Raw genomic sequence first — 125,200 nt, forward strand, 5'->3', positions numbered from 1 at the left:
GAGATTAACCCTTTCAGAGACGGGCAAAAGCTCGGAGAGTCGTTACTGAGAGAGAGGGAGGGAGAGGGAGAGGGAAGGAGTGAGGGAGGGAGAGGGAAAGAGAGAGGAAGGGAGAGGGAGGAAGAGGGAGTGAGAAAGAGGGAATGAGAGAGGGAGGAAGAGGGAGAGAGAGAGTGATTGGGAGAGAAAGAGATGCCTTTTTGTCTGGAAGCTGATCCTTATTTAATCTTAACAGGTGTGAGATTGGGCCAGATAAGGCCAGCCGCCACGTCCCATGTTGAGTTTGACGGCGGCCGATGGAAAACTACAGGGATAATGTGAGGTCACAAACGCGCTCGCTCCATCAGCTCACTGAGGGTCGGGAAGGCGTCGGCTGAATCCGCTGCTGTTCTGCAGATTGGGTTCCCTTTCGCTGAGCCTGGTGGCGTGGTATTAAGTGTAACATGGTGCAACCATGTATGGAAATGTCAGGGATTGTTATCCAAACGGTATCTTGTGCCTGATCTGTTTCCTTACCAGTGAAAGTGCATCAGTTGATGTGGAATTAATCATCTGTGCAGTTTGCTGTATGCATTGTTTAGCATCTACATCGCTCTTTATCTTTTTCTATAAATTGATAATTCATATTTTTTTTTATTTGATCACAGTGTGATAATTGAGTAACGTCGAAGCAATATGAATACAGCATGTTTATTTATATCAAATGTGCATGAAATACCAGCCTGCCAGCATTTCTTTTTCATGTTGTGTCTGAAGATTCAATAAATTCACACTTCATTGTTTAATAATGCTCATGTTTGCAAAGTGAGAGATTTTCTGGTTGGCGACATGTAAGGCAGTAATTTGAATTGCAGCAGCCGTTTTGTGCTGTCTGTACAAAGCGGTGCGCGCTGATGAATGCTTGTAAAGGTTAATCTCATAAGGTAAACCACTGGACTTTACAGGCCAGTAATGAAGAGCAAAACGAGAAGTGAAATTAAAATGGTGTTGAAGTGCAGAGAAGTCTCAGTGTTTCCAGAAGGACGTGCTTGACACTGCAACCTCTGCGAGCAGGCAGTCAGTGGCGAGGGCGTGAGCTTTGTGCTGTCCTGTGTGTGTGCCGGGGGATCTGACCTTGTTGAACTGTTCTAAGGCCGTGTGGGGAGGGAGAGAGGGATAGAGGGAGAGAGAGGGACAGAGAGCAGTAAGTAGAATGAAAAGTCTGAATTGTGTGCAGGTTTCTTTTATTGCCAGAAGTTTTTTTTTTTTGAGGACTAAATCAGAGAAGTAAACTGTAAGGTGTTTATTTGTGGAAGGGTGACCTTAATTAACCCTGTTTCCAGGCGGGGGCCCCTGGGGGGGGAGGGGGGCGGGGGTGGCAGGTTACCCCCCACAGGGGCACACGGCTGCAGCAGCTCTGCGTCCCATCAGGCAGGGGCAGGAAGAGGGGCGTGACAGCGAGCTGAAGCCCTGTTTGGGCTCTGCCCCTCTCCCCGGCCCAGCAGGGGTGGATGGGAAGTGTTGAGTCAGCGTGAGGGGTAGTGTGTGTGGTGCCCCACGTGTGATCTTAAGTGCATTATCAGATACGGACGAGGCCCCTCTCCAGGGTTCACACTGCCAAAAGCAGGGCCATACTGTAAATCAGCCCTGGGAGTTTATTCTCTTTATTAATGACGTATATAATGCGTTTATGAATGCTTTATTGAGCATTGATAACAACAGAGCATTTAAAATTGTGTGAGGATGTGAGTGTGTTAATGGGTGAGGATGTGAGTGGGTGTGAGGATGTGAGTGTGGGTGCTACACATTGGATGTGATTGAGGTGAGCTGCATTTCCCTTGAGTGTAAAGCATTCTGAGATTGAGAAAGGTGTTGTGTGAGTGTAGTCCTTTATCATAATGGTTATAGATGTGAGGGAGTGCAGGAGTCTTATCTGAATGGCTGTAAATGCTCTCCACTTCCCTGTGTTGCAGTGTGAAGCAGGCGAACTGCATTCTGCCCCCTCCCCCAGTGCAGGAACACGAGCATAATGCCCCCTTATCCTGCCCCGCACCTTTGACACAGGGCAGGACAGTGAGAGGCCGGCTCTTTGAAGTGATGACGCGAACCTGGCCGGGATTTGGCAGGGGTCAGGGTGGGGGGCGGGGCCAGGCGAGGGGGGGAGGGGCTTTGCGGGCAGACGCACCTGTCAGGACGCATTTGGCGGCCATCTGATCTGTGCTCCCTTTGTGCTCGGCAGGTCCAAGGTCACATGCCTCCGCTCATGATCCCCATCTTTCCACACGACCAGCGCACTCTGGCAGCTGCCGCTGCTGCGCAGCAGGGCTTCCTCTTCCCCCCGGGAATCACGTACAAGCCAGGTACGCTCTCTCTCTCGCTCTATCACTATCTCTATGTCACTCTATCACTCTCTATGTATCACTCTATCACTCTCTATGTATCTCTCTCTCTCTCTCTATCACTCTCTCTATGTATCACTCTCTATATCACTCTATCTCTCTCTATGTATCACTCTCTGTGTATCTCTCTATCACTCTCTCTCTCTATGTTTCTCTCTCTCTCTCTCTCTCTCTCTATGTATCACGCTCTATATCACTATCACTCTATGTATCTCTCTCTCTCTATCACTCTCTATGTATATCTCTCTCCATCACTCTCTCACTCTATGTATCACTCTCTATCACTCTATAACACTCTCTCTCTATGTATCACTCTCTCTATCACTCTGTCAATCTATCAATCACCTCTCTCTCACTCTGCCACTCTCTATCTATCACTTTCTATCTTCTATCACTCTCACTCTATAAATCACTCTATCACTCTTTCACTCTCTCTTACTCTCTCACTCTATTGTTCTCCCCTCTTTCTCACTCTGTCTCTGTCACTGTCACACTCTGTCACTCTTTCTGTCTCACTCTTTCCCTCTGTCTTTATCACTGTCTCTCTCACTGTATTGTTTGCTCTCACTCTCTCTGTATCACTTTTGCTGTCTGTCTCTTTCTCCATCTTTTTCTCGCTCTCGTCCTCTCTGCATCACTCTTGTATTCTCATTCATTCTCTGTCTCTCCCTTCCTTTCCCTTACCCTCTCTCTCTCCTCTCTGTCTCTCTATCTCTTTCCCTCCCTCCCTCTATCCCTCCCCATCCTTGCTCTTCCTCCCTTTTGCTTTCTCACTCTGACTTTTCATCTTTCCCCCTTCTTCTCTATTGCTCTCTTCCCTTTCATCTTTCACCCTCTCTCCTCCGTTTCCTCTCTGTAAATTTCTTCCTCTCTGCTTCTGAATACACAAGTATGTTTAATATTGCCAAAGCAGCTGTTTACATAAAATGTTATCCAACCATATTAACAATGACTACAAGAGACGCTATCTGTAAAATTATTGTTCATTCATTTGTCCATTTAAAAAAGTAAGCTCATGATAATGATAATTATTTGATTCTGTGAGTGGCTGCTGTTCGCTGTCCCTCAGGCTATGTCATACTCTCACTGGGCAAGGGGGGCTGTGTTTCCCCAAAATGACTGACATTTTCTCCCTTTCCCCTGATTCTGGAATGCTAGAGTTACAGCTTTAAAAGCAGACAAAGTAAATAGTCTGATTTCAGAAAATGAATCATAGTTCAGAAGAAGTCTCAGTCTTCCTCACACACACGCGCACACACACGACACTTTTGCGTCATCATTTGTCATTTGCTTTGATTCAGACTAGACTAGACTCCAGGCACTGCACTCTTGTCTGTACTGTAGAAATGACCAGATTCATTTTGAATGGACAGAACGTTCCGTGTTCTCCGTCTGCGTCCGCACACTGCGCGCCAGCACTGAGGCTCCTCCGCTCGGCCGCGTGCTTGTCGCTAACGTCCGCTTGGCCAGAGCCGCTAGCGCCTCGCGCGAGCGCTAGCGCTAGCTTTCCTCGCTATTGGCGAGCGCCGAGCGCTCCATTTGTTTACGAAACAGCCGAAAAATATTTGACATCCCCGATGCCACAAGTGCGTGTGGGCTTTTTTTTTTATTCCTCCCCCCCTCTTTCTTTTTCCGTTTCATCCCTCGTTTTTCTGAGCGAGGACCTGTGAATACATTAAGCGTTTGTCGCAGACGTCTGGCCCCCGGGCCGCCTGCCCCCGTGCAGTAAAAGTGTCTGTTATTGAGAGCGCGCCGGGGAGGGGGGCCGGGGGGGGGGCGAGGTGGGGGGGGGGGGGCTGAGCCGCGGCTAATAGCAGCGGGTCCCCCGGCAGCCTCGCGGCTCGCACAATAACGTCCTGATGGACTGACAAGATGTGAATGGATACGGCACGCCTAATTTATACATCAGCAAACAGCAGCGCTCCCAACAGCCACTCAAACAAAACTCCGCAATTACAGATGTTGGCGGGGGTTGTGTAAGTGTGCAGGAGGAGGAGGAACGAGGAGGAGGAGGAGGAGGTGCGCCGCGCTCGGGCGGCAGGGATGAAGAGCGGAGTTTCACCCCCCGGGCGTCGGTCCCCGTACCTGTCCCGGCACGCCACACCCCCCCCCCCCGCCCCACACACCCCACACCCCACCCCCGGCCTCCTTTTGTGTAGCTGGGAAGGTGAACCGCTCCTCACGCAAGCATTCCTCACCACCTCCCTCCAAAAAAACAAACCTGGGAAGAAGAAAAAAAATTGCTACAGCTTGTCCACTGACTCCCTGCCAGGCCAGTCACCCTGGGCCCAGGTCTCCGCCCCTTATTGTTGAGAGACTTAGAAGGGGGGGGGGGGTTGCTTTTTTCAGCTTCTGTAATTAAAAAAATTGAAGTAAATTCCTTCCCTGGGGGAGCCCAGAGCAGAGGAAAATACTGCCTGCTCTCCCTGTTTTTCTCTCTCTTTGACACATTGACTTTCAGCATCTGTAAAACTACAAAAAAAAGTGCCCACACAGAGGTCTTCCCTCCTATCAGAAACATCAATAAGACCTCTGGGAAATGACAGGAGACAGATCGGTGGAAAAGGAGAATGGCCAAAGAAGACATCTGTCCATGAGAGAGAGAGAGAGAGAGAGAGAGAGTGAGAGTGAGAGAGAAGGAGCGAGGGAGAGATAGAGAGAGGGAGAGGGAGAGTGATAGATGGGGATTGGGAGAGAATAAGTGAGAATGAGAGTGTGTGAGAGAGAGAGGGAGAAAGAGAGAGAGCGGGGTTCATGGCAGACAAGTATTTAGAAAAATGCCCTTTAATGTGCTCTCGGATTCAGTGGCAGTGGAATCACAGCGCTGGGGAAGGGATGAAAGTAGTCAGATGTGTCTGGGCGTGGTGCTGCTGCAGGTAAATGAACTGCACTCTGCACGGCCTGAGGCCTGACAGCCAGATGAGAGAGGCCAGGAGGCACCTCTTTCTGCTCTGAGTTTTTAATATGTTCGACATGGAAAGCGTTTTAGTACAAATAACAGGACTCAAGATGAACTCACGAGAGGTAGGGACTCCTGCGTAGGCCCTGTGTTATTCACAGTGCGTAAGGAAGAAAGAGCCATTGCGCAATCCCAACAAAGATTCTCAGTTTTCTTTCCTATCGCTAATCCCCCTGGGAAACTACATTTATTCTCATCAAGGTGTCTGAGGCAAGCCTGGTGGTGCCTCTGCTAACACACCTGCTAGCATGTCCATGGAAAGGCAAGTGAGGCGTTCAATAAGTAGCACCCCCCGGATGCCCAGTCCCGGTCAACCTGCTTACAGGATGCTTGACAGGCTGGCCGGACCTGAGAGCTGTAGCACAGGGTGAACTGTAACAGGGGGTGAACTGTAACAGGGGGTGAACTGTAGCACAGGGTGAACTGTAACACTGGGTGAACTGTAGCACAGGGTGAACTGTAACACAGGGTGAACTGTAGCACAGGGTGAACTGTAACACAGGGTGAACTGTAACAGGGTGAACTGTAGCACAGGGTAAACTGTAACACAGGGTGAACTGTAACGCAGGGTGAACTGTAACACAGGGTGAACTGTAACAGGGTGAACTGTAGCACAGGGTAAACTGTAACACAGGGTGAACTGTAACGCAGGGTGAACTGTAACGCAGGGTGAACTGTAACGCAGGGTGAACTGTAACGCAGGGTGAACTGTAACACAGGGTGAACTGTAACGCAGGGTGAACTGTAACAGAGGGTGAACTGTAACAGAGGGTGAACTGTAATACAGGGTGAACTGTAGCACAGGGTGAACTGTAGCGCAGGGTGAACTGTAACACAGGGTGAACTGTAGCATAGGGTGAACTGTAATGCAGGGTGAACTGTAACACAGGGTGAGCTGTAACGCAGGGCATCCTTTAGACACGCAGACGCGTAAGGAGAGAGGGGAGCTGTGCGTCGCTCCTTCTTTCACAGGCAGAGACACGGCGGTTAATGACATCACAGACGGCGAACGGCCCCGCCGCCTCGCCGACGGCCCTCCGGCCTTCTCTGCGCCTGTAGAAACAGGACCACAATGCACCACGGCCTTTCTGTAGGGCGCGCTGCGGGTCTACAGCTCTCCATTCACTCGAGCACCGGCCTTGAGACCCCCTCTCCCATCTGCCCCGGCACAACGGGCCGTCCGTCAGGGAGAGGCCGATCTGCAGCCGCGCGAGCGCAGGCGGCTTCTCTCCTCCGCACTCCAGCCATCCTCCGCCACTTCCATTCAGAGCCCAGAAGGGTTCGCCTGAAACAAAGTTTTTAAAAAGTTTAGCCCTTCAAATTAATTAACTTCTTTTCTTTTTCTCCTTCTCTGAATATTTCTTCCCAAGAAGTCTCGTCGAGTGAGGGAATATTATAAACCAAGGGGTTGCGGGGGGGTGGGGGGGTTGAGTGAGCGCATGGCCCTGAGTTCTTCGCGACACTCCTGCACCTTTTCATTAGGGTGTAGTGCGGGCTCTCCAGCGCTGGAGCGGCGTCCTGAGGCCGCGAACAGGAGGGCGCTCTCCGAGCCGCGCCACGGCTGCGCGCCTAATTGGCCGCGCTCGTTCGTGTTTTTTTTTTACAACGTGACATCTGGCTGAAAGGGAATGAGGGCTGAGGGCTGCTGCTATTATTACTGTAGGAAAAGCACTTTTAGCATTATTTAACAGGCCAGCGCTCCTCTGACGCGCTTAAGAAGGTGAGAGAGGCAGCGCTGGAATCGGGCAGCTGCTGTTGGGGGCAGTTTTTTTGGGGGGTTTTTGTTGCCCTGCAGACGAGAAGCTGAGAGGGGGTTTAATAACAATGCTGTGATGATAAACTCACGTCAGCAGCACATTATGAAGCCAAGGCTCCTTTAGAACTGAACTTCCAGGTTCTGTGATATTGGAAAGAATGCTGAAGACCCTGTACCACACACGCGCACTCTCTCAGTCACACACACACACACACACAGTGCTGACGTGTAAGTGGTTCTTTCTCTGTAACCCGATTCCCCTGCTTTGCCCTCCTGGGACATATAAGGGGGAGCCACTCACCCCTCAGGAGTGATACAGAGTGCTCGGAAATGCACCCCACCCATCCAGACTGCACTATTCCGTCACCAGACCCCCGCTCCCTCAAATAGGCCCAGTACACCGGACTCCCCGGCCCCGGCCCCAGCCCCCCAACGCCTGTCCCAGGCCAGTGTCCTCGTTTGGCTTCCACCCCACTCCGGGTTCACATAACCCCCCCCCCCCAGCCTTGTAATGATGGGGGAAATCACTTACTCCTCAAGCTGACATAGAGGGAGTGTGAGAGAGGTAGTAAAGCAGGAGCATGTCTGTCCAGGACAGGCGCCGCTGTGTTTGAGCCGCAATGGCTTCCAGTGGCGACCGCCACTCTACCCTTCCCCCGGCTCCTTTTGGAATCCTGCTCAGTCGCGCGATTTATTCCCCCGCCACATCGAATGGGGATGGGGTTTCCAGGCTCTGTCACCACGTGCTGCGCTGTACGCAATCGTGTAGCATGAGAGAGAGAGAGAGAGAGAGGGGAGGGAGGGAGGGAGGGAGGGAGGGAGGGAGGGAGGGAGGGAGGGAGGGGGTGAAAGATACATTGCCCCTGCCTTAATGACCCTGTGTGAAGCAGAGAAGAGGTGACGGGCAGAGGTGGGATCTGAACTGGGGTCAGCTCCTACCAAACGCAGGCCTGCGTTCAGGGCTAATGCCAGAGCCAGACCCACTGACCTCAGGTCAGCGCTCACGCAGTATGTGCGCTGAGTCACACGCTCACCGCTGTCTGCCTGGCCGCTCCGTGTCCTCGTAACTCTCATTTCACATTGAGCACACGGGGTGTGGCACAGCAGCAGTGTGTGGACACAGTAAGAAGCGTGTTTAACGGCCTCCAGTGTCTCTCTAAAGGGGCTTGCTGGGTCCATAAAGAGTGCTCACAGGCCATGGAATAGTACACAAGTTAAGGTTTTATGCCACAGGACGATATCAGCATGCATCTAGCTTTACAAATAGCCTTAGCAAAGTTATGTAGGACAAATCAAAAGGCTTAATATATAGGGTAATACCATATAGGGTAAAATCATATTTTGCGTAAATGGATTGAGCAACATATACAGGCCAAGCCTTTTTTTTTTTTTTGCTCACTGAATGACTGTCAATCTCAAGCTGTGTAAGAAACAAACAAAACCATATGCCTGTCTGAATTTGTCCCTCCGATTTGAGTTGAGTTGGGTTAGATGGAAGCCACACCTTTGTCTCTTTGTCTGTCCCTGTGTCAGTTCAGCTGCAGAAATGTTGCATAGGAAATGTAAAAAGTATGGGTAAAAATGTACATGTATATTCAAATAAAATACATAATAATATCCAAAGGAATCATATTATTATTTGTCTTTTTCAACAGTCACTGACTCTGAGCTGTTTTTAAAGTGGGCTCCTGCTCCTCCAGCTTCTCGCTCTGTTGCGACATCAGGTTGAATTTAAGCAGCGCGTAGCGGCGGCTAAACATACAGTGAAGCTCCTGGGAGATCGTGACCATTCCTTCCCAGGGACAACAAATAATCACAGCCACACAGCGCTAGAGAGAAGCCAGGTCTGCTGCTGGCCTGTTCTCCTCTCGCCATGGCCTTCACACAGAGGGGAAGAAAGAGAGAGAGAGAGAGAGATAAAAAGAAAGAAAGAAAGAAAGAGAGAGAGAAAGAGAGAGAGGGAGGAGGGATAGACAGAAGTACAGAGTGGGATGCGTTCCTGAGTGATTCTGTGAAGAGTCTGCCCAGCTGAGCCTTTTGTTGGTGCAGATGTGTGGGCCGTGAGCCCGTGCCGGTGGGGGTGGGGGTGTGTGTGGGGGGGGGGGCGGGTGTAAGGGGGGGGGTGTGTAGACCGTGCTGCCACTTGCCTGGCTGCCGTGGGGCCGCTCATTGTCTCAACCTGTGCGCATTGTTCTGTTCCCCCCCCCCCCCCCCTGACAGGTGATAACTACCCGGTGCAGTTCATTCCATCCACAATGGCAGCTGCCGCCGCGTCGGGGCTCAGCCCCCTCCAGCTCCAGGTATGTGCCGGAAACAAAGAGCGCCCGGGCCTCCCGCCAAGCCCTCGCCGCCAAATTGCTAACCAGCTGTATGCTAAATAAAGGGCTGCATGCTAAACGATCCTGGAGAGGTCCTCCCCCCCCCCCTGCTCGCTCAGCACCTTCACATTTCACGCTCTCCGTTCTTCCCCCACGCGGCTGCGGCGGACGGGAAGAGCCGCGGCGGTGATCGTACCTGCCGCCGGTAAAGAGTCACGCTGATTCCCCCGCTTCTCCCTCTGTTTAATCCCGCGTGCGGTGGGTCCTCCGCTGCGCTGGCCACCGCTCGCTTTCATCTTTACCTGCTGCCCCCGTCTCTGTTTTACACAGTATAGCAGTGTTACGCTCCGTACGTTCTTCAGGTTTTATGCAGTACTTATGTGCCTATACATATACATATACATATACATATACATATATATATATATACAGAGACAGAGAGGGAATAAAAGAGGAATAAATAATGAAATAGAAGAATAGATGCAGAAGTGTGTTTTGCTTTAGTCAGGCAGGGTTTTAAAGTGAAGTGCGCTGGGGCAGCGGGGGGGGGGGGGGGGGGGGTGGGGGGTGTGTGACTGTAAGTCGCTGCGGATCCTGAATTCTCCCGTGGCGTGAGGATGAGGAGCAGACTGTAGCCGAGCCCTCAGGTGCCCCGCTGGGGCATCGCTGTCATCCGGAGCGACTTCCAGGGCTGGCGTTTAATAAAGACCATCGTCTCTCTTCTCTTTCCGTCCCTGTGTGGTAAAAGCTCTCTGAGGGCCCTGCGCTCGGTCTCTGTTTCCAAATTAGGGAGGTGTGTTCCCCCGCCACCTTCGCCCAGGCGTATTTACATAACAAACACGCGGAGTTAGTTGTTACCCGCGCCATCGAAGCCGCCCCGCGGGCCGGTGAGGAGTGGCCCGGCGCGGCCGCGTTTGAAACCGTGTGATCATAAATCTTTCAGTCTTTCTCAAACGATTCTCAAATAAGAATCCCCCCAATGCAAGGAGCTTTTTACCGCCGTTCCTTTTGAAACAACAGAGGGAGAGATAGAGAGACAGAGAGAAAGAGTGAGAGAGAGAGACAGAGAGAGAGAGAGAGAAAGAGTGAGAGAGAGAAAGAGAGAGCCTGCCTCAAAAAGCTGCCGTTATCTTGTCAGCAGCGGCGATAAGCGACTGATAGCAGTCAGACGTTAAGCTTCGCAGTCGTCCGGACCGCTTTGAACAAAGACCGGATTCGGGGGGGGGGGGGGGGTGAGGGAGGGAGGAGGCGGGGCGGGGGGGGGGGGGGGGGGGGGGGGAGGGGGGCGGAGGGGCGCGAGGGAGGGCGGGGTTTGGGCGCGGCGCAACTTTTCCCCTCCCCTCCCGTAGGCGAGCTCAATTTGTCCTTCGGTGCTGATCGCTCTCAGCATTAATGAGCCTTGGCAAGTCCTGACAATGCCGGCAGCTGCGGCTGGATGGGCCTCCTCCGGCCGGGGGGGGGAGGGAGAGGAGGAGGGCCCGCGTCGCCCCGCCGCCCCCACCAGGTACGCCGTGGCGCGGGTGACCCCCTCCGCGGGACCCCTGACCCGTCCCGGGGCCGAAGCGGGTGACGGAGGGCGAGCGGGAGCTCAGGGAGAGGTGTGCTGGGCGGGGCGGGGGCAGGCGGGGGCGGGGCTATTTTTAGCGGTGCGCTAGGGCAGATGGGAGGCTGGGATGGTCGTATATCTGAGCGCTGATGGGGGGCTACAACCATTAATTCTGCTAATGCATTTAGCCCTGGGAACGGGCTGAACCTGAACCTACAGGCCCGTGCCTTGGCCGACCTTTAGAGAACACAGTAAACAAGAAAAGGTGCACCCCCCCTTCTTCCCCCCCCCCCCCCCCACCCCAAAAAAAAAGAACCTCAGCGCTGTATACGTGGTGGCGGTTATTTGCTCTGTGTGGATACTCCCACCGAACGGCAAACATGCCCTTTCCACCGCCGCCGACATCACCCAGTCACATGACCGCCCCCTCGCTCCGGCTGCAGAGCACTCAGCAGGCCAGGCGGGCCGGTTGAAGCGTACAGTAATTTTGGGGCAGGAACTGTGCTGGTTAAAGCCCCCGTTTCCACACAGCGCTTTATCCCGCTGCGCAGACCATCCAGCACAGGGAAGATGGGAAGGATATTATTTTTTATGCTTCGCACGCACACACACACACACACACACACCGCAGAGAAGGGGCTTCTGAGGACAAAAGAGGAAGAGATGAGAAGCTGGTCTGGACAAAAAACAAGAATGACGACAGAGGGACTGAACTGGGAGTCTGGTGTTTTGTGGCGAGGCGAGAGGAGGAGGAGGACCCTCTTCGTCTGCAAGTCAGCGAGCGTTTCGCCACACGAGTGTTACCGCCGTGGGTGTCTCCTCCTCGCCTGTCCGAGAGGCGAAGGGTGACGAGCCGGCCTCTCTGTCTCTCTCACGTGTCTCCGAGCGCTGACTTCCTCCCGTCCGTCCTGCGGCGGGCGCTCACTTCCTCCCGTCCGTCCTGCGGCGGGCGCTCACTTCCTCCCGTCCGTCCTGCGGCAGGAGCATCGCGGGGCGCGCCGGTGCTCCTCGGTCCGGTTTCCCCGCCGGGCGTGCTTCGCGGAGAGCGTCCGGCGGTTTAATTAAAGAGGAGCGCTTCGCGCGTGACCCCCGCTTAGCGGCCGCGTCGCTAACGGCCTGTCGGGGCGAGGCCGCCGTTCCTTTTAGCCTGCAGGGGGCGCTGTTTCCCGAGCCAGCATGGCTGACGACAGCCGCCCGCCCCCCCCCGTCTCCTGTAATTAAAATATGGCCGCCTGTCAGCATCCCTGGCCGGCTTATCATTTTAACCAATTTATTCTGTTTAGATTGTGAAATATATGAACCTTGAAAAAAAAAAAAAAAAACGGTCTTACCGGAGGAATTAATTCCCGCCGAGCCGCGGCGGTAATGTGTGCAGCCAGGCGGCCGGGAGCTGGCGGCTTACGCCAGTCTTAATGTCACACAGCCGCCTTTTAACAATTTCCAGTGTCATAACAGTCAGGCCTTGAATGCAGCCACCCCCCCTACTCCCTTTTTTAAATGTATTTTTATAAAGGAATGAGAAAAGGTTTTCCCCTGATCAGAGGAGGTGGGGGGGGGGGGGGGCGATGGGGCGGGGAGCGTTTGAGTGTTAGAAAGTGTAATTTGCTTGTCAATAAGGCGGCAGGCACCACACACACGCACACACACTCTCACACACACACACACGCACACACACACGCAGACACACACGCACACACACATGCACGCACACGCACACACACACGCACACGCGCACACACACACATGCACGTACACACACACACACACACGCGCGGATACATTTGCACGCGCACGGAGACACACACACACATACACACACACACACACACGCGGCCCGCGTGGCTGTCACTCTCCGCTCCTGTATCGGCGAGTAATTTCACTCGATGCTTCCCTGACAGATCGCTCCCAGTCCACAGACTCACAGGAGAAAACATGTTTAAGCCATTTTCAGCGTCTGACTGAGTGCCTCTCTTCATTAGCCCTCATTCTGGGCTTGAAGGAGACGGGGGTGGAGGTGAGGTGGGGGGGGGGGGGGGGGGGGTGGAGGTGAGGTGGGGGGGTGGGGGTCAGTGGACTGTCCCAGGACCAGCATCAAAACCGAAGCCTCTATATGAAAGGGGTGCTGAGGGCTTTATCCGGGCCTGTGTGTGTGCTCAATATGGGACAGCACACACAGCCAAAATTATACCAGTGTCACCTTCTCAAAACGTCAGGCTCTCGTCTGAATAAAATGCGCACCAAGGAGCGGTAAACAGCTGGACACATTTCAGTCATCAGGGCTGTTTAATATCATTTTACAAATCCGTTTATTTTTCTTTTAACTAGTTTTAGAGCCAGCACAGTTGGATAAAGGACCAGGTCCGTGGCCCTCCCCTGAGCACGGCGTGTTAATGCCGATGTTAACGCTTTGGGGCCCCCGTGGGCCGCCCACTCTCAGAGAAAATCCGTCTTTCTCTCTCTCTTTCCTTCCGTCTTTCCCCCTGTTTTTAATTGCGCGGGCTGGCCACATCCTTAAGCTCTAAAGCAGGGGATGTTAAATTGCTGGAGCGGTGACTTTACACTGCAATTACCATCCATCACTGCGAATGCGGCGTCAGTCAGAGCGACACCAGCACCGCACACCTCCCTCACCTCCACACCCACACCCACACCCACGGCCACGGAGGCGCTCTCTCAGCCGGCGGGGGCGAGGGGAACATCAAAATCAGCCCGCGCCCCTGTGAAGATGCAGCCCTGGAGTCCCCTCCAGCTGAAGCACCGGCTCTCTTGTTTTACATGCCAGTCTCCTTTCCGCTCTCCTCCTCTGGCTTTGGAGACGTGGAGTAGCCAGAGAAAAAGCCAGAGAAAAACCTGAGTTTAGAAAGACAGAGAAAAGATGAGCAATGTTTGGGCTTTGACTCGTTTTAGAAAGAGGAGCAGATGAACTGAGCTGTGCTTTGACTCTGGCTGTAGAGAGGGAAGCAGATGAACTGAGCTGTACATTGACTCTGGCTGTAGAGAGGGAAGCATAAGAACGGACTCTGTAGAAAGGCAGAGCGCGGATGAACAGATGTTTTCTGCGGCTGGAAGACGGAGGAGAAAAACAAGGTGCCTGAGAGCTCGGAGAGCAGAGGAGAGAAGAGAGCGCAGAGCTGGCACATTAAACCAGCGAACAGAGCTAATGAGAGAGACAGATGGACAGAAGGCAGGCAGGCAGCTGGATGGAGGGCTTGTTAGATGGATAGATGGATGGAGGGAGCAATAGAGGGACGGTGAGAGAGGGGCTGGATCTCAGAGCTGCTGTTTGAGGCAGGCAGTGTGAGCCATGTGCTGGGTCCAGGGCCCGGTGGACCTGCCTGGGTACTGGCCACGATCAGAGGTGTGTGTGTGTGTGTGTTTCTGTGTGTGCGTGTGTGTGCGCGCGTGTCTGTGTGTGTGCGTGTCTGTGTGCGTGTGTGTGTGTCTGTGAGTGTGTGTGTGTGTGTGCATGTCTGTGTGTGTGTGTGTGCGTGTCTGTGTGCGTGTGTGTGCGCGTGTCTGTGTGTGTGTGTGTATGTGTGCATGTGTATTTCTGTGTGTGTGTGTCTGTGTGTGTGTGTGTGTGTGCGCGTGTGTGCGCGTGTCTGTGTGTGTGTGTGTGTGTGTGTGCGCGCGTGTCTGTGTGTGCATGTGTGTGTGTTTCTGTGTGTGCGTGTATGTGTGTGTGTGTTTTTCTGTGTGTGCATGTGTGTGTTTCTGTGTGTGCGTGTGTGTGTGTGTTTCTGTGTGTGTGTGTTTCTGTGTGTGCGCGTGTGTGTGCGAGCAGCAGATTGAGCAGCAGCAGAGACAGATGCTGAGCCATACTGTAAAGCATCGGTGTGCTGCATCAGGACGCCGCCCCTCCTCCCGACATCTGGGCCGCCCAGGGTCAACCGGGTCGCCGTGGGCAACGAGTGGGAGACGGGGGCGGAGCCGGGCTGCCTTTCAAGTGGTGCGCGCAGCGATCCAGCGGTAACGCAGCGCTCCCCGCCCCGGCGCGCTGCCGCGGCAACGCTGCGGCGGGGACAGGAGACACCCCGCTGCCTAATACAGACCCCGTCCGGTTACCCTGGGAACAGGACGACACACCAATAAACAAGCGAAACAGAGAAGAGATGAATATGTCAGTTTGTCTCTCTCGCTCAGCTGTCAGGGAGCCGGTCCTGTGTGGGCTGTCCTACCCCGGGGCCTCCGCATCAGCAACTGTTGGGATGGGGGGGGGGTGGGGGGGGGGGGGTGTCTAACTCCCCAGCATGGCTGGAAGCACAGAAATGGCCCATACGCACCCCAAATCTGCTGCCACTGCCTCGCGCAACAACATCTGTCACAGACGGTTTTTTTTTTCTCCCTCTTCTCAAGAACAAACAGGATGCTGGAACGCATGACCCCCCCCCCCCCCCCCCCATATGCCCAGATTACCGTGGCGACTCGGCGATAACGTGCCAGTGTTTCCGCGGTCCGCCCCGGCATCGGCGCGCGTGTCAGACCCCCCCCCCCCCCGTCTCTGTCCTCCCTGGTTACACTCCGATGCCTGTCAGACCACATTAGAGAGGACTACAGCTCTTCAGGACACAATAGCTGGCCGGGAAAGAGAACATATTGGCTAAATGGTGACATATTTTAATTATGAGTAGAAGTTTCCAACACATTCTGAAAATACCGCTTCAATCAAATGCACGAGTTCCTTTAAAAATTCTCCTACTCACTGGATTTCACTTCTATATTTTTTTTTTTAAATACATTTTTTGATTATTTTGCTACAGATTTGCCGGTGTGTTGTATTTTTATTTGTTGAGGAGGTGCGAGCAGGGTTTTCAGGCTGTGACCTTGCTCTGGGAGCGCGCGGGGATGTGGGACATCATCGGCAGAGTGTGTAGTCCCGGTGTAATGTTGTCGCAGGCAGAAAAGTGAACCCTCTGGTTTAACCTCTGCCGCCCTCCGAGGGGTTGCTTTTAATTAGCAGAGGGTAACGGGCTGACCTCGGGCCAAACCGAAACACTCTGAGACCCGCTCCCAGAGACGCACCGCGCGCACATGGAGAGAGAGAGAGAGGGAGGGAGGGAGGGAGGGAGGGAGGGAGGGAGGGAGGGAGGGAAAGGGAGGAGGGCGGCTGGTGTCATGGTGTTAGTAAAGGAAGGGATGTGGATACAGTGCGTATGAATGAATTTGAAAAGCACCGTGACCCTAGTTCTCTCACTCTCTCCCTCCTTCTTTCTCTCTTTCTCTCCCTTACTAAGTGGTATTTCGGTATATCGCCTAATGCTAAATTGGAGGAAGGCATTATCCCGGTCTTTGGGAGATCATGGCCTTTTTGTGAATCTCCTGCGGAAGCCATACAAGGAGAGGAACTGTACCCCCCATTCACTTCCACACGCATGCAAGCTCACGCACATAAGTACTGCACTGCCACTGTGTGTGTGTGTGTGAGCGTGAGCGCGTGTGTGTGTGGAATGGGTGACGAGGTACCGGGGAGATACTGCTATTTTTGCCATATCACAGGAACATGAACAAAAGAGACAGAACAAAGAGCCAGCATAGACACTGAGTCTCTAAAGCTCTGAGAGCTGCCCTTTCTCCACACTCACACACAGCGCACACACACACACATACACTCAGACTCACACACACATACGCACACACTCACGCACACCCTCACACACACATGCACTCAGACTCACATACACACACACACACATACACTCAGACTCACACACAGCACACACACACACAGTCACACACTCACGCACACCCTCACACACACATGCACTCAGACTCACATACACACACACACACATACACTCAGACTCACACACAGCACACACACACACAGTCACACACTCACGCACACCCTCACACACACATGCACTCAGACTCACATACACACACACACACATACACTCAGACTCACACACAGCACACTCACACACAGCGCACACACACACACATACACTCAGACTCACACACACATACGCACACACTCACGCACACCCTCACACACACATGCACACACACACACTCACACACACATTGCAAGCTGCATGGTTTGAAAGCTATTGGTTAATAGTTTCCTTTATTCAGACATTTTCAGCATGATTTTTTAGCCCTGGTTTACAGAGTGCAGTGTCCTAATAAACTGTGTGTATGCAAGCATTGACAAAGCCATGGGTGCAGCATAGCACCATAGTGTTTGTTTAGTAAGTTTAAGGCTGCCGAACATGCCCCCCCCACCACACACACACACACAAAAGCACATAAACATACATACACATATACACACCTGAACACTCACACACATGCTCACACTCACACTCACACACGCGCACACACACACGCGCACATCTGCAGATGAGCACGGACATTAAAGCGGGGTTTGGAGATGGCACAGAAGTGCAGGCTGGGGGCACGGAGCCAGCACATCCCAGCTCCGGGTCCCTCTGCACCCATTGACTTTCAGCCTGACCCTCATTACCACCGGAACCTTCTGCCACAGCCGCCCGGCAAGATGGTGGAGGACGGGGGGCGGGCGCTTAGGGGAGGTTGGGGGGGGTGGAGCAGCCGAGGAGAGGCGGGCAGATGTCCCTCAGTCCGGGACCGAAACATGTGTCCAGCCCCGAGACTACCCAAGGCCATCCGGCTTCTGAACTCCTGTCTGGGGCCTTTTTTTTTTTACGAAAGCTGTCTGGTGGTGTGCCCGACTCTGGTGTGGGTTCTCGGTGTCCTTTGCTCTGTTTCCCCAGTAACTCTCAACTTCTGGCGCTCTGATTCTGGCGCGTCGCTGCACTTCCTGTGCTCTGATTCTGGCGCGTCGCTGCGCTTCCTGTGCTCTGATTCTGGCGCGGCGCTGCGCTTCCTGTGCTCTGATTCTGGCGCGGCGCTCCGCTTCCTGTGCTCTCGCAGGCGTTCGTTTTCCTTTCTCCTGTTTCCATGTGTGCGGCGGCGTGAGCCTGCTTTCCCCATCCCGAGCTGTGACCCCATTAATCAGGCCTCACAAACGGCAGCCTCACCACCACTGGTCCGGAGGAAAAACTCAGTTTCTGTCCGCCATAAAGCTGTCCTGAGCGGGTCAGGGTCTGTGCCCGTCTAGTGCCTGACCAAAAACCTGTCCAGTGAACAGCATCTGCACCCTGTAGTCCCTCAAGCCACCTGGAACCACACTGGTGTACTCCCATTCCTAACCCCTCTCCCTGCCATGAAATTCCTACAATACTCAGAAATACCATATATTTTAATATGAATTACATTCACTATAAGTAGTTTATTATGAATGAAAAAAATCAACAATCAAAATGATTTTCCCTGAGTGAAAAGAAGTAGATGTTGGCATTGTAGTTTGGGAAGGGGAACAGGAGGACTAAACCCATATCTAACCAATCACTGTGGGCCGTAATCAGGACCTGGTTTTCCCTCGCTGGCCTGTAGCTGTTTATCGCAGCTCTCCCCAGAATAATGAAGCCGTTTGTTCTCTGGTGCAGGAGAGGGGAGGTCGGGCGAGGTAGACAGTGCGTGTTTACGGACGGACGCATCACGAAACGCGTCGGCGTGCGAACCCGCCCCCCCCTCCCCCGTCTGCATCTGCATCACAGAGGCGTGGCCGCCCGTCTCTGCCCTGGCGGCGTTTCATCACCTCTTTAGTGAATGGAGCCCTTGTGTTTGAGACGTGTACTCGGGGGGGAGACAGAGGTTGAAAGGAGAGGAAGGGCTGCGCAAACGCATGTGAGAGGCTCGCAGAGCCACTGGGCGGGGCCACCGGGCGAGGCCACCGGGCGGGGCCACCGGGCGGGGCCACCGGGCGACGCTCACAGGGCGAAGCCACCGGGCGGGGCCACCGGGCGGGGCCACCGGGCGACGCTCACAGAAAGCATTCGGCCCAGCGGGGTGATTAACGGACACAGCCACCCCGGCCCCGCGGCAGATCCCACAGAGCAGTTATAACAGAGGGTAAAGGGTGAAAAGAGTACAGGGCCTGTCTGATACCATTGATAATATTTTGTAATACGTAACTGGTTGGCAGGGGACTCTGACCTGTCTGCTAGATTTAGCCAAATTTGCACAAAGGGCATCAAGCCCCTAGGGTGGCTGAATAGCTTTGGCATTTTTCTTTCTTCCTTTCTTTTTTTGGCCTGTTTGTCAATTTACCATTTAGAAGCTTTTAGTCCTGCTCCCAGGAGGGACCTGATAACAGTAGAGTTTTACCTTCCGTCTATTCTGCTTTGCATTTTCCCAGTGCTTACCGTATGTCTAACAGCCAATCACACCAAGTCTGTAAACTCAGCAAGTTTGGTTTTTTGTGCTTTTTTGCCCCACGTTGGCCTTGTAAAAACCTCACTGTGCCCGTTGTCACACTGCTGATATGTGTGTAATAGGTAACGGTTTGATGGAGTAAGTGTCTGTCGTAACACCACGCTCCCCTCTGTCTCTCAGCTTCTAGACTGTATCTGCGGCTCTACCTGGAGTCATCTGACTTAGCGTGTCTAGTGCCGCAGCTATAGACTAATGCCATGGCTTTTGTTGTGTGGGGAAATAATTGACTGGGGTTTTTTGTTCATTAGTCGTTTAATTCCATAATTGAATAAAATGTTCTCTTTTAAGGAGGGCGATGGTCAGAGATAATCCTTTGGCACGCTAACTGGGTTGTGGCGGTTGAAAGTGCAAGACGCGTTTCCAGGAGTCCAGGTGTTTGTGGTGCTTACTGCAGGGCAGAGGCAGCAGAATATAACAGCAGCCTGGCATTTTGTGTTCAGCTGAGCAGAAATTCCCAGATGCTCCGGAGAGAGAGAGAGAATGCAAAAATAAAACAAAAAAAGGGCCAGCCAGCTCTACTGTACCGAAGGCCCTGGCGTGCGGTTAGAGCACGGCTGTCTCCTAGCCTTTAATGCCCGGTTAAGATCTCTGAACCCACACTGGAAAAAGAGAGAAAGGAGGAGTGAGAGAGACAGGGGGATGGGGGGAAAGAGAGAAAGGAGAAGTGAGAGAGACAGGGGGATTGGGGGAAAGAGAGAGGAGAGGGAGAGAGACCACTTTTTTCCCAACTTTTTAAAGGCCTTATTTAATGTTGCATTAAACCAAAGGTATGGTGGAGGGGAAAAAAGGATATATATTATACTTTCAGTAAAACCAAAAAAATTACAAAAATGACCGAACAAGAACAAAAATGTAATTGTGAACAAAGGGAAAAATGAGAGACACAGAATGCTGGATGATGGGGGGGAGGTGTGAGGTGGTCTCTAATGCTGCATAGGTCTCTTCCCTGCAGCAGCTGTATGCGGCCCAGCTGGCCAACATGCAGCTCTCACCCGGAGCCAAGATGTCCTCCCTGCCCCAGCCCCTGAACTCCTCCGGCCCCGTCTCGCCCACCGGCCCCAAGGGGGAGAAGCGGCCCTCCAGCCCCCTCATCCAGGTCAAGGTACGTCCAGACGCCGCCACGCCCTCCCATTCGCTGGCTCGGCACTCTCGTCTCTGCTGATTGGCCCATTCTGCCCTGCTGTGCTAATGAGTCCATCCTCTCCCCCTGCTCTGATTGGCCCAGCCTGTATACCTGTGCTAGCGTAGGCAGCCAATGTACTCCTGCTCCTGCTGCTTGACACTCAGTGGTGCCCGGTGATTAATGCTTTATAGGTCATTGAATTATAGGTCTTTAAATGTGGTCCTCAACCCTGGTCCTGTAGAGCTGGTGTTTGTTTCCATGTTAAAATCAGCAACAAATTCAGACGCAAAAATGTAACCCTGTCTACTTCAATGAGACCCCTCCAGAGTGTGTTTTTTGCACGTTTGTTGACTAAATCACATCGCACAAACACACTCGTATACTTTTACGGACGTCTGCGACCTTCACTTTATCACTCTATCTGCGTACTTTCACTAATGAAGACCGGCGCAGTCAAGACATTGTCCTTTGAAGCACACAATAAAACCGCTACGCTTTACAGAGACAGTGGTCTACTTTTGTCTTTACAAGTTTCCAGGGCTGACCCCATTTTTAAGAGGAGTATAGCGGGCAGTTATGGAGCGGGGACGGGCCGGTGGTGAAATCCGGCCACCACGCCGGAGTGTTTGGCGTGCCAGCGTGATTAGAGTAAAATATCACCGGGACCTTTCTCCTTTCTTCTTCTTCAGTGGAAAAAAAAAGCAAGGGCCCGCACTCTCTCTCTCTCGCTCTCTCTCTCTCTCTCTCCCTCTCACTCTCTCTCTGCCTCTCTGCCCCCCTCTCTCTCTCTCTCTCTCTCTCTCTCTCTCTCTCTCTCTCTCTCTCTCTCTCCCTCTCCCTCTCCCTCTCCCTCTCCCTCTCCCTCTCCCTCTCCCTCTCCCTCTCCCTCTCTCTCTCTCTCTCTCTCTCTCTCTCTCCCTCTTTCTCCCTCCCTCTCCCTCCCTCTCTCTCTCCCTCCCTCTCTCTCGCTTGCTGCTGTGTGGCAGCAGTCCACCCCGCTTCGCTCCGGAGTGCTGAGCGTATGCATCATCCGGGCCGGGGCCGGTAATGGGAAACATGCGTCCATTTGGAAATGTTTAAAGGGATATCACAATGGAGGGGGGCCCAGAAATCATGTCATTAAACAGTAGTGCGCCCTGCTGGGAGCCCCCCCCCCTCAGCCACGCCTGCCGATGACAGGCAAAGTGCCTCTCCCTTCTGGGACGGCAGTCTGCTCTGTCTCTCCCTGATCACTAAATTGGTTCCATGTTGGTCACTGTAGCTAGAGGAGGGGTGTTGTCAGAATCAGATGTGAATGTCCTCTTGTGTCTATTTTAATACCGCTCCCTCCCTCGTTTCTGTGCTTGTTATTCTTTTAATTGACTTAGGGGGGAGGAACTGGCAAATGCTTGAATTTTTGTAGTTAGAATTTTGAGGAACAATGGCTATGTGCGTCCAGTTTCAGCTATGACAAACGTAGGGCTCAAAGGGCTAACAAATTTACAGTGTTTTTTTTAAATTTTCTTACCGAAAATGTCATCAGATCCACCATCCAGTAACACCCTGGCAGGTGAGCACAGATGAAGCCGTACAGAGAGGGAGCGTCGGTGTTAATTAGCTCAGACAAAGCAGTGCGGAGACTGGGGGAGTATACCTGGCGGCGCAGTGCCGCTGGATGAATGAGCAGCAGTGGTCTTGGAGGAGTTGGGTGATTAGCGAGCTCTGCGCCATCACCAGACAGCACGGTCTTATAGCAGGGACAGTGGCTCAGGTTGACTCCGCCCACTTTCTCCCCATTGGCTGCAGGACGAAGGGACGCAGCCCCTCAACCTCTCCGCTCGGCCCAAGACGGCCGAGCCGGTCAAGTCCCCCGTGTCCCCGACCCACAGCCTGTTCCCTGGCAGCAAGACCAGCCCCAACAGCCTGTCCAAGAGCAGCGTCCCCAGCCCCATCGGAACCCTGGGCCGCGGGTCCTCTCTGGGTAAGACGTGCACATACACACACACACACGCATACACACACACACACACACACGCATACACACACACAGACACACACACACACGCATACCCACATACACACACTTACATACACACACGCATGCACACACACACACGCACATATACCTACACACATACACATACAGTAACGCACGCACACACACACGTGCGCATGGACACAGCACGCTCACACACATGCTCGTTGCAAATGTATGCTTCACACAGACCTCTAGCTAATCACTGCACAGACACTCAAGTGAGATGAGAGCCCGCTGTAATCTTTAGCCTTTTATTTTATCCAGGTTACAAATCAAGGTTACCTGGCGAATCTACCAAACAAAAACTGAAAAAGTTCTTTAGATTTTCCTGACATTTTCATATATGGCTGAGCTTTCTTGCTGATGATGACGGTACTGTGGAACCAGCCTGCTTCCTGCTATTTCAGATTTAACTAACAGCGTGAAGCCAACAAAAGCTCGCTTATTACGCTGCCATTCTTAATATGTTTATTTTTCTCCAAACACGTTTGTTTATTTTCAAGGTTTAGTTCAACAAATACGGGAATTCGAAAAATCCTTGATTTGTCATTTTGCCGACACTTGGGCTTGAACCAGCGCTGTTCTCCCTCTGACTGGTGCTTGTTATCCGTCTGAGTGAGGCACAAATTGAAATATGTGTGTTCCTTAATGACTGGCTGTTGATACAAATGTCTCTGTTTAATCTTTGTCAGACCTCCCCTGTGTTTATGGCTCTGATAGCTGGGAAGTGCGCGAGTGGAAACACTGCTATTTATTTTTTAAGAGCTTCCGCGCACTATTGTCTCTCCATAAGCCGTTTTATTTAGCCGCCGTTATCCGTTAATTAAATGCAATCCCAAACCGCTAATTACACTAAAACAATTTAAATCTGCCTGCGCGCTCCTCTCTCTCTCTCCCCTCGCATCCCTCCACGCAGGGGCTTTGAACCCGGCCACCATGCTTGCATTTCCTTCCAATTTATTCCCAGGTTTTTTAGCTGCCGCACGGCCCCGCGTCTCCATCCCGCCGGCTAATTAGGAGAGGAGGAGCGAAACGGAGGCTGCAGCTCGTTTTCTAAAACACGCACAGGCTCCCGTCCCCACAAACGCGCTCACTGTGTGTATACACACTGGGGAAGGGTGTGGATGGAGCAGAATTAAGACCACGTCAAACCCCACCCCCCGTCGTTAAAGATTGTGGTTAGCCAATGGGGTGGCAAAGTGTCACATGATTTCCTTTTGTTCCCCGCCCACAGACATCCTGTCCAGCCTGAACTCCACGGCGCTGTTTGGTGACCAGGACGCGGTGATGAAGGCCATCCAGGAGGCGAGGAAGATGAGGGAGCAGATCCAGCGGGAGCAGCTGCAGCACCACCAGCAGGGCATGGAGGCCAAGTTCTCTGCCCTCAGCAGCATGGGCCTCAACAACTGCAGGGCTGACAAGGTGAGCGCCGCACGCCGGACGCCACACGCCACACACTATGAGCCACACGCCACACGCCACACACTATGAGCCACACGCCACACGGCACACACTATGAGCCACACGCCACACGCCACACACTATGAGCCACACGCCACACGCCACACACTATGAGCCACACGCCACACGCCACACACTATGAGCCACACGCCACACGCCACACACTATGAGCCACACGCTACGAGTCACGTACACGCCACACGCCACACACTATGAGCCACACGCTATGAGCCACACGCTACGTACACGCTGCACGCAAGCTCTGAGCAGCTGAATACATGCAGAGCCAGCAAGGTGAGCGCCACACCAGGAATCTCACGCTTTAAACCCTACACCTTTCTCCTTACACTTCCATCCCCACTCGAGTGGCACCTTCTAAAAGCCTTCACAAACTCTGGAAGGAATCTCTGCCTCGCTGTCTCTCAACACATCCAGGAGGCTCATGTATTACACACAGAGACACACGCACACTCAGAGATGTCAGGCCGAGATAGGCTGAATGGCCTGCTCTTGACATCATTCTTCTGTTCTCGTATTATTATGTTCTGACACTATGCTCACATGGCGTTCACGTGCCTTTCCGCAGTGACACACACACACATGTGCACACACGCACACACACACACACATTCTCCTCGTTCTCTGACGTGACAGTCTCACCACACCGCGTGCTGTCACAAAAGCATCAGGCACGTCAGCCTGTTACAGCCCTTTGGTCTCTGTTCTGGAGGATGTGTTATCTCTCCTGTTAGTATCAGAGAGAGAGAGAGCCGGTCTCCCTCTTCTGCTCTTTCTGTTTACGAGTATGTGAGAGGGAGAGTGTGTGCTGAGTGTGTGTGTGTGTGTGTGGGTTGGGGGGGGGGGGGGGGTGTATATGTGTGTGTGTGTGTGTGTGTATGCGCGTGTAGGTTGGGGGGGGGGGGGTGTGTATATGCATACGTGTGTGTGTGTGTGTGTTTGTGGGTTGGGGGGTGTGTGTACATACGGGTGTGTGTATACGGGTGTGTGTGTGGGCCCTCCACTGCCCTGCGCGAGCGAGCTGTGATGTCTCTGCCCAATTAAAGCCGCCCCGTGTCCCTCCGCGCCTCGCCCTGCGCCTCCCCTTGCCCCGGTGTGGGACAGGGCCCTGCTTTGTACCAAGAGCACTCGCACTCCCCGGGATGCCCTTTAAAAATATCTTCAATCGATGAGTCAATCAAGGAATGAAAAAAAAATCAAAAAATCACCCTTCTCCAAGTGATTGATGCCATATTGCCAGTTGGCTGAGAAGGAAAGGCAGGAACTTGGAGCAAAGATCCATTAATATTTCATCACCTGATACTTTCAACCCACAGCCGCAACTAGGTCAATGTACATATATATAAAAAAGTCTCTGAACATCTATTTTGATTTCCCTTTTTTGACTTAATATTAGCGCTATTGCTGATTTCTGAACGTGCCACTGGAATTCACTGAGGCCGTTCTGATTTATTCTGCATTGACTCTGGCTAAGATCAGTGTCGTGGTAAATTTGGTTTACTGCTCCAATGAAACACTGCTCTGGAAAAATGTAAAAAAAAAAAAAAATTTAATTTCCTGTAAAATGGTGCTTTTTATTCTTCTTGTTGGTTGATATTTCTACCTCGCACAATGTCCATCACATCTTTTTTCCTTGATTCCAGTTTTATCTTTCTATATTTTCTGCTGGGAGCATGTACAGTAATGTTGATAACGAAAGTAAGTCAGAGAGGGAAAAAGAGTAGAGTAGGCCTTCCCACTCAGTAGGTTGTACACCACGTTTTTGCATTTAACCACGCATGCATTTAGCCATTATCACAATGTACATTTTTGTTTAGTTTTTTTGAGCTCAGAGTATAGTCTGTGTGCTTGTATGTGTATATGCATGTGTGTGCGTGCAGCTAGGGCTCAGACTGAGAAGTGAAAAGGCCTTTAGGTCGGGCCTTGAGGGGGCTTTCTGGCATGGGGGGGGCGGGCGGGAGGACGGGGGTGTGAGACGATGCTGTTGACAGGGCCCTCGGAACAGACAACAAATAATAATTAGGGGCCCGTCAGCCTGGACGCGTGAGTGGCATGTTTGGGTTATCATGCTGCCACGGGACGCCCCGCCAAGGGCTCCTTTTACAGAGCCAGACAGACGCCGCGCCCACGCCCCTCTCCTCTGGCCCCTCTCCTCTGGCCCCCCTCCCCTGGCCCCCCTCCCCTGACCCCCCTCCTCTGGCCCCCCTCCCGGGTGAGTGGGCAGAGCGCGCTGCCCCAGCTGGAGGGCGTCCGGTGTGCGCTCGGCTTGGCTGCAGTACGCGTACGTGATCATTACCGAGGGAGAAGCACTGATCTGGGATCAGCGGGTTTGGGCGGTCCTGTGCGACCCTCTCTCAGAGGAGCCGCTGGAACACCCCAAAGACCCGCCCCACCCCCCCCACCCCCCAGTCCCACACCACTCCTGTACAGGAAAGCTGGTCTGACTCTGTGCAACTTGTGAGAATTAAAAAGAGTTTCAACTGCAACCGTAGCCTCAGCCTAGCCTCGGTATCGCCGGTGGAGAGTGCGGACAGGCTGTGAGTCGGTTATGCCTGTGCTCAGTACCCAGCCGAGTATAGGCGGTATAAATAGCCGATGGACCATGGGAAATAGGCTACAGCCGTTAGCGCAGATAAGCTGCGGAAGCGGCCTTTCGCATGCCGGAGGGCCGCGGAGGTCCCTGGCCATCGGTCACCAGCAGGCACAGCCACCGGCCCGGATCAATCCACGTTTACCCTTATCTTTGACTCAGAATTCTGAGCGAGCTGTTTGCCTTTTTCTTCGCAAACACGAGTTCAGTGACCACAGAAGTGAACGCGGCGCACTGTCCCTCGCCTGCGGGAGAGAGGCCCCGGCGCGGGGCATGATGGGATAGCGGATAGAGGAGCTCGGCCGGCGTGTAAACAGGCTCGCCTCCGTTGCCGGGTGCGCGGCGGTCTCCGACACGTTTGCGACCGCGGCCGACGTTTCCAACGCGGCGGATAAAAGCTTTCACTTCGGTCAGTTTCAGAATATTAATATTTCAGAGAAGCGCCTCACCTGACATAAATACTGCGCGTTCCCTAACAGCCCCCCCGCCCCCCCGCCCCCCATCCCTGTCGGCTGTTTGGAAGTTTATCACTGTGAAAGCTTACATGAAGATTCTGGAAAGGTAACATAAATGGGATTAAGGAGAGGTTAAAATCATCTACTGGGGCTGTTGGTGGGGATATTAAATATTGATTTATCCTGGCGTATGACCCCAGCCTGAGAGTGGGGCTAAGTGCTGCTTACAGATGGATCAATTCATCTTTTAATACAAAGTGTGGGCCGTGAAGCACAATGGGAGCGCCAGCATAGCGGCTTTACTCTTCTGCCTGAGCCTCTCTTTCTCCCTCTCTCTCTCTCTCTCTCTCCCTCTCTTTTCTTCTCTCTCTCTCTCCCTCTCTCACGCTCTCTTTTCCTCTCTCTCTCCCTCTCTCTCTCTCTCTCGCTCTCTCTTTTCCTCTCTCTCTCTCTCTCGCTCTCTCTCTGGGGCAGATGAGAGTTGCATTTAGCGTCCTTAAGGTGAAGGAGTAAAATATTCATGCTTTACAGCTATGACAGCATGTTTCCTTGTTTTCTATTTGTCCTCTTACACCCCCCCCCCCTTTCCCCCACAACCCCCCCCCCCCCCCTCAAACCCCTCTCCAAGTAAAAGAAACGCTTTTTCCGACCCATCACAATTCCGCCATTGTGAAATATTTATCTCGGAGGTATTATTGTCTGTCCGGAGGAATGGTTTTGCTCCGTTATTTATGGGCGAGGCGGGATGGCGGTGCGCGGGGCCGGCTTGCGGGGCTAGCAGCTGCGCGCGGCTCGCGCTCGCTAGTGCTCTTATCCGGCGGGGGCTAGCGCTGCTGCACACGACTGCTTCGGTCAAAGGGTCCGGCTCCAGGCTAAAATACAGACTGCTGTAATTTATTTTTTAAATCTGAGGGGCCCCCTTAAAATTGCCATCCTGTGGTCAGGATAATGGTTAATGGTTCGGTATAATGGCTAATGGTCACACCTTTATACAACTGCCACAAAAGGCGGCAATGCGGTGACTATTCAACACGCAAGCACATGAAAGCATGTCTAAATCGCGATGCTACTCCACTCAGTACAGTGACTCATGCGCCTGTTTGTTTCCATGGATATGTAAACCAAACAATGTCTAAAATACGGAATTGATGAAAAATGGTAGCATCAATAAAATGTTTTTTTAAACTGGAAAATGTGTTACTCCACTTTGCTGAAGACCCCCAGGGACCCCAGAATTGGGAGCTCCTGCTCATACAGAAATACACCACGCTGCTGCAAGGAGTCCTCTTTAAATTCCCCCACAGACGTGTCCAGAACGCCTGTTTCACAATAGGCCCGCTATAAAACCAGCGTGACAGAGCAGCACTGGGAGCAGAGCTAAGGCCATAACAGCACACGGTCTGAAAGGCATACATTTTTGTCATCGGATATTCCCCTCGCACATGGGCAAGCTCTTGTGTTTAAATGGTCGAGCTGGGCCCATTGAAGCCTGCGTGGAGTGAAGTATATTCCTCTGCTACCAAACTGGAATCAAAAAGTGGAGGCGGAGTCAGAGTGTTAGCCTATCGAACGCACTGCATCGACGCATCCAGTGTTACCTTACTGTTGCCACAGAGTTTAGGCCCTGAACATACTGTATGCCCTGAGCATTCTTTTCAGAATGTAACCTTATTTGAGCTGTGGCTTCATACATACATACACTGCATATACGTTTACATACATACGGCATACTGGCCTCACAAGTGCTGTTTCGTTATATCCAGTTGCCTGCATTTACCTGAACTCCAACTCCCATCATCCCATACCCTCCCAAGGATCTGTAGTGCTTTAGCTTTTGAATACACTCCAGCTGTGTGGTGATTGAGACAATGGTTGACAACCATAGAATCACATTGTGCAGTTATTTCCAATATGTTTGGATCTGCTTGCAACCAAAGAAAGTGGTTGTCAGCAGGCGATGTGTATTGACTCATCTTTTGCCTGGTATTATAGATTGATTTCATTTTTTCAGTCACTAGTGACTTTCTCTCTCAGAAGAATGGCTTTATAATAACTAGCCTTCGTAGCCATACGTCTCTTTTAATTAGTTTTATATAACTCATTGAAATAGCTAATAAGTTCTCAATGCAGAACAGCATTACATTGCTAGTGTCGTACATTGTCGTACACAACACAACCCAAGCATCTGTTTTCAAGAGGAACAGTGATCCTTCATGTTCAATGACAGTGAGGCCTGCTAACATTATTGCTTTCTCCAATTGTTATTGCCTGTCAAAGAGCCATAAATAGCTTTAACATTCTGCGTATACATGTGCAAATGTGTGTGTGTGTGTGTGTGTGTGTGAGAGAGAGAGAGGGAGTTAGAGAGAGGAAGAGAGGAGAGTGTCTGTGATATAAAGACAGTGGCCTGGGAGATGTAATGATGTCAGGCAGCATCCGTACTCTGTCGACCAGCTGGGCGTGCGCGTGATTCTTCCTTTGACACGGGCCTAAATCCCCAAAGCTCGACTGCAGCCAGTGAAGTTTCCCTCAGCCCCAGGCTGCGGGCCTCCTCAGTCAGACAAAGAGCGAGGGAACCAAGGGAAGAAAGGGGGCAGTCACAATGGCGCATTGATACGAGGCAGAAACAGGACAGAAACTTCCAGAAACGCCAAAGGAAGCCTTGTGTCTCTGTCGGGTCAGCTGTGCCTGATGGGCGATGTCGATTGGCTTCTGTCTTTGTGATTTATTGTTATGGCAAATCGCGGTGGGGATGGGCTGGGCTCTTCCTGGAGGACTTGGTGAAACGGTTCACAGTCACTTAGATCTGGAATCCTTTGGTTAAGCAGGAAATAATGATCTCCATACAACAGCCTGGGATAAAGACAAATATGACCCTGGTAAAATTGGAAACACAGCCGTACATCTTATAAAAGTTAAACGGATAGTTTACAAATGAGAGGAGAAGCGGTCCGCTTCTGTGGGAATTTAATTTTGTATGCTTCCTGCCGAATGAATTATACAGGGACGTGACTGGAGGCTGCATGTAACATGTTTTAGACCCGTTAATAAGTGACGATAAGGTCATTAGAAGCAAAAATCCAAATCGCTACTGTGCTGGCCGCGTGCCCAGACTGGGCCTGCGCTGCGTCTGCAGTTGGTTTTCAGCGCCTGATTGGAGTAAGATGCTGGAAACGCGCTGCGGTCTCAGCCAGGGAGCCCCAGGCTGGAGCCACGAGCCAGGTGTGTGAGCTAGGCAGCGTCCCCCGGTCTCTCCGTACGGCAAAGTCAGCCAGTGCAGGCTGGAGTTTCGCCCCACAAACAAAACTGTGCCCTGCTCGCTTCTCTCGCTTCTCTCACTGCCTTTGTGCGCGAACGGGGCCTGTTTTTCGAATAAGGAGCCTGAGACCGCATGAAAGGAACTTTGGGGCTTACCGCACAACTGGATGTGCTTAGGGGCTAAAACTCCCACCGCTGGGGAGATGGGGACTTATAAATAACGTGGCTGTCGGTTACAGCTGGGATTAGAAGCAGATGGGGGATGTGACACGTTGAGCTGAGAGGTGCTGTCACTATCTATATTCGGCGTGGTGCAGACCCCGCAGTAGGACCTCAGGTCTGCCAAATCTCCGCCCCCCCCCTTTGGGGGAGGGTCACATGACCTTAAGAGCCAGGGTGCTCTTAGCTCTGTGCTGTGCTTTTTGGCTCCGGTCTGCCAGTGTTGCCTAGCACCAGCAGTGGCTCTCCTTTCACCTGGTGTTAGGGGCTTCCAGTACGCACAGTAGCCTCAACACACACAGTGATGGCCAGCTCCAGGAGTAGCCACAACACACATAGTGATGGCCAGCTCCAGGAGTAGCCACAGCACACATAGTGATGGCCAGCTCCAGGAGTAGCCACAGCGCACATAGTGATGGCCAGCTCCAGGAGTAGCCACAGCGCACATAGTGATGGCCAGCTCCAGGAGTAGCCACAGCACACATAGTGATGGCCAGCTCCAGGAGTAGCCATAGCACACATAGTGATGGCCAGCTCCAGGAGTAGCCACAGCACACATAGTGATGGCCAGCTCCAGGAGTAGCCATAGCACACATAGTGATGGCCAGCTCCAGGAGTAGCCATAGCACACATAGTGATGGCCAGCTCCAGGAGTAGCCACAGCACACATAGTGATGGCCAGCTCCAGGAGTAGCCACAGCACACAGAGTGATGGCCAGCTCCAGGAGTAGCCACAGCACACAGAGTGATGGCCAGCTCTAGGAGTAGTCACAGCACACAGAGTGATGGCCAGCCCCAGGACAGACAGCCATGTTGTCTGCTGTTCAGCATCCTTTTGTACTTTTTTGAAAATGTGCTTGGAGCAGTGCTTTCCCTGAACCTGGCCTTCGCTGGCACGAATATCAGCCTTTCCTGGTCACTTCCATCCACCTCGCTCAATTTGTCTAGCATAGAAATAGCTTTTTTCCCCCCTTTGCTACTGAAAGCCGTTATCTAAGTAGCCCAACACAGGCGGGCAGGTCAGATGCTTCTTCCCTGAAAAAAAGATAGTACGTTTTGCGAGAGCACATTAATGCTACTTATCAGCGGCCGACAGTGGTCCAACTCAGATTCAGGCGCTATTTACCAAGGAGAGGGAAATTTTTGGGTTACCGCCGGTAACACAATACAAAGAGCAGCCCACCCCACCCCCTCTCTCCCCCCACTCCCCCCCACCCCACGCCACCACACTGCCCCAAAATATGTCCTGTGGGTTGAGCGGCAGTCCTGGGGCGCACGGTCTGTGGCCGCTCTGATTAAAGCCTTGGTTAAATCGCTGACGTCGGCGCTCTCTGGCTCCAGATGAGAAAAAAAGAAAAAAAAGTTAATAAATTCCAAAAGCGCTGCCATTGGCCTCCATGGCATTACTTCACCCGGCAACCATTCTGCGTCCAACAAAACGCGCCCGTAACCAAATCTGAGACGCGCACAAAAAAAAAAAAAAAATAGAAAAGAAAGAAAAGGAAAAAAAGAGGGAGAGTGGAGGAGAGTGGATGGGATTATTGCGGGCACCTTTTTCCGTTGGGGCGCAGCGCGCGCTGCTATAATTTTAGACTGGGGATGGAGTGCGGCATGCTGAACTCATTTGGGGAGCAGGCGCTGCCTAATCGGAGGCGGCGGGCGGGACGGGGGGGCCGCCCGGTGTAGTGTTACATCTTGTGTGTTGTCTTTCTCTTGCTTTTTCTCCCTCACCCCTCCACCCCCTCTCTCTCTCTCCCTATTTCCCTGTCTGTTTCTGTCAGACTTTCCTCCTCTCTTTCAATTTCACTTTCAATTTTAAATGCTTAACGGACATGAAATATTTCTTTAAATGGATCTTTTCAATGATTGTGTTTAGTTAATAGAATAGTGATGAACTGTTGAAAGTTCACAATTACATTTTTAAAAATAATTATTATTAGTAATAATAATAATAGTAGTAGTGGTAGTAGTATCTGTAAGATGTCTCTAAGTCCCAATAGTGTTGTCTATTCCCTTGTAAGACTCAAATGCACGTATAAAACATAAAGTCCTTTATATGAGCTGCTATTTACCAAAAAAGCAGGGGGTGAGCTGCCCCCACCCCTCCCCTTCAGGATGGCTAATGTCCCACTGGGCTTCTCGTCCTTCCCTGCTCTTCAGTGGCAGAGTGATCAGTAAAAATTTAATGACACCATAAAATAATAAAAATGCCATTAATTTATCACTGCACTCTGTGCGAGGGTTGCTGAAGTAACGTTTGTTCGCTGAACCTTTTTTAGGCCTTCCAAAAAAGCCTCGGATCTTACGCATATAAATCACTTCCGCAATTTCGAGCGTGATTCCGATGCTCAGACATAAATTTTACAGGTTGTAACCAATAAGTATATAAAACGCAGTATATAAAATTTAATGGAAATTCATTGTGCGGGGCTTTTAGGATGAGCTATGTTAGTTTAACGGTCATTAGCATGTCCCTTTATAAATTTACCGTTGCCAGACAAAACTTTGATAATTGAAGGACGCTCAAATGAAAGGATATTGTGCTGTTTCCTTTTCTCCCTCCACTTATTACACAAATCTGCGGGCATTGCAGATCACGCTCGCTAAAACTAATTTTAAAATGTGGATTGCCTGGAAAAATGGCATATTTTATCTATAGCTGCATGTTTTTATTGTTTTATCTACGTATTTATTTCTTATTCACTTCTGTCACGTTGGTTGAAGGCTGAGGACTGAGGGCTGTGTGGGGCACACTGGTTGAAGGCTGAGGTCTGTGTGGGGCACATTGGTTGAAGGCTGAGGACTGAGGGCTGTGTGGGGCACACTGGTTGAAGGCTGAGGACTGGGGTCTGTGTGGGGCACATTGGTTGAAGGCTGAGGTCTGTGTGGGGCACATTGGTTGAAGGCTGAGGACTGAGGGCTGTGTGGGGCACACTGGTTGAAGGCTGAGGTCTGTGTGGGGCACATTGGTTGAAGGCTGAGGACTGAGGGCTGTGTGGGGCACACTGGTTGAAGGCTGAGGTCTGTGTGGGGCACATTGGTTGAAGGCTGAGGACTGAGGGCTGTGTGGGGCACACTGGTTGAAGGCTGAGGACTGGGGTCTGTGTGGGGCACATTGGTTGAAGGCTGAGGACTGTGTGGGGCACACTGGTTGAAGGCTGAGGACTGGGGTCTGTGTGGGGCTTACTCCAGGACATTAGTTCACATTTTGCCCTTGTCATCAGCCACAGGCTCGCGCTCTGATTTGCGGTGAGTTTGTTCTCCCCACCCCAGCACTGTGCTTAACTATCATGACTTTATAAAGAGCGGCCTGATTGATTGGGGTTGGCCGCCACATCACATGGGGTGGAATTGGGGGGGGTCGGGGGGGGGGGTTAATTTATTACAAAGTTATCCTACACGCCGTGACTCCACGGCAGAGCATCCGAGGGAGGGGGTAGGGGAGGGGGGCTAAAATGAACCCCCCCCCCCCCCCCCTCCCCGATGCAGTCACGCATCCGTCTGCGTGTCACCGGGCCGCGCTGCTCTCTCATTAGCCGCCATGATCTCGCCGGCGTGATGAATACGGCGGCGTGTGACGGCTCGCGCTCGCGCGTGGCTCCCGCGGCGCCCCGGAGGACGCGGCCCACTCCATCTTACCCCCGCCCCGCGGGCCCGCCGCGTACATCATCATTACAAAGCGCTTAAGTACGCAGAGCGCGCTCCGATAGCTCAGCCCGCTACGACGCGCCGCGAGCAGGTACTGCTGAACTGTACATCAGAATCACTCACACGCCCATAAATTATTATTGTTCCTTCAAGCATGGTGGTAAATTGAAGTACTTGTCTCTGTGTGTGTGTGTGTGTGTGTGTGTGTTTCACTCTTTTTTGAGTAATGGTTATTGTATAAATAAAATAAGTAGGGGGAATCAGAGCACTGTGAAAGGTTTTAATGCGTTTTAACTGGGTTTCAACTTTTTTTTTCTTTTTGACAGCCCTTATTGTGGGGTGGGGCATACAGTAATGTTCTTAAAGTATATTTTTTAAATAATGACATAATAAAATGAATTAGCAGACTGGATCTGATGAGTTGCGATGTGTCCATTTACCGTCTCGTTAAGAAAAGCTTCTTGCATAAAATAAAAACTTGCTAAAGAATCATGATAAATAAATATCTGAATAATTCTAAATGCGCAACTGACTTACACAGTGGATGAACAAATCATTTAGTATCAGTAACTGTCTTGTGTGTGTGTGTGTGTGTGCATGCACGTTTGTGGACATATGTACGTGCGTGTGTGTGTGTGTGTGTGTGTGTGTGTGTGCGCATGCACGTTTGTGGACATATGTACGTGCGTGTGTGTGTGTGTGTATGTATGTGTGTGTGTGTGTGTGCCTGTACAACATCACCCTCGGGAGAAAGCAGGGTAAAACCCAACAAGCAAGCGCGCTCTGAGAGATGAATGTACACGTTGGTGTGTGTGTGTGTGTGTGTGTGTGTGTGTGTGTGTGTGTGTGTGGCAGGGGGGCCGTTAGCATTGTGTAAGGACCCCACCTGAGTGGCATCCTCTGAAAACAGTGAGGGGAAAAGGAGGAGGAGGAGGGGGGAGGGGGGGGGGGGGGGGGGGGGGGGGGGTTTGAGTGTGAGGGTAAAAGAAAGTGCACCTTTGGCAGAGATTGAATTCTCACCCGGGGAGTAAAACAAATGCTCTTCCCCTCTGAATCACAGCGACATGCCCACTCTGAGTGCCTCCCAGCCTGATGCAAGGAGAGAGAGAGAGAGAGAGAGAGAGAGAGAGAGAGAGAGAGAGGCAGAGAGGGAGAGAGAGAGAGAGAGAGACAGAGAGAGAGAGAGAGAGAGAGAGGCAGAGAGAGAGAGAGAGAGAGAGAGGCAGAGAGAGAGAGAGAGAGAGGAGAGAGGGAGAGAGAGAGAGAGGGAGAGAGAGATTATTTGTATCATACAGAGTCAAAGTGTCCATCCCCACTTCAGTCTTTAAAGGAAGGAGACAGCTCTCTGCTAATGCCCGCGTATTCACTACAAGAACTAGGTCATTTAACAATGGGGAGAGGAGCAGTCAGCTCTCTGCTTCTGCATAATACATTAAGTGTAATGTGCAGCGACTATTCAGAGGCCCCCCGAAAGCTGTTTATTGTATTCTGTAAATGCACACGGACATGACATTTAATATTGTCGCCCGGGCGCTGAATGACAGGGTTTCATTGTGCGTCAAGTGCAACACCATGCCAAGTTTAATCTGAGCAGAAAGCGGCGCGACAAAAGGAGGAGAAAACACGCGGAGGCTTCTCCCAAGCGTGGGCCCTGAATTAGTGATGAGGGCCGGGGCGGTGAGCTCCACGAGGCGGGGGGGCTAGGGGGGGGGGGGGGGGGGGGGGGGGGGGGGGGGGGTGCCGACGAGGTTACGGGGAAATCTGAGCGCGTGCAAGAGGTCACCGGTACCCCCAGCGCTGGACCCTCCTCGGGTCCTGTCCAAAAACCCCCCGCTTCTCTTAAGAACTGAGGCTTGTTCCCCTGCTGATTTAATGGATGATGCACCTCAAAGGGATCCAAATGGGTGGCTGGTAGAATCTGCCAGTTAGCAGAGTAATGCTGTAATGTTTAAGCGTGATTAAATCTAATTCTTATATAAAAGTTATTTACGGAATTCTTGGATGTAACTATTTAAAAATAAAAGAAAAATATGGAGGCCTGTCGTGTTGAGTGCATTCAGGAAATAGTTGCTAACTGGTGTTCTACCCCCGCCCCACAGGAGAGGGCGCACTTCGAGAGCCTGGGGACACCACTGGGGAAGCTGGGCGAGGACGGCAAGATGGGCCACCGGGTCATCGACCTCACCCGGCCCGAAGATATGGACGGTAAGACCAGCCATTTCACATTTCATTCCTCTGACTCCGCCTCTTTCTTCTTCTTCCTTGAACTTTTCATCCCAAAGAATACATTCTTCTGTATGATCCGCATTCCCAAATCACTCTGAAAGATCTGTTCTAATTTGGTACACGCATTCCAGCCCTTTCCTGGGATAACTTTGCAGAGACACGTCTTATGTTCATGTCTGGCTGATGTGCACGATAATGTCCGTGCGTATTATCCAGTAACTTGAGCATTACTTTGGCTTCATTTAAAAATTATATTTCGATTTTTTTAATGATATTGAAATTGAGTGCGGCAGTAAAGCTTCCGTAAGTTCATGAGTAACTAGCATTGTTCTGTGCCTGGTTTCAGCTGGATGAATTTTTTTTTTTTGCTTAGCGAAGCAAAGACCAAAAAGTGAATTGGACTGTCGCTACAGATTATACTGAATGGCTATATTGTTTCAGAGAATTTGAATCCTATACAAAAACTGTCCGATTCTTTATTTGTTTATTTTTTTATATTTGATTTCATTTAAACGTTTATTTTTACTGAGTATCTGGTGAAGCTTCTGTAGGTCCAGTTGAGGAGCTGCAGGGCCGTGCGGGCGTGCACTGTGTCAGTGTGAGGCGACGTTGTTGCCGTAGTTACGCCCCGGGTTCTCGCAGGTAGGTGCGGGGAGGTGAGGGGGTCAGAGGACAAAGCTGGATCTCTTCCAGGCCCCGCCCCTTTAGCGGCGCGGCTCGTTTGAGGTCCTCCGGCGGGGAGGTGTGAATTCTTCTCGCCCCCCCCCCCGGCAGAGCGCTAGCCCCCCCCGTGGCCCTAAAGCCTGTAGGACTGGGCACGCCCCCCGCCCCCCCCCCGCCCCACTGTTTGCCAGACATAAATATTTAGCGGCAGTTTCTATGGAACTCCAGGGGCTGGAGCGGAGAGCAGCGGAATCGGACTCTTTAAATAGCCTGAGTCGCGCTGAGGTGGGGCACTGAGGTGGGGCACTGAGGTGGGGCACTGAGTATTTCTCCAGGGAGCGAGACGCCCTCACTGTTGTCAGATTATCGTTTGTCTTTTTGAGAATTTGTGGCAAAAGAAACCTGAAAAAAACACTCGAGCTGGTCTGAGTACCATCGACATCACACCTGCCTCTTGCAGTAAACTCTGTTTAGAGGGTGCCTTCGCATAAATTTGGTTCATCGCTGCTGGTTTGAACTCAGATCCACGAAGAGAGCAGCCGGGCCCCCACACCCAGATCCAGATCCTCCCCGTGTCTGTTTTGCGTAGCCCCAAGAGTTGGATCCCACTTTGGGGGCACTGATGGCAGCTATGGATGCTTTGTCACTCATGAGTCCTGAAAGACACCAGGGACAGTCCACCTAGCTCACTGAGACAGTCACCAATTCATCTCTCCACCAATCCCTGCAAAACATAGATGAGCTACACATGTGCCCAGCATCTCACTGTAAAGCAGTGCACCCACATTAAAATGCTTCTCAAGACCAAAATGCGTTTTGCACATCTGGAAATACGGTTGGTAATTGGATTTTAAGTGAGATTGGAAGTGTGTAATCTTAGAAATCAGTAGAAATGATCCAGGTGACATTAAAAAGGAGCAGCTAAGAATTGTAACCAATCTTTGTGATTTTAAGAGTATGATGCAAATGCTCTGCAGCTTTCTGTACGATTACTTTCATAACTGACCTGAAGCTCAATGTTTGTAATTGTGGCTCAGTAAGCAGAGAGATTACTTTTCATGCTTTTCAAGAAAGTATGACAAAAGTGGCCAAAGAGATTCAGAGCATCTGCAACATTTGGGGAACTGATTGGTCAGACTCTCCCCCCGTCCCGTCCCATCCCTGTTGTTTTTTTGCGCAGCCCAGAGGTACAGGACTCACCCTGTCATCGCTTCTGCTCTCCGAAAGCTTTAGGCTGCTTAAACTAATATTTGCAGTGCGCGCAGCAACCAAATCAACAGCTGCCAGAAGTTCTGAGGAGAGGCCCCGGAGAGCGGGAGGCCGGGCGAGGAGCCGGGGAGCCGGGCTTTCCTCGTCTCGCTGAGGAGCCGCGAGCCGCATGCGTCAGCTCGCCGCAGTCGTTAGGCCTTCTCAGACGCAGATGCAACGCATTAACGGACGCCGCAAATGGCTGCAGCCGGCCCCTTTGTTCACTCTTTCTCATGGCGGTTCATAAGTTCCACTCCTGCGCTTGTTAACCCCCCCCCCCACATGCACACACACACACACTGCCACGACCCCACACACACACACACACACACACATCAGATGGGACCCCGTCAGAACAAAAAGGGGGGGGGGGGCGGGGCGGTGGGAGATGGCGAACAGGAAATGGGCTAGTCCCAATGAGCTCTGCGACAGTACCGTCCAAATAAAATGGGAGGGGTCGATTAGCTGGCTATTAATGCTCGGTGTACTCCAAATGGGCAGAACTACTGTATAACTACAGTGTTCTTACTGTACCACCGCTCAGTGCTGTTATGAAACAATGACTGATTTAGTTTTTTTCCTTTCCTGTAGCCTGCAGTAAGCCATGAGAATGTTCTGTCCTTTTCCCCAAGGCTGCTGGGGCGGGCTCAAAGGAACATTACATAAAAGAGAAAAGTATTATTGTTAAAACATGATAATGTACTGTTGTTTTATGACAGCCATTCAGATTTATTTTACAAAGTTATTTTTATTCCATTGACCTCCTTGTAAAAATTTTTAAAAATGTTTAACATTTATTGATAATTATGCAATATGTCAAACACCAAAATATTTATTTTTAACTGTTTGGGGTTCAATTTTATTTTTATAAAAAAAATTTTGGGGGGGATGGGGTGCTGGAAATTGTAATTTAGAAATTAAATTTCTCTAGTCTTTTCCACATACCCCTTTATTTTCTGGAGCTCTAGACTCCACTGAGTTTGTTTTTCCCGGCTCCTGTTATAACACAAAGGGCAGTATCACTGTAGGCCAGGATTTATTGAGGCGGTCTGAATGACTGGAGCTAGAAAAAGGAATTTAACACGGCACACTGAAATCTGGGAGGCATGCAAGGTGAGACGCACCAAAAAAAAAAAAGAATTAAAAAAGCCACGGAGATATCATGCAGGTGGTGACACCTTACAAGTTGAATCACCACCTTACAAGTTGGATTCTGCTGTGAATTTCAAGCGCAGCAGAAATTCAAAAACAGTGTGGAGAAGCGCAAAAGAAAAAAAGCACAGATCAGCTACTTTGAAGTCTTAAATCATTTTGCAGTTCGTAATGTTTTAATTAGCAGAAATTTGAGCGGTGACGTGAAGGTATTGGACGTTGAGTACATCTGGTGACGGGGTTTCTGCTTCCTCCGGTATTGGGCGCCCTGTTGTCAGCTTCTGTGACCTCTGTGAAGGCTTTTTATCTGTGCTCTCAAAGGGGGCAGACAGGTTTAGGTGGCTTCTTGCTTGGCGGAATTAGATTTTTTCGGGTTGTTATGAAACCGGGATTCTGTGACACGTGCCCCACACCTGGGCGAGTGTAGACCTGCAGTGTACAGGTACGGGGGTCTACCGGGCCACCTCAACCCCCTACCCCTCTCTGTCACTCTCTCTCTCTCTTAAATTTAAATTTGGATTCCCCTTCACAAGCCCAAACATCAGCATCATATTGCCAAAGCGACTGTATACCTAAAATGTACATTTGCATGCTATAAATAGCAAAAATATGAACAATAACTAGGCAGTTATAATTAGCAGTCTAAAATTACTGTCTGTTTTCTTATTCTCCTTCCATATTGTGGGAACCCTCCCCCCCCCACTGTTTGCCCAACTGTCACAAGAGATGTATTAAAAAGAGATTCACGCATCACTCTGTCACAGTGAACACTGGCTGGGGCTCATAAATCACAATAAACCCTATTAAACTCCCCCATACACACACACACACACACACACACACCCATGCGTGCCCTGGGGGGGGCAGCCCCTGTCAGAGCTAAACATCTGTATTTATTTACACAATCACTCACCTAACCAGGCGCTTCCTAGCGTCTGTCGGATGGGAAATAAATGAATGCTAATTTGTAAATAATTTCTACATTTCTTTTCACATTGTTTTGATTCGCTTTATTGTGGTACAACAGAGCGTGGTGTAAATGCATATTCTCCTTGGGGGGGTGGGGGGGGCGGGCTGCTATGCACTGGCTCCGGCCCACAGCTCGTAGGCTGGGTTTGATTAAGGGTCAATCGTGATGGCTGAGCTCCATCAGGGACCACCCGTGCCTGCACCCCACCCCCAGCCCCACCCCCAGCCTGACACATCACACAGAATGGGGTTCGGCCGTGCGGCCTGGTTTCTCTTCTTCTTTTTTTTAAGATGATTGATTGTCTTGGAGGGGCCTGGATCCATTTAGTCCCGCAACAAAAGGGGCAGCCTAGTTACTTAAGGAGAGAGCGGCGGAAGGGTGTGGATATCTGGCTCCTATTGGCATAGGCTTGATTTTTCAATTAAAGAACGAGAAAGGGAATGCCTTAAAATACAAAAAAAGAACATTTTAAGTACATGCTCAGTTTTGTTCCAGGACACCCTGGACCCCGAATCAGAATCCCGGCCTTCTTTTTTTTTAATCCATTCTGTAAACAAATTGAACCCGAGCCTGATTGAAGGGCTGCAGTGATTTTGTTTGTGTTATGTTCACCTCTGCTTCTTACATGTTTGCGTGCCAGTATATAATTGCTGAATCAGTGTCAGGCGCTGGAGTAATGGTGTGGGTGGTGGGGGAGGGGTATGGGGGGGGGGGGGGGTGATAGGGGGGCCTCGTAAATTAAAGCGCCGCGATCGGCGAGAGCAGACAGTGGCTGTCGTGTCTGAACGAGCGCCCGGCTCCCGGCGTAATGGATGCCTTCATCTGGGCCGACAGGCAGCAGATTGCCCCGCGCTGATGGATACTGTCAGCCCCCCGCGCCACGCCACATTTCACTGCACAATAAACACGGCTGTCAAAACCGCACAAAGTGAAATCAATTCATCCTGTGCGGTTAGCGCGTGCTAAATGAAATTAATGTACTGTGGGGGGCGACCTGGTGGCGGAGAGGTAGTGTATTATCCCCGCATCATGACGGCTCGGAGCAGCCGGGCCCGGCGCGCCATGGGGGGGGCGGCTGCGGGGGGGGGTGGGGGGGGGGGGGTGCCGGGGTGGTCACCGGATCAAGAGCCTGTCTGTTCTCTGCCAACAAGTGCCAGACCACCGGAGCGAAAACGAGAATGTGTGTGTGTGTGTGTCTGCGCATGTTTGTAGGTTTGTGTGGGGATCAGTGCATTTGTGTCTATGCGTATGCATATGTGTATGCCTACGTTTGTGTTAGTGTGTGCACTTGTGTTTGTATGTGTGTGAGTGTATTTGTGTGTGTGTGTGTGTTCTATGGCTATGTTCCTGTTTGTGACATATTTAAAGTAGGATCTTTGGGTGAACTGTTAGTCCCGGATAAAGGTGGGTGTGTACTGCAGTGGGCAGTGGGCTGCTCTGGGCTGCTCTGGGCTGCTGTGGCAGTGGGCTGCTCTGGGCTGCTCTGGGCTGCTGTGGCAGTGGGCTGCTCTGGGCTGCTCTGGGCTGCTGTGGCAGTGGGCTGCTCTGGGCTGCTCTGGGCTGCTGTGGCAGTGGGCTGCTCTGGTCTGCTGTGGCCCTAGGCTAAAACAGAAGCCTGTGCTGCCTGGAGACCCTCAGAGCCCCACACCCCAGCCTGATTCACCATGACAGTGTGGATGCACTGGATTGCCATATAAAGAGAAGCCTTTATAGCTTATAAATATGTGGGCATGACTGTTAAACATGAACCGGTGAGAATGGATTTACAGGAACCAGTGCTCTGTACAATGGGATCCAGGGGAACGGCGCCTCCATCTGGTCAGCAGTGTCAGAGCGCAGGATCAAGGCTGTCCATGCACATGGCCCCCACGCATGCACACACACACATACGCACACACAGCCCCTGCTCTTCCGGTACAGGCCAGAGGTGCTGACCCTGTGAGCTGTGTAGTCAAGTCTCGGGAGGAGAGGGAAGACTCGAGGCTGCTTGATGTCTCTGTTTGCCTCAGCTCAGTTATTACAACCAAAACTTCACTGTGTGAACACAGTGAGACAGTGCTGTACACATTTATTACCATTCTAACGCATTGGACTACACATCGTCAGCCAAACTGACTTTATTCTATGACACAAGCTACAGCAATGGAAAGAGTGAACTTTTAATCCATCTTTCCGAGCTTTCTAGTTGCTGTGGGGTGGGTGGTTTGCTCCTGCTCCTTTGAAAAGGGAGAATGAAGAATCTCCCTTTACTTTCCCTTCCTGGTGAAACCGTAGCGTTGATCTCCATTTCGGATTTCGGTGGCTATGCAGATAATCGGCAGCAGCGCTGTCTTTGGCCAGCAGGAGGCGCCAGCACTACGGAGGCTCGGGTGTACAGGGAAGCGCGGGGACGCAACAGCAACGAGCCACACATCAAGCGGCCCATGAACGCCTTCATGGTGTGGGCCAAGGACGAGCGGAGGAAGATCCTGCAGGCCTTCCCCGACATGCACAACTCCAACATCAGCAAGATCCTCGGTAAGACGGCCCCGCCTCCATCCCCTCCGCTGGCCACGCCCACATCTCACAGCTGACCCCGCCTCCTTTCTTCGTCAGGCCCCCATCCCTCAACTGGCTCTTCCACCATCTGTAATTTATGAAATATCGAAATACAAAAAAAAAATATTTCTTAAAGCGGAAAAATATCACCCTGGACCAAAACTGGGAAACTGGGAAAATTAGTACTAGAGTACCGAAATTTTAAGCTGTTTTAGAGTTTGGTCTTGTAAGTTTGGTAGTTATTATTGAACCCAAAATGTAATTATTTTTTGCAATAATAATACACTAATAGTGTTTAGTGTCAATGGTGAATATTATTATATATGTTAGTGATAAAATGATCATGTGAAGAACTCAGGTACCCAAAAAAAAAAAAACTAACTGAATATATAATATTTTTGAGGGTTTGTATTTTTTATGATTTATATAGTAGTTCTACCTTGGAAATATTTATAGTTTTACATTAGTATATAAGATTGTATGAAGGGACACATATTTGGGTAAACAGATTTAAATGTCTTTATATGAGTTTTAAATTTTAAAAAATATAATTTGTTTAACTAACTTAATCTGTGTCTCTTCTTCATCAAATCTAAGTGCATTCCTGACTGTGAAAAGCCTTTCAGCTGCGCATAAGCAGTTTGCTGTTTGGCTTTTGGCGATAGTGATAACTGTGTGGTGTTTAAAAGCTCTGTGTTATTAACAACACGAAACAGAACACCATTCATGAAGCACTGAAACAGTGCACTAGTAAAATGGCTGTGTAAAAAAAACTAAAGACTCACACTGTTCGAGACCGAAAAACCAAACTGTGTACCAGTGTAATCCAGCTCTGATACACGGGAAGCGGAGTTTCAGATGGAAAAAGCAAAACTGCCTTCACTGAGCGTTTTTTCATTGCAAGTTGTTTTTCTACACGAAAACACACCGTGATTGTGTGGCACTGTAGTGCTATTAATGGTAATTATGTCATTTTAAAAACACACAAAAAAATATATATAAATACAATGCTTTGGTTCGCATGTAGGCAAAATGTAGTCGTTACATACAGCCATTTTAAGATGACTGAGATGTGTATGCAGTCAGTGCATTAAATGGCTGTGGCTCTCACAGTGCGGCTGTGCTGTACGCGCGTATCCCAGTGCAGCGCGGGGGTGGGGGGGTGGAGGGATCTGTCACAGTGCGGGACCCCTGCATCATTGTACTTCCGTCAGTCCAACCCCCCCCCCCGACCCCGCTCAGAAGGATTTACCGCCCCTTCAGACAGGCGTTATACATTATGAAAAATGACACGGCTAAATGGGTCGCTTCCCTCTGCCCCGGCAGCCCGTAGATCACCGCTGCTAAAAGTGCCGTCACGCCGTGGCGGGGCACCACGGATTTGCTAAATATTTACTGGCTTGTTGTGCGTCTAATGCGGGGGGGGGAGGGCGGGGCGGGCAGGAAGGTGCTTGCTGCGTCAGTGAAAAAATAGTAGCGCTGAAAAAAAATACAGAAATAAAACAACTGATGGTTCTCCGAGTTGATGAGAGAGACTGGAAACCCCAGGCTTAGAGACCGGGCCTAGTGTGTGTGTGTGTGTGTGTGTGTGTGTGTGTGTGTGTGTGTGTGTGTGTGTGTGTGTGTGTGTGTGTGTGTGTGTGGTGGTGTGTGTGTGTCTCGTGTGTTTGGCACAGAATGCGCTGTGATGCAAGTGAGCAGATGTGTGCACTTCTCACTGCAATTACCCTGTATGCTTCTGAGTCTCTCTCCCTCACACACACACACACACACACACATACACACGCACACAAAAAAACACAATCATTGTACCGGATGTGATTATTTAATTTATAGAGTAAACAGCTGTCGAATTTAATCTCCTTTAATCTCATAATATCCATGTTAGTAATCCAGTTTTTCGATCTTTCCTTCGCTTTTCTATCAAGCCTTTCTCATTATTAGAGACTCGGTACACTGGGAGTGGGGAGGGAGTATGCGCTGTTGATTTAAGCCAGACTCTTGGCTGTGCTCACACTTTTAATCTGCTGAAAAACAAAGCTACACTAAATACCCCGAGCCTGAACACCCTCGCTCAGTCGCGTCTTCCTTAACGCCGTTTTTTTCCCTCTCCGCCCGTTCCCTGTGGCGACGGCAGGCTCCCGCTGGAAGGCCATGACTAACCAGGAGAAGCAGCCCTACTACGAGGAGCAGGCGCGGCTGAGCAAGATCCACCTGGAGAAGTACCCCAACTACAAGTACAAGCCCCGCCCGAAGCGCACCTGCATCATCGACGGCAAGAAGCTGCGCATAGGCGAGTACAAGCAGATGATGCGCTCACGGAGGCAGGAGATGCGCCAGTTCTTCACTGTTGGGTAGGTGCAGGGCCACAGGCCCACAGCGTAGGGGAAAACCGCCAGGGCGCAGGGCTTGACATTAACCACCGCGCAATTCGGCAGTGGCGTGTAACCCACTCACCCCTCTACTGGCCACGTTTTCTATGAGAAATTTTTTTTTTGTAGTTTAATAAAAGCATCTGAAATAGTTAATTCAATTTCAGGTCAATTCAATGAGTCAATTTGAGGTGATACTACATGATACTACATCTCCCATGAGCACTGGCTGCACACGGTGTGCTCATCCCGGCATTTGCCCATCCACTTGGCCACTTGTTCTGGCTTCATTAATTGCAGGAAAAGTAAAAGTAAAAAAATAAATAAAGTACATCAGCAGAGCTTCAACGTTGATGTTTTTAACTGAATATAAGCACATTTGTTCACATAATGCTCAGTACCAACAGCTATAGCCAGTTCAGCCAGGTGAGTAATAAAATAATTTTTATTTGCATCGCAAAATTGTGCACCTTTTATCAACATTATTTAAAATTGTGGATACATGCTGTCTTCGTTCTCCGCACTAACACATGGTGAAGATCTGCAATACACAGGTTTTGCAATTTAAACAATCTTGAAGCGCATGTTTTGTTAAAGATAGCCTTTATTGCAGGTTGTGCTGAAAGCTAGCTACATGATACTACAACTCCCATGAGAGCACTGGTGAGCCAAAACGTTAATGTCAAGCCCTGCCAAGGAGACAGCCTCACCACAGCCCCCGTGGCATTCTGGGAGAGACTTAGTAGCACAAATCGTAAATGGGAGTGAATGACATTGCCCGATGATAGCGCAAAGAAAGCCTTTTCATTTTTTTTAAATAGACATTTGGAAGCATGCATGTAGAATTAAATATCCTGTTGAACAAACAATTTAAACTACACTGTCCAGATGCCTCTGCCTTTGTGCGTATGGCCCCGTGAGGGTGATCAGAATTAGACACCAGATTTTACAGTAAATACTGTTATGCTTTAATTGTTTGATCGCAGTGTCACAGACAGTTAATTACATTAATGTGAGCAGAGGTTCCCCGGTGTGCCCTGAGAGGAGAGAGACACAGAAAGGGCAGTGTTACAGCGCTTTCTCTCCTGAGCGATTGTGTGTAGCAGCATCTCCAAGGAGGCCGCTGGCCCGGTAATGCCGAGCTGATTGCATTAACACCGCAGCTCGTTAGGTCCTGTTTCCCGCTGATACACGAGCCTCCCTCTCACGCGACCCTAATGAACGGTCCCGTTAAACAATAACAAGTTGTCCTTTTTCCGTGAGTGTTTGTTACCCCCTCATTACGTGTCTGGGGACAGCGGTGAAAAGCGGTCGCAGCCGCCCTATAAAAAAAAATGAGCGGTCCCGTTAAAAATGAGTTCCCCCCCAACTCCCAACGAGTCTGCAAGTGGCACGGCTTTCATTTCCAGCCATTTTGAAATGCTCGTAATTTATCGAATTAGGACAATAGCGGTCAGAAGGCAGAGAGACTGGATACAGACATTATTACAGGATATAAAACACAAGTAATGAAGGAAGGGGAGGCTGGAAAAAAGCTGATAATTTATTGTGTGCGGTCAGTGAGACGTCTCCTCCAGGTGCTCCCGCATCGCCAGTGAGAAACACACTCTCTGGAGTTCCAGTCAGGCTGCGAATAACAGCGTGTGTGTGTGCGCGCGTGTGTGTGCGTGTGTGTGTGTGCGCGTGTGTGTGTGTGTGTGCGTGTGTGCGCGCGTGTGTGTGCGCGTGTGTGTGTGCGCGCGTGTGTGTGCGCGTGTGTGTGTGTGCGCGCGTGTGTGCGTGTGTGTGTGTGCGCGCGTGTGTGCGCGCGTGTGTGTGTGCGTGCGCGTGCGTGCGTGCGTGCGTGCGTGCGTGCGTGCGTGCGTGCGTGCGTGCGTGTGTGTGTGCGTGTGTGTGTGTGTGTGAGAGTGTGTGTGCGCGTGTGTGTGTATACATGCATGTGTGTGTGTGGGAGCTACCAATTGGCTTTGTATCACAAAACCACTTTCCCAGTTGAATTCAGAACTGTGCTGCCAAACCTTCTCCAAAATCATTTTCGCTCCAAACTGTGAATATATTGCTCGAAAAGAAAAACTTAGGTTAACCTTCTCAATTACAGCGCTTAAAGTGACGAGCCTTGGGGGTTGAGATGAGTGATATATGGCTTCAGCGTTCTTTCCCCCTTTTAATGTTTTGTTTGATACACGTTTCACATGTTCCTTATGGAACATTTGTGTGTCTGAAGTGAATGTGAATTGGGGGCTATAAAAGACAATTAAAACTAATCAAAGGCTGAAGGGGCCCTGGAACTCCTGAGTGGCTCACTCGGTAAAGCTGCAACAGTGAACGTTACTTCATGTGTGTTTTTGAACCAGTCGAAAGAGGTCTCCACAGCAAAGACGATTGTCTAGCTTAACAACTGTAGGAGATATGCCCAGAAAGGAAGGAATAAATACATAAATAAATAAATAAAGAGTTCTCTTCAGCTGCAGTTCTCCTTGCTATGTGGGTTACACAGAGGTGACTCAAGGGGAGTTCAACTAGAAATTCCGAATTGGGGAAAAGTTTTGACAGGCTTAGAAAACGCTATTGGTTAAAACAGGGTGCTTAGGATCTCACTGCTAGTGGGTCCAAATCAAAGCAGTTCACTATACAGTTAACACATGGTTTCTTGGGTCTAAATTGGTTGCTGATATTAATGTGAAAACAAAATCCAACAGATCCTGCTTCTGCCCAGGAGCAGGGGGTTGGGAGCACTAATCTATAGAGCTTTCCCTGTCTCAGAACTCTGTCCTAACTCTCCTCTCTCTCTCTCTGTGCTCCCCCTGTTTGTGCCTCTTTGTCTGTGTGCCCATGCAGGCAGCAGCCACAGATTCCCATCACCACCAGCGGGGGCGTGGTCTACCCCGGCGCCATCACCATGGCTACCGCCACGCCCTCTCCGCAGATGACGTCAGACTGCTCCAGCGCCTCGGCCAGCCCGGAGCCCGCCATCCCCGTCATCCAGAGCACCTACGGCCTCAAGCTGGAGCCAGGGGCCATGGTGAGCGGTGACCCCGTCAACGGCGACGACGACATGGACATGTACGAGGACTTCGAGGACGAGCCCAAATCGGACTACAGCAGCGACACCGAGACCAGGGAGCCTGTTAGCGCCAACTGAGTCCGCCCTACGACCCTGATACCCCCACCCCCCCCCAACGCCCCCCACGGCCAAACCCAGCAACAAGTCCACAGATTCATACCGGAGAGAACCAGAGTGAGAGAGGGAGAGGGAGAGAGAAAGAGACGGAAGAACGAAATAACAAAGGCAAAGAAGAATAATAATGAAAGGAAAAAAAACGACAATTGAAGAGCAAAGCTCCCTTTCTGAACATGTACTCCATCTGAGCCTGCATGCACATGTGGCTCACCCACATTCAGCTGTTGGTCTTAAACGTTTCTTTAAGTGTGAAGCAGTATGTTTGTTTTAAGTTTTCCCATTTCATTTTCTCTGTTTTTTTTTTTGTTCATGGACATTTTGACACAGATTTTTTTTTTTGTCTGTTCAACTTTGGATGTCAGGACTTGAAATTTAACATTTAATATGAATCCATAGCTCTCACAGTCTTACATTTTTTGTTCTTATGAATATATTCATATATATTTTCTTTTGAATGCTTTATTAGCTTAATTTACTGTTTTGATTGGGTAATAATTCTCACTCAGGTATGCTGTGCCAGCCAACAGCTTGTGAATGTGTTTTTAACCTGAACTATTAAGAAAAAATACAGAGAGAGAAAAAAGTATTCTGAAATTTCATAAAGATAAAACACAGAAACCAGTCCACCAGTGCGCTAACACGCACAAAGAGAATGCATTAGACTCCCTGATTATTATTATTATTATTATTATTATTATTATTATTATTATTAAGTAGTTTTTTGTATTTTCCAGCATTAAATCAAGATGTGCCAAACTTTTCATAACCTTCCATCACATACATCTTAAAATGTGTAAGTCTTAAAGCAGGCACTGCGAGAGTCTTAGACAATCTTAACGACACAACGTAAGGAAGAAGCAGTTCCCTTTCACAGTCCTCGGTAAAGTGCTCAGGAATGTGGATGCAGACGCAGTCACATTTTTTCCTTGCTTTTCTTTGGGGGGGGGGAGGGGGGGCAGGGGCGTGGTCGCTGTGGTGCTGCACCACTCCAGCCCGTCTGTATGTGCCACACAGCCCAGCAGTGCTCTGGGAGAGAGCGGTACAGTGATCATCCACCCAGCCGTCCCTACACTGCCTTCTCAGTCCAGTCTCACCCGCTGAGGTCTTAATGGCGGCGATTGTGATGAGCCCAGAATGCCGAGGGGCCAAACGCGTTCCGGTCTGCCGAGCTGGAAAGAGCGGGAAAAGGCAGCTTTGGTGGCGTTACAATCGCTGGTCGCCGCGGTACGGCGTGGGGCGAGCGCGCTCCTTTTAAACGCTTCAGCCTCTTCAGCGGGACGTGAAGTTTTAAATTCCTTTACCTTACGGGAGACTTTCCTCCTCGCAGCTGAGTCTGTGTGGAAACTGTAAATCTTAATCAACTTCTGAGTCTTAAAGCTACGCTCTCCTTAAGTCTTAAGAGAAACTCGTTTTGTCCAAATAGAACAGGCAGCTAAGTTTCCCCGGAGAAAAACAGGTGAACACCCAGAGGTCACTGCACATGCGGTACCGCCAGCAGCCAGGACAGCATCACTCAATTTTACAACAAACAGTCCTTAAGGGTAGTTCAGTGTCATCTGTTGTGTTCGTGAGAAATACAATGTTTGTTACATTAAGTCTTAACTTTAACCTAAGTTTAAACTAAGATCAATTCTGACCCACTCGGCAACAACATAGCTTCCCTCAACTTCTTCTGTTTTATCCTGGAGAAATAATGTACGCGTTAGATTAGTTCCGTTCCACCGGGTGAACGTGCTGTAATATCGCATTATTCATTAATGTGGGGGGTAATAAATAGCTTCTCAACATTAAACCCACATCCCTGCCGAACAGGCCTGAAGGAGCGGTGTCCCTCTTTATCTCCTGAAGGGCACAAGGCCCCTTCCTCTGCGGCTTTTCCCTGGACCAGCCGACCAGCAGAGGCGGTCAGCGGTCAAGGCGGTCAGCAGCGAGGTGGTCAGCGCTCAAGGCTGTGCGATTTGGCATTGGGGCGCTTTGCCCCTCCTCCACTTGTGTAGCTGGGCCAGTCCAACACTTCCATCCCCGTCCAGCCCCCACATCCGCCCCCGTGCCCACGGCAACCCCTGCCCCAAGGGGCAGCCATCTGCTTTGGAGGGGCAGGAGAGATGGGGCTCTCCCCGGCACGCTGTCTCATTGTGCCCTCCCTCCGATGGGTCTCGGCTGGGCCCAGGCCTGGCCGGGCCAGCGAGATGCCGGCGAGCAGATGGAACAAGTACATCAAGCTGTGGGGGATTATTAAAATGACGGAGGAGTGGGTATCAGCTCAAATACGCCATTATTAATGTATGAATCCCCTTATTTTCCCTACGCCCTTGAACAGCCGCCCCCCCCCACCCCCACCCCCACCCCGTCCCCCACCCCCCCAGGAAACAGAGTGATTAGGAGATGTGTTTACCTGCCACGGCTGGCACTGATGATCACTGTATGATTTCCTGCATTTAAAAAAAATGGCACTGACGGCTTTCTCTATTCTCTTTCCTTTGTTTTCTAGTTTCCACTCGCTTAGAGCTTGTCAATCAAATTTTTTGAAACATACCCCACCCTTGCAAACAGGATAATCAGTTCCATCTCAATTCCATTTCCATGTTTTAATTTTTTTTTCTTTTCCGGGAAATGATTATGATTTGTTTTACTCTTTAAAACAAACTGAATTTTCTCCCCCTGTACACAGGCCAACAGTTCTAGGTGTGGTAGGTTGTGTTTATTCCGTTTGCTGGTCGATAGGTACGTGATTTGTCTGCTCTTAATGGCCATGCCAGGATGGAGGTTTGAGGAAAAAACGGCCGTTCGCGGGACTGAAACTTGATTGCGCTTGTATTACAAACAAACAATAAACAAACAAACAAAACAAAAAAAAAATAAGAAAAAAGTTAAACTCTCACAGAGACATTGTTTGATAAGTGTTATAAGCACTGGATATAAATGGTATTTTTTATCAATTCTGACTAATGTGAAGCTGTTGTATGAGAGCGAGCGAGAGAGCGAGAGAGAAAAAAACGGCATGAACAAAGTCACCAGTTTGGACTCATGTGGGCTCGTCTCACGGTTGCCAGATTTTGACTTGGTTTTTTTCTGTCTAGTTATTTTGTTTATTTATGCAAAAAAAAAAAAAAAAAAACATGTTATGAATGGACACTTTGTTTTAGCTCCACTGCTACCAGAGGGAAACTGTTCAGAACACCCGCCTAAAGGCTAACATAGCTGGTCAACTGAGATACACCGGACTCCAGAAATGCATTTTTATTGGTCAAGTATGTTTGTGTTGTATGTTGTATTTGAAGCTATATAGTGCATATAGACATTTTATTGTATTTATTAGCCAGTGGTGGCTCTAAAAAGTGTCAATACAGCATAATTAAAGGACAATCAGAAAATAAAGAAGAAAAACAGTGAGAACTGAACCCGATTTGGAGCTGAAAACAAGTTTCTTTTTTTGGTTTTGCATTTTTCTTCTAGAATTTACCATCTCATTGTAGAATTTTTTTGAAATTGTAAATATAACATAGGAAAATAGAATTCTATTTTTGTTCATGAATACTTAGTGAAGTATAAGTTATGTATTTGACTGTTTTTTTTTTTCTTTTTTTTACATCAGTGTATGTTGGTCTGTGTTATAGAAAAAAACTGACAAGTCACTGTACCTCATGTAGATGCTGAATTTAGAAATATGATGACAGAGAGCAGTATTGGACCTGTAGCTGAGATGGCTGGGCACCTCACTTGTTTGTGTTTCAATAACATATCTTACACTTTTTCAGCAAACAGTAGTCATTTACTGGCGTAAGACAATATTAGAGTCCAACTGATGTACTCTACCAGACTCTCGCTAATGCAAGTGAAAGGTATAGCATTTTATTCAGTGCAATTCTGCAGCAATGCAATGACTTTCACCATTATGCTTAAAGAGTGTTTGATCTTTCATTGCATTGGCTGGTGTACAAAACAAGCACTTAATGATTCAATTTTAAATCTATCTGTCTTTCTATCCATCCATCGATCCTATCTATCTACCTACCTATGTAAACTTAACACACATTCATTGTGTTGTGTTTTAACAGAGAACACATTGATAAATGACTTGATCTCATTTACTAAAATGGTCCAGTTGCATTTCAAGCCACAATTAAAACACCTTTGGTAGCTGTAAAATTGTGCCAAATTGGGAAAAATTGGACGGAACTATAGATAACAGAAATACAAAATTACATTTAGATTCTGGAGGTGCATTATTATTAATATTATTATTATTATTACAGAAACTGAGTGGGTAACTCTTTCTCTAACAGAGAAAGAGGCATCTTATTGAAAACACAAGTGAGGTTCTTGTTAAGCTTAGGTTATAGGGGACGTGCAAATATTTATTAGTTTGTGTGCTGCACATTGCAGAAATTTAGTGTGCATTCCCTGTCTGTCTGGTTTTGCTTTTCCTATTTGGCTTATTTTTAAAGAATTTTAATGTTTAATAAGTTAGCCCACCCAGTTTATTGACAAGCTTAGTCTGCTTTGCATTTCTGTGAACACACGAGCAGTCTTTGCCGTGTAATATCAAGGTAGATACAGAAGACAAGCCCGTGAGCTCTTACTACATAACTTATAATACTGTAACTATTTTCTTTTTCCTAACATTGGAATTTATGGTGTACATTGTGTGATTGGTCCGATTGTTTTCTGTGTTAATTTAATCAGCACAATTCACTGACATGCTGGACTGATATGCTAGCTGCTGTTCACAAGCATCAATTTTGCTGTTGGGAGGGCAACCCCCCCCCTCCCCGCCCACCCTGCCCCCTGCTGTTGTATCAATGGTACTTTACTTTCTTTTTTAATTGTTATGTTATTCAAGCGTGTGGCTCCTCTGTCAACGTAGGGCTGCTGGGGTTTTTTTTTTTTTCCAGTCTGCTTGCAGGCTCCTACAAGCAAGTTCTCTTTGTAGAAATACTTCTCTCAGCAGGGCAGTATGCCCATGGCAGATATCGTAGGGCGTTACTAGAGATAATAAAATAGTGTCTGTTGCTGCTTTGAAGAAAAAAAAAAGTTTTACGTCTGAAAATGTAAATAGTTTATCAGAATATCTTGTACAGTCCAGTGTAAAGTTTTTAATTGAACTTAAAAGGTTGCCATCACATTTGTGTTCACATTCTTTTTACAGTACAAAAAGACAGCTATTTGCTAAGGTTATTATTGTTTAAAAAACAGAGAAAAAAGGGGTACTAAAAAACTTTGTATTTTTTTTTTTTGTTTTTGCTTCGCTTCAAAATGTAAACCAGCAGAGTCATTGTTTCCATGTGCAGTATTGATGTGAGCTATAAAAACTAAAGGTAAAATCATTTTACAGTGGTACACGCAGAGACCAGTCTTCTCTGTTTTTTTGGTAGTATTAATAAATCAAAGACGATACACTGGTTGACTGACAAAACCTGATGTATTTAGGCACCTTAGTCATATGTACAAATCCTTTGGTATTTTCCCCCCACAGGAATGATATGTATATGTTATTTTTTTGGCATATTGTAATGTAGCATCATTCGTTGGTGTACCTAATCAGTAACATGGTGGAGGTAGGGGGCAGGTGTGGGGAGGGTTTGTGTGGCTGCCTGTTTAAGCTCATTTACCTCAAGTTTCCTCCTTTTCCTACAAAGAAAAACACGACAAACAACAAACAACAGAATTGTCTCACCATCACTCCATCTTTTGTACTGCTGTTGACACTTACAAAATTAAAGAGAAATTTTGTTTTAAGGTGTTGGTGGTTGTTTGTTCCTGCACATTGTTAGCAAAAGTCATGTGTGTAAGTGTGATTTGAATAAATCAATAAAATCAATACAAGACTGTGGTTTGGATTCAATCAACATTTGTCCTTAAGTTGGACTCTCAAATGTAAGTTTGTATTTTCTTTTTCCTTATAAATAAAGTTTGGCGAGTTCGACAAAGGGAATTTAAAAATATTTGTTTGCATTGACAAAAAGTAACACTTGTATTTGTTTGCGAGTTAAAATTTAGGACAAAGGATGATTGAATCCAGGCCTAGGAGGCATTAAGGCAGTCTCTTGCCACCTTGAACATGTTACAGTAACTTTTTGTATAGTAGTTTGTAATCCTGCCACTTTACATTTTTGACCAAGGAATATTAGTGTAGATTTAAACCCTGTGAAGCTGAATGTGATTGAATTGCATACATTTGGAGAGAGTGCCATCAGGAGTCTGGCAGACTCGAACTAGCAGAGAAAGGCAATCTTAAATTTTTTTGTGCCTGGCAAACATGAGCATTGCATGCAAAATGGCAGACCTGGTGGAATATTAACTTGAGACACTGACTTATTATACACCTCCTACTCGGCTACTCTCATATGTGACACTGTCAGAATAATGTTAACAATAAAGTAACTGCTCATATAATTAATTCCCCTGACACAGTAAATATTTCTAAATAACATTTTTCATTTAACGCAGCATACATAATTTAGAATAAATAATTATATGAAAACTATTCTTATTTTATCATAACTTTTGAGGCAATATCTTTCACACCCTATGTGTAATGTGGTTTTTTTTTTTTACACATTAAAAATTTATTTTGGGGCCTTATTAAATGTACTTTATCCATAGCCTCTGCATGTGTTTTTTATAATGACATATACACTTACCTAGTTAAGGCTATGCTAATGTGATACTTTAGGTTGAAATTTTAATCAAATGCTGAATGTATGCTCACCATTACATGAACACACACACATGTGCACACAGGTACACATATATTCACACACCCACACATGCACTCAGATGGAACAGAATCTTAAATAATATTTAATGCCAGCTCCTTCCATTTCAACTATGTAGTTATAAATCATTTATTTATAATAAGTGCTGACATTTTTAATGTACTGAATCTTAAATGTGAATAATTGCCAGGTAAGAAAATTGAAATGAATCTTCAGCATATTTTTTATTATCGTGCAACAGATGGTATCATAGAAACATAAATGTACCTACCAAATTAGCACTTATGAAAACTTGTCCCAAAAATGCATCCTAAAATATCTTATAAACATACAGAACTAGTGCTGTGAAATTGTAATTTTTTGTGGGATATAAAAGCTTGTAGGCCTACACTGAAATTTATCTGCCTATTTCTGTCTGAGATATGGGCCCGCAAAGTCAATTTAAGTGGAAATTTGTGCACCTAGGCAGTTTTAGCACATTAAACTTGAGTGCGTAACAGGCGTGAAGGGGAGCAAGATACACACATGGCGTGGAGTTTGAGGGTGTGTCCATGTCAGTCTGAGATGAGCGCCTTGAGTTAAGCATGTTTCATTCATGAGTAATAAACACCGAAAAGGTGGAATATCTGGTATACCCCATCTGGGAATGCTGCATATAACTACAATGCAATTCAATAGCCTACTGTTTAGAAAGGTGTGTAGGCTACTAAAGGACACTGTTAGACCATTACCGTGACCTGTCTAACTAGATTCAAATGTTTAATATAGTAGCAATGGAATTACTTTCATGTCGTTATTTGTTTAATACATTTACATAAAATTTGTTTAATCAAATTAACTCTAGTTTTGTATCTAGAATAAAATCAGCAAAACTTGCCATTGGGATTGAAATTCGGTTAGTTAGGCTATATTCACAGTCTTACATGTAGAATTCCAGGGCTCTTGTTTTCGTCAAGCCGTGGGCGTGAACTGAGCAACTTTAACTTTGTTCAATGCGCGAAATCATCTTTGGATCGCAGACAAGTCGGTGCGCACAAGGCTGGTCGGATTACTGCTTGGAACAAGCGTTTACCTTTGATTAAATAACGTTTTAGCAGGTTAAGTCTTACAAGTCTGAATAGGGCTCAATGTGAACGTTTTATGGGCCTTACCTGTGTTGTGAAATAAGCAGCCGCCGGCGAGCCCTTCAATGAGTGAAGCAAACGCATATTTAGCCTATGCTACTAGTACTGGTGGTCTGAAAACTAGTTACAAACCTCAGGAATTTTACTTAAGCTACCGCCCTCATTGAGTGATAAAAAAATCTACATTTCTTATTGACTATTTTAACGTCCCATCAATTATTAAAAAATAAATTGATTTTATTTAGTGATCGGGTTGCAACCGAAGTTATTTTCTTTTCTCAGATTGAAAGAATGCCACCAGAAGGCGTGTCCTCAGGTAGGCCGCAGTGCTTGTACACCTTCCAAATCATCCCCGTAAACTGACATGTTTTTCCTTAAGAATATTACAAAATGTCAAAATTCTTTTAAAGTCGATGTAGCTTTGGATAATGTCTGGCCGCCACTGTTTATTTTTGTCAAGTGGATTGAATAGCTGCAGTGGAGTATCTTGCTGAGTATTGGGGCAAGATGCTGCATGTTTGCCAATAAAGTTAGCTAGCTGAATGTTGTTTATTGAATCTAGCCTATGTGAACAGACGAGCAGTGAAACGAAACGATTGTAAACATATAAAAATACAAAAATGGGGCAGAGCTGAACATTAACTTTTAGGAATGGCGACTGAAAGATTGAAATTATGTGTGGAATTTACCCTGTTACCATTCGACATTTTAACGTGTAGCATACGCTACTACGCTACCACACCACCATCTTAGCTGAGACAACATTATTGTCGCACAAGCACAGGACCATGAAGCGTTTTTTTCGGAACGAGACGTAGTACACTGTCCTGAGTGAACTTCTCTTTCATTAGACGGAGAGTTCTAAATGCCGGTCACAGCTACCTCTGTCCTAAGGTAGGTCGCCAAAGGAATAATGATAATAAACCTTTTAAGTAATTACGGCATTCATGGATACAATGAATAGGTAACCATGTTCTATAAAACAAATAACCAAATATTGCTGTAGGCCTACAGTTAGGCTAAGTTTACATCGTTTTCAGTCTTGCTTCGGTGTAATACAGTCCGCATTCACAATTAACAGCAACATTAGTATTATTGCAGCCCAACATTCTGTGTAAATCAAATAGCTCTCTGGAGTTTTTTGTGGATACTTAGGCCACTTTTATATTGTTTTATTGATTATGATATGCCCTGCAGAACTGTAGTTCTTGTTCATCCTTGATTTTCGGAGAGTGGACTTTGAAAGGACTTGGTGCTTAGGTAGGGGTGGGAACTGTGTTTGTGGACGGATACAGTTGCCTACAGGTAGGTGAGGACTTCATTACAGAAACAGTTGGCGAATATGAAATTGGCTCTTTTATGTTGGTTGACTGTTGTTTTATTGACCTATAAACTAAGCCAACACATAGTTACGCATAATTGATGTTCAGAATAAAACAGTGGGCATGCAGTTACTGTGGCTAATTTAATGTGTGCAACACAGTCAATGGGAAGTTCTTATTCAGTGGGGAAAACAACTATATTTGTTTACTGAAAAGTGACTGCTAGAGTTTATTCTGGTAAATAACCTGTTTTGGCTAGACCGCAACAGCGGGGCCAGCCCTATAAATGTGAATGTCTGTGACTGAGTGACTGAGTGATGAAGTTACACCACGCATGTCTGTGACTGAGTGATGAAGTTACACCATTGGTCGGCCGGTTCGGTCCAGCCGTGTACTAGGTTTTGACCTGGTCTTGTTTGATTAGAGTTAACATTGGTCTGTTCACAAATGGTCAGTCAGCCAAGTCACTTGTGATACACCACCAGGAATGGAGAAGGAAACAGCCCAGAATATTTGGCAAGACACAAGAATAACATTGACAATACAAATCTGTGTCAAATTTAAGGGTGCTTAGGAGACGGTGAGCAGACGCTACATTTCAGAGAGATAGGCGGAAGAAACAGGTGAAAAACCAATCTTCAGCTCTCGACTCCTGTCTCCTGCCAGCTGCGCAGAGGCCTACAGGGTGCAGTTTGCTCCATTTTGATGAGTAGTTTTCAAAATATACGAGAAGGCAACGGAAAAAAATATAGACGTGGTATGATTTAGTTTCCAGACCGAAACTGAAGTATTCTGTTCCGTCAGCCTTCTTGGACAACAGAAGACAATGAGTTGTCCTTGGTTTCATTGAAAAACACGTTCTATTAATATATTTCTTAACATACCCCCGAAGTAAATCTTTCACTCACCAAACATCGCTCGATTTACCTTTAAATCATTTGCCCTTCTGTTCCATGTTTGATATGGATTCAGGAAAGTGTGTTGCTGCTAGTCTGTAGTTTACATGTAAAGCAGCTCTTTTTGAGAACCTGTGATACAGCAGAGGTGGAAGACTCATAATTATGAACTGATCAGTCAATTGACTGGAGTATGAACCAAAGATAATAGGATGGGAACGACAATCCTGGGGACGAAAACTGACACAAGCTCCACCAATCAGAGTGTACATTGTTAACAACAAATATAACAGTAATTGGTGGACTCTCTTTATGAGGTCCAATCAAAGTATTACATTTTTTTTAAATTGTGTATTCTGTCACTTTCAAAGTTGGAAGATTTCAGGGTTTAAATGACCTCCATTCCAGATGTTTATGAGGCTTTAAGAATGTTCTTAACTGAATTAAATTATCCATCAGGTAATTAATATAATTTTGTCATATTAGAATGTCCTTAAAATTATTTATAAAATCTGTAATCCTTTTCTCCACCTCCCTGTGGATCTTCCATGCAGGGCACAAGTGTGACATGGATTTTGGAGTCCCCACCCACCAGCCCCCTTCCCAGCTGTCTCTCATGCCCCTCTCACCCCGTGGAGTTCATCCGGGGCCCCCCCGTGGACAGGCCACGCCCGGCGTACAGAGGGGACGGCGAGGCCCAGGTGCTTCTGGGAGTGAAGAGCCGTGACCTACAGCAGGTAAAGGGGCAGATCCTGAAGCCCAGAGTGCGTCATGGCCACTGCTGCCATGACGACGGTGGAAAATGAAAGGCCGCAAAACAGCGGGCATTTGCTCATCTTTCAGACTCTAGCCACACCCCCCCCCCCCCCCCCCCCCCCCCCCCCCCCCCATGTCCCATCACTGCTGGTACTGCGGCCATAATCTTTCAGCTACGCTGCCGGACTTGGGACTTCAAGCGCAATGCCTTTTCAAGTTGGCCTCCAGCTTTTGTGACAAACAGTGAAGATTTTAGTTTTAATCCCTTTAAATTTTATTCCACTGTTATTATATTAACATAATAATAATGCAGAAACTTAAAAAAAATTAAACTGCATTAAATAAGTAAAATAATAAGTAATAATAAGTACTTAATAATAATGGGTTACATTGATATACAGCCTTTCACAGTGTTACTTATGCTTTTTGTGGAGGAGAATCTGGCAGGGTTTGGTTTTGAAGACTCATATTGGGGGTGGGGGTGGAGGTGGGGGATGGTATTTGGGGCTGATGAATGATTTATCCTTTATAAAATAAGGCAGTTGCTCTCCATTCTTACCTTTGTTTCCAGCACGTAGGAAAGTAAAGACACGTTCTCCAACGGGACCCTCAGAACATTTTATACGGTCATTTAAATGTGTCTTTTGTTCTTGTCATCAGTCGTTTGTCTTGTTTTGCTAGCGTGTGCAGTACGCTGCTTCACTTCAGATCCCATGAGTATGTGGCAAAAAAAGAAGAAAAACAGATTTTAACGGCAGCGTCTATAATAGGCGCCTGTGTTCGCTTCGTCCAGCTCAAGCTCCACGCAGTTGATGGAAAATGAGACGTACTGTATGCTGGTGATACGCCGTAAATCTTATCTCGATTCACAAAGCAGCGGCATTGGCAGTGGCAGGGCCTGCTAAATGAGTCCAATGCGGACCTGTTTTATGCGCTGCGTGATACGTTTACGTTACCTGTTCCGCCGTCGTTTTAATTCCGTGAAATAAGTCAGAATTTACGCGTAGCGTTTTTATATTTTGTTTTATTTTGACGTCGCGAGCTAACGCATTGCTGTCATATTTGCTGGAAAGATGGTATTCCGGTGAAAGATGATGCAAATTTAAGCCTGCTCTGTTTTGGATGAGCTGTCACAGTGTTATAGCGGAGAGACTTCAGGTGTTTTGGGGTGAGGGTAATAATTAATACGCCTTTTCTGCGTGCCCCGTTTTCGGCAGACCTTACGGATAGACATAGGGAGGGCGTTTCGCAAGACAATATTTCACTGTTCTGGAGCTCCTTGCCTACGTCTGATCTCCGCGCCATTGCCAGAATCTAATGAATCAGTGAGGGAGAGCTGTCCTCCTGAACCCAGCTGCCATTTATCTGATTTTCTCATTAGGCTTGACTCACGACTTTATTGTACAGCATTTGGCACCGGTACAGCGGTACAGTAGCGCGCTTCGGAGCAGTGCTTGAACGGGCTCACTACAGTTTTTATGTAGCTTCTGTGTGCGTACGGCTCTGTATTTCAGATGCCTGAAGCATGTGGAATAACAGCGACAACAGCAACAAAAACTAGGTACATTGTTAATTGAACGTATCTGTAATTGCAGTTCTGTGAATTCATAATTGCTTTGTTTTATGAATTACAGTGATAAAATAATATTTTATGATAATGTATAAGGACAGTGTGTATTATTGAGAAGATTTATGCTATTGCATGCATCTTCTTGGGTTTCTGCTTCTCTGGCACTTTTAGAGAATTTGAGATAAGCTCTATTTTTAATGTGGATTACTGCAGTGAGGTGTTGGCATGGTGGAATGTGAGATTTTATGTAAACCAACGGTGCATTCTTTCTGTTTGGTTGGGACCCAAACAGAGCGGTTAGCTAACAATCCCAGAGAATCACGCTGAAGAGAGAACAGACTCAGAAGTCAGAAAGTCTGGATGTGCGGTACAGGTGTGAGACTCCCGAATTGGCAGCCGTAAGAGGAAATGTTTTTTTGGGAGACGTTAACTTGAGATCTTGGATGGGTAACGGCTCTGAGATATTGGACAAGGAGAACAGCGCGCATATATAAAGCTGGCCGGGGCCCAGAGCCATTTTTTAATCCGCCGAGGTGAAGGACTTAAGGAATCTGGCTATTTTCACAGATGGTTTAAAATAGATTAGTGTGGAGCACCAGCTCCCGGAGACGAGAAGGCCCACCAGGAACTCTGTCCTTCTGCCAGCACGCTTAGCCGTGACGCCGAAGTGCCTTCCAAAAGTCCTGCAAGGTTAAACTCAAACTTTATAATCCTAAAACACCCCCCCCCCAACCCCTCAACCCTCCCTTCCCTGCCCCTCCCCTCTGCTGCGTATTATTCTCAGTGTCTCTCATTGGCCAGGATTCCTTCAACATCTGTCCTTAACTTTTACTAAAAGCAAGTGTTGTCTTTCTTTTTCCTTCACGAAAAGCAGTTTGCCGAAATGTACCTTGTCACTCTGTGTTTGTAAAGAAAACACAGTATCACTTGCATTTAACAGTAATTCAATAAGTTCGGGAGAAATGTCGACTGAATCTAGGCCATGGGCCTTGTGTGCCTTGTACGTTCTTGTTATTTCAGTGCTTTATTATGTCATGGACCTTCCCAGAATTCACCATAAATTTGCTTTCTGATTTCCTGTTACCACTCTGTTCAGGAAAACAGAAAATTGACTTTTTTAAATTCTGTTTTTCCTGGACTATACTCCCAGGCCAGCAGCTTGCTTCCTCCACCCTACAGAAGGACCTCATCCCTACCTGAAGGATTTGTTTTTTTTTTTTTGGAAGCCTAATAGCTGTGATTTCCTGAAACATTTTCCAGATTGTTCAGGTGCTTTATGTGTCGAGCTTGTGTAAGAGCTTCTTATCTGAAACGAAATTCCTGTCTTCAGTTTTTCCCGTCCGCATCGATGGTGCCACTGTCACAGGGGGAGCCAGCCAGTTGGCTCACTGGGCCATCTTCTCATTTTGTAATTCAGACCCGCCTCTCAATGCCGGCTAGTAGGTGTGGAATGCCGTGGACTAAGCTAGGGAAGTGAAAGGGTGAAAAAAGACGATGAGCAGCTGAGGGATCGGCACAGCGTAAGGTGTAAACCAAACCCCCGCCTCAGACCCCCCCGAGCCCCAGAGACGTGACTGCAGGGAAGCTGAAAGGATCCATCTCTGAGTCAATGTGGCAACACAAAGCGAACGGAGGTCGAAGGTCATTGTGTTTGCGTTCACATTTTTTCTTGCCAGTGCACGGCTGTAAGAGAATCACCTCCTTTTTTTTTTTTTTTTTTTTCCTTTCTTGAGTGTGTGTGTGTGCTTGTGTGTGTGGGGTTGGTAGTCGAGACATTTTTAACAGCAGGAATAGTTCTTTTTTTCTACTTCAGAAGTGACACATCCTCCGGCTTGGGGCCAAACCCTCCTGGATGCATCCCATCGTACGCTGGTGTCCAAATAAAGTGATGTCAGCCCGCAACAGGATGCCGTTTATCACTTGTTCTGCCACTGATGAACGGTGTAGTCTCCATGGTCAACATCGGTCTCGGATATATCTCTCCCCCCCCCCCCCCCCCCCCCCCCCCCCCCCCCTTAATTAGTGTTTTATTGAGCGGTCTCAAATGCGTAACGTGCGCTGCTGAGACACAGAAAGTATGGTTATACTAAACGGTCCTTGTAGCAAAATCATTTGCAGGGGGGCTGAAAGTGGCAGATTTGGGGGTGGAGTAGTCGCTGCCACCGCTCGGCTCTAGTCTAGAGCCGGAATGTCGGCAGCAGCTGCGGATTGGAGCGGACTCGACTCGGACTGCCTCTGAGCACTTTCATAAAATGGAAGGTGTGCCATTGAGAAAAGCTGCTCTGCGTATGTCTCATAACGTTCTTGGAGCAGTTTTTTTTCTTCAGTGTTTGCATTTATATTCATCTTATTCTATATAGCTGGGTTGTCATGGTTTGTTCTTGAGGTTTTCCCTGCCTTGCTCCTTTTATAAAACTGATATAAAAATTTGTGAAACTAAACAACAGATAAATAGGAAAAATATACATGTAAATCTAATATCGGATAAACTGTATGTTTATTGTGAAAGACCATCTTGTACTTCTCTTCCCTCCTGTTGTTGACTGCAGGCTTGGTGAATGAGTGAGACATTGCCTGGCTGGTTAGTTCTTTTTTTATAAAATTGTTTCAGTGTTCGCCACGTAATAGAGCGGGATCAAGGTGAATGCGGCACAGAGACCACAGTTCGTTGAGGGCGTTTATTTGCTGCCTGAAGATTTGTTGTGGAAACGATCACGTCTTTGGTCTCTTAATTATGCTGAAAATATTTCAGCTGAGCTTGGTGGTGCATGTGATTGCTAAATAAACATCTGAAAAATTTTCACATGAGATATATATATATGTATATATATATATATTACAGAAAATGTAATTTTCCATATTGTTTCACCTCGTTGCTTGTCCTTGGTGTATTTATCTCTCAAAGCCATCAGCTGCATTTCCAGTGTGGAAGAATGAATGCATAATGGAGGTTTAAAAGCATGTTGACTCTCCCTCTGGCTTTTCGAATTTAACAAAATAAAGGTGCCGACACAGGCGTGTAATCCCCTCGAACCCATTGCTCAGCTTTCTCATGCGTGCGCCAATTACTCAACTGCGCCTTTATGAATATGTAAATATCGCTAGAATGGCTCATTTATTTAGTTATCCCTGCATTTCTCAGGAATCCAGGATGTTTCTAGTGCCGCTCCTCGATAGATCAGTAGTCTGTCGACAGAGAGAAATGGAAGTCATCACCCAAAAAGACAGCTGTTTTCAAATTCATCTCCCTAGAGTGTTTGCTACTACCTCCTTATTTGAAAAAGTTCACACCACAGACACACTGTTTAAATAGCTTCCAGAGTGGTTTTCTTGTAGCTCCAGGTTGCGGTTGTGTAACTCCCAAGTGTTTTCTTTCCTGTGCCATGCTTCTGTGAATCTGCCGTTTTCATTTCCATTTGCTTGGCACGTATCGTGCTTTCGACTGAACTCCTTACTTGGGATGCATTCGCACTGTAGATAAAGCGTTTAAGATGTTTGCTTTATTGAAAACCTAAGCTCCGGTAATGTTAAAGTAAGCTTTAAGGTGCTCAAGTCCTGAGCCCCTGTACATGGGGAACTGCCCAAGGCGCTCTTCGAACCGATGCGCTTCGGTCTCCGCAGTCTTCCCATGAGCCTTTTGCCCATGTCGGCCCAGTCGGTTCAGACTGACTGTTCAGCAGGGCTGCGGTGGGTGGAATGGAGATTTGGAGATAATGGGGAACAAGGCCTTTCAGGAACCTGTGAGCTCTAGAGTCAGGCCAGAGCACGGCTTGCAAATTCAACGCCGAGCACCCTATCCCACCCCCCCGCCCCGCCGCTAGCTGAACTGCTTAATATTACAGAAAGGAACATCTGCTCCGTGTGTTTGCTTTTGCCTTTGCCATATCTTCGGGCCAATCTGGTGTTCCTTTTTTGAACATAGGATCATGCCACATGGCCGGCCCTTGTACAGATATGCATTTTTAATGTGTTATATACTTACACGTATTGGTATAATTATCTTTGATAATAAATCAGGTTCAAAGGCTTCTGGGGGAACAGCGAGCAGCACCTTGGTGTCACACTGACCAGCGGACCTGCAGCTTGCCCTGGGTCTGCCAGGCTCCTGATCTGTTGATCTGGGGTGGCGGGGGAGGAAAGGAGGGGTGCTCTATGGATTTTTAATTTGCCCCTTATTAACTCGCTGCCATTTCTAGTCGCCTACCACGTAGGCCGTAGTTTTCTGGCAGAGGCGCGTTCCAGGACCATGAATTTAACATGAAAGCGCGCGAGAGCGTAGCCCTTCTGGGGAATCGAGGCGCGCTGGGGTACCTCCAGGAATCCCGCCGCACTTTGTCACGGTCCCCCCCGCCCCCGCCATGTTTACTTGGAATATATTAATGTAAGTGGCATTGGGATGCCTGCACTGTAAACACGGGCTTGCTCAAAGGCAAGCTGTCTGGGGACCCGGCAGACCGTAAATACAAAGAGGAGGGGTTCAGATAAAGTCAGTGTGCCATCATAATAACGTACTGTACTGCTTTACTGTTCAAAAGTGCTGCAGTGAATCGTTCAGCTACCAGTATTTTAAATAAAATGGTGTTTGTTTTGTATAGTGCAGCAGGTAGGGCCGTGGCTGCTTTAAACAGTGTAATTAACCTGCACAGCTCCCAGGCCCAGCGTGGTGTTTCAGCTGAGCCGTCGTGGCACCCCGGCCACCACGACGTACAGAACCTTCCAGAAACGTCTCTGCCTTGGCATTAGCACTGTCAGTCATTATGAATGCACGTTTATTTTTTTTGTCACCGGATACAGCTACAGCAGCCGACACTGCGCTCCTGTCCTTCTCGAGTGCACGCAGGCAGCTGTGCATTTTACTTCAGAAAGCTGCTGTGATCATCTTTCATGCTCTCTCACCTTTGTGTTTGAATAGGGATAATGTGAAAGATTAACACTGAGCACGCTCTGTGTCTACTGTATGGCCAGCAGCTGCACCTGGTAAGAGTGAAGCATTGCTGTCTGGTATAGGTAGAGAGCTATGGGAAACACACAAACTTTGTGATTAACGGAGTTCATGCAGGCTCTGTGCTGACAAGCCCTGTTGTGAGCGTTTGGAAGAGAGTCTGTTCTCTGGCATAGTCTCTGAAGACAAGGCTCTGAAGTGTGGTAAAACATAAAATATCACACACAGGCAGAAACTCATGAGATCTGTCCTGAGCTTCCACAAGTTTAGCATGTTCTTCACTTAACAAATAGTAAAATCGTCTTCTATTCAAGCACGTTTATAAAGAGTTTTGATTTGGATAATCACCATGCAGCCATACAGATGCATTACTTACATATATGAAAGAGACAGAGTGTGAGAGAGAGAGCGAGCCGGTGGGGGGAACAGAATGATCTCGCAGGTTTTTCTTTGTTGGAGCCAGGAGGCTGTGGCATTTGATTTGTGTGTGTGGGTGCCGTGGGCAGGGCAGGGAAGGAGAGCCCACTGTGTTGACAGAGAGCAGTGGCCCGACGGAGCCGGTGGCCATATCTGTCACACGTTCGCCAGAACTTGGTTTCACACCCAGGAACTTTGGATGAGAGCCTCACCACCTCTCTGTCCCACTCTCTCTGTTTCTCTCTCTCTCTCTCTCTACCCGTCTTTCTCTTCCTCCTCTCGTTCTCGTTCAGACTCCAGTTAGAAAGATTGACACACTAATAAACTGATGTTAATTAGACTTACTTTGAAATTCCTCTTTTCTGTTCCCTCCATCTAGGCGTTGTGGAACTGGTGGCTTATTAAATCATTTGCTGCTCTTGGGTGATCTCCTTTTGAAAACAGAGCCTGACCCTCAGGGCACAATTTATTTTTATTTCAAAAATGATTTTTACCAGCAAATTTTGCTTTAGTTCAAGAGAATTATAAATCATGATTACACAGGCAGACACTTCAAACATTTTGTTTTAAAAAAAGAATCTCTGCTCGATGAGGCATCAAAGGGGATGCTCAGCCTGATGACTATAATACTGGCTTGCATCCATTAATACATTAAACTTGGGCATGCTAATATTATTAAAATGCCTCTTAAACTGTGAGAGATAACTGTCATTACACGGCTGTGTTACAAGCAGAAGCAAGCACACTGTCAATATTGTATTTACCCCATTAATATGTTTTTATATTAATGAGTTAAATGAGATGTTTTCTAATCGTATGGGAACTTAAAAGTAATCAGTTTACCTCACGCTCACAGAAGTTAATGATTGTATGCTAAGGGAAATGTAAAGGTGAAACAAATGTTAGAAATGACATATTTTAGTAAGATGAAAGAGGAAGTGTTTTAATGAAAATTCACCTTGGATGTACTCCACTTTTTACAAGTGCGACCAGTTTGCAAAAAATGTATGTATTAAATAAATAAATCAGGATGTATGGAATCATCTTTCACAATTGTTATGGAGTTATTGGTCCATTTATGCTTGGGTCATTGGTAAATGTAATTGTTTTGATACCTCATGTTAGTGATCTTTGTCTTGCCATAAAAAAGATCAAACACTTTAAAATGCATGGCCAAAGTTTGCAAGGAAAAAAAAAACATGGTATTTTATTAGCAAGTTTCCAGTTCACACTCCCATCTTTCTCTGAAAGACATACAGAGTTCTGTAGTTAAATTTTATTTTTTATTTAATTCAATTTCAAAAGGTAAGCTTTGCATTCAAATCTAAAGAAAAAAGATAAATGGAAAAAAGCCCATTTGCCGCTTGCTTCTAAAGGCCTTGGTTTTTTAATGATCTGACTTTCAATTAAATTTCACATGTTGAACAAATGATGTACCATAGACAAACTGTCAGATTGTCTGCCTGAAAGGCGTCATCGCAACCTTGATCACAGTAATTGTGCGGTACTGTAGTTCTTTAGAATTGCATTGTCTGAGTCTTATAAGGGCCTGTGGATATGATCCTGTGTTTAAAAAAAAAATAACGGTCCCGACATCAATTACTATTGTAGAATTATGTAGCCTTGTCTCTCAAGCTCATTTAACGGGAAATGAAAATAGGTTGAGGTGATTCTATTACCACCCAGCCAGGGGTGTCAGTGCCTTTGCTACTCAAATGCGTAGTGTCATTTAGATTTTCCCCATTAATGTAATCTTCCCCACAGTGTACTTTTATTAGTTAGTCCTATAATACAGTATCCACATGGTACATAATGGCTGTGTGTGTCCTTTTGCTACAGAAATCAAAGAAAGCACTGGGGCTGAATGTGCTTTGTTGTATTCGCTAATTCTAACCTATACAAGATTATTTCTTAAGGGACACAGGACTAGCACGCTATCAATTCACATTGAGCTCTATCTTCAGTAATGCAAATTAATTGGGTTATATATACAGTGCCATGATGGAGTGTTTGCCCCCTTCCTGATTTCCTCCATTATTGCATATTTGTCACACTAATTTTAGATTTGTAATCAAACCGTCAACATGTGATTAAAGAGCACATTCACAACATAAGGGTATTTCTATATATTTAGGAATTACGGCATGTTTTGTACATAGAACTCTGTAGTGTACAGAAGCAGCATCTTTGCACAAGTTCAGGCAAATGCCTTCAAACTCTTTGGACAGTGCTTCTTCCTACAGCAGGACAATGATCCCAATCATTTTTCTGATCACCTTTATCCTATGATTTCTGTCCTGATGGGAGTGGTCTCTTCCAGGATGACAGTGGCCCCCATCCACAGGGCATGAGGGGGTCACTGAATGGTTTGATGAGTATGAAAATGATGTGAATCATATGCTATGGCCTTCGCAGTCACCAGATCTCCACCCAGTTGAACACCTATGGGAGATTTTCAACCGACATGTTTGACAGAATTCTCCACCACAGTAATCAAAACACCAAATGAGGGAATATCTTTTGGAAGAATGGGGTTTCATCCCTGCAGTAGTGTTCCAGAGACTTGTAAAATGTAGGCCAAGGCATACTGAAGCTGTGCCTCTATATATAGTGAGTGTCTAAACAAAAGAAATCCTTCAGACTTAAGATAGAATTAGGTGGAAAACATTCAAATTTAAAATAGAAATCAGTGGAAAAAAGTTTAGTTAAGTTTTTACTTAAAACGTAAAAAAAAAAAAAAAACAAGAACAATTTTTAAATCACTATTTCCATCTTTAAAATGTACCCACTGAGTTGTCAGATGAAGGCTTGGTAATTTGAAACAATACCTCTCTTTCCAAGTTTAGAGAACAGCAAGCTTTTTGGGGGTGGGGTCATGGAATTGATTCAGTTCCAGTTATTATACCATGGCTCTCAGAAACCAGGGTGCCAGAAATTTGGCCCCTTTTTCAACTTACAACCTAATTTTCACTTCTGGAAGTTAAACTAAACACTGAAGTCTGCTTCTTATTAAGCCTTCTGATTGAAAAAGCTTTCAAGTAGTCTGCTAAATAATAATGCAATTTTTTTGAAGTCCCCCCCCCCCTTTTTTTTTTTTGCAGTATGTACTTGGTCCAGTGTTTTTTAGGGGGTGTAATCGTCTGGTTTGCATTATCCCCCATCGAAAGGGTTGTCAGCATAATGGCTCATTCTGATCTGGTGTCCCAGCCCACAAGCATGCCCATTATTGCCGTTCCTCCTCCAGATTGCTTGGTTTGGAGCGATGGGGGAAGCTTAAGCCTGCTTCGCTCACTGAATCTGCAACAATGTGATTTATTGGCTGCCCACTGTTTTCTTTGGATAATTATTTAAAATCAGTTTCTGATATGAAAGTGTGTTAATGTGAAACCCTCAGGAACTTTTTTTTTTGTTTGTTTTTTTTTTTTTTTTTTTTTGAGATTTTAAAAAAGGTTTTTAAGTCATAAAAACAAAGGCAGTTAAATTGTAAACACAACAGTTGTTAAACAAAAATCACTTATGATTTGTGATATTATACCTGTGATATTAAAATGCACAGTAGTCTAAATAGCCTATAGGGATTCAGCATTTGAGATGTGGACCAGTCAGCCAAACAGTATACACAATGAAGCATACCCCAATATCAAGTGCTTTATTATGAGCTCTTTGTAATTATAGTGCTGCAAATTCAATTCAAGCATTCTACACAATAATTATACTGAATAACTACTAAATATGAAAATGAATAATCAAAATTAGATAAAGGGCATGCCTTGGCAATAATGCTGAGGAGTGCAACAAATTCAGCAGTGTTTGAAGGGACAGAAAGATAGCAGGTCACTAAAAAGGAGATGATTCAGAAAGTACTATTGATGAAATTAAGCCTTATTGCCATGAATATTTATATTTCTCATTAGCTTAGTCTATTTTCTTTAATCTGAGCTACACAAATTGCAATTCCAGTTCCAATCTTAAAATTGACATATTTTGACATAACTTTCAAAGTGAATGTTTGAGAGCTAAGAATGGAATCTCCAATATGTGTCAGATTTTCTACTGTATACAGGAGGCATAGTGACAGACTAAAAGAATTTGACAGGAAAATAAGAGTTTGCCTTGTAAATTGAGCTTAATTAAATTTTGGCGAGTTAGTGTTATCACTCGCCATTTCTAGCAGACAAATTCGAGGGTACCATGTGATCACTAAAATCTGTGTGGTTATATTTTGAATGGTGCTGTGATGGAATATCATCAATTAATAGGAATAAATACCTTATACATTTTATATGAAAAAACAATGCCTGATTAACATAATTGATTCAAATAACAGGAACAATAGATCTTTCAGGCATCATTAGAAATGACGACTATTTTTTTACGCAAGTATAAATGTTTTGCTTTTCAGACCACAATGGGGAAACTGAGCTCATATAAACATACTAGCTGTGCTGTATGTGCTGGTTGTGTAAAACCATGTTTCTGCTATTAGATTGGGCCCTTATTTTTGCTATGGAGCTTAGTATTGAATTTGCCTGAAAATAACCCTCTTAAGGTTTTACAATAGTCCTTTATTATTGTGGTGGTGAGCTGCCCACACAAATAAGGAAACAATTACAGGACGTTGGCTTGGCTAGTGGCTCAGTTTGCCAAATAAGTTTATTTTGATTTTTATTTTCGTTGTGGTTAAAAAAAAAAATCTGGAGTGCTTTAGCCAAGCTATTAAACAGAAATGTGCGCTCGGTTCAGAATGAAGCTTCTTGTCTGATGTTTTCATGAATCCTAAAAGGCCCAAGTTGTTGCCACCAGCCAGTGAATCGTTTTCTCTGTATACATATTTTTTTACCCTTCAATACCTACATAACCCACAGGATCTAGAAAAACTGAATTTATGGTATTTTGTATACACGATACATTTTAACAATAGAAACGTGTTATACATTACCAGTATAGATTATGAAACATTTTTGGCTTGACATGGTTAATGCTGTCAACAGAAGTTGTGTAACAGTCTGGTTTTAATGCACAATTCCTACACATGGTTTATACCGAAGATGGTAGACGTTCCATTATCCATGTTTGGGTTACATGAAGTGTGTAATCATCACAATGCATCACAATGGCTTATCCTGATAATATCAGCCATATGCTACTCTTTCCTTCCATAGTGTCCCATTTGTGACTTATTCTGCCCAAGGGGTGGAAGGTGCATGGTCCAGAAGGCCCCTGCGTACATACAGTGCCCTAACTACAGGAGAACAGAAATGATTCAGTACACAGGGAGAAATACGTATTGCCCTGGCCTCACAGAAATGCTATGAAAAGCCAATTAGAGGACAAGGGAGACGTTTATTTGGAATTCACTGGGAAACGTATTCTCCTGCCGCGCCTCAGACGCATTCTTCAGCTGTACATTTGCATTGCGGATGAATTGTATGCTGTAGATGAATTATTAAGAATTCTGCCACCGCTGGCATTGAGCAGCTTCTTGTCACCCACACGTCACCTTGTGTCAAAAGGGCTGAGGACTGTTGGAGCTAAATTACTGTGGGTAAAGTCTTTTAACACCAGGGAAAGAGTGCCTTTGAATACATGTTCATATACTAGGTATAAGACTTTTATTTAAAAGGTTATTCACTAACATGCATGTTACATGGTGCCTTCATGAATGCATGTAGCAGCATTCCATTGGGATAAAAGAAGCATTATTTAAAGACACATTGTTAAGAAGTCAGTGGCATGTTCAAGCAGTGGCATTAAGATAAAAAAGAAATCGAAATTACGGTATTCTGATTCATGCTGTTCGTATTCATACTTTTCCTTTAAAGAGAAGATCTGGGGGGGGGCACACTAATAAGGTGGCTGGAGAAAAAAGAAGGTGAATGTCAAGATCAAGCTTGTTTTTGGAAAACGTGACACTGTCTCTTCTACAGCTCAGTTATCTTTTATTCTTTTGACAGATATATCCCTTCAGCTAAAGTAAATAGAAGACTGAACAAAGATAGAATCCACTAATGTGATTAAATACGGTTAAATGGTAGTGCGTTGGCACCAGTCTTCACCCCTAAAATGGCAAATCTCGCCCCTTTGTTCACGCCCAATGCAATGGCAAGAAAGGACATGAATACCAACCTTGGTGTAAATGTCCTTGGATAGCTGTGTATCACTCCAAAATAATCAGTGTGCCCTTGCAACAGCTGTGTGCGCACTAGTGGGGTTTACGTCCTCACATAAGAGCCGTGTGTGCGTGTGTGCATACCTGCACCCATTTCACTTTTTGTTTTCCTGTAGCACTGTGGCTGTGATATAGAATCCATACAATCCTTCATTCTCTCAGAAGTCTCCTTGGCTGAGATAGAGGAACACGCAAAAGTATATAATAATTATGATTAAATGAAATGAATGTTTAAATAATTAAACCTTATTTAACGAGCCCCGTGAATTCGGGTGTCCAGTCCTCTTACTTTTATCTCAGAAAATCAGGCCAGACCAAGAGGGAGAGATACCCATGAGCTGTATTTAAAGATGCACTCTTTCTCCATTGGAAGCGTACAGTTTGTTTGCCCTTAAACTCGCCTACTGCTGTAATGCGGAGAGCCCAACATCACTCTGTCATGTGATTCTGCTTTGCCTCCTCCCATTGGCTGGGTAGTTTCATGATGTATGATATAGACAGGCAGACGGCCAGCATCGTGGACAAAACTGTGCTGACAAATCACAGACAGCCAGCCCAGGGTCATTTGATCAAGTACTCATTCACAGCCTTTGTCTACGGAAGGCAGAATAATTTACTTCAGATACCATATTGTTATTTTTGTTTTTCTGCTCATTAAGAAGATCTTGTCAGTGCTTTTGGATAAAACAACTTGATTTAAAATAGCATTTTAACATTTTTTATAAGGATATGCTTAATTATGAGAAATTTGTTAGAAAATAGATATTGTGGATAAATCATTGGAGTCAACAGCATTCTTGTTTTGAAGAAAATTGAAAATTTTAGTGAATATTTAATATCACCTCGCTTGGCATTGCATGGTAGTATTTAATTCCGGAACTGGTTATTCCAAGTTGACATGCGGGAAAATGACAAACCCAAAAATGTTTATAGATCCATCACACTTTACTGTATATCAGGTCATTTACCAGAGGTTGTCAGTTCATGTAATTCGTCTGAACAGTAATTTCCTGGAAACCAGGTCGGCAGCGGGTAATGGTGAAGAAAAAAAACAGCTGTTTCCATCTGGGTCTGCTTTTAGGAACAATCTCATTAGCAGAATCATAAACAGCTTAGTCATACCTGCCCAGCTGTGTCTGCGTACAATAGTTGAGAACTCAATTATGTTTTTTTTTAAACACTTCCACTTTGAACATCCGCTTTGCACAGATGGCAGCAGATGCCGTGAAATGCACTTTTTCATTGACCGTCTTCCTAATGTTATTAATTAAGCACTCTTTATTTTGGGGCCTTTTATGTTTATGTGTTTGGTTTTATCCTTGCCCTTGATCCTAACGACAAAAAAAACCTATTTATTAAGCAATTATTCACCTCGTCTCACCTCAGATTAAGAGATGTATTAACCTCCTCCTTGTGCATGAATAGGCCTCATACCGTGTTCTTGTGTTTCCTTTCATTAGCCCAAAAGGAATACTGACATTGACACCTAGTTACACAGTTCCCTAAAGAGACCTTTGGCATTGTTACCTGATCACCCAACAAGAGTTATCTACCACTCAATAAATACATTTGAGTGGCTATATTAATCAACCAATAAATATAAATAAGTATGTACTCATGAAGCTATTTTACTATCCCATTCTTCATTTATTAGTTATTAGTTAAATCTGTGAATAAATGAACCTGCACCCTGCTTTGGCTATCAGCTATTGTTAGCTGTTGTTGCTAGTTATCGTTACGGACATACAGCATAGCACAGCAAGCACCAATTTGTATTACTGATCTGAGCTACCACAGATTATTTTCAGTTAAAGGGGTGGTTTGCCCTAAAAATCAATGTCCTTACCTCCAGAAATGTCTTTTGGCCCTTAAACAGCAGCTGTTTTCACTTTGTAACATTGTATTTCCACACTTGATTAGTCCATCAGAAAGGCATCACAAGGCCTCATTTCTTTGAAATACCAAAAATCAGTGTCAACATATGTGAAAATGAGTCATCCAGAGGCTGTGTGTGCAGTTACCACCATAAAGCCTCTTCAATTATCACATTTTTATAAGAAACTTGCTAACATGTTGCAGTTGCTAAGCAGTCACAAATGCTTGACTATAGAGGTAGGCTGGACTTTATTTTTGGGACTGGACTTTAAAAGATGTAATTCTAGAGCTCTGGGTGGTTACAGTTTAAGATCACTCCATGGTGAGTTCTTCTCTTTTCATACCATGTGGTACAGTTGTGTTGTCTGGAAGTTTTTCCAGTGCAAAAAAAGTGATGAGTGTGAAGTTTGATAGGCACTTGGCTCTGTGTCCAGCCAACAAATTAGAGAATGGAGAGAGTTTGTCAACGGAGTTTGAGTGTATTTAAATTAGAGAAACTGATGAGGCTATTTCTGTCTCTCATTTTTGTTAATTGCCATATCTTGGACCCTTGATCATCTCCAGGAAAAAAAGTGTTCCGACTAAACTGCAATGAGCAGTGGTGTCATTTAAGATGAAATCAAAAGAGACTGGCGCTGTAATCGAATCTCCAACTTGTCAAATACAGGAGACACTGAAATAGAAAAAATGTCCATAAATTCAAACGGGGGAGGAGGTGGTGACAGGGAAAGTTGAGAGGAGAAAAAGTTTTTTTCCATTCTTCTGGGGCGATCCCCTCCATTGTTGCTGACATTTGGCTTTGATTAAGGGGGGGGGCTGCCTCAGGCGTCTCTTGGCCCGAGAGGGAGCCAGCGGTAATTTGGTTTATAGAGATCATATGGCAAGGAAACAGGGCTTGAAAGACACAACTCCGGCTGCCATATTTGATGAATTTCCTATGATTTGAGCCTGGGCTTATTCTTTCCTGTTGTGGAACAGACATCCCACAGCACACGCGCCAGAGCTGGGGGGGGGGGGGGGGGGGCGACGGGCGACAGCGAGGGCCCAATTAAAGTACAATACGCGCACTGTTCTCGCACGTCACGTATCACGTTTCCCATCGGGCGACGGGAGAGCGGGCCTCTTAAAAACGGTCCAGAAAGCAAACGGAGTGAAGGGTGCGATTGTCATTAGCTGTTAGCGTAAGCGCCACGGGCCCGGCGCTGGCCGCTGCTGGGTGGGGTTTCATCACAGCGTCTGCTTCCATGTAAAAGAAGAAGAAAACGGGGGAGGAAGCGTCAGGGGGTGAGTTGAGCTGCAGATGCGGTCTCTCAGAAACCCGGAGCTGTGACACAATACCCCTGCGCCCCCACCCCGCCCCGCCCTTGTGTGTGGTTTCCGTGGAGAAGCGGCACGGGCGATGCGTTTATTTTCAGTTTTGAAAGTTTACCTTCTCTGTCTGGCTTGGCCAAATCATAACATCAGCAGTCATCTACAGGCATTCACCGCACCCCAGACCCCCTACCACCCCCCTGGACACATCTGAGTGCACATTCTCCTACCAATCCCCCCTCCCCCCCCCCCCCCCCCCCACACACACACACACACACACACACACACCATGTGCCAGTCTTCATTAACATGACCAAAATGTCATCAAGTAGTTTAATGCCCCTTAATATCGTTGTATCGTTTACGCTCCAGAACAGAGTGGAAATGAATCCCATCTGGGGATTTTTGGAAACCTTAAAAAAAAAGTGGGGGGGGGGGGGAGGGGGTTGCAGGAGAGGGGGAAGGGATGAGGGAGGGGGGAAAAAAAATCTGACAGTCTATTTAGACGTGCGGCTTCACTTTGCATTAGAGTGTACAATATCAGGAGCAGGAGCCGGAGCGGGGACCGGAGCGGGGGCCGGAGCGGGGGCCAGAGCTGGGGCCGGAGCGGGGGCCAGAGCGGGGGCCCCGGTTTCAGCCGCGGCTCACCGGGCCCGCGGCTCCGGGTCACTTACCTCGGGAAATCAAAGTCAAACGCGGCGGCACGGGCCCGGGGGCCCCGGAGACGAGCCCGCCAGGACCCCGGGAGAGAGCGCAGGACCCGCGTAAAAGAGAGCTAGGGCTCCCTGAGAAAAACCCATCGCCACTCAGGGGCCCGGTGAGCATGCATAGAGCTGCCTCCTTAAATACGGCAGCTGATAGAAACGCCACTCGGGCTGCGGGGACCGCCCGGCCGCCCGTGACACCAGACGGGGGGGCGGGGGGGCCGGGGGGGGTTATTGATAGCGGGAAATGTTCCGAGACTGGTCGCATTCCACCGGTGCGCCCCGCGGCAACCCCCGGCCCCCCCCCCCCCCCCGGCCTCCTCTCCCTGTTCTGGCCCGGGTCATGTTTGCACGGGGAGACCTGTGAGCTGCTGCCTAAAACCAGGTACATGTTTCCATTCCCTGTGCTCTTCTGCATTTCAGCTTTAAATAAGACATGCCCCAATCTACGGTGGTGTAACACATGAACGCGCATTTGCTCAGTGCTCCCGGTCCCCTAGTGCATGAACAGACACAGACAAACAGATATTTTCCATCGCTGTCTTTCAGGGGGACTCATTTTTTTTAAACGTTCTGAAGACTGTATCTGAGGTCAGGTTTAAACTGTCTTCTTTCTTCTTAATGAGTTGAGTCTTCCTGTTTCTCAATGAATTGGGTAGTAAATGAGTTATCTGTCTGTTGAAGTGGATTCCAGAGGCCCGTTTCATTATCACAGGCACCCCATCTCTGTGGAGCCATCCTTCAGGAAAATCATTATTTTTAAAATGTTAATTTCGCCTGTAAGTTTGATGGGAACTTTGATGATAAAACATTTTGGGGACAGAAACGGGAGCCAGATCTGCAGACATTTCCCTTTGTGCTCAAAGACATCTGAGGTAACCGCTCACTGTGTGAGGGTGTTTTTTTAAATACTGCAGTTAAGGACCTGTAGAGCTTATGCAGGTGGCTTGGCTGAGGGGAAGTGCTTCCACAGCAGGGCCTGACCCCCGGTGGAGTGCCTCTCCTCTACCCTCTGATCAAACTGCAAAAGCAGACCCATCCCGTGCGGGATAACTCTGCTTTATCTGCGGCTGTTTCGCTGCGTCTAAACTGCTGTTGGGCTGAAGCTTTAGAAGAGTTTAATGCACAATGTTTCATTTGGAGATGGGTTGTAAGCTGTTGAATAGCTTTTTGCAAAGTATGGCATTTTATTAAACTTGCTTGGGAGCTACCTGCAATGGAAGTGCTGACCTGTATACAGTTTGTTTTGATCATAGTAAATCAAGGCTTTAAAAAAAAAAAAAAAATTCAAAATGTTTTAATAAATTTGGGTGCCCAGCGTGGGGCTGTGCAGGTCCCATTCCCACCCTAAATTGGAGGAGGACCTTTTATATGCAGCTTTTGGCATTCGATCCATGGGCGCCTGATTGACCAGCAGGGGTTGCTAGCGAGTGATGAGACGTGGACCCAAAACTGACTGAATCCTCCCATGATGCCCTTGGCTACCGGCCACGGTCAGCACCGGCACGGTCTGATTTGACCCGAGACTGTGGGCTTTTTTTTTTTTTTTTTTTTTTTTTTTTTTGGCACCACAACACGGTGCCTTAACCGAATGAGCCACCCCGCAGAGCCACCCAAGGCTTTTCAAATTCCTTTTTTCCCCCCTACAGCTTTCAGTGGGACATTAGTGTGTTAGTGCTGTGTGGCGAGCAAACAAAATGGCTGAAATATGGGCGCTCCTGCGTTTCTGTAGAGATGAGAGAGGCGGCATTAGGATGCATACACCTGCTTCAGGACCTGACCTTTTAAGCTTCTTCTGTGTCTTAGGCTGGCAGGAGCCACTGTGGGCTGCTGGCTAATGCGCTCAGGTTTTATTTCTCTTAAACCTCCTTTCTGTGTCTGTTTCCTGCTGTGGGTTTGGACCCCTGACTGTCGTCAAAGCAAACATCAAATCTGTCATTAGAGACAAGGGCAGGGGAAATCCAATCTGTCATTATTTATTTTGATGCCTTGTATGAATTTACGTCAATGAAGAACACATTGAATTGTCATTGCAATTTATGGTTGTCACTTGCTTTCTTTATTTCTTTTACCTTAGATATGCGTTTGTGCCTTTGAATGCATGAATATTTGTATTCGATTTGACAAATGTAATCTGATAAAGAGTTATAAAGTTTGATACATTCAGATTTAGGAGGGGTCCTAAGTAAAGAACTGTATTTCACAGCTGAGCAATTCACATTTTCTTCAGATGAATCAAGGTAATGATGTCAATATGACATATGACATACCCTCCTCCCATTAAGGCATCGGTACTGAAGAATTTATTGACTTATTAAGTTCCTGCAACAGGTACGTTTTTTCTGATCTCTCTTTGAGCTTTTAAATTGTGCAATTGGCTGTCCCAATTTGGACATTTTTAGTTGTAATTAAACTTGTAAGCCATGGCTCATGTAAACCATTTACTGCTCAGTTGAAGCATTGATATTTCTTTACGTTTTTGTTGAAGGTGAGTTTGAGTTTCAGTTCCAATTCAGATTCCACACTCACGTGAAAGCGTCTGCCAAATAAATGTAAAAAAAAAAAAAAAGAACGTTTAACAAAGATAGTTGAGAATAAGGGTAATTACTGTATATTTGTTTTTAAAAAGGTCATTTAACTGGGTTCGTGAAATGAACTGAACTAAATTATGATACAAAATTAGGTCTACATATTATTAGCTCATTTTCATAAAACAAATGAAGAGCCTTGCGATTTGAATAGCTGCTGTCGGGAACATAAAGCAGATTTTTGGTGAAGTTACTCCAGGTTATGCTCGTCAGGCAGTGTTGTGTTTAAATTCTCGTTGGTTTAAGTGAGCAACAATGTTGTGCGTTCAGCTGAGGAGTGCCTTAATTCCTTAAACATGCTCCCAGTAATGTGCTTCCATGAGTTATGTGTTTTCCTCTCGCTCAGTTCTCTGTGGTTAACAGTATTCATAAACCCTCTAATGAATTCCATTCAGACGGCTGTTCTGCGGCTCCATGATAAAATGACTGTTGCACGTGACAATCGAATAATTGCGGGCCTGAAATGTCGATGCGTTAAAACTTTTTGGCAAAGTCCTGCCGCGGTCGTCTCCTCCCCCACCTCCCCCGTGGCTCTTCCGGGCCCCTCCGTGATAGATGCGAGCCTCTGGTAGAGATGTCATTAGCCCAGACGTAAAGCAGAGACAGTCGGGCAGCGGGGAGTCATCAGCGGAGGGAGCAGCAAAAGGGGGGAGGCTTCCGCGCGCGTCCGCAGAGGCGGCGTCGGGGGTGCGGGTGAGTGCGGGGAGCCTCGGCGTTGGGCCCCCCCCCGCCGCCGCTGCGCGCCCCGGTGTCCCTTGGCTAGCTCGGCTCGGGCTCGATAAGGAACCAGACGCTTCCGCTCTCGCTGCGGACGCCGCGGAGCTTTCTGGGAGTCTCCGCCAGCGCCGGAGTCTTGTCTTTTATTGGGTGCTATATCATCGCCTGCTCTTAGACAGTTTTTCCCGCTTTAATCAGTGTCGTATGCTGAAGTGAGTTTTTTTTTTAATTGTGTTTATCTCTTCTTCTTATTTTTTTTTTTTTGATGGCTTTGTCGAGAGCGTGTTTCATTTGAGTGGAATGCACGCCCCGGTGACGCATCATGTGATCTGGTTTGATGAGTCACTCTGTGCAGTTGCCTATCTGCAGTCCTGGACATCCACTCAGGAACCCCTGTGTGTGTGTGTGTGTGTGTGTGTGTGGGGGAGAGGGGGGCGATGTGAGTGCAACAGAGAGATTATGAATGCTTACATGAACTTCCTCATTTGTATTAAAGGATATCCCGTTCTTGCACTCTTCACTTGTGGAGCCATAGTCTTACAAAATATGAGCCTGAGATGAGTCTGCAAAAAATTTCTGTGATCTCAAAAATCTGGTCAGACCTTCAGTACTTCATCTGGTGAGAGAGGATCATGTGTACAGTAGGCGGAGTTCCAACTGGAGGTGGCGATTGAAGCCACCTGTAACATGAGGTGGGCTAAAACAGGGTAGAATAAATCGAATTGCCAGAAAATGATTTCACAAACTGCAATTTTTCTGCTGGATTCTTCGTACTTTTTTTTTTTTTTTTTTTTGCTTTGATAGGCACAAAGCAGCTGTCCTTCTTTCAAGAGCAACACTGATGAAATTGCTAAGGGTTCTTGTCTGGTTTCTGTTGAGAGGACGTTATTTCAAAAAAAGTGATGTAATAACTGCTTTGTGATGCGATTCATATGAATTAAGTGGCCAGTGCCCCAGAACCTAATCTAATCCCACACACACTTGAATGTCACTAAAGCCTGATTTAAATCTGAAATGCATTATTGCTGTGCTTATTCTTTTTCAGCCTTTTTTTGGTTTTGGCAGCATGCAAGTTATTTCAAAGGAAAACACTTTATCATCATTTATATGCAATTTGAAGACATTGCCATACCGCTCCGATCGCTGAGACAATTCAATCCATTGTGCACGGGGTAATAAAAAAGATTTGGAAAAGACCAGCGTGACTTGCGTTTCCAAAGAATGAAAATTGCTCCTAAAACCAAATGAAAACTTGGCAGGTGACCACATTTGCTGAGGATCCAAATCACTTTACGTCAAGCCCACCGAAATATATACAGTGGAAGAACTTCAATCAGCGTTTGTGTGTGCGGAGCAATAACTTCAAGAAAAACACTGAGAGAGCCAGAGCTTTGTTGCCGCATATTGGTGTCTGTCATATTTTTGGTTTCTTACTGGCCGTAAGTGTGGAGTTTCTCCCGTGAGCGTCAACATTTCCATAGCCGCTGCATTCTGCCGTCTTTGTAATCTGCAGTCAAATTAATTAAATGTGTGTGTGAATTTATGTTTCTAACCAATTTAAGTTATTAAGCTTGTAATTTATATCTTTATGAACATATTTCCATACATGAACTTGTATTATTGCTTTAAGAAATTTCAGTTTTTGTGTAACATTTTCTTGTTATGTTTCCCAAGGGAGTTCATGGCAGTTGGTGCATCTTCAGGTGAACAAATGTTATTTTGTGTTGTTGAGAATTGTAAAAAGATGTTCATTGAGATATAATCAATATGAGCAATTAGGATTATACTAAATGATAGGTAGGCTTTTGCTTTCCAAACTGTTGGTTTTTCATTGGTATTCTGTTTTCATTAAACAGTTTTATTTGGCTTCTTTCCTACTATTCCTCTGGTGATAATCTGTTAAAAAGAGGACTGTTCTCTCACTATAAAATCACTGCGTGATCCTCTGTCCTAGACAAATCCCAGGCAAGCTAGCGTCAAAATTTAGTATAAAATAGTGAATCTAGGCCCATCAGAATGTAGATGGAAGTGCTCCTGGCAGGGGTCGCGGTTTTGGTAGCTCCGGCCGTTTTTCGGCATTATTAGCTGCTGGATCAGCGTGCAGACGTCGGAGGGAGAGCCGCCATAATTTGAAACAGTCGGCTGGGCCGGCCGTCCAAGAATAACAGGGCCCACTGTGTACAACCGGCGGCAGTGCAGTCGCACAACAACCGCCTCTGTGTTTCCTGCCAGGAACTCCAGAATGGAAACAAAAGCCCAGAGGAGCAGCCGGCCAGAGAAACGGAGACACATTAAAATGTAAAAATATCAAAATATGTTTTAAAAAGAAATTCTGCTAGACCCTGGCCGTGCTGCAGAATCCCTGTTCGTGTTCTCTGCCGCATGGATGTTTGTCTACATCGGGAGTACGTGTCTCCGTATCTAATTTGCATCCAATTTTCTTTTCCCTTCATTTTCAATTTTCAGTGAATTAAAAAATTGTCTGTTTATTAAGATAATTTATGCAAAAAAACTGCTATTTATTTATTTATTTATTCTTAACTGCGGGAAAATGAACTTTAGTGAAGCGATATGGACTAATGAGCTTTCGATGAGAATAGTGTCAAGTCTTCTGTATCCTTACGCACATATTTTAATCGACTGTGTTTTATTTTTAAAAAGTGAAAAATATACAGAAGCACACAGATGCTGACTTGTGGAATCTCTGTTTCCCCAGCAACTTAAATTTGAAACCAAAAATGAAACCGTAGAGCTCCTGCAACAGATGGTATCCATATTTAGGGGATCATCCAGAATGGACCAAAGAAACCACATTTACCGCTCTTTTCTGAGTACTAAAGAGTATAATTTATTTTACCTTTTTTGTACTAAAGTGGGAACTGTGAAAACCACATACTTTTCTTTAGGTACTCAGCAGAAAGTCCTAGAGCTCAGAAATCGCAAAATTGTTCTTTTGAGGCAATTTTCCAAAAAAAAAAAAAGATCTTTCATTTTCCTTGTAAGACTATGTATGAAGAACTTTTTTGTCACTTTTTTAAAGTAGTGGGATAGAACAGGAAAAATGTAGTGCCAGTGCCAGCTTCCAGCTTTAGGGTTCCAACTTTCAGTGGTGTCATGTTTGCAACCATTACACTGGTGGTATCCTGCTGGAAGAGCTTGCCCAGAGAGTGAGGTGGAGAGTCTGATGCAGAGTCTCAAATGACTCCTGGAAAACGTCCATTGCTATTTATTCATATTGTGTCTCCCTCACAATGCTCAGTGTCCCAGTCAGGAGGCCTGCAGACACTACGCCGCTCCCTTCCCATGTCTTGGCTGCATCTTTGTGTCGCCGTATGTAATTTCACTTAACCGTGACAATCTCTGAGCCCCCGCGGCCCCTCCCGACTCTCCAGATGCTGCGGATACCGTATTCATTTCAGTAAACAGGAATTGACAATGGCGATGGGATTTGGACCTGCTGGGAGCCAAGTGGATGTCTGATGGTTATGGGTCGAGCCCTGGCAAACCTATTCTGCTCTGTGGAAAGAAAAAACCAAACGGGGCCTGCGCTTAAAATCATTTCATAACCGCAGTGATGCGCTGCCAGGGAAATAACTCACCTGCTCCAGGGCAGTGCGCTGATGGGAAAGCCTCTCTGCAGGCCGGCCGGCCCGCCAGCACAGACAGGGGGACGCGCTCTGACGCTGCGGGTTATGCATCGATGGTGCAGACCGAGCGGACACTGGCAGGGATCACCTGCCATCTGGGGGGTGAAGGAGGAGGGTGGGGGGCACAGGTACGGAGAACGTGTACCGCAGAGAGATTTCTTAAACAAAGACGTTCATTTGGTTTGGAATGTTGATAAGAGATACAAAGGATAATTCTGTAAAAGATTTGGTTAGCGGCTTCCTGGAAAGTTGAATCTAGAAAGACGACGTCATCTCGCTGATCGTGCTGTTTTTAGGGGGAAGTCAATAGAAATACTTTCTGTGAAAAGATCTTTCCACAAATTCCTTCGAGAAATGCAGGTGTCTAAAGTCCTATACATGTGAATAAAATGTTAATAAATGTTCTTCCACTTTTGTTACCACGTATCATTCTATCTCAGCTAAAGTTTCTTTTTACGGAAAGTTACAAGTACATGAGCTTGCTAGTGTTCATTAAATTATCTATCCAACTTATGTGCTCAGTAGGTTTAGGAAATTTGGTGCTTTTTCATAGTCTCTGTATAGAAAAAAGCTTAACACTTTCAGACATTGTAGGTTACTTTGGTCATCCTAGTTATACGGTGAGATCGCAGAATGGTTCTGGTGATTTTCACAGATCCACTGATCTTTATGTTATCTGGATTGTAATGTTGTGGGCACCGATATTTAGATATACCAAATATATATAATATCGAGATTAGATTCAGTAATTTCAGGAGTCGCATTTTCAATAATAAAAAAGTTCTGTGTATCTTAGGCCGCTTCTGTCGACTCTGAAACTTCATACGCTGTGTGACTTTTAAGATGAATCCTTCGTTTTGTACAATTTATGCTAATGGATGTGCATAGTAGCAGTAGACTCCTTTCTTCTGGAAGGCTTAATCCAAATTTTTCTGCTCAGTTGTACCGTGTTGGCAGCTATAAAGCATGATACAGTCTACCGGTCCTGTTTTATTGGCCTTGTGGCCTCCGCTGATTTCAGCATTTATTTTTTTACCATCCAGTTGTCGGACCACACCAGAAGAAGGTGGGTATTGGTGAAAATGACAAAGTCCCAAATGAAAGAAATGCGTCGTTCAATTTCGTGCCGCCATTTTCGCATTTCCGCGGGCGTTCGCTCAGCGCGTTAGGCCGCAATGATGCAAATGCACCCGCGATCCGCGCTTCCCTTCCCTTTTCCACTGCCCTGGGCCTGACGCGATGATTTAAGGCATTACTGCCTGTAACAGTTCCATCTCTAAAGCATTCAAACTCCGAGGTTTGATGCCCTAAAAGTTTTTTTTTTCCCACATTATGGTTTTTACACTAAAGTTGTAGATGAGGATAACTAGACGTAAAGTTTCTTTAAACTTGCAAGTTTTAGATATTAAATCGAACTGCGATTGTCGATGACATTTGAGTGAATGCAATGTATAATGTAATTATGCAAAATTTTTAAACGAAGCAAGTTTTTCCCGCCATTTATAATGACGCAAGTTGAGAAACCGCTGAAGTCCTGAGTGCTGTGTGCTGTATGGCTGTGCAGCATCATGTGACCCTGTCTGCTCCGTACCACCTACACCCAGGCAGGGAGCACGGCAGCCGTAGTGTGTGCATTCCATGAGCCAGGGGATATTACTCACACAATGAGGCTCACAGTAAAACTGGCTGTCTGAGGGAGGAGCTTATGTTGTGATAGGAAAATGAAACAATTGGTGGAGCTGTCAAATATGCTGTTGTCACATGGCTGATTTGAACCAATCGTAGTGTTTTGCTTTGTTGAGCATAACCTTTTGGTTTGGGTTTATGCAATCTCACTCTCCTATCATTGTGTTTATGCCCTGGTAACCTGTGTAATGCTGGTAACTGAATCTGACCCTGCCCCACCTGGAATTAATTCTGTCCAATTTCTTGATTGTTTAAATGGGGTCATTATGTTGACAAAGAAATCAGATCTCCTGATCTTATAGGTGTAAATCAGTTGTTAATTTGAAGGTTATGCAGTTCTCCAGCCTTTTGAAGCCTGGGATTGCCTTCACCAGCATTAGCATGTAAGAAAAGTTTAAACAAGGGCTGTCATATATTGTTATTTATGTACATTTTTTGTCGTTATTAAAACCAGCTTGTGAGTTCGTTCAGGAGCTGTGTTTCTTTTTGACTTTAGGAAAACTCCAGAATGTCAAAAATAAATCATTGACTTATCCAGGAAAGTTCCTGTTGTTGGTCTTTACCTTGCAGAAATTGGTCACAGTCAAAAACCAAAACCCAGGAAAAAACACAGTTGACCCTGAGAGAGAAAGTAAAAGAAAAGGGGGGGAAAAACGTGGAATCCGTTTAACGTCAGAGTTCACTGTCAGCGGTTAAAGGTCTGGAGAGCAAGGAAATATCACAATCCCGCACCTGCTATTTATTAAGAAAGTAAACTTTCCATGTCCCAGTGTGAGATGGAGCAACTGGAGCTATTTATCTTGAGAATAGATGGATGGTCTGGAGGAAAAAGCTCCCCCCTCCCTGGTCAGAGACCTGTGCCTGGCTCTACTGTAAGCACATCTCACAATAACATCCATCACAGAGCAGCCACGCAGAATGTTTCTGTGAGATTTCATTGATGTGCTCAAAGCTGAATCGGACTGGCTGTTCATACTAACAAACATGGATTCCTGCCACATGAATGCACCATGGTGCTGATTTTCTTGAGAATGGGAAAAATAAATGTATCAAGGCGAATGAAACCGAAGTCTCCAAAATGCCCTAATTCACACCACACTGCGTGTTTCTGTACTTGTCTCTTGTCGTGATTGGTGGGGAAAATCCATGGCTGTGGCCATCACACTCCTTTTTGTATGACATCACAGATACCGTGGTGTTAGACGGGCCATTTAAAGTGAGGCCTTTTGAAGTGAAACGTGCAGTTTGTGCCAATGTTACTGAAGGGGGTCTGTGTGTATTTAACCATTGTCTTTATATCACACCGGGACCCACTCGCATGCCATAACACAATTAGCACAGGAAAATGGACCCCGGGAACAGAACTGTGATTCAAAATGAGAAAATTAGATTTGGCCTGGCACTTCACCAGCTCTCTGTGCGTGTACCAAGCTGACATTAACGAGCGCCGCTGTACGAGGTGCCGCGATTCAGATGCACGGCAACCAACCACCTGAACCACGGGAGGAAGGAGGGGGGGGAAATAGAAAATAATAGATCTCTAGGCTACAATTAAGAGACTTGTGATTAAACAATATGGTCATAATAATGTAATTTAGCTGCAGGGGGAGCGCAGCCAGCCAGTCGTGTTGAGAGGTGTGATCGTAGCGTTGCCGCGGAGTCGCTGCAGCGAGCCGCGCGGCGGCGGCGCCGCGGAAACCTGTTGTCACCTGAGAGCGAAGGGGGGCGCGGCTCGGCACCACGGCAACAGAATGGCTTTGTGCCACGGGCGCAAGAAGTCGCGCGCCTCACCTTTCCCTAATTGTACACCTGAGGTTTATTAGGCTGGCTTAATACAATTACAGCCATTGTGAAACAGCTCATTTGTGTGGCAAAATAAATACTAACGCGGCACAGCGTGCAATTGATAAGCGGGTCTACATATTTATGAGGAGCAGCCCGCAGACTGTTTGGGGAGGGGAGCGGGATTAAGAGACGGAACGGGGAAGGCATTGCCTGGCTGGCTTCTCTGAGCCAAACACATTCGAGTTACTGTAGTAATTCTATTTAAAAAAATACTTGGAATGAAGGATTTTGTGATGTTTACTCTTAATACCACACGTTACAATTTCAAAAAAAAAATCTAACACTCCATTATTAATCAAAAGTTTAAAAAAAAATAGTGTGTACATTTACAGATAATTTGTTTGTAAATACTGAACTGTTTACATGCCATTGATTTTACATACAGTAGTAATATTGTATGTGTTCTGTAAGTAGTGTGTTGATATGCCCACAGGGCTGCATGCATTATGTCCTTACAAGCGTTGCTGAATATTGTATGAGTGCACATTTCATGTTTATGCTTTTTCTCAGCGAATGACAATATTAAATCATCAGGGAGACAAAGGAATGTGGATGGTTCCAAATCAGTCAACTTTGACCACCTATGTTTCCTGAATATGCTGTCTTTCAGGTACAAAATTCATGTCCATAAATAATAAATATTTAGTCTGGAATAAATATAGTGGATTGGATGTGGTTTTCTTCTATTTTTTTTCTTTCTTCTATTACATGTAATCCAGGATGACATTTGTCCGAACACTTTAATATTCAAATTAGGTCTTTTCCGTTAAGGGTGGACCTTTGTTGGTTATGTCTGCTAACCTGTCTTATATGCTTACCTCAGCTACCTTATGCTGAGGCAGTGCTTTCATTGATAGAACTAACAAGCTGAGATCGTCTGTACCCAACTGCGAGTGAATTAATGCGTTCGCCTGCTCGGCTGTGCACATGCAGCAGGCACGGTGGATACGCGCGTGTGATAATGGATCTGAGACAGAAGACAAAAGACATCGCGTAACAACACCAAAGCGATTCAGAGCCAGCCGGCCCCAGGGACCCCCCGCGCTTGATCCGTACGTTGTAACTTTCCGCCACATTTACCTTTATAAACGCCTGCGCTCGCGCACCCCCTGTCTCCGCGCTCGGAATTCATTACGCCGCCGTGGCAACCGGATCATCACAATGCCTCCCGGAACATCTGCAGCCTGTCATACAGCATCCCATTCATTTCAGGTTAATTTGATCCTGATACCGGCTTACGCGAGGAGCCAGATGTTGCAGCACGCGGAGGCGCGGGGAGTTTCGTTGGGGAGCGTGATCTGCGAGAGCGCATTTCAGCCTGGCTGCCTCCTCTGTCTCAGGCAGGGCCCGCCTCTTTGATCCCGCTCACTAATATGTATAATAGTTTAATGATTTTTAACATTCGTGTTGCTTTATTACTTCAGTGCGCACAGACATCTATAGCGTATCATAATTTAACAAAGTCCCACTGGGCAGGACTGGTTTTTTAATTTTTTTATTTATTAATTAATTCCAATAGACATGTTTACAAGATGAATTCATCCTGCATAAATATTGACAACAAACATGGAAGACCCAGTTTGTGTGTATAATCAGACACGGGAGCATATGGAGAGTGGATGTACAGTAAACCTGAATCTTCCTCACAATGTACTTGCACGCAGATTTGCATGCAGTACAAAATCATTCTAACATTTAAAAATGCAAAGTGAAAATAAACAAAATATTGCACATTGCACAAAAATATTACACAATAAAATAAGCAATACATTGCACAATGTATTTTGAACTCGTGGTAGTTGGTCAGTTGGTAGGTAGTCTCTCGAGTGTAATACTAATTATTGTGCAACACCATGTAAGGGGCAATGACCCTGCCTTATACTGCAGGAATTTCACCATATTTGTTTCCTGTGTTATTGGAAAAAGTCAGAGATGGAGCAAGACTGTAAAACCAGTGAGTTTTCAGCTCTCATTTGAAATGAATCCCAAGCAGAACATATACTTCTGAGTATGTGCTGTGAAGCACATAAACTCATTCATTCACATTTCTGTAAGCCTCTGTTTAGTGCTCTTGCAATGTGCAAATCTGTAAGCACTGTCCTTAACATTGCGGAAGGCTCATATGTGGTACTGTGTTTTTATTTAGTGTAATCTGGTACAGTTGTGCATCTCTTGTATCTGGTATGGTTGTATCAGGGTTTCTTTCACTGCTTGCACACACAGTGTGTCTAGAGCAGTGGTAAGTGCTGACTTGTATGTACTTCCACATGTTTGTTTTCTGCATTTAACTGCATTTGACAATGACGTACTGTACAAGGGAGTAGTGAACAGCAGGTTTGAAATGGAAAGGATCAGATGCATGCCACAGGTCATTTCAGGATGTGGGGAGCTATTTCTGCATTGTGTTTATTGCATCTCTCTTGTCACCTTGGCAGTTGCCCAGAAGTTGAGGTCACAGACATGTGCAAAAATACTACCTCAACACAGCCTCACCCCCCCTCCACCAGTGGAGACAATGCTGTGGCCTGACCAGCCCGGTGACTGTGGAATCTTTATTCCATTAGTAGGATGTTTTAAATCTGTGGAATGTCTCTCCATTGCTTGTTACAGCCATTATCAAACTTTCCAGTCCTTTTTCATATCACCAATTAAAACTTCATTGCTTAAAACTGGATGTTTTCAATATCACACTCTGCACTGAGCCAGGATTAGCTTTTAATTAAGCGGCCATTTTAGAGGTTTTAATGCACTTTATGTACAGGGTGAAGTAGATATGTACGAGGAGAGGAGCATTAATGTTAAGCAGTTGGGGTTTGTCGTAAGCCCGCAGTGAAATGAGACTTGTGTAAACACTGACGGTCGCCGAGCCGGCTCTTGATTTTTGGGCTGGCGTTTATCTGTCCCGGGGTCGCGGGGGGTCAATTGCTCCGTGTTCCTGATGGGTTGCTGTTACGCGCGGGCCCCGCTCTGAGGAAATGCAGGCTGCTCTGAGGATCATGGGTCACGTAGTCTGGCGGGGGCTCCCTGTAACACACACCCCGCCTGTCTGACAGGGCATCTGCTCATATTTAACCCCCCGAGTCTGCCCCTACCCATCTGTATGGTTCAATCAGAATAACCACTTCTGATGGTCCTGTTCCAGATAACAGAGCCCTGGTATTGGTCCTGTCTTCATTAGTAACAAGTTCTGCTATTGGCCCTCTCTCCCCATTATCAAAACGTTGTGCTATTGGTCCTCTCCTCTTTGACTATGAGCTCTGTTCCTGGTTCAGTCCCTATTAGCAAACTGTTTGTTTCGGGGTTGGTTTTGAAACAAACTGCTGTATTTTACTTTATTTTTTGTTTTGGTCCCCACCAGTGGCTCTGATACTAGTGTGGAAAGTGAGGTATGCTTGGTGTGTGGTAGTATTGGGATTATTTACAGTAGATGATTTGGGGTGGTATTGGGCCTAATCAGTCACAGCGTCTGAATTGACTTCTTCTAGGTGGGGAGGAGGACTGGCATTGGACCGGATCAGTCGTGATGTGGAAGATGTAAGCGTGCTTGTCCTCATCGTTGGCAGTTTGTAAAGTGAGGGTTTTAAGGGCATAGTGCGATGCTGTGAGGTTCTCTACGATGCCCCATTCAGACAGCATGGCTTTATTTGCTGGATGAAAGTACAACTATTACTGTGATCTATGTCTGAGGAAAGCCTGGCAGCGATCAGAGGAGACATGCTCTCACTGACAGCCACCGGTAGCCTGTGAGTGCCTGCTGCATTGCTGCGAGCCAGTAATGCAGTAGCAGCACAAGGAACCCCGTCCAACTGAAACCCACTGTACCCCTGGGGGGATGTAGCCAATTATAGCAGACCCCCAGCCATAGGCCTGGACTTAATCAACGTCTGTCCCTAACTTCTCTTAACTAAAGGCAAGTGCAGCGTCTTAAGTAAAAATGCGAGTTCCTGCAAGTTCATCTTGATGATCGAACCCTTGCAGTGAACTGTGAGACAGGTCCGCGGGCGAAGATTGGAGCTGCAGCACGGCTGTAGTTGCACACTGGCGGCCCCAGACGCTGTCATTAACCCGAGTCTGGGTTAAACAGCCCAGCGGTATGCGCTCACATACAGGGCTTTTACCGTCCCCGCCACTCGAGAGCGCCTTAACGAGCGTTCCTGTCTGGGGAGGAGGGCCTCCTCTGGAAGGGGCTCATCATGGCTTCGTGCGCCTCTCCTGAGCCGGGCCGGTAAAAGCTTTGACCCCCTCGGGCCAAATGGAGGCCGACAGGCTTTGTTCTGCGGGACGTTATCTCCTCTTTTGATGTGCAGGGTTTTCTGCCGCTTGCTGGGGAACTTAAGTGATGTAACATCCTGCAGCTTGTAGCCCTTAATGGTTCCTGGCATCTCTGCTCTTATGTCAGGGCAGGGTTTTGTCAGGATGAATCGAGGAAGGAAAAGGAGAACAATGTGTTTCATCTGCTTTGACAGTCGCACTGCACGCGCATTGTCTCTGTGTCATTTTTAAAAAGCATCTTTTCCTCTGACCAAATGGAGCAATATCGACATGTTGTACAGTATACCGATATTTCCTTCACATTTTTTGCATAACACACTATATTCTGCCCTAATCCTGAAAAGATTTATAGTACATCGGGTCCTCTTACGTGTTATTGAAATCAAAGTGATTAATTCAGAAAGTCTAACTTTTTGAACAATATTATTACCGTAATGGTGAAATTACTTTATAAATGAGGATACCCGATGTCTGCATTACATTTTGTCCCAGCATTGATGACGGAGAGCAGAAATGGAATTTTTACTGTTTCTTGCAATAATCACAGATATTACCTTTCACCTGCCATTTCAGCTGATGTGAGAAAATGTGGAAGGAAAGTACAATTTGCAGGGCGAACGCCTGGCAATCTCCCACTAAACTGCACTTGTGCATCTTTTCAGCTTCCTCCAGGGGTCAGAGGAACAACCGTTATTCTATTCAATAAAATCTCTTTTTTTATAATGGATCTTGTTATGGCACATTCTGCGTCTCCCTTTGCCTTCGTACATTAATGATACGCTCTTGCAACTTCTCAAATAAATAATTCACAATGAATTCCAGCCCACAGTGTCCCTTGAAACCCTACATTTGGGACATTTTTTTTTTTGGGATGGGGGGGAAGTGATTTTTGCCTTGGTGCTAGATTGTGCCAGAGGAGTGTCTGGGCTCTTGCAGTCTGGGTGGGGGTAAGCGGGGGGCGGCGTGGGCTGTGGCGGCTGTGGCGGTACTGGGCCATTTCTGAAAGCTGTCATTCTCCCCGTCTCCGCTTCCCGAGGACCGTAATGCCTGCACGCGTGCACGCACAGACGGGAGCGACAGAGAGACAAGTGCAAATGGAAACAGAAAAAAAAAATCAAGAAAGGAGGGAAAGGGGGGGTAAAGATGACAGATACAGGAATATAAATGCCTGAAACGGTCATTATTATTTCATATAAATGCCTTTTTCTCTGCTTAAAAGATTTAAGCCACTGTGGCAGGGGCCGGCCCTGCGTTTGTTAGAGGAAAGCCGAGGGGGACCGCAGATGATTTAACTAGAGGAGGAGAGCGCATGCTAAAACCACATGTTGCAACAGCTCGCACTAAACAGTAAATATGTGGTATTTGGGCAGGCCGTGAAGCCTTCTGGAGAGGGCAGCGTTTATTTCGGCGAAACAAAGACAGGGCAGGCTTATTTTTTCCATCTCCCTCCCTTTGCTCCGCACAGACGGAACCGTTGATTCTCAGACTTCGTTTAACACACAGATGGATTGCTTCATTTATCAAGATTTGAAAAAAAAAAAAAAAAAACAGCATCATTGGTTTTTAAGGTTTATTTTACCGTTCTTATTTTGGGGACAATGAATATTAAATGAGCGCAGCCTAGTCTGACTTCGCGCCAGTCGGCTTGCGAAACCCACATAAAGAGGAGAACTTTATGCAGACGCTGAGTGTATTCCCAAACGAGTGTATTTTCTGCTGAAATGTTATGTGTGCCCTTTTGTAGGTTCTCTCTCTTTCTCTCTCTTTTAATCAGTGGTAACCTTTACTTTTTCCCCTCATCATTTGGATTCTTCACCTCTTGCCACGAAAACGACAGTGGATATGAAAAAATGGGTAAATGACACTGTAATATAATTTATGTATATAAATCTGAAACGTTAGCGCTTAGATATTGGCCATCCAGCTGGTAAACAGTCAGGCAGAAGGGCAGGTATGAAACATCATCATTGCGCATTTGTGTGCTCTTTCTTACACGTCTGATGTCGAAGTGGATGCCTAGGGGAGTCTTTTTTTTAGTATTAATTTCATACCGGCGTCGCACCCGGTATGTCCATCTATTGAGGCTGCCATTTTAGGTACATCTGGCGAGCTCTTCGCTGTCAGATGTGTGGTTTAATAAGTCGGCACGGCAGAAAATGGCAGGGGTTTGCTCTGCGTTACACAGGTCTGTAACGTAGGGGATTGGTGCATGAACATGTGGCTGGCCTGTGAGAACTGTTCATGTGGTGGCAGCAAACGCTCTGGGTGAAAGCAGTTGAAGTTGGCACCATCTTTCCTCTCCACAGGACAGCTCTTAAAACTAAAGCCTGTCCTGTCGATACCAGGACTGCTCCTACATCTTGACCAGCCTGTGATCAGCGTGCTGTGCTATTCCTATGAAGGGGCCGGTAATGGACACTTGGTCCAGCACCTCACACTGGTTATACTGCCAGCCCCGCTCCCCAATCATGCCACAGACCCTAAATGAAATCACACTGCCAAGTGCCAGAATAAATGTCAAATGTAAATATAATCTGATCAGGCCACACTGATCAGATTTGAACCCACCGAATGAAAACCACCCCGATTCCACCGTCTGTTCTGATGAGGTGCGCTGCGGTGCTGCTTATTAGTTTGTCCACAGTAATTTCCATCTCAGCGAAATCACCCACTCCCCGTGCTCACAAACAGAAATTCGTGATAAACTGTCGTTTATCATACAACTATAAAAAAAATTCCATATTGCCAAAGTCCTATAATTGATCGTCGTTATATTAAAAATGAATAAAATGGAACAAAATATAAATAACGGCCTTATTTTCACAGAAGGATCGCAGCAGACGCGTCTTTGATGTGCCCCGGGTGATATTTTTGGGCCTGTTCTGGCCACGTTTCTCTGTGATGTGCGGGATTAATTAGGTGGAATGGGCATGTACCCGTTAAAATCATAACACTAATTTAGCCAGTGCACCACGGTGTCGCCGTGGGTGGCAGTGCCAGGACCCAGATTTGAGGGGAAAAAGCCCAGCCTCGCTAACGCACCGACTAATACAGTCAACACAGAAATAAATTGAAAGGCTGGGAAACCGCATGGTGGATTCAGACCAGAGTAATTAACGGTAATGAAATAAATGTCTGTGTGTGAAACACTTAGGGGGGCCTTCTCCATCAGAGCAGAAACAAGACATGTTACTCCATCAACATACATGTTGCCGTTTTCCCCCCCCGATACGTGCCGCAACAAATAGACGAGTTAATTGTTTAGACATCGAGCCGAGAGTTTCCCCAAGCAATTCACCAGAAAGTTCCGTCACCCTAATTATACATCTGTGAGTCCTAATTAGACAGAACTGACAATGTTTTATTCTCCCTCTCAGATACACTTTGAACTTGGTTAACTACAATCAACATCGCCATTGAGACTGTTCTCTCTCCCCGCAGTGACGTTCTGCCCGTCAACAACAAAAGGTCCCGTGCGTAATTAGTTGTTGGCGTGTTACCATTACTGTAAAAGCCGGGATAAACATGAGCTTAACCTGCGCTGCCTCAGTGAGCATGCGACTGCGCGAACGTTAGCGATGTACCGCCGGGCGGGCCAGGCGAGGGCGTCCGCGGAGCTCGCAAACGGCAACAGACACGCAGGTGAGCATTAGGATTGTGCAGCAGACTGTTTTGTTGTAAATTAAGAAGATTTGTTCCGCGCAGAATGGCGGAAGAGAGAAAGCACGTGGCAGCAGATCCATTCCGAGTCCATTTTGCGGCGACGCGCAGTCGTTTGGATTAATGGCGGGCGCGGCGGCGGCGGCGGGAAAAGCCGCCGTTTGGGCGGCGTGCGTAATGCACCGGTTTTTTTACGCCGCGCGTCCTCAACAGTTAAACGGTTTCGGTTCGCGGGGGCCCTGGCGCTTCCTCGCTGGAAACGGCCGCATGAATCAAGCAGAGGACATCCTCGTTAAAGAGCACCTGGGACGGGCCGCGCGAGCATTGTCTCCGGTCCCCGTTTCTAGTCGAATCATTTTTTTATGTCTTGAAAATGAATAAATAAATAAATAAATAAAAGGACATTTTTAAACACTGCTATACCCATCTATTCGAGGGAGCGAGCGGTTGGGGAAGTATTCCGAGCGCAGTTGTCTTTGTAATTTAGTGCCGTCCGGTGGGACCCGCACAATAAAATGGAGGAGACTGGGGGTTTCCTGTTTAGAGGAGCAACAGACGTCTCTCCTCCACTCTTCCCTGCGGCTCGCTGCCTCTCTCATCCTTTGTTTTCTGCTGTTTTTTCTTTTTATTTTCTTTTTATTTTATTAAGTATCTTCGCAGTCCTGCTGTTAACAGGTTTGTCGTTAAGAACAGATGAGGTGTATTTCTGTTCAGGATAATGGGAAGAGAGAAGAGGGAGAATGAATCGCGAATCCCCGTAAAGTGAACAACGCACTATTTAAGGCTAACTGCAACTGTAACTCTGGACTCGTGAATATATCTGTCCTGACACATTCTAGTTACACATGTAAATATTGCAGTAATGTCTACAGGTCTTTTTTTTTCTTACTGTGGTTTACTTTAATGGGCAGCAGGACCATGTGGTGGATAAGGGGTTTCTGTTTGTACAGTAACTCAGAGGCCACAGCCATACAGGCAGGCCCATTGGTGCTGTACTGTACCCTTAAGCAAGAACCTGATCTGCCTCAGTAAATATGTAACTGTGTAAATGGACACATCACTCTAGATAAGGGCATCTGCAACAAAAATGAATAATGGAATGCAAAAATATAACGAACTCCGTATGTTATAATAACCCCAGTCAAGTCAGCCAGAGGTGCAGTGGTCATGTTTGCAGTTCGCTTTCGTTCTCTGCATTCACATTCTCTGCATACTGCAGGTTTATGTTAAGCAGGGTGCCGTCATCTCAGATCTGTAAAGACACAAAGGGGCGCTGTGATTGGTCTTTACGTTTCATTTTCATCAGTGGCAGTGGCCCATTTCCTCTGTCAGGGTGTCCCGAGTGTGGGAAGGCATGGGGCTTAGATGAGCTGGAGGGTTGCCTGACCCCTGTCTTCATCCGTAGTCTCATTTACAACTGCAGGAGCTGCGTATTCTCCCTGTATTAAGTGCTCAACCAGACGCGTGCACACGTACACACACACACACACGCAGACACATGCACACACACGCAAATACACACAGACACGCAAATACACGCACAAGCACACATAAAAACATATATACATGCACCTTGTCTTTATCTCACTGTATGAAAAAGAACACATCCACTTAGACAGTATGCAGTATGCTGAAATTAATGTAACAACAGCTCTTTAATTTAACTAAAATATCAACCCGTTTCTAATTTAATTTTAAGGGGTTTCTATTTAGAGTTTTAAATGATAAAAACGGCGTGTGTACAGAAAGAGAACATTGTGTCCGTGTGTGCGCGCGTTGAATTTTGGCAGATCTTTGATTGTGCATCTCGCACTTCATCCGCTGCAGTCCTTTAGATTAAAGGCACTGTCAGCCCCTGCTACTGAACACAAAAAACGATAAACTCTTAACCCCTGACCCCTCGTGATTAAAAAAAAAAAAAAAAGTGACAGAAAGATTCTGCTTCTTGTAAACCCGGGTCTTTGATTTTTGACCAATAAAGTAGGGCAGGGCGTTAAATTAATAACCCGATAATCCTGAAATATTTACTGCATAGGTTTTTGCTCATAATTGTGTTCTACACCAATTAATTATTTTGGCCTTCTGCACTCTCTGGGGGCTCCAGGGGCTCTCATTGAAAATGCAGCGTGTTCCCCTAACAGCATATTTCCAGCCTCTGCACTCACGACTGCCCACCCCCTTTTCTCTGTGTCTGCGTACAGCACTGTTCTCTCTGGTTATCCATTCACCGCTAATAAAGAAATTGCCTCGCGTGATGCCTGTTCAAATATCACGATATCAGAATATTTGAGCGGATATCCCGCTCAAACACGCGCTTCATGAATGCGCAAATTATTGATAATATATTCATGTTATGAATGATAATGATTGTTATTATTGCCTTTTATTTTTTATTATTAATCACAAATTGTTGTAGGAATTTTGTAGAATTTCATGCCATTCTTAAGGGCAGTGATTATCCAGCCAATCTATCTTATCTTTTTAGGGGATACCCATTAAACATATTTGCTGTCATATTTACGATAGCGGACAATATCAAGATAATTTTGTTGGACGTTATAATATTACAATTTAAGGGCATTACCATATTGCTAGTTATGCTAAAGCAGGTGCAGCCATTATGAAATGCCGTGTCTCACTGGAAGGAACCCGGTTTATAAATTTAAATTGCCAACTGAAAGTGTTGAAATGTTGTGCGAGGAGAGATGCGGAAGAACAGTGTAAAGAGCGGCGCCTTCAGGAAGCAACAAAGGATAATGGGAAAGAGAGGCTCTGGCATTGACAGGCTGTTCTTTTCTGCACAGTGGAGGCTGAGCGGGGAATGATTTTGTTAATGGCGGAATGTTAAAAGCAGGAATCGGTTGGGCAAGGGGGGAAAACGTATTTCACATTTTATCACAACCTGCTCCGGCGGCATAAAATTAATTTTTTCTGGGGGGATTCGGGATGAAATGGCTCTTTTTCAAAAAAATGTTTCCCAGTCATTTTTCCACCGCTGAAAATAATAAAACAATTTGCGGTAAAATAAATGCCGACTTTTCCCCCCAATATAAAATCATGTTTCAGTAGTTTACAGTGGTCTTTAGAAGCTGGTAAATTTATATAATTTAATTAATGTTAGCAAGATAAATTCTGTCTTCTACTTAATTATTCCAATCCATCCGCATCTCATCTTTTAATATATATTTTAATGGTGGCTTTAATCTTATGGTTATATGGTTTTGAGGATTTGTGTTCATTTATAATGCCAGAAAGCCAATGCCACTTTGATTCTTAATAGCAATAATGTTCTTTCTACTGTAAGCACCCATATTATGGTAATGTTGGATAAATAAATCATAAGATGCTCACAATTATGAATTAATGGCAACTGCTTAATTAAAAGAAAAGTAGTAATTGCCTGAGTTCATATGAAAATGTACCGCACACAGTCCAATATCATTTGAGGATACGCTTGTGAATTGGAAATAATAATCAAATAATCAAAAAAGCATCGGAAAAGGTTGCACACTTTTTTTTAAAAACCAACATACTTATTTCATCATATAGGTATTTGAAAATATGAAACGTGATTTCATATTCTGCTGAACTGATGCATGTACAGCACTGTTCTAGATGAACTTTCCTTCTGTGTTCCCATTGGCTTATGGCTGGAAACACTGGGAATATTACAACAAGCATGTGCTTGCATCAGTTAGGTAGAGGACACACCCTGCTTGGGCAAACGCTAACAATTGTACAGTGACAGTTTGAATGCCGGGGATAAGTGTGTTGAGTGTAAAGTTAGCAGTGTTTCTGGGGCGGCCTAATATTTAGCCTGCGAATAATTGGCCTGGGTTTAAATGGTAAGCGTGCAGGGGCGGTTGGCCAGGGGGATCACCCCGAAAGGGTAGCTCCTGATGCACATGCCCACAGGGCTGGTCTGAAGCAGGCTTACTGGCGGCATGCTAGATCAAACACTCTCCTTTGCCGCGGACGGTTCCCGCGTAACGGATTTGGCGATTGTAAAAGTTCCCTTAATGCTACAAAGCCGGCGAAGAAGCTCCCAGTTTTAAACCGACGCTCTCCCATACAGGTGAAAGATTTAAGAGCTCATTTGCTTATTATTAATAGATTTCAGGGATTTCCATATTTATTTAGTGCTTTGCAGTCTGGTTTCCAGAGAGGAATGGGCTGGGTGATCGCACACAGAAGCATCAGGAAAGATTCCAGTCAACGGGTGGGACCAGTGACTTTCCATTAGCGCATCATTTCATAAAATGGCTTATAATGAAACTGGCACCCACCCCAGCAATGGATGTATGTATGCACTGTTGCACACAGACACACTCTCACACACACTCACACACACACACACATACAAGCAGCATGCCAGTCTTCCTTCAAATCCCCCCCCCCTACTATAGCCTCTCACTGTGTTTCTTTGTCACTAAACCAAATATAGCTCACATTGTCCATCCTGTGCTGAATGGCACCACATTGGGTCACTGGGTCTGCAGCTGAATGCGGCCTGTTCTCTGCCCCAGGTCCTCAGTGCTATCTCACAGTGTCAGCTCAGAGCACACACACTCTGCTCTCACATCCCCAACACACACACACACACACACACACGCACATCCCCAACACACACACACACACACACACACTCTGCTCTCACATCCCCAACACACACACACACACACACATACACATGCACATACACACGCATGTGCACGGACACACACACACACACACACACGCACATACACATGCATGCACACACACACACACGCATGCATGTACGTACACACACACACACATACACACACACACGCACATACACATGCATGCACACACACACACACGCATGCATGTACGTACACACACACACACACACACACACTCGCTGCTGCCTACACCCACATACAGCCCACGCTCGGGGGACAACGGCAGCACAATTGACAGAAAGTTCTTTTTTTAAAACATTTTTTTCTTTGTAACTTTTTTAGCCGTAGGCTCCCACCAGCATGTCACTGACCGTTTCTCGGGGCCAAAGAACACAAAGGCCTTTGAGAAGCTCTGAAGTTGCCAGGCTGTGATTGTTGCTGTGATGGTGCATGCTGACTGGAATAATCAGTTTTTCATTTTTTTCCCCCCACTCCATCTCTTTCACATGCGGAGCCTGCAAAGTTTCGCCGCCCCCGGCTACCGCCACCCCCCCGTCGGCGGCACCGCAGCCTGACGTCAGGGACCGGGCGCGCTCAGCGTGTGGAACAAGGCGACCGCAGCCTCGACCGCGCCCGGTCATTTCCTCAAACCCGAAGCGTGTCTAACTGAATCTGTCCCGCCTTTTTAAAGACATTATTTGATAGGGATTCCCCTTACAACAGTAAGAGACATTTTTTTGGACACTGAATGTGTTGAACCATAAAAAAATAGGAAAACAGAATCGGTGCAGTTCCACTGCAAAATCAGCACGCCAATATGATGCCTGTAAATCAGTCTTTTTGTGTTTAAATACTGGTATTGTGCTGCTTTGAAACCGTGTTTTTTTTCTTTCTTTTTTTTTGTTTTGTATTTTTAAAATATTGACATTTGTTTTTGTTTAGTCGTAACAAAAAAAAATTAGCATACAAGACTTAGATTTGCCTTAACTATGTTTTAGCCTCATTTTTGGATGAGTACAAAAAATCTTATGTTCTTTACATTAAAGAGCAATTTCATGTGCAATGTGCATGACACCTATAAATGGAAATTAGTGGAAAATGCTGCTTCAAATGAATATTGTAGTATTTATTTACTATCAAAATCCACTATATTTTAAGTTCTAATTTTTTTAGGTTTTCAGTGTAATTTGTCATTACAAATTTGTGATACATCAGCGACCATAATAAAGGAACAGCTTGGTGGGTGAGGTGATATTACAAGTGAATGGGTGACAGTGTAGCATAATTGTTAAGGAACTGGACTCATAACGTTTGCAGGTTTGATTCCCGGTTGAGACACTGCTGTTGTCCCCTTGAGCAATGTACTTAACCTGCATTGCTTCAGCATCTATCCAGCTGTATAAATGAGTGCTATGTAAAAAAAAAAAAAAAAACTCATTCTGGATGAGAGTTTCTGCTAAATGCCTGTAATGTAATGAACGGGTATTTTTAAGCAGTGGGACGAAGGCTGCTGTTTACGTGTCCCGCTGGATGGTGTGGCTCCCAGACGTGTTCCTAACTCATCCTGTGACAGGCATGGCTCACGTGTGGTCAGAGGAAGCCCCCCCCCCCCCCCCCCCCCACGCCCCACCCCCTCCCTATGCTCAGTATCCACAGTCCCCCTTTGCCAGCTCTGTGACAGAGGCTGTGCCTCTCTAATGTGTCGGGCCTGGTGTTGAGAGGAATGAGCACCTGCCTGTGTTCTCCCCGAGCTTCCACTCTCTCACACAGTCATCCAGCACAGCAGTGCAGTTAAATCTTAATATCTGTGTGAATTAATTAATTTTAAAAAGTGTGTGTCTGTGTGTGTGTGTGTGTGTATGGGTGTATGTGTGTCTGTGTGTGTGTATGCATGTATGTGTGTGTGTGTGTGTGGACATCGCTATTAACAGGAGTGAAGTAGATGTACATTTTGGTGCTTTCACTAAATAAAATAATTTGACTTAAATTGATAAACAATAGTTAATCGATGTAAAAGTTTAATTCTGATCATGTATTTAATCATATGCTGTGCAAATTGTCATCAGATTCAAAAACATGCTGTAATACTATATGTCTAAGCTACATTTAACAGTTGCTCCCCAAATAAAAAAAACACCTGGAATGTAAATTGTTGAGCCTGGCAATACTTGCACTTGGCCTGAGATGGAAAGATAATATTTTAATATCTTTCCCCTTTTCCAGATTCATTGTACCACTTTCCATTAATTTTTATTTATCAGTTGCAGATATTATTACATATTCTGCTTTTTTTTTTTGTTTTTTTTTTGGTAATTTCATTAGGGAAATTCATTGAAAGTCATTGAAAGCTTTTTAAGTGGAGTAGTGAAGTTCTTGCTAAAAATACGGCAAAATACAAGTTCATGTTTTTTTTTTTTTTTACTAACAAAGCACAAACATCACACTTTTGTTTGTATTTGAGGTTGTATTTATTTTCAGGTTTTATTTTCAGCATTTCAATTAAAATCAGTTTCATTTTTTAAGTTTCTCTTGATTTTCCATTTCGGTGAGTTTAAAAAAATAGTTATCCTGTGTTAAATCAGAGTAGTTGAAGGTATGGTTTTATTGTAACCAGTTCTAGTAAAGCAAGGTTGTCACAAAAGAGTACATTTTATTTCCAACAATTTGAATGTTTCCGTGTTGAGAAGCATCACAATCTTGCGCCATCTACCGAAATCACCAGCGCAATGCAGCTACTCTGGCAAAGAAATCAAACAAGCATCCTGTAAATTGGAATAGATAATTTAATGTTCCCTTCATGGGTATTATTGACTAAAAATCCAATACCAGGCTTTGGGCAAATAAACTTTTTACCTCCCATAATATAGACATCTCTTGAAAAAGACATCTACGTTTATGCAATCTGGTATTAAGTAGCATAACAAAAGGCAAAATATGATGCGCACGTGCTCTGAGCTGTTGCATCATTTGTCCGTTTCACATTTAGTTACAGCTATGGAGGGAAAAACGGATTGTGTGTTAATTCTACATTTAATTTCTTTACATTTAATAATTTCAAGCAGAAACTACATTCAGTTAATACTATCGTATTTAACTATAGCCTATTTAGAATTAACAAAAAGAAAACAACCGCATTTTTGCTCATCGGTTGATTATTGACACATTTCCAGTTGTAGACACAACGGATAATCTACGCTACGAGAAACCAGTAGGCTACTGATAAACTGCAGTTTGTTTTTGCTATTTTTAAAATCTAAAGCATGTATCTGATGCACTTGTGTTTTGTGCACGCGTGATGGACAGACGGACAGCCTGGCACCGATATGCACCGTGGGAGAATATTATTTTTCTTCGCGTGTACCCTACCCCAGTCACCAAAAGACGAATAGACAACCGTTTGCACCAAGCTCCTCTGGTTCAAAAGGCCATCATTATCGTGTACAAAATGACAACCAAAAAAAGGAAAAAAAAAATACTCCGCAGTGAGCGATTTCATGAGGCATCTGCGAGAGCAAAATGGAAAATCTTGCATCTGCGCTTTTCTTAATTGAGTTAATTTTCTAATTCCAGGGATATTACTTCTGCGTCGCTTAATTTGTGCATATATAGCTTCTTTCCTTATGTTCAGTAAACAGCAATGCGGTTAATTCAACCAAGAAATTTGAAAGCTGAAATGTGAAGCACAGGGAGCATTAATAAAGAAAAGTTCAGTGCAGAAACGGCGCTTTTAAACACAGCTGGCAATCTTCTTTCTGACTGCCGTTTACTTTATTCAAGAAGGGAGAACGTTTGAAAAAAATATCCTACGAATTTGTGTTCCATTGTAAATATTTCCAGTTATTTGTCACTTTTCTTTTATAATCGTGGTTTATTTAGCTACTTCCACATTTTTTGCTTTAAGTCCTTAAAGCGCTGCGAATTAGTCTGCCGATTTAACATTTGAAGAATGGCATCTTGGACATCGATACGTTTTGTTATAATTGGGCTTCATGTACACGGTGGATCAAAAGTGATGGTTTTCCCTTATTGTTTCATATTATGCATTCTGTTTAGCATTATAGATTTTTTTACTGCCTCGCGCTCCCCGGACCGAAGGAACAGCGGACGGCTGAAATAAACTGCCGTCACCATTGTGTAGCCTTCGTGAGTCTTCGTGGGCCCCGGTGTCCAATGAATCTCGTAAAGGGTCGGTCTGCCCTCACACTGCCCGAAGGCTGTTTCCATAATCATGTTAATGAGAACAGATACATGAAAATGTGCTGCAGGAATGAAATCTAAATGCAAAGAAAAGTGGTATTTACACTATACCTATACTAATCTCATGGCCTTGATCAAGGTATAGTAAATAAACCCCAAGGCCTCTATTGATCAACCTTGAATCTGCTTTTTTCTAACATAGCATCTATCTTGTCTACTTGGTTTATGGTAAATGGTGGAGTTTGTTCAATGAATTATTTCATCAAAAGCATGGTTGCATTAAGTATTTATTCTGGAATGAAGTGATTCAACGGGTGAGGAGGCTTTTTGTGTGAGTGCGGAGTGTGTGTGTGTGTGTGTGTGTGCATGTGTGTGTGTGTTCCCAATTGTTCTGGCCAGGTGAGGGGGGGTGTACATAATACGCATATATTTAAGTTATAATATATCAATGATTAAACAACTGACCCTAAGAAAACACTGTCACAGTTGAAAATTTTTGGCTTAGGTAATTCCTTCAGTGCCTTCATTTTTCCTCTTAAGCTGTGCATTTCCTGAAGGAGGATTTGAATGTGAGGCTTTGAAAAGGTCAATGAAAAATCAATTGTTTTGCATTGAATTTTAGTTTGTGCTATTGGGACCTGTATAGCGGGATCTGTTACATGCTCTAATTGTACATGACTTATGCATTAGCAGATTTATTCACTGCACTGTTTAACACTGCTGAACTAACGCTGCAGCACTGGACCTGAATACTGGCAGGGAAACAGGGAATGTGGAGAGAGGTCTCATGTTGAAAGTGAAGGCAAGGGGCCTGGCACATTCGCGTTCCATTAACGGCGAAAATAATTCATTAAAATGATTGCGGATGTAAGTGTGTCTCAGATGTAAGTGATTTTCTGTATGTTTAGTAATGCATTCTCTGTCCGCGCCACTTTATTACACAAAACTGAGCCTTTGCCCGGGAGGCTTGAAGCTCTCCCAGGGCCTTGTTGTAGTTTAATGGATGGCCTTTGCTGTAGCTAATTGCCCTAGCTTCCCCGAACACAAAGAAAACATGAAATTGTTTTATGTGTCTGTTAACTAATGAGCTAAAACAGATACACGCTTTATTCTGGCTTGTCAGGAGTTCCTGTTCCAGCATTAGTATGTCATTGCAGCTCTTTAAGTAAATAAAAGTGAACATTTCGCTGATAAGGCGAGGCATTCAGGGAAAGATTTTAAAGCCTGTCCCTTTGTAGAGTCTGGAAGTAACCTTTGACCTCTGACCCTGGGTGCTGGCGGCACACTGTAATTACTGCTACTCACTCCAGTCTAATATAGGCAGCTGATTGCTTTCCAGCCCTTATGGACATAATGCAGTGTACATCGCAGATCACGTTAAAAACAATACAGTATTATAAGGAGTGGAGGATGTAAACTTCATTCTGGACATCTAAAAACGTTTTTTACTGTGGGATTCTTACCCAAGCAAATGTCATTATTTGATTAAAAAAAATTGCTGGTCTAAAATCTATGATTATGTATGTCCTTAATATGCCTATATGAGAAGCGTGACTAGGCATTTGTTTATTTATTTAATTTGAGAGATAAGACATCATGGCCCCCTGATCTCCCTGACCCCTTCTCCTAACCAATTCTCTCTCTCTCTCTCTCTCTCTCTCTCTCTCACAATCTCTCTCTCTCTCTCTCACTCACTCACTCACTCACTCTCTCACTCTGTCTCTTCCCCCCCTCTCTCTCTCTCTCTCTCTCTCTCTCTCACCTCCAGTGCTGTGGATCCATGGCCTGTTTTTCCACACTGTGTATGACCTGGGTTCGGAAGAGTTATTCAGGGAGACTCAATCTCAGGTCCGCTTTCCCTCAGTGCAGTCATGATGTAAACAAGTGACCCCCAAATAAAGAGGGGTCACACGACTCTGAAACACTTAAGAATGCCCACCTCTGCCTTTAATTCCTCTCTTCTCTCCCAGCACGAGCTACTGTACAGGTCGAGGCGCTTCAGACAGTTCTGTAGGTGGATGACAGCACATAGGAGACAGATGCTTTAATTCTCCTCACCACCTACCTGGAGCTGCCTACACAGTTTCATCTGTAAAACCATAATAAAAAGGCCAACTTAATTCAAAGCGAATGCTCCAACAGTTTGCTTTATTCTCTATAAAGCAGCCTGATAGCCAAACCCTATATCCTAAAATCTTGAGTCTTCTAATAAGAGACAAATAAAGCTGAAAATAGGTATTGTTTTGATGGTTAATTTGGTGTCAGAAATTATTTTTGTAGCAGTAATGATGACTAACAGACCGAAGAAATCGGTTATCATTCAAAACGTCAATGTAGAAATGTGTGCTATAATGCTTTTAAAAATAACAACATTCTGAATACTCAATGTACCATAAAACAACTTGCAGAGAACAGCAAAATAGGTCTGTAAATGTTATATATAATATGGACCAGAATATTAAAAATAGAACTGTCAGCATTATTAATTATGAATTACTCAAAAAATCAATAATGAATTGCATTTATGCAGCACCTTTCATAATCTTTAAAGTGCTTTACAGTGTAGGGTGGAAGCTCAACTCAACCACCGCCGATACATAGCATCTACTGTACCTGGGTGATGCATGGCCGCCATTTTGTGCCAGAACACTCACTGTATAGTGTTCATCAGATGGAAATGAAAATAATTATTTCTATTAAACTTGGTGATTATTAAGTGGCCAGGTTGGAAACTTAGCCAGGGCACCAGGGGAATCCTGTTCTCTTCTGCACCATGCCATGGCACCTTTAATAAGCACAATCTGTGTCAGCACACAGGGGAGTATTTACTGTAATAATGCTGGCAAATTATAACACAGCCAATGGGAGATGTCTGCTGGGGAGATTCAGTATTTAACTCATACGGCACATACCGAAGAAACAAAGCGCCAAGCACCTCTCCGATGGAAAATACTGAAGAAATGCAGCTGCGGTGAGATCTCTTTTAAAAAGTCACCTCGGAAAGGCTACTCTGTAAACACAAGACAAGCATCGAGCCATGGACTATATTTAAACATGGGAAAGTCCTGCCCTTTACCCGCTTTTGAATTCAAGCCCTAATATTTTAAAATGGAAGTACAGTTCATAGATATTTATGAGCAATTTTCTTTTGTGGTTTTTTTTGTGTGTGTGTGTGTGTGTGTGAGTTCAGTTTGCAACCCAAAGCCTCATGATTTACAGCAGGAAGACTTGCGCAATCTCATTGGCCAAACTAAACCCGAAAGCTCTCTCTTCTCTTCCGAAGCCACGGCAGACGAAATGCAGTCTCTGGGACGAGGCCGGGAGACGTGCCCCTGCGGCCTGCCCTGCTTCGTCTCCCCCCCCCCCCCCAGCCTGGCCGCAGGAGCGACTGCCTGTCAGACCTGCCTCGCGCTGGCGAGAAGATAACGACCACGAGTGCGAGCGTGACCTCATCAAGAAAAAAATTGGAGGGAAAAGCTCCCCTCTTCCTGAGAACCGGCTCCTCGGAATGCTTTCACTGGGCTCTGCTCTACGTCAGGCCGCGCTCCCCGCTCTCCGGCTGCGAACGGACGCGATGGAACCGGGTAAATGGAAGCGAAGCGCTGTCCGGGCTCCAGACCCCATGAGGGGGGGGGGGGGGGGGGTCTTTCCCATGGTCTTTAGTCGCTGGTTACTTCTGTATCCTGAGTACATTGGACTGATACCAGCATTACTTGGAGGATAAAAGGAATGGTGATGATAAGAATAATATGACAGTAAGATACTGGCTTGCTGAAAATTCCGGGCACAAAAAGCTTTTGCTGAATGACCCCCTGCTGACCCTCAAGATGCCTGCATTCCCCCCAGCCTGTGACATCATGGGTGACAGTATTACATTTTTGAAGAAGAGCTATGGCAGCTCTGCTGGGTTTAAACTTTATCTTTAAACATTAAGCTGCCACAGCTCTCTCACATTTGTACCTTTTACCTGGTGTCTTCTGTCTGTTTTGCCAGTGCTGACGGTGGAGGTGTGGTCAAGTCAGATTGGGGAGATTCCCCGCAGCTCTCTCTCTCTCTCTCTCTCTCTCTCACCGTATGGATGTTTTCTTTGGCTGTGTTTTTTGGTTTTCTGCTTTACATCACCCTACCACATACTTATACTCATCCGCACCTGAGTTACACTCCTCACTAATTATGTGTATTTTTGTTTTTCATCTTCAATCAGTGTCTCCCAGAATTTTTTTTTTTTGGATTTGAGCCGGTTGTTACAAAATTTTAAAGGCAGTAAATGGGAACAGAAGAGCGCAATGCAGTGCACCAGCTGTACTGCTTAGAGGTTGCAGGTTTGATTCCCTGGTGGGATAACCTGAAATCTGCTGCAGTGTGTGAAATATCACAACTGCATCACATGCGGTATACAGTAAAAGGCATCCTGTTGAAAAGCGATTGCAACACAAACAAACCCTGAGACAAATCACCTTGTATCTGTGTATCATGCTGTGTTTTGCTTTGCAGATTTTTTCTCTGTTGATCTCGTCTTTCAGAATGGACTTGAGGAATTAGCAGAGGCAGTGGGGAGAGATTAGAAAGATGGCGTAGCGTGAATCAGAGAGGAGGCTCTGCAGTTTCCAGGGCGACCTTGACCGATGATTAGCTCATGATACTCGGGCACCCGTGCGCTCCAGCCCGTCCGGTGGGTCTGGTGGGCCCAGTGCAGCCTGATTTGTGAAAAGGTCATTTCGTCGGGAACGCGATCGACTCGGGAGCAGAGCGCGCTCTTACCCAACCCCTTCGGTAGAACCCCTTCAATGTGTCGATGTGCGGTAAGGCCGAGGCAGCTTAACAGCTCTGTCTGAGGTTTGCGCCTGAGGGCATTGTGTTAACGGCTAACTCTCAGAGCCCGACTCTCTGATCTGAGTGTGTGAGGCCTATCTGAGGAGGGCGTGTTCTGAGCCACGCGTTGCCCAACAAACCACACACAGCGACATCCTTTATGGCGCGCGTTTGGCGATGCAGTGGCGTGAGGTCGTCACGGTGTAAGTAGCGTAACTTGGTCGGACGCTTCGCAGTCCGCTGTGTCGACAAGAAGGTTAATTGTGCAGCGAGTGTATCCATGTCTCCCAAACGCATGTTGGATTCATCATGCATGAGCATTCCTTTGTATATCGTCCTCTCTTTCTCTTTCTTTCTCCCCGTACATGTCTCTATCACAGCTCCTGCTCCTCCCAGATGAATATTTTATTAGGGGGGCCTTGTGTGTTTTTTCAGAATGACATGTCCGACAGAACGCTCGCTTGCCTTCACCTTAAACCACACGTCTGCATTTTACCCACAGTTTTTCAACCTGTATCTCTGTGGGGTGGAAAAAAAAGAAAACAACCAACCCCCTCCCTCCCCGTCCCCCGAATATTTCAATACCCAAAAGTGACTGTCAGATAGCTTCTGGCATTTAAATAAGTATCAAAGGGGTTTATCCATATCAGATGTGAAGGCTTAAAGTGGGTCATGGGCCTTGTCCGCCTGTAATGCCACAGTAAAAATTCACCAGCTCATCATTATTTAATCACCTTCTAATGGAACGGATCCCCACCCCTAAGAAAGGGCAGGCTTCCAAACTGAATTATTCTCTAATATGTTAACAGCTGTAATTGTACGGTCACGTGTGTGGGGCTTGGCGAGCATCACGCATCAGAAAGCGCCGTTATGTTCACTCGCTCACCATACAAGCATTAATTGCTAATTATATTCATTAGGATTCTGATGACTGTAATTTATGGGAAAAGATTTTTTAGAAACTTTTCTGTTTAGTCTCTGAATTTGTTTGATCCTTCAGAACGCTGAAGGGTGCGAATGTGTGTGTGAGCGTGTGTGTGTGTGTGTGTTTTGTTTACTGTACTCATCCCCAGTGTTTCGGTGAATACTATTAAGTGTTAAATTGAGGAAAAAAAACGTTTTTGTTATATAAATGCCGAGCTCCTGTAACAGTGTAGCTAAACAGGGTACGTAAGACGGAGCGTCTGTGAGAAGTATACATATGGAGATAGGGAGGGAGAAGAAGGGCTACAGAAACAGACGTATCTAACTCGTGCTAAGCGCATGCACTACTGGATTAGTACTGAAAGGACGTGAGGCATGACGCGGTCATTTATCGGACTGCAGATTGCCCTAATCACACGTGAGCGCTGCAGACGACATATTAGCGGTTTCACGCTCAGCAGCCTTATGGGTTTCAGCCCAGCGCTTCCCACAGCTACCAGGCCATGACCCTCTCCTTGAGCCAATGCGCTTTCTCTGACACCCCCCCCCCTTATTAAAATGTAGCCTGACATATATTCACATATACATTTTTTATTTTTATTTATATTTGTCCAGAAATAAATGCATGCGCCCTTTGCCAGTGCGGTGAATGTACTGAGTGCATTGCTCAGTTTTTCTGCTGACAGTGTCTATGAAGTCCATCATATGCACTGTTTTCCACATGCATCTAGCGACAGACCTCAGCCCCTCTCACGATCCAGTGGTTGTGTACCCACAATTTGATAAAACACTGTTTTAAATGATGAGAACTCTTGTTCTCGTCTACTCTTTTATGACTATACTACTGCAGTATATAGTATTTCCAAACTTGTTGCATTACAGAAAATGCAATTGCCCTGGCATTTTATTAGCTATTTGTTGCTGAGCCCTACCTAAGCATGTATGCGACAAGGCTTGTCCTCATGATTATACAGTACTTACTGTCCGTTCTATATATGACATTAAAGCCCACTTAAACCTTACTTAAGCCCTACTGTGTAATAGAGTTTTGTTTGATGTCCACGGAGTGCACAGTTCATGTTTCATCCTGTGGTACTGCCCTGTACTACCTATTGTAATGTCCTATATGCAGGCCAAAACCTGGAGAAATAACTTCTTTTTTTTTTTTTTTTAAAGGTTTGATTTCATAGTGGGCTGGCCTCTTGGAAACTAGCACTTGCATTCACACTGTCCGGTGTGCTGCTTTGTTGGTACATGCATTTATCATTTCATTGTTTTTGTGTTGTACTCTTCCCCCCTCCTCCGCTGGTTAGCAGGGGCGTTTATTGTTGCATTGTGTTTTGTGGTTGTGCTGTTCCCCCCTCTCCCCCAGAGGGCTGGGTGCATTTTTCAAAGTCAGCCTACAGCAAGGTGCACAGCAGGAGCAGCCAGGCGCGGGCTGACCCTCGTGTTCCGGTCGTTGTCTGACTGTGACCGTCGCCGTGGCTCTGACGGCCGGGGTCGCGCTGCGCTGTGCGTCTGTCCTTAACCGCCAGCCCTGGATCAGTGACCCCTCTGTTCCTGTTCCTCACAGAGATTCCCGCCTTTTCTTTCTTTCTTCTTCTTCTTCTTCTTCTCTTCTGAGTCCGGTTTTTAAATTTTCATGTAACAGATCTTTATTGCATTCGTGGCCAGATCAAAGCACCCGGGCTCTGTGTTTGAAGTCTTCTTCTATTTGAAGTTACTTCCAGACACAGTGTGTAAAACAAAAGTTTACATATATCCTTTCACTTTCTGCACTGTGATGTGTTATATGTTTATAGATTATTGATTGTGCTGCTGAAAGAGGATTGTGGGAGAGTGGTGCTGGAGAGACTGGATGCGCAGCTGCATCCTAATGCGGATTCCACGCGGAGTCAGCAGAACGCACAAAAAGCCATCCAGCGAGGACATGCACAGGAAGCTGTCACTCACCAGGAAGTCAGGCATCTTACAGACATACAGAAAGCCATAACCACAGCCAACTTTTGGAGGGAAACACCAAGTTATTTGCACACGGTTGAGCAATCTCATCTGTGGATAAATCAGTGAAGGTATTGATGATATTATATTCTGTAATCCACTTAAAATTAGATATTTTTGCAAGAATACGGAATTGAACTTTCAGGCTGTTGGGTTCCATGCCATCCTGATAAAGGCATTTTAAATGTATGAGTTTGGTAGTAATCAGCCGTCCATATTCACATTATCAAGTGCAACCAAGGAAACTCCAGTGAACATTCGGCTGCATTCAAAACAGGAAGTCGAACCCCAGCTCCCAGTGCATTTCCTGCTTTTAGCCCGCCCCCCCTCCCCCCCCTTTCCTACTCCTCGGGTTTGAGTGACAGCAGGGTGGAGACCCCGTGGTCCGAGCTGTTCGGGAGTCGCAGAGAAGGCGTCCCCGTGCCCTGATGGATGCGTGCGGTAATGGGAGTGTGCTTGTGGGATTGACGGGCCATTTTCCGGGCCAGCCCAATGGAAGAGGCCGTGCATTAGAGGCAGCGTGGCGGAGGAGACGCGATTGGGGGGGACGGAGGACACGAGAACGTGAGGCGAGGGCACTGACAGCCAAATTACACACAGCGGGGAGACGGAGGGGGAGAGAGAGGATCCTGCTATTATACATGTGATCTGTGTCCCTCGCCTTGAGCTGTGTGTGTGTGTGTGTGTGTGTGTGTGGGTGTCTGTGTGTCTGTCTGTATGTGCCATTGTGCTTTTAACATGTGTGTATTCGCAGTCAGTGGAGGTAAAGACTTTAACTTCAGGTTCGAGGCAGCACCAGGGATAGCTTGCAAATCCCAGACTGGGCCCTGGCAGGACGTTTCCCAAGGAGGCGTCATTCTGGCGGGCTCTTTCGGGCGAAACAAGATGTTTCCCCGCGTTCGAAAAAAGGCAGCAAAAAAAATAATGAAATAAAGCGGGGAAGACAAGCTGGGACACCACATTGACATTCAAATACTGGCAGCCTTTTATGTGCACATCAGAGAGCCGAAGGAGAAAAACAATTAGCGCTGGCGCTGGAACTGTGTCCTCGCTTCCGGTGCGAACCGGCTGCCGTAAATCCAGACGTTGACGTGAGTTATCGGCAGAGGACGTGTCATACCAGGAAGCCTGTGTTTGCGGCGCCTTTCATGGAAATCCCCTGTTCAACTGGTCCTTAAACTCCTCAATTATTACAGTAGTGCATCTTCTGCTTCGGACAGGAAACAATTTAAAGTCACCAAGCTGCACCCTTCATGTAATGAAAAGGGGAAAGCATGTGGCTTTAATTGCCTCTCTTCTTGAGAAAAAAAATATGGTTCGGTGGAAAAAAGAAATCCACACTTTTAAGTCCAAATAGTGAGTCATCTGTGACTCTCTACGTTCACCCAGATATGATTTTTAGAGGAACGCAGCAGTATGTAGTTTTGTTCCTCTATTCATTAACCTGAATAACAGCCAGGTCTTGATCCTTCAGAATGCTGACACTGTCATTTGAAAATATTCATATGTTTGAATCACAACTGTGGAAAATTAAAAAAATAGATACCCAGTATACCAAGCACTAGCTATAGTGTACCATTCAACACCAACGTTACAGCATAGAAATTTTAAGAATCCCAAAAAATTTTTAAAATAATTAATATATCTATATTGAATTTACACAAGGTACTGATATTCAAATATCTGACAGCAGCAGACAAAAATGCGGAAGTGAACATGCCTAAAAACATTGGTAGAGTTGTGCACGGAACACCAGCTAGGCCAGCGATTTGAGCGTGATTTGAGCGATAGCTGGTTTTTTTTAAATACAGCCGAGGAACTAGGGAGTTTGGCCAGCTTCGACTTATTCAGCCAGTGTGTCTGCATTGCCAGTTGCATCGCATACATTGTTTCCTTTGTATGTTTTCCTTTCCTGGAGCAGGCCTGATATTCAGCGGACCACAGCGCCTTGCGGGCTGCACTGATTAATGGCGACCATAGGTCCTCCACAGTCACTGCAACGCTGTCACAGTCACTTCTCAGCCATTAGCAATTAGTTTAATCAAACAGCCAAAATATTTAGTGCGTTTGCAAATTCTGTACGCTTACTTAAAAAGCAAGCGTTCGGGTAACAGATTTAGACATGGGTATACATGTAAAGTTGCATTTACTGAAACACACTGGAAGGCCTTTGTGAAACGCAGGAAGACAAGCCGTCCTCACAGGGTTCGCCTGCTGAACCGGAACTGGGCAGCAAGTTCCTCGCCCAGTTTTTTCCTCTGCTGATGAATGTGTCTCTTTTTTTTTTTTTTGAGGGGGGGGGGGCTGTTAATTGGGCTCACTGTTCACACGCGGGGTGTTTTTAAGGCGCATCTTGTTGAACAGAGCGCGCATTCTTCCGCCCCCCTCCTTTCTCTCCGCCCCTCTGCGGGCGTCGTTCGAGATCAGGTGTCTCGTGGCTCAGGGGCCTGCCCCCCCCCCGCGCTCCCTGTCCACTACTGTGCGCCATTTTTGGCATCAGGGTTTTCCCTTTTATCAGTCGGCCCTGTCAGAAACAACTCTTTCAAAAACACACACACACGCACAAATGCTGTTGATTTAAGCCTGTCTGCAGGAATTGATGATGTATGTGTGCTGTGCTGGACCTAAGATGCTCTGAAAAGCTTGAATTATTTCTCTTTCGTTCTGTGTCCATTGTAGATGGCGATGTGGTCGTGGTGGCGTGGTTGTTTATGTTTGTATCGATAACCAAACCCTTGAGTGCGCATGCGGGTTGTTTCAAGTGTAAACCGTGTGAGCACAGGTATTGGATATGGGTCACTCTTAAAGGTAGATGTAAACAGGCGGTCAAAAAATTGTAACTGGGCATCAAGACCTGCGGTGTGAACGTGGCCTTACAGAGAAATGTAAAACATACTTTTTCTTCAATTCAAAATGTGTTTCTTATGATCACTTAACTCAACAAACTAATTTTGAGTTTTGTTTGTTTGTTTTGTTGCCGAAGGACTGCCAGCTGATCTCTGCTCCCTCGTATCCCTCGTGGGGACGGAGTGTGGCACAGTGGGTAAGGAACTGGGCTTGTAACCGAAAGGTCGCAGGTTCGATTCCTGGGTAGGACACTGCCGTTGTACCCTTGAGCAAGGTACTTAACCTGCATTGCTTCAGTATATATCCAGCTGTATAAATGGATACAATGTAGAAATGCTATGTAAAAGCTGTGTAAGTCGCTCTGGATAAGAGCGTCTGCTAAATGCCTGTAATGTAATGTAATGTATCTGGATGAGATACTAGCCCAGCATGTAGGATCAGTGTGGATTTCCTTTTTTTGTCTGATTTTGCACCACCTATGCCTTCTTTGATCCCCCAGGAAGATTGGCGTGTCACCCCACGTCAGTGCTGCCCGATCATCTGCCATGGAGAGCCAAGAGCATGCAGGCTTTCATTCCGACCAACTGCTTCACCTGCTGATTTCGCGAATTAGCATCTCTCCTCTCTGGTTGAAGGTGTGTTAATTAGTGAAATCAGCAGGTGCAGCGATTGGTTGGAATGGAAACCTAAACATTCTCAGCCCTCCGTGGCTCATGATTGGGCACCACTGCCCTACGCGGACAGCCTCTTCCTTGGTGTAGCTTTGCATGCTGGGCCAGGCGCATGTTTTACGATATCAAAGTGCTTCAATGTGCGAGCACTGGTTGTTCACCCATGTTGTTCCTGGCAGCTCAAAAAGAAGGAAATGATATGTGATGTGAGCAAAGACTGTAGTGAAGAAGCTTGTGCGTGCCATACAAGGAGTGTGTGTGTGTGTGTGTGTGTGTGTGTGTGTGTTTGTTTGTGTGTGTGTGTGTGTGTGTGGGTAAGGGGGGAGGGTGGTGTTCACAGTAATCTGGTTCACCATATGGTTTGGGTCCACGCAGCCAAATAATAAGCGTTAAGAAGTGAAGTCCCAGAATCTGTTATAGTGTTTGACACAGGGCTAGATACTCTCTAGACACTGCTGGTGGGCGAAGGAAGCTTTGTGAAACAGAAATGTGTGAAGATGTCATAACTATCAGTGACGCTTTGATTTTTAATGAATCATTTTGCTTTGGCTTGAGTCAGTGTGGCTTTTCTGCATTTTAGATGTAAGCACATACAATGCAGTATAATATATGCATGAATGTAATTTATTACACAGCTTTGCTGAATTCTCGATTCTGATTGGCCACTTCAGGTATACTGTGGTCAAAAATATTTCTGCTTAATTACCGCTGCTATGGGTACTTAGAACTCTTTTTTTACACTGAAAAAATTTGACCACTTTATGAAAATAAATAAAACTGCCATCATACGCGCCTGTGTTGCATAGTGCATCTAATCCTCATTACAGTTATTGCTGTATGACATACATTATGCTAGCTATGCAGTATGTTCAGTTAGCTAACATTAACTACAGCCCAGTCATATGAAGTTGTACAAAGTTATACTGGAACTGGAACACAGCGGTTCTGTGTTCCAGTCAGTCTTTTGCCATTGACATAAAGAAGAGCCTGTTACTAGTGTTAACTTGCCTCGTATCTTACTCAAATACCCCCGTTAGCCAATGCTCCCAAATAGGCCTATATTATCTATGAGAACACTATGGAAAATTTGCTTCATATTAATTTCAATTTTTTGGAACTAATAAAATCAATATTTTGTGTCAAATTGTTGATTTATGTTTTTTTGTGAGGTAATTAGCTGTGTAATAAGTGGGATAATCCACTCCAAGGTGGTCAGCTGTCGAAATATAATGTCCTTTGTGGAGGCGACCCTGTCTGTTCTTCGCCACTGTTTAGTGAATGAGGCCCAGTGACTTGCTTTATGGTGATCCCCACATTCAGTCAAGCTGGCTAAAAATTCCCAAATTCCCGCTTTCCTGATGCAGAATATTATGTTTCCACGGTGACCTTTTTTTGTTTTGTTTTAAACAAATCAGCAACATCTTGTGTGAAGTGGAACTGGAATCTTTTGTGCTGTCGGTAATATTTTCTGATGACTGACCCTCACAGTCCGATGTTCATTATCCATGCATTTCTCATTCTGCGAGTGGTTGCTTATATTCAAATATTTGAAGTTGTGCAATGCAGCGCTCTTTCATCAATTATCAGAACAGTTGAGTGAAGTCCTGTGGTACAGTCCCCCCCATTAATGTTTAACTTGGGAAATAGACCTTGAGCACAGTGAACTATTCCACTGGGTCTTCTGCATATGCACACAGAAAATCAGTAAGATAATCAAAGGGGAGATGCATGCCCTAGCCACACACACACACACACACACACACACACACACACACTGACACATAGACACATACACGCACGCACATACACACATACACACACTCACACACATGCACACATAACTTGCATTAACACATAGACACACACACACACACACAGATAAACACACACACACACAACTCACATTGACACATAGACACATACATGCACGCGCATACACACACTCACACACACACACAAACACACGCACACACACACACACACACACACACACAGATACACACACACAAACAGTTTTTATGTGCACATGTTACTCATAATACAGCAATGGAGCGTGTTATTGTGAAGTCAGGCAAATCCTTGCATTTGAAGTGATTCAGTCTCCTCCTCGCGACTCCTCAGGAAAAAAAAAAAGGGTGGGGGGGGGGGGGGAGGGAGGAAAGAAAAACGGAAACATCCGGAACAATGTCTCTTCAGTAATAATTAAGCTGATGGCCTATTATGTTGTATTGCAAATCAATAAGTGTGTTATTTCGGCGCCACTCGAAAGCGGTGGAGGCTTGGCGGCGGGCCAGGCCCCCGTCTCTGCTCGGAGCGCGAGCAGATGCAGGTGCGTCGCAAGACCTGCCGTTGTGTTCGTCGGGGAGAAAGAGAGAGGGAGAGAGAGAGAGACAGAGAGCAGGAGAGAGAGAGAGAGAGAGAGAGAGAGAGCGGGAGAGAGAGAGCGAGAGAGAGGGAGAGAGAGAGAGAGAGAGAGAGAGAGAGCGGGAGAGAGAGAGCGAGAGAGAGGGAGAGAGAGAGAGAGCGGGAGAGAGAGAGGGAGAGAGAGAGAGAGAGAGAGAGCGGGAGAGAGAGAGAGAGAGAATGGCTGGGTAACAATCGCAGCCAGGCTCTTCAGCGTAATTGTGCCCAAGTGCTCCTTTAGGAGCGCTCTCTCTTTGTCGGGCAGGTGTTGTCTCTCCGCGCGCGGTCTTCCCTGGGCGGGGGCAGCGGACGGGAGCGGGGTGAGGGGGCGCATCTGGCTGTGGGAGGCCCCAGTCCCTCCATTGTGGCTCCGTCCCTCCGTTTGCATACCATAAACGCGCATCCGCTCGCTGGCTACCGCCTCCTCACTTGAGAAACGCACAAAGCGGAGTTAAAAATAATTTTGCGACTTGTGCTGCTGATTTGATATTATTCCCGCTGGGGATTTCGGAGGGAGGAGACAAATTCCCTGCGTTCCTCTCCTCCCTCCAGATTATTATTTCCCAGAATGACGAGTCCTCACCTACATATTTACTTTTGATGAAGGTGATTGGTTTAGTGAGTTGGAGGGGGGCCCAGAGTTTTTGGATTAATTCCTTGATTTGTATGTAAATTTTTTCCCCTTGTAAACCAGCATTTATTTATTCAGGATACCTTGTTTTTAAATGTTTGAATAACAGTATTTGAGTGTATTTCGTGATAAGCATGACGTTGTGCTCATTGTAATTATGGTGATGATACTTTGTAAAGGTATCTATGGCTTCACCATAACATCAATCAATCAATAAATCAATCAATCAATCAAAGTTTATTTGTTTCATACACAATCATGCTTTCCATCAGTCAATAAATCATGACAGTGTCACATCAGGATTCAAAGGAATATGCGCTTATGTCATCTTAAGTGAAAACATAAACACTTTTGGCATTTAGTATATAAAATGATTAGCATTTTGTTCTGTTTTTTATTGCTTAGGGTCGTACGATATCCCGAGAGCTTTGCGTTCTCGCCACGATCACAGGCAAAGCCTCTGCTTTGTTTCTCTGGTAAAGCAACGCTGTTAACCTAATTCCCGCAATGGTTCCAAACCATAACATTGATATTTACAATATTTACGTGGCATATTTTATGCGATATATTTGCAATCTGGCCCTGTGTTTATCCATTGATTGTTTGGCTTCACGGTTCTGTTTACCGTTAATTAATTCTGTATTTCTCTGGCTTTCGGATTCAGATGTTGTGTAGCTGTCGTCGAAAAAGGCCTCTCTCGATCAAAAAGTTCTTGTGTCTTGAAGGAGAGATGAATATCAGCATTAAAAATTTAGGGCATATTGCAAAAACATCACTTGATAGATTTGGAGCAGTGTGTAAGGAGCAGATGTTCCTTCAGTGATCTGTAAATAAGTGGAGCTGCAGATAAAGACTCTGAGGAGGTCGTTAGCTAGGCAGGATGCGGCCGGGCCCGCTTTCAATCCACTGCAGGAAATTGTGAGAAAAACAGAAGCTTTAAAAAAAAATAAAAAATAAAAATAAAAAAAACAGCTGAAATGTTAATGCACATTTTTATTTTGGTCTTGACTTTATTTTTCATATTCACCCCCTCCCCTTACTACCCCCCCCCCCCCGCTACCCCCTCCCCCCCTTCCCACCCCCATCTTCCCTGTCTGTGCCGGGTGGTGAACTCGTAGCATGTGCAGTCCATGAAGAAGACCAGCTGAGTCCTTAATTCTTCATTTTAAAAAAAGAAAAAAATTGAACAAGAAATGCAGGATCTTCGACGAGCACGAAGAGCAACCTTTTTTTTTGGCAAATAAGGGCTGTGCGTTCATTTAATTTGGTGCTGATTTATAAAAAGACACTGCCCGGAAAGGTACTCCCCCCCCCCCCATGTGTTACATATTTAATGAAATTTATAACAATTGTTCTTCAATCAGATTAAGTGCTTGTTTAAAATGCAAATATGTTCTTTTCCATGACATGCTGTAATTAAACAGAACAATGCAGTATTTTTTCCCTCCGGTGTTGCATGGTACTCATCAAGGGCTTTGAAAACAGAACAATGATTGACCACCTGGTCTTGTTACTGTAGTTAAATTTATTAAACTCTCTGTCTCTATAGAAAATCAATGTGTAATTGCATGGGTGGCATGGGTCAGACATGTTTTTCTATGGAGAATGTAATTAGCTCGACCTAAATGCTATGTATGTTGATGACAATTCTATATTTTTTAATAGCCATGTCTTTGGGCTATCTCTGCGTTCTGTGGCTCCCCAGTGATTAAAAAAATGTGAAAGTTTTAAACATTAACACACCGTAGAAAGATTACTCTGCATATTATCTGGTAATTGAGGAAAGAGGATTTATCGGGTTGTGGAGTGAATGATGCAGGACTGGAACTCAGTTCATCTGCATTCCCCGTTCTCTATATCTCCCCCCCCCCCCCCCCCCCCCAGGTTAATTGTCATATTTCTCAATATTTGTAAATATAAAAACAGCCAACATTATGGTTTTGTTTAAGTTTCATGGGGTCTGGCTAACCAAATGATGGCAAAACACCATGGAGATTTATTTTGGAGTCTTGGTGCGGATCCCTGTGTCCCTGACACTGAAGCATTGGCAGGATGACACCTATATGACAGGAGCATGTTATGTTTTTGTTTTTTTTTCCACTCAAATCTCTATAGCCGCATCTCTGTGTTTTGTTCTGTTTCCTCATCTTTCTCTGGTTTGTCATAAAAAGATAAAGGAGCGTCTGCTCCTGTTAGCTAAATATGCTATTTTCAAGCTTATTTCCAGTATAAATATATCAGTCATCTTGAAGCATCTCATCAGGTATTCTGTCACAGTTTAGCCCACTCGAATAGTTGAATACTTGTCGGGGCAAAAACAATTTATCAATGCTTCAGCCGGCACATAATTAATTTATGGTGCCATGTGTTTATTTGAACGCTATCACATGAGAGGAGAGCGGCGGCTGAATATTTTCTTTTGCTGTTTAATTTGTCACATTTGGATGGTTCCGGCATTCGTCTCAAGTCGCCTTTATAGGAGCCTGCTTTTCACGGCGGCGCAGTGAATTCTGATCATAAAACTGTGACATTTTATCACACAATTCAGTGGGCAAAGTGGAGTCGGGGGTGTGTTCCGCCCCTGTTTTACCGCGATTAACACAAACAGACCGTTTGTGAGAAAGAATAGCTCCCTGAGAAATGAACAACGTCCCGTCTCCAGAGTCAGTTTATAATTATTATTTTGTGTCTCAATTTAACTTAATCAGAGCGATCTCTCCGTACACATATGCACCCGGCCGTTTGGGATGCCGCTTGATGAATTTATCTCATTCTGCTGCACCGATAAATTAATTGGATTACATTTTTGATTTTGCTCGTTTCTTTGTGCACCCAACCTTGCACTTTCCCTATTTGGTCGGCTTTCGCCATTCCGAGTGCTTCCGTGATTCTGCAGACAAGTGAGGTGTCTATCCGTTGCGTTGAATCATTTAACATGATCACTTTCCTCTAATGAAATAGTTAATATCAGACTGACAGCCATCATTTCATCATTTTTGGTGAGGGTATCCAATATCTGTTACTCTAAGATGATGAATGTGTAATTATATGGTTTGACAGGCCCTGTTTTTTTTTTTTTTTTTGCTCCCTTTGTGTGTGTGTGTGTGTGCGCGTGTGTGTGCAAGTTGTTGCGCATGTGTGCATGTTTGTAAGCATGTGTATGTATGCAGTCCATTGCATTAATATATTGCTGCACACCAGAAAAATTGTGTCTGTGGGAAAGAGAGATGATCACGAGGGGATAATTACCCAGAGTTCCATTCTGTCTCCACAGTGCTGCTAATTCAAAAACCGATCATGTGTTTTGAATGTATCGACCCCATTATTCATAATTATTGTTTTTTAATCCCCATTTCCCCCAGTTTGGAATGTCAGATTGTGATTGTTGGCCTATATCATCAGTTCAAGGCTACGCTATTATGTGTGTCTTCTGAAAGTCACGAAATCATCCATCGATCGCTTTGATTCTGCGTTCCAGTGAGATGAGCTGTACAGTTATGGTCTGACAGACTGCAAAACCAACACAGCTGGTGGTGGCACATCACAGTCAGCCAGTTAACCTGTGAAGTCACAGTCAGCCAGTTAACCTGAGCAGTTACATTGAGCCAGTTAACCTGGGCAGTCACAGTCAGCCAGTTAACCTGAGAAGTCACAGTCAGCCAGTTAACCTGAGCAGTCACAGTCAGCCATTTAACCTGTGAAGTCACAGTCAGCCAGTTAACCTGAGCAGTCACAGTCAGCCAGTTAACCGGTGAAGTCACAGTCAGCCAGTTAACCTGAGCAGTCACAGTCAGCCAGTTAACCTGAGCAGTCACAGTCAGCCATTTAACCTGTGAAGTCACGGTCATCCAGTTACCTTGAGCAGTCACAGTCTGCCAGTTAACCTGAGCAGTCACAGTCAGCCAGTTAACCTGAGCAGTCACAGTCAGTCAGTTAACCTGAGCAGTCACAGTCAGCCAGTTAACCTGAGCAGTCACAGTCAGCCATTTAACCTGTGAAGTCACAGTCATCCAGTTACCTTGAGCAGTCACAGTCTGCCAGTTAACCTGAGCAGTCACAGTCAGCCAGTTAACCGGTGAAGTCACAGTCAGCCAGTTAACCTGAGCAGTCACAGTCAGCCAGTTAACCTGAGCAGTCACAGTCAGCCAGTTAACCGGTGAAGTCACAGTCAGCCAGTTAACCTGAGCAGTCACAGTCAGCCAGTTAACCTGAGCAGTCACAGTCAGTCAGTTAACCTGAGCAGTCACAGTCAGCCAGTTAACCTGAGCAGTCACAGTCAGCCAGTTAACCTGAGCAGTCACAGTCAGCCAGTTAACCTGAGCAGTCACAGTCATCCAGTTAACCTGGGCAGTCACTGTAGCTATGAGGTGGTGCATACCCTATGCACTGAAACCATACAGCTCTGGATAGTACTGCCAAGTCTTCTACATCTATCTTGCAGGGATACCGACCACATTACATTGTAATTTAATGTACATTGCCAATTACATTATACTACCTCTAATTACATTACTGGCATTCCTATACAGAGAAACTTAGACAGTTTTAATGAAGCCATTCCGATTGGTGAGTACATCAGAGCACTATGCCCAAAATGCACAGCAGCACTAAGGCACTCGAGATTCAAAACAAGAAGCTTCTAAATACAACTGTAGCAGAGTTTACTGAAACTTGCTTTCTGTGTGTTCCACACCGCTCTGTCCTGTGCTGCGCATGGCAGCATGTGGACAGGATGACGTGTGTGTCCCACATTCTTGTCCTCAGTCTCTTTCTTTGCTCTCCATAAATCACTAAATCAGGTTTGCTGAGCTTACATAGGAAAGCGAGGAGACATACTGTCAGTATTTAACCAGCTGTATCTCACCAAGTTCTAGAAAAGCTCCAGAAAGTAAGCAGTACAGTGAGTGTTCTCACGGTTGGCTGCAGGCATTACACACAGCAGAGTGGTCGTATTAGGTGAGTCTGGAGGGGGTACCCCTGTGAAGAAAGTTTAATTGTTTTTCTGTACTCTGCTTCCGAAATACATTTTACAGACTCCCGGATGCACACTGCTCTGCTGGTAAAGAGCCCTGAGTAGACTAAGGGCTTTGTTTTTGGGTGAAAGTTAACCGTGCTGCACCGTTTCAAAGATACACACTCACTCACTGAAATTCACAGAAACACTGTTTTGGAAAAATGTGCATCCTGCATGATACTATGCAGTTCACAGACTTTCGGTGCTCCCTTGAAATCTTCCATGTTTTTTTTTAATAACAATTAACATTTTACAAATACAACTAATAGAAGTATTTCAGACAAGTTCAGGAGAAGTCGTGATTTGAATATCACTCCCAGGGAAAGCCTTGCCAGAATAACTGAGATCAAATGCAAATAAAGAAGTACAATTATATTTATTTATTTGTACATTTGCATATTCTGTGTATATTACAGTAGGCTACATATCCAACAGTACTATTATTTTTATTGCTTGTACTCATATACTATATTTAAGATGGTTATAATAAGTGATAGGCTGCAGTGCAATTATTTAAACATTTTGTTGTTAGTGATTTTTTTTTTTTTAATGCAGCATTATCCTAAAAAACATATCGTATTTTATGTGATTTACTCTTCGTTGTCTGTAATTTACTGCACAAGGTCATACGGAATACAGTGAGTTTTTCTTACTTCTGTCCTTTGACTTGTCACTTAACTCAACCCCCCACCTTTGCTTTACACGTTGCGCTTATGATGTTTTACCAGCTCTAGCGTGCTTTAGAACGAGGCCCGCTTTCCAGCGAATTATTCGACAAAGGACCGCGGCGCTGGCATTACAGCGAGTCGGGGAAAAAAATGTCGAAAATGAAGACCCGTGAACTTTTGATTGGTATGAACAATTGCGAGGGGGAAATGTAAATGAGCCGCACGCGGGAGTGCTGAGGGAAAAAGAAGTCGTGTTGACGGATCGGAGCTGTTCGCACCTGCGAACCTCCTGAAACGGCTCACGAGATGCCCGTTCCCCGACTGCACTCATTCACAGCTTCGCTAATCGCATGCAAATTAATTTCCTCCTTACCCTCGGATCAGGTCTCTCACACTACCGCATAATGCCACTTTGTCTCTCCCTTTCCTCTCCCTGTACTTTTTAAAACCATGTTTCATTTATAAGTTCGAGAAAAGAGTTTCATTTTGGCTTTTAAATAATTCTGCTGTTCAGAGTTAAAACGTTTAATTATATTTTATTAAATACAAAATTGTCCTTTAATTCAAAAAGCACATGAATGATGAAATTACTGATTCTGCAGAACATCTTCCAGTGCGCAAAATTATTTAACCGATACCAGAGTGAGTAGGCTATTGCATGCATAAAATGAGCTGCTTCTCTGTTTATTAGGTAAAACACGCCGGGGTTGATGATGTCGTGGCCTTGAAGATTTCTGGAAATACATTTTTTACTCTTTCTTCAAATGATGTACTGTGGCAAGACTTGTTTGCAATGAATGAGATTATTATTAGTGTTTGTTTTTTCACCAGCAAAAGTAATGCCACTTAAATTTCTAGTGTTTCGGCCTCTGTCAGTAAAGCAATTTGCTCGTACTCTCCAGCAATGAGAGAGATATTGTTTCATTTGTATCAAACAGGAGGATATCCAATAATAAGTATGTAGGATGAAAAATAAGTGTGAAATGAATTTGTGCTGAAAATATTCCTGGGAAAGTGACCCTCCTATGAGGGGCTTTGAATGTCCCCTGCTACCCCAGTCCCCAAACTCGATCAGCTTCTGACCCACTCCTGCTCGGTGTCTAAGGCAACAAGGCCTTGGCCCAGTTTTTAAAATAAACGATCTATTGATTATTTTCTCAGCAATTTGCTTACAACTGCGCCATTATTTCTCCTCGTGCCTGTCAAAAGGACCTTTTATACCGGTGGCATACCTCCACACAGATGCCTTGTGAGGACTTTGCAGGCCTGGTTCTGTGCTGTGAATGGCGTCTTGAAACTAGCAATGGAAAGTTCCTCCAAGAAACTTTAGGCTAAATGTACAGGTTGTCAGTTTTTTAGGCAAATTTGAAGTGCTACTTATCCCACAATCAGAGTAGCCTTCTTTGCTTTTCAATACAATATGCTACACATCCAAAGAATAGTTCATAGCAAATTCCCTTTGGAATTCCCTACTTGGACCTTCGTCAGCAGACATCTTATAATGTGATCATAGATGTCCAGAAACAATGGGAGTTTGTTTATCAGTTTACCTGCTTGAATTTGCATGCCAAAGTTACCTTCCAGAAACTTCCAAGCAAGTTGCTGAGCCATGTCGTATATATATATAAAATTGCATATATATATATATATATATATATATATATATATATACACATAGGTTAACCTTTTTATGTAGTCTTGCAATTTTCACCTCACAGCCTTTCTACTCTTGATGTTACTTTTGAAAAATCATATGGTATTGGGAGTTATTC

General features: G+C 46.0%; 1 protein-coding gene and 1 long non-coding RNA gene across 23 annotated transcripts in view; both read left to right on the top strand.

The window, feature by feature from the left end:
* The window catches only part of LOC118227027 (transcription factor SOX-6-like), a 188,160-nt gene extending 139,099 nt beyond the window's left edge, over nt 1–49,061 (top strand). For 18 of the 21 annotated variants that reach the window (XM_035417094.1, XM_035417103.1, XM_035417091.1 and 15 more), the window contains 9 exons: nt 2,219–2,339; nt 9,314–9,393; nt 20,193–20,357; nt 22,164–22,338; nt 23,630–23,817; nt 36,144–36,249; nt 42,647–42,820; nt 44,979–45,195; nt 48,052–49,061. In XM_035417094.1, the coding sequence (XP_035272985.1) occupies nt 2,219–2,339; nt 9,314–9,393; nt 20,193–20,357; nt 22,164–22,338; nt 23,630–23,817; nt 36,144–36,249; nt 42,647–42,820; nt 44,979–45,195; nt 48,052–48,355 (1,530 nt within the window). In that variant the 3' untranslated portion in view covers nt 48,356–49,061. The remainder of the gene's footprint in view (nt 1–2,218; nt 2,340–9,313; nt 9,394–20,192; nt 20,358–22,163; nt 22,339–23,629; nt 23,818–36,143; nt 36,250–42,646; nt 42,821–44,978; nt 45,196–48,051) is intronic. The other 3 variants (XM_035417089.1, XM_035417088.1, XM_035417109.1) reach the window with 3 other exon arrangements.
* A 7,003-nt stretch (nt 49,062–56,064) lies between these two features.
* On the top strand, nt 56,065–100,611 carry LOC118227149. Of its 2 annotated transcripts, none has more exons than XR_004765182.1 (3): nt 56,065–56,553; nt 57,089–57,131; nt 59,010–59,314. It is a non-coding gene; the product is annotated as an uncharacterized LOC118227149 (long non-coding RNA). The 2 variants fall into 2 exon arrangements; XR_004765183.1 differs by lacking the exon at nt 56,065–56,553 and adding an exon at nt 99,775–100,611 and having other exon boundaries at nt 57,023–57,131; nt 59,010–59,192.
* Nucleotides 100,612–125,200: the final 24,589 nt, after the last annotated feature.

Source organism: Anguilla anguilla, chromosome 5 (genome assembly GCF_013347855.1).
Source record: "Anguilla anguilla isolate fAngAng1 chromosome 5, fAngAng1.pri, whole genome shotgun sequence".
Taxonomy (NCBI): Eukaryota; Metazoa; Chordata; class Actinopteri; order Anguilliformes; family Anguillidae; genus Anguilla; species Anguilla anguilla.